Genomic DNA, 140,192 nt, shown 5'->3' with positions numbered 1-140,192 from the left:
AACATAAAGCTGCAAGTGTTAGGCAGCATGAGCACAGAGTGTGCCCGTCTGGCTTCCCTAGGTCTCAGCCTACCCCCTCTCTGCAGCCCTCAGGACTCCTGCCTCTGAAGCTGAAGCCAGCACTGTACGTTCTGCAGTGGTGGGGGCGGGGACTAATCCCATGGCAGGCATTGAAAGCTCAAAGCAAACTCCTCTTCTCAGACCTGCACTGCAGATACCTATGGCCTATCTTGCACATGCTGCCCCCAGTATTGCCAGCCCCATACATTCATAAAGAATCACACCTCAGGCTTCAAAAATCATCTGACTGGCTTAACAATCATGAGGGGTTTTTTAAAACTAAGAAACCTGCTGAGGCTCCTTGTATTCATCTTGGTGTGTCTGAGCCACTGTGTCGCACCCAGGATGTATTTTTAAGCTTTTCTCCACAACAGCGAAGGCTAAAAACTCACTTTTATTAAAAATGAAAGCTGGGCGCCTCACCTAATCATATGACTCCAGGAGCTGGAGCTTAAAAGTAATCAGCTACCACAAGACTCGTGATAAAAATCATGGGAGTCAGCAAATGCTGCCACCTGGCTGTCCAGTGATGAGGATTTTACACAAAGGAAAATGGCCAGGTTGTTAGGCTATCACTAAGGCAACGCTGGGCCACCTGGGGGAGCTGAGTTTGTCCTAACCAACCTGGACAGGCAGCACCAGGACTTCCCCCCACACCCTGCTTCCTCCTGATGAGCCAGGAATGGTGTTGATGGGCACAGCAGCATCTACCCTGGCTTGAGTAGTGCAGGTCCCATCCACCCTGAACTTACAAAGCTAGCAGCTGAGAGTCACTAGAGTTTTCCCCATTGTCTTTAGTGAAGTCTTGTTAAATCCCCTTGTATGTCTGGGCAGTCAGTTCCCTGGGATCCCCAAGCATTCCTGAACATCCCATCCCATGAGATGGGTGACTATGGGCAGGATACCCCCATAGAATCCATGTGGAAACCCAATGCCCTGGTTTCCACATGGATTCTATGGGGGTATCCTGCCCATAATCACCTGTTTCACACTCAGGCCTGGTCTACACCTAAAACTTAGGTTGACGTAGCTATGAGAGTCACAGTTAAGCCAGCCTAAGCCCTGCTATAGACACAGCTACGAGAATGGAAGAATTCTTCTGTTGATCTAGGTACCACCTCTCAAGGGGGTGGATGTCTAAAAGTGATGGGGAAAAAAAATCTTCTGTGGCTGTAGCAAGTATCTACAGCAGGTAGTTGCAGCACTGTAGCGCTTGTAGTGTAGATGTAGCCTCAGCAAATTGGCTAATATGCCTCACCTGCCTCTGAAAAGGAGGCCCTGAGGGTTTGAGGTAAAAGAATAAACAGGAGGAGGGGTGTGAGGCTGGCAGCTGCTCTTCCCAGCCGTGCAGGTACCTGAGAGGCTTCACATATCTGTCACATTGTGACATCAGCAGCAAACTCAGCCCAGGGAGCTCAACGCTTCTCAATCACCTTTTAACTCCTTTTATATTGGGGGCCTGATTCTGCTCTGACTTACACTGGCTGTAAATCAGGAGTGAGTCCATTGAAGTCAGTAGAGTTTACACTGGGGTAAGAATGAAAATGCTGACTCCTGAGACAAGTCCTTAGATTTAGTAAGAAAATTATAAGGAGCTAGATGGGGGTTGAAGTTAATTTGATCTCAGACAGTACATGTGGGAAGAGGTTGTGGCCTCTGAAATTCCCAAATCCTGTATTATGGGCCCAGCTATTGGCCTGTGAGCCAGGGCCGCCCAGAGGATTCCGGGGGCCCGGGGTCTTCGGTGGCGGGGGGCCCTTCCGTTCCTGGACCCTCCGCCGAAGTGCCCCGAAGACCCGCGGCGGGGCCCCCCCCGCCGCCGAATTACCGCCGAAGTGGGACCCGCCACCGAAGCGCAGCCCGGTCTTCGGCGGTAATTCGGAGGAGGGGGGCTCCGCCGCGGGTCTTCGGGGCACTTCGGCGGCGGGTCCCAGAACGGAAGGGCCCCCCGCCACCGAATTACCGCCGAAGACCGAGCTGAACTTCGGCGGCGGGTCCCGCTCCGTCTTTGGCGGTAATTCGCCGGTGGGGGGGTCCTTCCGCCCCGGAGAGGAAGGACCCCCCGCCGGCGAAGACCAGGAGCGGCAGAAGCTCCTGCGCCCGGCCCCGCAAGAGTTTGCCGGGCACCCCGGAGCGAGTGAGGGACCCCGCTCCAGGGGCCCCGAAAAACTCTGGTGGGGGCCCCCGTGGGGCTCGGGGCCTGGGGCAAATTGCCCCTCTTGCCCCCCCCCTCTGGGCGGCCCTGCTGTGAGCTTGGGCTGTGACTTTGGCCAGCATGGATTTTCAGGCTGAGAGTAACAATGTATTGCAAGAAGGCTGAGCTCTGAGTGGCCAGCTGCAACCTTCTTAGCTGGCAACCTCTAAACTTCCAGGGCTTAGAGATTTCAAGGCCAGAAGGGGCGACTGGGGTCATCTAGTCTAACAAAGGCCATAGAACTTCCCACAAAATAATTCCCAGAACAGAGCTTTTAGGAAAGCTTGATTTCTGATCTTGATTTAAAAATTGTCAGTGACAGAGAATCCACCACAACCCTGGTAAATTGTTCCAATGGTTAATTACTCTCACCGTAAAAAATGTACATCTTATTTCCAGCCAGAATTTGTATAGATTCAACTTCCAGCCATTGGATCACATTAGACCTTTTCTGCTAGAATGAAGAGCCCATTATTAAATATTTGTTCCACATGTATGTACTTACAGACTAATCAAATCACCCCTTAGCCTTCTCTTTGTTAAGCTAAATAGATTGAGCTCCTTGAGTCTCTCATTATTGGGCAGGTTTTCTAATATTTTAATAAGTCTTGTGGCTCTTCTCTGAACCTTCACCAATTTATCAACATATTTGTATGGTGGACACTAGAACTGGACCCAGGATTCCAGCAGTGGTCGCACCCGTGCCAAATACAAAGGTAAAACAATCTTTCTATTCCTACCTGAGACTCCCCTCTTGATGCATCTAATGATTTCTCAGGTCCTTTTGGCCATAGCACCACACCAGGAGCTCATATTCAGCTGATTATCCACATGATAGTGTTTGTTTGCAGCCAGCCTACCAAGTGAGCTGCAGGTACCATCCCTCCACAGCTCATGCCTACTTCTGCAGATCCAGCACCCCTTTACCACGAATACTAAAAAAACCCTGTTTAGTTGAATGGGGTGGGGGGAATCCTGCTACTGGGCAGCATCCCCCATTCCATCATGGAGGACAGCGCAGCCCCACCACACTACTTTCTTTTGTCTCCAGTACATATGGGCAGTGAGAAATCCCCTCAGCCCAGCACTACTGTTGTACCAGCCCATGTGCCTGGGTCCCAGATTCCTTTTAGTGGCTGAGTTCTGGCAATGCTCAGCCTCCAGTTTATTTGTGTAAACAGCTGCTGCCATCTAGTGCACAAGAACATGTACAGCAGCGTCTCCTCATAACCAGTTATCACTGCCCGGGCATTGCACACCTATGCTGTTGGGTTTGTTCCTGACAGGATCAGACTGAAGTTGGGGTGGGGCTTGGGGTGCTTCCTGGAGCTTGTGATGAGCAAACTGCCACCCAAATGTGACCCTGAGCAGGGCCAGCTGCAGCTTTTTTGCCACCCCAAGCGGCGAAGCAAAAAAAAAAAAAGATAAAGCCAATCGGCAGCACTTCCGAGGCATTTTGGCGGCAGCTCAATCGCACCACTTCATTCTTCTGCAGCAATTTGGTGGCAGGTCCTTCTCTCCCTTTCTTCCTCTTTAGCAGCAACTCAAAGAGGAAGAGAGGGACTGAGAGACCTGCCACCGAATTGCTGCAGAAGACCCGGACGTGCCACCCCTTTCCATTGGTCACCCCAAGCACCTGCTTCCTTCGCTGGTGCCTGGATCCAGCCCTGACCCTGAGCCAGCTCTTCCCAGCCCAAGGGCTGTTTTTTGTCCTTATCCCATCGTGTGTTGGTGTGTCACAAGATGGTTCATCTTTTCTGTCTTACTGAGAGCTCGTCAGCCATTCAGTTACTCTGACCTTCCTTTTAGCAGGATTTTTAGTGAGGTCATTTACTATTTTTTAGATAATCTGTGAACTGATTTGATTCTTTAGACAATAGTTGAATGCAGTGATTAAAGTGCATCTGGAGAGATCGGCATGTAGTTTGGGGACCAGGTAGTGGCGGAGAATTTATTGCATGAACTGACATTCTATCCAGATGCCTGAACAGAAACCAGAAACAGCCCTCATGCCCCAGTGCATTCCAGAACCCCTGGAGAGCTCCCAAACTTTGCTCCAGTCCAGAAATCCCCAAACACAGCCTGGGACCTCCCTGAGTCCAGAAACACCCCTGCACAGTCCAGGTTATCACTGTGCAGTCCAAGCACACATGCTGGTCACATTCCAGACTCCCCGTGCTGTGCCCACACAAGGACCATGCTGCCCCTTCACTCCTTGTTCATTAGGCAAAGTAATTTCTGCACATCAGTGGGAAACTCTTGGTGTTATCCAAGTGCAAGAAGAACCCTTAAAAATCCAACCTGGGGAGCTTGTTCTCCAGTCCAAATGGCGAACAGGGGTTAGTTTGTTTAAATGAGGCTACTGGGGTTTTTTCATAGATTTTAAGGCCAGAACAGACCACTGTGATCATTTAGTCTGACCACCTGTATAATACAGGCCATAAACTTCCCTGAGTTAATTTCTCTTTAAACTAGTGCAGATCTTTTAGGAAAACCTCCAATCTCGATTTTAAAATTGCCGGTGATAAGAGAATCCACTGTGATCCTTGGTATATTGTTCCAATGGTTAATTACCCTCACTGTTAAAAATTGGTACCTTTAGAATCTGAATTTGTCTAGATTCAACTTCCAACCATTAGATCTTGTTATACCTTTGCATGCTCAGTTGAAGAGGCCTCAATTATCACATTTATTTTCCCTGTTTAGGCATTTATAGACTGATCTAGTAACCCCTTAACCGTCTCTTCGTTAAGCTACATGTATTTAGCACCTTGAGTCTGTCACTATAAGGCAGGTTTTCCAATTGTTTAGTTGTTCTCATAGCTCTCCTCTGAACCCTCTCCAATTTTTCAACATCCTTCTTGACTTGTGGACACCAGAATTGGACCCAGTATTTTTAATCCCAACATACAGAAACTCCTGAAAAAAGAACAGGAGTACTTGTGGCACCTTAGTCTCTAAGGTGCCACAAGTACTCCTGTTCTTTTTGCGGATACAGACTAACATGGCTGCTACTCAGAAACTCCTGAGAAATTCCAAACTGAAGGGAACTTTTGCAAGTGAGCTCCAAGCCATGAAAAGGCTGGAGGGAGGTGTTTGCATAGTGATTGGGAAGAAGTATGGGAGGTTGATGGTGAAGTGTAACAGAAACTTAACTCTGCAGGGGAAAGGGCCTCTCCTCATCTGCAGCTTGGCACAGACAGGCCTCGCCATGGGGCTGGTCTCCTGTCCATGATCTGGCTTCCCAGCTTTACTCTAATTGCTTATGCATTGGCAAGAGGAGCCTGGGACAGCTGCCTGAAGTTGTGCATTGGCTGAGAGCCCTCCCAAAGACCTACTATCAAATCAAAGCAGTTGCTTGGGTGGCAGGGATCACAGGGGCACAGCTTCTCCCAGACACTGGGGTGGAAATCTCCATGTCCGACCACAGCCCACGTAAGACACAGCAGCAGGCAGGCAGGAGTCGGAACAGGAACTCACACACACTGACAGTGATAGATGAACCCCCATAATGGATGTGGAGATGCTTATGATGCTTCCTCAGGTTCAACCCAACAGTCATGCAGGCCACCATAAACTAGGTCTTGGAAAAGGGAACTTTGATTTAAAGGAGACAGTCAGTCTCAGTGCGTCTGACCGCTTTCTAGTGCCAATAGCTACTAGCCCATAGAGATCCCTGACTCTGAACCCTGGGCCCCAGTCTGACAGGAATGATCCTGGGAACGATCCTCCATGCTAATTTATTAGACAGTTCTATGCTGGAGCCCCCACAGCCTGATACCCCAGGGTTCTGTGTTGGAACCAGGTGGGTGGGAGGTGACTACTCTGCAAGCCAAGTGTGGGGCGAATTAGGAGAGAAAATGCACCACTTTCCTGAAAAGCCTCCCCTGGACTACACAGCAGGCCCCAACTCACCTCAAATGGAATGTCCTGCTCAGCTTGGCTGAGCATTTGTTTGAGGTCTCCTCACCTCAGCTACTCTCCCCTGACCCTGTATGCACTGCCGTAGTGTTGGGTAGCAGCAGAGCCCATAAAATATCTGCTGACTTTCTGTTTTTCTGTCAGGACTATAAATGTGCTGCCTGGGGCAGCGGGGATGCAAAACGGTCCATTGGCCAAACCCAAGCTGAATTTCGTTGCTTAGGAATTTCAATTACTTGCTCAAAGGACTCCCAGAACAGCCTATGCATATGTGTGTGCTGACCAGAATCAAACATAACGAGCATTAAACATAGAGTGGGTCAGACACCAGCCAGGACTAAAATTACACCAGATAGCTCAAGTCACCAGACTCTGGTATTATTGGCTACTGTCCCAAAGCCAGAGATCCACATTGCTCTGACTGCAGGGCATATCCCTGCTGCTCCCTCCCCAGCGCATGAGCCATGAGATCCAGCAGGTCCTTCCTGGCCACCCAGAATGCTTTCACAGAAATCCATTTTTTAAATTCCCTTGGAAACCCCAAACATCCCCATTTCCCCAAGAGCCAGCAGGACAGAGTCCACCATCCAAGGAGCAGTGGATAAATGACACAAGGGCTCATGGATACTGTGACCGGAAATAGCGGAGGTGAAATCGTGGGAGAACAGCAACACCTTGCGCCAGCCTCCTGTGCAATGTCTGTAAAGGGTACATGGCAGACTATTGCACAGGCTCTGCTCCAACAAGGGCTCTCAGTCCTCACGCTGGAGGTCTTAGGCTGACAGCTGACTAGCAGGACCATTTTTTACCCCAGATCCCTAAGTGGCCCCCTCAAGGATTGAACTCACAACCCTGGGTTTAGCAGGCCAATGCTCAAGCCACTGAGCTATTGCTCACCCCCACCCTGGCAATGACTGGGTCCCAACTGTCCCTCTGTCAACCCAGTGGGGGTCACATCTCCCAGCCAATCCAATCCCCCCTATGGGGTGGGACACACGTATGCAAGGAAGGAGGAGCCCTAGTGGTTGGAAATGCCCTCAGCAGGCTCCAGAAATGATGGGTCAAACCCCAAGTGCTTTGGGAAAGGTTCTGTTGAAACCAGAGCCCTCTTCCTGGTGAATGTGATCTCACGGGGCATTGGAGCAGCCTGGGTATCCCCAGACACCCTCCTCCTCTTACCACCTGCATGTGGCTGTAATAGGAGGAGGGCATGTAGGGTTCATGCTGTTGGCACTACCCAACGTCCCACCTCAACCCCGCATGCTAGCCCAGCCTGCTCCCCTCCCTGTGCTGCTCAGTGTGTTTATCTTGCCGGATGTGCAGGAGATCATGAAGCCATTCAGCGGTCATTTTTCTCAGCTGCTATTGCCCCAAAGTGACCCAGCAGAGAGGGGAGGGAGCTAACTCTGCCCTAGGAGACTCACTGGCACCAAGTCCACCCTCCAAGTCCTATCTCAGACTCTTGGACAATCGAGGTACCTCACTGCACCTGCAAGGCTGCTCCGGGGCCCTGTGTTGCACAAGGCAGCCTCTGACCAGCCTCCAGGAGACATCTGGGTGCATTTAAAGCCCTCCTGAGTCGTACATCTCTTGCCCTGGACTCAGGGAGTCATAGCTGTCAGGACCATCAGTCTCTCTAGCTCAGGGTTTCTCAAACTGGGGTCGCCGGTTGTGTAGGGAAAGCCCATGGCGGGCCGGGCCGGTGTGTTTACCTGTCCCATCCGCAGGTCCGGCCAATTGCGTCTCCCACTGGCCGCGGTTCGCTGCTCCGGGCCAATGGGAGCTGCTGGAAGCGGCGCGGGCCAAGGGACGTACTGGCCACTTCCAGCAACTCCCATTGGCCCAGAGCAGCGAACCTTGGCCATTGGGAGCCATGATCGGCCGGTCCTGCAGACAGGGCAGGTAAACACACTGGCCCGGCCCGCCAGGGGCTTTCCCTACACAAGCGCTGACCCCTGTTTGAGAAACCCTGCTCTAGCTGCTCTTTGCTCAGTAACACACAGAGCAGCAGCAGTGAGCAAACAGTGGTGGTGGCAGGCCTGCTGAGGCTCTGTGCACAGAGGATCCCAGCCCAGCCAGCCTCAGCCTGTTTGCTTTCATTCATACTGGTACTTTCCTAGGACCCTGGGGGCACCTCATTTCTGTCTGCGCGGCAGCAATGGGCTGCCTGGACTAGGAGCCCTCACTAAGGGCCATGAGCATCCCTACTGCCCTCTGATGGCTGCTGAGCTGAACACACAGCGGGGTAGCCAGACCAGCCTAGTGAGTCCACTCAGTCTCGCTTGGCCACTGTTTACTGCCAACTTCCTTCGCTTACTGGACTGTTCAGTGCCACTAAAACTGGCTGAAGTTCTCTCTCTGTTACATCACATAACCTGCCTTAGCCACCTCAGTTATACCCTCCGATTAGTCCAAGTGAGATTGTAGGAGATTTCCTGCCACAAGCAGCCAGTATATGGGATGAAACAACCACAGACAAGTGAATCAGGACTTGCTTGTAATGGTGAGGCCCTGCTCCTTTAAGGGCTGGAGACCTGGAGCTGCCCAGCCCCATCCAATTAGTTCCCAGCCACACCTTTATTAGAACAAGCTGCCCATGGATGAGCTGGTTCCCCTATAAAGAGCAGCAGGAAGCTGCAGAGCTGGTGATAGTTGGGGAGACAGGCAACCAGAGTGAAGGGGCGGGGAGATGATAGGGACTGCTGGGAGTGAGGTGGCTCCAGCAGGGACCCTGAGTCTTTGGGCAGAGGGTTTCTAGCAGGAAACACTGGGTATATGGGGATTTTGAGAACATTATTTTGTGATTGATTTTGTTATTTTAATAAATCCAGTGCCAAAGAGTGGTGTGTCTGAGCCAGGAAGAGTTTGTTTGGGCAGTTTGATTTTTGGGGTGCTGAGGTAAAGAAGAGGGAAATTGAGGCAGGGAGCCTGCAGAGCCACCTCAAGCCATGAATAGGCACTCAGGAGGTGGCTGGTCCCTTTACATTGCTAAATAACTGTGCCCTAAAGGTACAATTAGTCAGTGAAAGTCTCCTGCGATGTAACGCTTCTGTCTTGTGTTTTGCTGGTGGAGTGTGTTGTCACACTAGCCTGATGTTCTATTTGCAGCACTGAGGCAAGTAGGTCTAGGCCTTCCCAAAACTATTTAGGGGGAAGAACCACTAAGCCCAGGCTGTAATTGATTACTGGGACAACAAATGGAAAAAACAGGAAAGAGAATGAGGTCAAGGCAAGGGTTGAAAATGAGGGATCCAGAGGGGGGACAGCAACAGAGAGTCCTGTAGCACCTTAAAGACTAACAGATGTATTGGAGCATAAGCTTTTGTGGGTGAATAATACCCACTTCATCAGAGGGGGGACACTGATCAGAGAACCTCTGACAGTGCCCACTTCTCAAAGGCATTTGGGAAGTCAATGGACACTGCCCAGAGGAACTCTGCCTGGAGACATGAGGGGATAAGGGACCAGAAATAGGCTCCACACTCACAGAATACTCCCCCTCACCACCACCACCCCAGCTTCCTCCTCCTTGACAAGGTGATCTTGTGACTGTGGGGCCATGGATGCAGTGTGCATAGAGGAGGAGGCGTAGGAAGAATTGGAGTGAGAACCTCAGTAGGAGGAGCTGGAAGAGGGGCTGCAGTCTGCCACACTTACATAGAGGTGGGGCAGGGTCTTCCTCTCACCACAAAAGGAACCACTGTCAGGGGAGTTTGGGAGCTGCTCCAGGTACGTGGCTATGCTCAGGGCCCCATGGAGGAACTGCCAACTAATATCCCCGATGGGCCATAGAACCAGAGTGGAGTAGAGGCTGGCCCCCCGGGGCTCCTCACCCTCATAGGCGGCAACAGGTCTCACCACTTGGTGTTGGGGTGGGACACAAGGGTAAGGAAGTGGATGGCATGAAGCATGAGCCCGTACAGATGTTCTCTGGGTGCGGTTCAGAGGCAGACTGGCTGGGTATTGTGGCATGTTGGGGGCAGCCAGGGAGGCTCATGGGACAGGGGCCCAATAATAAGTTCCAGAGGGACAGGGGTGCATGGTGGGTGGGGAGCACCCTCTTGCAGGACTTGCTTGAGAAATTAAGAGAAGCAGAAGGCAAGGCTGCCCTCATCTCCTGGAGCACCTGGCTGGGGATGCACAGGGTGGACAGCCCCATGCACTGGCCGGGCGCCATGGTGTCAACCCAGTCCTGATCATAATCTAGGAGGTCTCTGAGCCTGGTATTACTAGCCAGGCACCATCCTCCACCTGCACACTCAGGTGTGGATTGTGTAGCAGGGGTTCTGCTAGGAGGTCCTCCCCATCAGCGGCCACTGCAGACCTGGTCATTCATACTAGCCTGTTGTGTGGTTGGAGTTCTGGACTAGAAGGAATGCTCCTTCTTCCCCGCTTGAGCAGTGGAGTGTCTCTCTCTCTCTCTCTCTCTCTCTCAATAAAAGTCTCCATTTTCCTAACTGGGCTTGGATTTAACACACTTGCTCCAAAAACAGTCAGCGATCAGAGCCCTGATTCTGCACTATTAAATTCAACGGCAGCTTTTCCTGCATCAAGCCCCAAATGCACAACATCCAGAAAGGAGGTGTGAACGCTAACCCCGTTGGTGTCCAAGCTGACACCTAGCAAGGACTTTATGGTGGTTCCATGTTGAGAGGGCTGCCTTTCCAAATCTGCTCTTTTCCCACCTCCACCCCAACTTGCTGTGTGTGCTGGTGAGAGTCAATTCTGCTCTTTGTGCTTCCGTGTCCCCATCTGTAAAATGAGGATAATGACACTGACCCATCTTTGCTATGTGTTTTGGGATCCATGGCTGATAAATGGGACTGAGAATTGATTGTGGTAAGTGCCCAGATACCAGGGTGATGACATTGTTACTAAACCCTTCAAAAGAAATGGAATCAAATTTGGTGCTATTAAAATTCAGATGGCCGTAAACATCTAGTACTTAGCTCATTTCGGAGTCTGGACAACAAATGAAAAAAACAGGAAAAAGAATGAGGTCAAGGCAAGGGTTGAAAATGAGGGATCCAGAGTGGGGACAGCAACAGAGACAGACAGCCCTTCATTAGATTTCATGAAGCCAAGTGGTATTTGCAATTTTTAATAGTGAGAACAAAGCCCAAGGTAAATTAAAACTATTAAAGAGCCACCAACACATTCCAGTGGCTTAAAATAAAATACTGGAACCCCTTCAGTTCTCCGTCCCTGCTTCTCTGATTGCCTCTCTGGTAGTGCTGCTTACACAAAGGTTTGAATGTTAAGGAAACTTCCCCTTTTCTAGCCAGCCTGCTCCTCCTGACAGATTCATTGTAACGTGCTTACAGGCCTACGTGAGAGCCGTCCTAATTCCTCATCAGCAACGTGGCTGTGGTGTCATGCCCATGAGCTTGTGACCTCACTAGATGAATCAGACAGGAGGAAGCACGTTGGAAGAAAGGGAAGAATCTGGGGTTTTTTTTACACACACAACATCCTCAGTCATGGTCAACTGCAATAAGGAAGGAAGCCTAGAGGAGACATGGAAGCCCAGTGTTCTTAACACTGCCCAGCCCTGCAGAAGGCTGGGTTCAATTTAAAAACAAAGGGCTTGTCTACACTTGTAGCTTTAGTGTGCAGTGAAGACACTACCTACAACAGTGGGAGAGCTTCTCTCCTTAGCATAGGTGCTCCACCGCCCCGTGACCGGAGAAGCCCTCCCATCAACACAGCACTGTTTACACCTGGAGTTTGGTCAGTATCACCGCATTGCGCTGCGGTGTGGATTTTCTGCACCCATGAGCGACGTAATTATACCAACATAAGTTTTGTAATGTGCACCAGGGCAAAGTCTGAACAAATAAAACTCTTCTCCTCTCCAGAGGAACGAACACCACTTTAAAGAGAAAGCTGTACGCTACACATACACACTGGCTCACGTGAATAAACACACACACACACACACGGAGCCTTGTATAAATTGTATCTGATCCAAAACACTTAAGAAGTTAAAATAAGCCACGTTAGAAAGTGCACAGTCCAGCTGGATGAATATGAAGCGGTGAGATCTATGAAACAACTGCCTCAGAATAGTGTTAGCCAAGGTAAACAACACAGGGTTCGGGCTAACTGGTCCCCACCCCAAATCCTGGCTTCCGTGGCGGGTGGGATTATAAACCCAACCGTTTAGGGAATAAAGTAGCCCTAACTGCATCTTGTTTAATTTGACCGATTAAACAGCAGCCAACCCTTCTCTAATGTGGCTTCCTTGCCACGTGACCTGGTTTGGATGGAGTTATTTATTCCACTTCCAAGATAAATGCCTGAGTCCCATTTTGGGGCTTATTCCAGGTTTTGAGGAGGTGCTTTGAGGTAGCAGCTCCCTGGTGTAGCTCATCTGATTTCAGTAATTACACTGGGAAGGAATTTGCCCTATTGTGTCATCATGGAGAACAGAAAAAGTCTTTGTAGCAGTTCAGCAGGGTGGGGGAAGGAGGAGTTTTGATTCCACCCATAGAAAGGGTGGTTGCAGCAGCTACTATTGTTAAAGAAATATTGAGAGATCTCAGGTTCAGAAAGGCTAAATCTGTTTGACAGGAGGACACGCATATGTCTGTCTGTTGTGCGAGTGTAACAACTATGTTACATGTGTTGTTAAACAATCACAATTCATTCTCTAGCACCTGTCATCCAAGGATTTCAAAGCGCTTTACAAGCATCTGTACCTTAAGCCTCACAATAGGCCTGTGAAGTAGGCATTATCTCCATTTACCAGATTAGGAAACTGAGGCATAGTTCCCCAAAGATCATCACAGAACTACCATAGGAATAGAACCCAGGAATCCTGATGGTTAGCCGTCTTGTGCTAGCCCATATACTACACTCCTCAAAGATCAGAACAGAACCCAGGAGTCTGACTCCTGTCCCTGCCCCCCTCCCATCCCTAATACACACACCCTCACAGAACCAAGAAGAGAACCCAAGAACCCTCCCTACTTTAACTACTAGACCAGCGGTCGGCAACCTTTGGCACGCAGCTCACCAGGGTCAGCACCCTGGTGGGCCAGGCCGGTTCGTTTACCTACCACGTCCACAGGTTCGGCCAATCGCAGCTCCCACTGGCCGCAGTTCGCCACTCCAAGCCAATGGGGGTGGCGGGAAGTGGCAGCCAGCACATCCCTCGTCCCGCGCTGCTTCCCACCGCCCCCATTGGCCTGGGACCGCGAATCGCGGCCAATGAGAGCCGCGATCGGTTGAACCTGCAGACGCGGAAGATAAACAAACCAGCCCAGCCTGCCAAGGTGCTTACCCTGGTGAGCCGCGTGCCAAAAGTTGCCGATCCCTGTACTAGACCCTACTCCCTCCCCTCCCCCAGCAGTGATTAGAGAGAAGAAAGGGAACATCTGAAATCACTGGGACACACAAACTAGTGCAGTATGGGCTTGATTTTCAGAGAAGCCAAACATTGCCAATTCCTGTGGACCTCCCCTGATGTTTTGGGTGCCTAGCTGGTGCCTTGTGACTCTGTGAATCAGAGTGAGTGAGTCTGTGGCATTTGGCAGTTCTGGGAACTTCAGGGCATGGCTGACAGGGAAATTGATAAGAAAACCCCTAGACTCTGACATGTGGGCAGAGTTCAGTCAAATGCAAATATGTGAGTTTGGCCCTGAGGGCCCCTGGGGGGCATTAGGCCAGGAGCAGAGTACACGGCTGTATGATCCTGGGGTACGCGGCCAGCAGAGTGTACCATAGGTCTGGCTCAGCACCGAGCTCCTTTTCAGAGCCTTTCTCCTGTTTCCTGATGTGCATGTTTTACACTTTGGCTCTTGGGGCCTGTTCTGGTCTATCCCTGAGCCCTTCCAAAATGGATCCCTGAGGAGGAGGGCTCCCTCCTGGGCCTGGCTAACAAGAGCCCAGTGTGGACGGGAAAGGAATAAGATGCTTGGCTTGCTCAGGGGAACCAGCTCCAGGAAGAGAGGTGCTAACAGCAGCTCCCATTCCCAGAAATTGCCCTTTCCAGTGCTTCACTCGCTGGGGGTGTCTCTCCATTGAAGTCACTGCAGCGGCACAAGCCCCAGTGAGAGAAAAGGAGAAGTGGTCAGGAAACGTATGATCCTTCAGGCAGTACAAGTCCAGAGAGGGACATAGGCCAGGTGTGGCCAGGGCCAGAGACGCACCAAAGGGGTTAATGGAGTCACTGTGGAGCGAGGGCTTTGGTGACAATAATTGTGAGTCAGAGTCAGTTCTCCCTGCAGAAGGGCAGCGCCGGGAGCCCCCATTCAGCAGCATGCAAACTAGAACCAGCCCCGTGAGAATCCAGGGCAAACCTGGCTTTGGAGCAGGGTTAGAGGAGAGCAGGACAAACAGGGCTGCTGGCACTCCCTGGCCCGAGCACTTGGCCTTCTCCTGCCACGGCAGCATACACCACTGCCCAAAGGTTTCCTTAGCTTCACTCCTGCGTTTCCTCCCCAAACATAGACAGAGACTCGCCACCTAGCTCAGAATCTGTGCCATTATTTTTGAGCCACTCCTGTGTGGTGAGTCGCGTGACTCCAGCTGATGCTGGGCCCAAGAGCCTTCCTCCTTCTCATGCTGGATGCTGGCAGCATCTTTCAGGACACAGCAAATGACCATGCATCCACCAGCAACACCCCAGGCCAGAGGCTGCTGTGAAATCACAGGGAGCAAACAAGCATTGTGAACAGTCTGCATTGAGCATCCCACCTTCCTTCGGGGTGCCAGTACCCAGCACTGGCACAGCAGGAAGCAGTGACGTTCTCCAGCCCTGGGCCAGGATTATGCCTCCTGCCCCAGCCTGGAGCTGTAGGTGTTACAGATATCACATGTGCCATTGTCCCCAGAGAGCTTTAAGAGCCTGCATATTCAGTGAGAGGAAAGTGGAGAGGTTGTGAATTCCAATCATGTCGATAGCCACCATGCAAAATGCTAATGACTTCATATGGCTGTAAATCAGGAATGTCACTGCAAAGTCAGTGGAGTTACACTGGGGCAAAACGGGTCTAAGTCAGAAACAAGATAAAAATCTTAAACCGAATGGGACCATCAGCTTTCTTGTTTAAAGGAGACCTGCTCTGTTGTCTGAGACGCCCGGATGGACAGACCCACCGGTGGGCAAACACGCCGAGGGCCCATTTGCACTTCACCCAGTGCAGCAGTGAGTGGGGAATACAGAATGGCACTGGCAGCCAGAGAATGCTCCGGAGGAGAAACAAAGTGCTGCAGGACGGCAGAGGGTGATGCACTCATGTTTATAAATGCACCGTCTGTGTTAGGGCCAGACCCTGGGGCCTGCAGGGCAGATCCGCAGAACAGGTCAGGTTTCTGAGCGGCAGCTCCCATGAACGAACCTGAGGCCATTTTCAAAGGTGCATGGCACATCAGGCACCGAACGTTTTTGAAAGTCTGGTCCAAAACACTGCTCCTGGCACAGGCCTAAGGAGTGACTCAGGACATTGCGTCATAGAGGCCCCTGCTGTGCTTGGCCAAACTTTCTCCTGTTGCTGCACGGGCTGCCAGTGGCTGCTCCCTCCTGCCCAGGGGTGAGGCATGTCTCTAGTTAAGTCAGCTGGGAGGAGAGGAAAGTGTCCTTGTGTCCTTCCTGCTTCCTGGGGCTAATGCTCCTGCGCACAGAGGCAAGTGCCCTGCCCAGGAGCGCAGCTCCTATCGCCCAAAGGGCAGTACCGTCCAGTCTGGGTGGTATGTGGCAGGGAGAAGGGGTTGGATTTATTAGGTGTCAGGTTATTCTCCAAGGGTAGCACGTGGGTGCCAGTCTGGAGCAGAATCAGAAATGTAATCAGCTAACCGTGGAGAGAAGATACTGACCTGGTTGCAGCTGGACCCCACAGCCTTACACCTTCCTTGTCCCTCACGACCACAGCTCCTACTATCATCATTTTCAATGGACAGTCCCTGGTGCTCTGTACTGCACCCCCCTCCTCCCCTCTCCCCCGAGCTCATCTGTGCTGAATGGTAATTTCCTCTTCCCTTAGCTCCCTGGGCACTGACAAGCTAGTACATAGATGGCCCTGTGCACAGGGGCTGCCAGGAGCTAACTGCCTGAACGGTAGTGAACAGAGTGGGTTCTGTAGACATACACTGAGCTCTGTGGAGGGGAGCTGAAAGCATTCCCCAGTCAGAGGCAGGGAGTGGCCAGAGGCTCCCAGCCATAAAATGAGCCACCCCAGGGGCAGTAGAAAAGGTGCTTGATTAAACCAGCTCCAGTTAACAACTGGATTAACAAAAAGAAGAATCGACACCCAGGAGCAGGAAGGCGTTTGATCTTCCTGCCTCACCTGCTGCAGAAATGGGAACTTGGCCACAGGACGAAGCTCCCAGCCAACATGCTGCTGCAGACAGAGCTGGGGAGGGACTGAAGGGCGAGGAACTCATCCCAACAGGCCGATGCCAGAGCAGCTGATACAGCTTCCAGTGCAGATGGATGCAATGTCACACCATGTCACAGCCCTGAAGCAGCAGTTATGGGCCCTGACTGAGCCACTTGGTTGGGAGGCTGCTGGTCAGAAGCTGTCAAGCCAGGCCAGGCAAGAAATCACTGTCAGACTGACTGAGACAATAGCTGCTGAGCAGAGGTTGTAATGCTGGCAGACCAGGTGCCAGCTCATGCCAAGTACCCCATGTCTCAACCGAACACTGACAAACACATAGCTGGAACCAGTCTGGCTCACCTGTGCAGTAGTATTGTTAAATAGGTCTTAGTGTTATAAAAATGTGCTTAGTGTTTAGACGTTATTGAATGCTTGTAAAATGTCTACGTATGTCTACACTACCCGCCGGATCAGTCCAGCAGGGGTCAATTTATCACGTCTAGTCTAGATGCGATAAATCAACCCTCCCCCCCCCCCGAGTGCTCTCCCATCGACTCCTGTACTCCACTGCCAGGAGACGCACAGGCAGAGTTGACAGGGGAGTGGCAGCAGTCGACTCACCATAGTGAAGACACCGCAGTGAGTAGGTTTAAGTACGTTGACAGCTACGTTATTCACATAGCTGCAGTTGCGTAACTTGGATCGATTTCCCCCCATCTCCCCCAGTGTAGACCAGGCCATAGCATCTGTATGCCATCTCAGAAGGTAACATATGCATGTTTGCATTGTAAGCCTCTGTAACTGTAAATCAGCAGGCAAGAGAGAAGCATTAACTACTGTGAAATACTAATCTCCAACAGAAGGAGTTATCTCCTGCCTGACAAAGAAGGGCCATCAATACCAGACAAACTATTGTGGAACATAAGATGACAAAAGACTTTGTTGATTGCTCCTCCCATCCTACCCTCACCCCGAGTTGGAGACATGCAAGTGAATTCCTCCCGTCAGCTGAGTTGGCAGTTCAAAGAGGAGGAAAGGGAATCAAAATCCCTGTGACAAGGAGAAACAGTATCTCAAAGAAAAACAACAGGGAGTCTGGTGGTACCTTAAAGACTAACAGATTTATTTGGGCATAACCTTTTGTGGGTAAAAACCCCACTTCTTTGGTACCTCTAAGCTGCTCAGACTCTTGAGAGTAAGATTTTCTAAGCATAAGCGAGAGATCGCTGGTGTTTAGCCTAGGTGGCCCTAAGGGACCAGGGGCGGCTCTAGACCCCAGCGCGCCAAGCAGGCGCTTGGGGCGGCATTTGGCGGACCTGCCGCAGGCAAGACGCGCGCAGGTCGCTGTCCCGGGCTCCGTGGACCTGCCGCAGGCACGCCCGGCAGGAGCTCAACCGGAGCCGCGGGAAGAGGGGACCCGCTCCGCGCTGCTTGGGGCAGCCTACTTTCTAGAGCCGCCCCTGTAAGGGACATATAGAACTTGTTCATTATAGATGCTTCCATTACCTCTGAAACGTGAAACTGTAACTTTTGTGTGTGCATGTTTACCTGCTTTAACCTTGTAAATAACTATTTCGTTTTCCCAGTTCATAAATCTTTAGCTAGTTTATTATGGGATTTGTTACAAATGTTGGCTTTGGTGTGAAAGCGAAACGCAATTGCCCTGGGGTAACTGTATGCTCCTTTGGGAATATTGGGGCCTTTTAATCTGTACTTTGACCCATCAACCTTTTACCCTCAATCGGGGATATTGCAGATTATGTATTCCTTATGCCACCCGATCTTAAACCAAACTTTGCACCCTCGATAATCTGTACGTTATTCCCTGATAACCAGAAACTTCTATGCTCAAACTCTGTTCACCTTTTTTTTAACATCATCTTAATAAAAAATTTTAATTTGTTGTGACCTTTGGTGTAAGGGACCATCTATCACAAAGGCAAGCTTGCTGAGGTGACAAGATAGAAGAGTTCCCTCTGACTCCATGGTCAGGCTGTTATAGTGCCTGAGGAATTCACACTTGATAGGTGAAATCTAAGCGTGGAACTCACCACCCACTTGGGGTTTTGCCCAGCCTGTTTAACAGTCTGTCCTGAGGCTGATACTCATGTTCTTGAGCCGCTTCAGGGCAGCTTGACTGATATGGCCATGTTTTTCTGGATCCTTTTGCACCAGCACCTTCCTGTGCAGAGTGGGCTGGTACTAGGGTGGCCAACATTGTATTTCAAAAATAGGGAACCATTTTCTTAGCACCCCCGCCATCCCTCCTCCCAATATTATATTATTATCATTATTAATATTAATAATAATTAATAATAAATAAGCAGTGCTCTCCTACATTCGTCAGGGGTATTTCTTGCTGCTTTTTGCAGCATTCAGGAACTCCCGCTCTTGTTGTAGGGAGCTTAAAAAATAAGGGACGTCCCTTGTAATAAGGGACTGTTGGCAACCCTAGGTGGTACCCGCCTGGAACCGAGGAAGGCTGCATCTCCTGCTGTTAGCTCAGCCAGTGCAGTGCAGCTCCTGCCCAATAGGGGGCGTGCGCGCGCGCACACACACACACACACACACACACACACACACACACAGTGCAGAATGTGAAGGTCAGACCCATACCCAATAAAAGGGGTTGAAAGGAACGGGTGATAAATGCAGCTAATCCCTTATTAAGTGACCACTCCAGGGACTGACAAAAGGGTGCAGCAGAACTGTAGCCAAGGGGCCGAGTGGTGTAAATCAGTGTTATAGTTTCTGACTTTGACACCACTCCCTACAGTGAGTTACACCCACTGAGGATCTCATCCACTCTCCATGGGACTCTCTAGGGTCTAGGGCACTCTGAAGATGACAGGCAGCCTTATAAAGGGGCTGGGGGGAGAGCGGGAGTGCCCCAAGTGTGGGTTTCTGCACACCCTGACTTCTCCCTACAACACAATATTCAGGGTCTAAGAAGTGATTTTTTCCCCTTTATTAACTGTAAAAGTGCTGCACTTGCCCAGTGGGTTCCATTCACTGTTCGCTATAATCTATTGGGTACAACTAACACTGCAGCACTAACCCGTATAGCAGCCATCCACTCGCCCCACACTCAGCCATCACCCTGCACTCCATCACCCCCACCCCCCGACCCCTGGCAGGAATTCCTTGGCCCCCCATTCCAGCTCTGCCAGAAGGAAGCTGGCGCTCGGCAGTGGGTTTGAAGGGCTCTTTGTTATCCTGTGTAATTTTACCTGAGTGATGGAATAGAAATGTGCTGAAAACTCGTCACTGGAGGCTTTCAAAAAGAATAACACAGTTCAAACAAACAGAGAGCCCATTGTTCCCAGCAGCGCCAGGCTGTTGGGGGCTCATGCTCCGCACTCCCCATTTCATATGTTAGCCTGGGATAATCAGCTGGTGATAAAACGGGCCTTTCACTTAGCTAAAGTCAATATTGGGCAGAGAGCACCTTGAAAGTTTCTCCTTCATCCAGCAGCACTTACGCTCCTGGGAGCCAGACTCACTGGGGAATGGCTAGCCCAGTAAGGAGTGAGGTGGAACATAACAGCGGGTTATAAAAAGTGGGAAGATGGAGGTTGAACCAAGTTTGGGAATGAGGAGGAATTTTGGCCCCAAGACTGGTGATCTGGGCTCTTAGCTCAGCCACTGCCCATAAACATCCCATGGGGAATATCCACCATGGTCCTTTATTATGCGCAGTGTTCAGATACAAACAATCCTGCACATGATGAGCTCCCCATCCCATGCCTGATGCCCCTGCCACACCACTGAACAGCCCTGTGCACCCAGATGGGGAGGGAGCAGGGAGATGATTGGTTCATTCCCTGTGAATCTGGGTCTAAACATTCAATCCTAAGAGACTTTTTGACGCTGGCCTCAATTTTCCAGAGAGAACAGCTCCCACCTGGGTACCAAAGCACACGGCCAGGTTTTCAGGAGGTGTCTATGGTGGGCGCTGAGCTCTTTTGGAACTCTGGCCCCATGAAGATTTGAACTCATGTTCATAAGTGTCTAGCCTGTCCATCTCAACCCCATTGATCTGTAGGGGGAGAGATCCAAACAGCATGGAACACACAGCACCAGCCAACCAATGGAGAGGCTACTATAGCATATTTGGCTATATATATAATCAAACCAATAGGCCAGCCTAGGGCTGTGTCGATCCCAAAGAACCCAGCTCAAGGCGAATCATGGTCATATAGTCTCTTCTGCTAGGTTACGTGGAGAGGAACTGGACCCTGCTATGCTTTACAGAGGGAATGACTTCCTCTCTCACTGTGCCATGTGTTTCAGTGACTGTAAACACGGGGCAAACGGCTCCCTGATCAATGGCAGACCTGAGACTCTCTGCAAACTATACGGCCTGTTGGTTCTTAGGTATGAACTGGTGTTTGCCAGCATGAATATCTGGCCATGCAGCCTTTTGCTCACTGCTGGCCTCTCACTGGTTCATTTACTGCTGCTGACCCAGCCCATCCCCCAAGTATAGTGGTTCTTAACACATACTCTAATGGTGGGAGATGGGGGAGAGTAAAGCAATTCCCTGAGCAAACATGGCTGTGTCTCTGCAGGAGGTCTTTGCCTCCAAATGGAGCCAATCACCACTGTGTAAATGCAGCTCTGCTGCATTGTAAAGTAAAATCAGCCCCTCCAGCTAGCATGTCCCCTCTGCAAAGCACTTTGTAAACCCACATCCCTGAGGCAGGGAACCTCCCAGAGATCTAGCCACCTGTGCTCTGTTTTCACACCATGCTCCTCCTGTGGTGTCTGATACAAGGAGCACCAGACTGTGAACACAGTACAACAAGACTTTCAGTGAGGAAATGACTCAGTGCTGGGGGAAGGTTTAAGACAGAGCAGGATTAGACCTCAGTGCCCTGGGAGCCCAGTTCATGCAAAACAATTGCTCCTCCCTGCTGCCAGGCTGGATTTCTGGATTTTCCCAGCTTCTGAGAACTGCTGGTCTTTCCAGAAGCCTCAACATGAGCCAGAATCTCTTTGGTGCAGAGGCATCACATATTGAGCCCTACAAATCCACAGATACCCACGGACCGTTTTTGGAGATTGCGGCTCGGATGCAGATACAAATTTTGTATCCGCGCAGGGCTCTAAGCACAAGGACAAAGCTCGCCTGACACTCTTCTTTCTTTCTTAGCTCTTTGGCCCCTTGGCCAAGGTATAACCACGAAGCAGTCATTGCAAGCTAGTATTTATGAGACTTCCACATTTCTGAGCAGGAACTCATTCCCTCCTCTGCTGTCTAGACCCAAAACCTCAGCGAGGTTTGCAGGGTAAACATTTCAAGCAGCTTTCAAAGAGCCCTGACCAGTGACAGGAGACTCGAGAGAAAGGGAGAGGTGCCAGAAGCAATAGTGAAAGCATGAATGAGGGGCACAGAGCCATAGGGAGGGCATGGGCAAGATGAAAGGGGGAGAGAGGGAGACATGCATGTGCGCGCACACCTTCTCCCACGGCAGGGATTTGGGCAGACTCTTCCAATCTGCCCCGAGGACTGTGGAGATCTAGGAGCAGCCAGTATAGAATTCCACTCACTATCAGGCAGGAACTCCCCTTGGAAACTGGAAACATTGGGCAGAGGTGGGAACTGTGTTCTGGGCAGCCTACAGTCCAAATCTCCCCACAGTGCTGCCATGCCTGCAAAATGTTATTTCCTTTCCATGGACTGACCAACGGTAATGACACCCTATTTCAGAAGGGCAGCCGTGTTCGTCTGTATCAGCAAAAACAACGAGGAGTCCCTGTGACACCTTAGAGACTAACAAATTCTAGCCCACGAAAGCTTATGCCCAGGTAAATGTGTTAGTCTCTAATGTGCCACAAGGACGCCTCGTTGTTTTTCCTATTTCAGAAGAGTAAGTCCACAGGAAGACTGAGCTTTGGGAAGTACCAGGAGCAACCTGCTCATGAGTAGCCACAAGGCATCTCTCTGAAGGTCCCCGTCAGGATTTGGCCTGAGTCACATCAGTTAAGAACTGTGGCGTACTGAGGACTGTGCTGGAATTGCAAGCTATCACTTTAAGAGTGGAGGGTATTCTGGTAGGCTAGGAGCCCCAGTAGGGAAATATGTTAGCAGCAGCCAGCCAGCCTACAATAGAGTTGTGCTTCTCTGTTTTAGGGAGCAGCCTGCTTTGTTTCTCTCTGTTTTGGGGTTCTTACATGTTCTGAATTCTAAGTAGTGTTATATTGCAGCCTCTCAGGCAGTGTATTTATTTTTTCATCCAGTTTTTTTTGTACATATGCCATGAAAATAACTAGAACAAGCTTGTGTCCAGTCAAATCAAGGCTTTGCCTAAAATGCTCAGGGCCTAACCCCAACCATTCGCCACGATCACAGGGCTAGAACCAAGGGTGACGATGTCATGTCAGATGAGGCAGGATCGGAAGAGGAGCAGGGGAGCTGCTGCTGCACACTGTGGCTATGGATTTTGTTAACTTCAGCATCCCCATTGACCAGGACTCTGGCTGGGCCATTGCCAGGCATCTTTGCTGCTGAGCACTGGAACGGGCTGCCTAGAGGGCTCAGAGAAGCTGCTACAGAAAGGACCGGAAGAGACTTGGCTCAGGATTCTTCTGTTCAGGCTCCTCTTCTCCCTGGGGAAGGTGAGTAGCTGCTGCTTGGGGCTGGGTTTGTCAGGACAAGGGTGGCTCAGTCACCACCATTATTTAGGTAGCACCAGGGTGGCACAGGGCACTTAATGAAATGGACCAGACTGGGTTGTGTTAATACAGTGTCCTTACCCCAGAGATCCCTCCATTGACCTGGGGCCCAAAGAGGCAGTCATGATAGAACAGGATTTCTTAAATTGCTTTAAAAATCTGCTCTGGTCCATAAAACACCCTCCCACTCCTGCCCCCAGGCTCACAGCAGACCCAGCCCTGGAGCCTGTCACTGTTTAGTGTAGCCCAGACACACCCCTGCTGCTGTGTTTACCTCCGTGGGTGCAGGTCTGTGCTCCTGCCGCGTCCGATTGATTAAGTTGTGTACAAGGCGGCTCTGCAAGGCGGGCTGGCGGCAGGCCGGCTGGCAGCTGCAGGGAGTGTGGAAGGGCCTGAGAGAGAGGGGAAGGGGAAAAGCAAACGTCTGCCCTTGAGCAGGCAGAGATGGGCCCTGGTGGCTCAGCAGGACGAAGGGGCAGGAGGCTAGAGAGACCAGTCCTATTCGTGTGGGGGGACGGGTCCCTCCTAATTTGGAAAAAGGTGAAAAGGGGGCATCTTGAGAGTCCCGTAGGCTAAAAGGTCCAGTTTAATCCACAGAGCAGGGACAACACAGAGAGTGGCAGACCAGCCTCTGCCAGGTCGCTCAGCCCCACCTGCCAAGGGCAAGGCCCATTCAATCCTTCCCCGAGCAGAACCCCCCAGCAATGGGTCCACTAGGTGCAGGTTGTGGTGGCAGGCTGTTTCTGAGACGTGTCCACCTGGAACTGGACTGAGACCCACCAACTCATCCCACATATGGAGACCAATTGTCACGGGGACAATCTCCTGAGCGAAGGGGCTTTCCGGGTCCCACTGGACATGAGAGACGCTCTCATTGATTTAAACAGAGGTTCTCATGCCCTCTCCAAAGGCAGGTACTCAATCCTTCTGGATCAGACAAAGGCCAGCAGTGGGGTGGAGGGAGGACACCAGGACCCTCCAGAGCCAATGAACAATGGTGCCAGCAGGGCTCAGGAGTCAGATTTGTGACACGTGCGATTCACTGGCCTAGCTGCTGCATCCCTGAGCTGGGGACACCAGGTATCTCAACTGAAAGCTGGGCTGGGTGAAAGTGAGCAAGAAAATGGCCTCCTTGTTTGAATAAGGAGCCCAGGGACTGGCTGGGCTTTCTAGCCTTAGTATAAGACAAATGCTCTGGTTTCCTGGGTTAAACCCTCTGGAGGCTTCCGGAGAGCTGGCTGGCACTAAAAGAGCCACCTCACTACAGACAGGAAATCCACAGACTGGATGCACTACGAGGGCCTGGTAGAGGCGAAAAGGCCCAAACTAGTCCCAGGCACCTGCTTCCAGAATCTGGGCTGCCCTTTATACATGATCGGTGCCATCTTTGTATGCAGTGTAGCTGTAGCCATGTTGGTCCCAGGATATTAGAGAGACAAGGTGGGCGAGGTAACATCTTTTACTGGACCAACTTCTGTTGGTGAGAGAGACAAGCTTTTGAGCCACACAGAGCTCCCCTTAAGGCTGGGAAAGGTGCTCCCAGCATCACAGGGAAAGGCAAGGCGGAACAGCCTTCTTTAACAAACAAACATTTTTCTCCAGTTCACAATAAACTGCCTCCAAGAGCGTGGGATCCTCAGGGCAGGGTCTGGCTTTGTTCATGTCTCCTACTGCACCAAGAACATCCTCAGTGCTTGTCATCAGTAACAAGCCAGAGCATGCACACAGCTCACAAATGGCTCCACGCTTGAGAGCAACCCTATAATAACAAAGCAGGGTGCAGTCCCAGTACTCAGGATTGATCTTCAGTGACAAACCAGTGTGTGCCGCCCAGGGCTCAGCAGTAACCCTTCAATAACAAACCAGAGACTGTATGCACAGTCTAGGGAAATATATTGCAGCACAAAGTCACGTTGCAGTACCACGCTATTATAAAGAATGAACTGTTTTTGGGGAGTTTTTAAAAACTTTTTTATTTGATCATCATTAATATCTATGGACTTTCCACAGGAGTAGGAACAAATCTTTTTCATAACCTGTACTTTTACCTTTTAAAAGACACATTTGTCTGTGGTCACCCACTTCTCATTATTTGCGCACTGATTTTGGTAATCATATATTATAAAACTGACTTGTTCCTGGTGTAAGTATCATCTTTGCCCATGTGAAACACTTCCCATACTCTATTTCTCCATGTCACTAATGTTTAACTGTAACTCTCCCAGTTAATATTTCAGTGCACAAAGCATCAAATCATAGAAATGTAGGGCTGGAACAGACTTCAAGAGGTCAACCAGTCCATCCCCCTGTGCAGAGGCAGAAGCATGCTAACCTTCAAATATTCTGTCATTTGCAGAGCAGCTCAGCAGCAGCAGATCCTCACAGAGGGGCTTTTCAAAGTGATTTCTCGATGCACAAAGTGACTGTTATAACACGTTGATTACTTTTTTTACAACTAATACCCAGTCGCTCAATCAGATACAGTTTAACTTCTTCCAGGCCTGGGCCTAACTGGCATCAGCCAATTGATGCTTCCTTTCATAAGACCTGCGTAATGGTTTTTGCAAACACATGGCACCTCACGGAACTATTGTGCCACATTTGGTTCCATAGCAACGGTTGGAATGCTCCATTTTGAAAGGGACGCTGTGGGAACAAATGATGTGGCTTTAAAATGCAGTTTCCTCCCCCGAGTTACTGCCGCCAGAGGTTACTAAAACCGAGACATTTTTGAAAATCGAATGTGGGCTTCTGTCTATTTCTGCTGTTTGTTCTCTTTTTGCCTTTCACTCAGCTAGAAGGAGGAAAAAGACCAGGCCACGCCCCTTTGTGGTCTTAGATATTAGCACAACATTGGAAGGTTTGGTTGCACTCAGGGCAGGATACATTTGAATTCAAGCAAAATACACCTCAATCAATAGACATCTGCTTAAGTTGAATGATTCCTAAACTCCCTGGCTTTGGCCTCTAAGGTCATCCTGGGAGGGAACAGCCCTTTCCATTTCAATTTATCCATCATCTCATTCACGCATGAGACTGTAAGCCCTTCAGGGCACGGCTCTGTGAAGTGCCCAATGTGTTTTTGGGTGCTGTAAAAGTCATAAGATCATGATTTGGGAGCGTACAGGTTTTTTTATTTCCTACACCCTTGCTGAGCGTCCACAGACAGGAAACGTGTAGTCTCCTCCACTCTCTAGGCATCGGCATCAGGAAGAAGAGAGAATTCCCTGCTTTACTGTTGGCTTCCTCCTTTCAGAGGTTGGTGGAGGCAGGGAATTGTCCTTTTCACAGCAGAATCTCTCCCTGGGAAGTAACCCCACCTTTTTTGACCAATCACAGCCAACAAGGGCTCATTCCCCATAAAACAGCGACTCTGGCTTGCCAGAGAACGAGCCTGGATTCTCGACCCTGCTCCATCTGGTTACTGGGCTGTGGAATTTGGAGGCTAAATCTTGGGAGCTGCTCCACCCCCGGATCAAACGCAGATCAGGATAGGCCCTGCATTCACTCCAGCTCACTGCTAGGGAAAGCATCCATTTAGCAAGTCTAGAACATGAATCTTGAAATATTCTTGAGCATTATCTGAACATGAGGTCATCTCTGAGAGGATCCTATGCCTCCCCACTCCACAGGCATCACACAGGCTCCTTTAATTCCTTTCTGTAGTGGGATGTTCTTTGTACCTCCTTTCCAGAATCCCTTAAAATCCCCCTCCCTCTTCAATCGTCCTGTCCACTGGCCTGTTTTGCTGGCTGAAGTTTAGCCTCCTGGTTCTACTGAGTGTTGTTCATCTTCTCTGGAGTCTTTTCACTGTGAAAATTATCTGGGTTACTAGGGCTGCTAAAAATTTGGATTTTGGTAGCCCCCTGCACTTCCACACCACAAATCTCCTCTCCCCCACCCCTTCCCAGTGCCTCTAGATTAGAGTTTATTACAGCACCCATCACTGCACAGGCAATGCATGGGGGGCGGAGGGCACACAGGGTCACTCCCCCCCACAATTTCTGTCAGGGTGGGAGTCAGGCTGAGTGTTACTAAGAGGGATGTGCCTGGGAAAGACATTGGCACCTAGTGCCCCCACTAAACCCTGCTAGGAGGCACCCGGAGGCAGGGAAGAGACATGGGCTAGCCGCAAAGCTCTGCCGGGGGGGCATAAGGAAGCTCGCTGAGTCCCGACCCTTCCTCGCCCACAGCTGCAGTTACCTGCTCAGCAGTAGGTGTCCGGAGCCTGCTCTGGCCCGTGGCAGGGAGGCGATGTAAGCGGGGAAGAAACTGTGAGGGGGGTGGGAGTAAGGTGGTGCCGGCTTGGAGCAGGTGTGGGAGGCGCAGAGGGAGTGGGAAAGGGGCCAGAGGCAACACGTGGGGCGGTCACATACCCCACCACCCCTGAATCTTTACATTGCGACACCCCCCCACACCAACACCAAGAGTTACGGGTTGTCTCTGCACCACTGTGCTGTTGCATCTAAGAACTGAGGCTCTTTAAAATTCCATTTGCCAGCTGGTCATTGATTAGTGGCACTATGTACCTGCAAAATAGTTAGACTGCCAAGTCTTGGTAACACCACCACTTCCACTGCTCTCTGCTGATGCAAGAGGAAGCCACATTGAATGACATGAGATTATCACCAGCTGCTGGTACTCAGGGCTTTACTGAGAATATACACGATAAGGAATAACTTGCCCTGCGGCATATAATGCCGCTAATCCCAAGAACAGCCCTCGGTCCTGCCCCTGAGTGGCCATGTCTGGGACAGTCTCCAGCACCCATCCTTGTTCAGGCAAGGTGATGTGGCCTACCTGGAGCATAATCTGTGCAGACACAAAGCTTGCCGAGACTGGGGATTTGCTCTGACTCCCACACATGTAAACCCATAGTGTAGCCAGGCAAGCCCCCTCATTTGCACTGGCAGAGCTTACTCTGGTTTCAAAGATGGACACCGATGGCTGCAATGAGGGCAAATCCTTTGCCTAAACAAGGCCCCTGGCTCCCTTATGGAACTGCAGCTTTTGATGAAGAGGTGGTAGCAGAAGCAGTTAGGGGGTGCCCTGGGCTCAGCACACAAACAGCTGGGATCAAGTGCAGCAGTGAGATGGGAAGGAGAGAGGAGAGTCAGAGCGGCTGGGGGGGGTGGTGTCTGTTCAGCAGCTGATTCTATTGCCACCCAGTGAACTGCTCACCGTCTAGAGGAGTAGCCCCTTTGCCAAGGCGGGCTGAGCTGGTGAGCTGCAGGCGTGTGGAAACTACTCCCCTTCCGCCTGCCCTTTTCCATTTTACCCAGGGTGGAAAATCAGCACCATTGACTTGCAAAGCACGCAGAAGTGAGCGCTCCGAATGTAGCAGCAGGCGTAGGCCGCACACCGAGTGCTTATCTCACCCCCATCACGCACGCTCCAGGGTCAATGGGGTGTGCCCGGGTCCACAGCTGGAAAAAGCTCCCTGCTGACTTCCGTTTCACCCTGACATCACGGACATGGAACGAAACCGGTCCCAGAGCAGCTTGGGGCACTTGGTGGCTTGAGGGCCCAGGGACGCAGGGAGTGGGTTAGCCCAGCAGATGGCAGTAGACTACAAAATGAGTGGGGAGTTACTTGTGTACTGGGGATTTTAAATATTATCCTTGGTTCAGGCGTTTAGCTAGGTGCACGCAGCAATTCACAGTCCACATTTTACTGACACTTCACCCATGTTAACGTGCTGCAACTGGAGCCATGGCTTGTCCCTCCCTCAGGAGAATGGCCAGTCCCTCTGCCCTCTTTTCCATTCCGGATTTGCAAACTCACTACATTCCCAGCCTTTCCGAGCTCACTGTGCTTTCCTTCTGACTGGGTCTCGTCACCTTTCCTCCTAGGTCCCCTCTTATAAGGGTACTATAGACAGGCCCAAGCCAGAAAACCAGATCCAAATCCCAGACTTTAGAATCCAGGTCCAAATTTCATGTCTCAGGCCCAGCTCCATCAAGAACAGAGACATCACTGCTTTCAAACAGCTCAGCAGTCCATCTGTCGGACAGGGACCTGTACAGAGATTTAAACTTCCATAATGCACTTATTTGTGCAACACTCACATGGCATGGGGGAAGGGGGTATTCTTACCAACACTCCTCCCCCGCTGCTGATCAACTACTGACCTAGGCAGGAAACTCTAGAGCCATTATGCCAGTGAGTCACTGCAGATGTGATTTAGACATAGTAAGAGCTGCTCCCTTTTTAAATCCTACTAATCTAGGTGTTTAAATATGATATTTTATCATGCAACAGCAAGTTCCGCAGGTTAATTATGGTTCTACTAACAGCACTCTCCCTCTCTCTTGGTGTCTTGGACTCTGTTTTAAATTTGGAGCAGTTAATAGCCCTGAATGCCAATGTGTCTGTAAAGGTCCCAAACCTTCTCTCCTTTTGGTCCCTCTTCTTTGAAGGCTCCGGCTTTTTATTTTCGACAGCGCAATGACTGACACCTCCCCTGTGCCAAGTAGAGCAGAATAACTCCCTGGTGTGGTGTACACATGATGCTCCTCTTAATATGGCTCAATAGAGCATTTGCCCTTCTGGCAACAGCCTCCCGTTGATTCACATTCAATTCACCATCTGCAAGGAGGCGGCAGGTGTCCAGGGCGGTTCAGAGAGGCGCAACTCAAAAGGACGGGTTCCAAATGGGCAGAGGGAAGTTTTTAGGCTGGATTCCAGGGAAAAAAAATTCTGACAAGAGGGGCCACGAGCACCCTGGGAGAACACCAAGAACAAAGGCTTTTAATTGATGGCTGCCTCATGCCCAAAGGCAACCTGCCTGATTTCCTCCCTCAGAGCCCTAGGACTCGCCTAATCCCCATCATTACAGATGCCCAGCGCTCAGGCTAGTCACCAGCTAACAGGGATAATGAAGCCAGCCCTGCTGTGATACTGGGGAGTGGTCTGCATGGCCTAGGGCAGGCTCCCGCTGACCCAAAGCACTGTGGGGTGAATGCTCCAGATATAAACAGACTGGCCTAATCTCCAGCTCCACTTCCTGTTAGCCAAGCTGCCCACACGCAGGTCCCTGCGCCCCTCCAAGTGCCCAGTCCCTTCTGATGATATACCCTGAATGTGTTGACATCGCTCTTCTGGGAGGGCCCAGAAGTACATGCAGGGTTCCTGGCATGGTCCGAGCAGGGCGGCTGCTGCCCATCCCAGAGCTCAGCACATCGGTTATCATTTGTATTATGATAGCATGGAGAGGCCCCGGAAGAGCTCAAGGTCCCATTGTGCTAGGCGTGGTACAAACAGTGAGAGATGGTCCCTGTTCCAAGGAGCTTACCATCAAAATAGGCAAGACAGTTCCAGGGTGGGAGGAGAAATGAGCACAGAGAGAAGCAAGTGACTTGCTCAAGGTTACCCAGCAGGCCAGTGACAGAGCCAAGTATCCTGAGTCCCCAGTTCAGTGCCTTGCCATATTGCCCTCCTCTCCCTACCTCCACAGATGCGTGATCACCCACGGGGCATGGCCAAGGGCTCTTGAGATTCCCTTTGCTTGCTGCTTCCCTTATCCCTTGCCTTCCCAGCCCTGCCTGCCTGCAATTAGAAAGCTAGATGCATGAGCCTCCCCTCCTGCCACCCACCTCAGGGCTGGGCCCCTCTGCTGTTTGTGGGGGAAGTGTTGACAGGAAATACATTGTTTCTCAATTCAGGAAAATACCATTCCCTCCCTCCAGCTGACTGTGGGATTGCAGGACGGATGCAGTGCCCCCACAAGGCCCGACTCTGCTCCTCTCATGCCCCTGTGCCTCTCCCTGCTAAGATGCTGTGGCCAGAGTGTAGCCAAAAGTCCTGAGACTGTGGAGGCCATTCCCCTCACAGCAGGACCGGCTCTAGGCACCAGCAAACCAAGCACGTGCTTGGGGCAGCACAATTTCAGGGGCGGTATTCCGGGCACTCCTGGAGGGTATTTTTTGCTTCGGCAGTTGCACTCTCTGAGTTTTTTTTGTTTGTTTGTGTTTTTGCTTAGGCCAGTAAAAAATCTAGAGTGGGGCCTGCCTCGCACCCTATCCCCAAAGCCAGGCAGCTGTTGGTGCATGTATGGGGTCTCTTTCCTGCTACAGAATTACAGGCCTTGATAAGGAAGAGATCAGTAGCTTGGTGCTTTAGCCAGCCTGGGCGGAGGGTTGTTTCTGAGCTGTGGAGGAGGAAGATGTGTATTGGGTTGGCTGGTGTGACCCTAGTTTGCAAAGCCCCCGGCTGGCACTGAGGCTGAGCACATGGGAACTTTGTTAGCAGTGGTAGCAGTCAGAGATCCCCAGCGGGGGCATTCAGGACAGGCCCTTCAGCTGCATAGCCAGTGCCATGGTGACATCTATACTAAAGCCCTGGAAGGTTAGAGTCCCACTGGCCTTGGGGCTGTTCAGAGGTCACATATTTAGCCTCCAGCACCTCCTCCCTCTTTGCCATCTCTGAGTCCATCTACACTTACTGCGGCATGTACAGACGCTGTATGCCCAGCTAACATGGATATAAACAGCAGTGCAAATGGTGAGGCATGGCTATGGGGAGTTTATATACTCCACAGGGCTCTCCAAATGCCCAAGCAGTGCCTCCCACAGCTAATCTGCTCTCTTTAGAAGTACAGTGGCCCGCTCCCTCCCCGCTGCATGGAGCCTGTCCCTGCTACAGCGAAAGGCTCCAGCAGTGGGAAAGACACGGGCCTCTCTCTGCTGTTGGAGCCTTTCCCCATGGCTGAAGCTTTCCGAGGCAATGTATAGCTACACATCAAAGTGCCAAGCGTGGACACAGGCGACAGTCCCTGCAGTGTTTAGCTATACATGTAGTGCCTATACTCTACGTGCTGCCGAAGTGTAGACATAGCTGCTACCTTCCTTCTCTGGCGGGGAGAGCCCAGCCTGGGTTCTCTTTGGGCCCAGGGACAGGGCTAACTCACTGCTCCTCTCTTGAGCACTGAGATCTGTTAGCAGGGCCCTGGTAAATCTGTCTGGAGCAGAAATCCTCTCTCTGCTGTGATCAGCAGCACATCCCTGGAGTCTCCCTGCCAGGTTTTCTTTTGACCGGTAGGGGCTTTTTGTTTTCACTTGAACTTTGCTACAAAAAGTCTCCTAGCTACTCTTTGGGCCTGGTCAAGCAATCTGTCTCCTCCCTCTGTGGAATGTCCCTGCAGCTCCCTGAGGGAGCGGCTCCCTCCCAGGGCCAGAGTGCACTCCCTTAAGGTAGAAGGGCAGCCAGTTTCATCTGTCTGCCAGGAATGGCTCTGGCTTCCCACCCCAACCTTTTCTGATTTCATCTAGATAACCCTGGCTTTTGAAAAACTGCTCAGCCCAAGAGAAGGGACTGGCAGAGTGCAGTGACTGTACTGCAGCTCATCCACTCATGGAAGCGGCAATTGGGAGCAAAAAGACAGTTCTGCTGAGGGTCTCACATAACTCTGCCAATATCTATCCACCTAGTTTTGTCTACACAGGGTCTTCAGTCCTGTTAGCTACACTGCTCTGGAGTGTGGATTTTTCACACTGATGAAGTTAAACTGACCTAATTTTCTAGCATAGATCAGGCTTCAGTAGGGAAGCTTACACAGAGCTTAGCCAACCCCACATTGTTAAAAATCATGAGTCAGATCCCCCACCCCCCAAAATCATGATGGACATAAAATTAGATTTTAAACAAATTTTTTGGGCTTGAAGTAGCCTGTGGGCACAGCCAATCCTGCTGCATGCAATGCAGGCCTTCCATATACCAACACCATACCACTGAGCCAATGGGAGTTAGGAGCCTATAACTTTAAGAAAGTGGGCCTTACCCTCTGTTTTCCCTTCTTTAGCAGTAGGGCAAGGACAAAAACTTGCTACAATACATGGTAATGGGGGCTCATAAGTACCTATGACAGTCAAAATAGAGTATTGATTTAACTAAAGTTACACTGGCACAACTGGTGTGTAGACAAGCCCTTAGATGCCAAAATAGAAACATTTTTGAAAATGGGACCCCCCCGAGATACACATTCATTTTACTTTGGGGTATATTTAAGGCCATTTGGGGAATCACTCTAACAGATTTTTCTTTTTGATTAAAACATAGGTTACCTTTAGCTCAGAATACAAGAGAGCTCATTAAGAGGATAAAATTTGTTATGTTGATTCTAATTGGTGGGGCAGATGGGCCTGCCTCTGAACTTTGTCCTCCTTCCAGCTTTGTTTTTATGTAAGTCAGAGCTGCCCGAATCCACGTGACTGGGCTGGACTGGAATCTGGGAGGGTTTGGGGGTGAAGTAGGACTTTAGACTTATTTTTAAAAGTGCAGCAGATTTATACCACTCATGTGCCAGCAGGTGAAATGATGAAGTTACATGGGTCAGAGCTGTAGTATAATCAGCCTTTTTTCTACTGTCTGTTATGCACAGAGTCCTTGTGCTGTAAACACTGGAGGGCAGCGAATGCTGGAACTGAACAGTTGAGTTCTGCTACTTTGCTCAACAAGATGTTGCAAACTCAACAGGGGCGGCTCTAGAAATTAGGCTGCCCCAGGCAACGCGGTGTGCTGTGCCGCCCTTCCTCGGTCCCGCGGCGGGTCCCCTCTTCCCGCGGCTCCGGTTGAGCTCCCGTGGCAGGTCCACTGGAGCCCCGGGACGAGCGGACCTGCCGCAGGCATGACTGCGGGAGGTCCAGCCGAGCCGCGGGACGAGCCCCCCTCCGCAGTCATGCCTGCGGCAGGTCCGGTCGTCCGCGGCTCCGGTGGACCTCCCGCAGGCATGACTGCGGCAGGTCCACCGGCCCAGCCTGCCGCCCCCTAGATTTGGCCGCCCTAGGCAACAGCTTGGTTTGCTGGTGCCTAGAGCCACCCCTGAAACTCAACCCTGTGTCTGAGAAAGCCCTTTCCCCAGGGGACTGGGAAAATGGAGCAGGGCCCAGGTTCCTGATGTGGGCAAAAGCCACCAAGCTCCCTTTACAACACAAGCTTTTGCATTATTTGTTTCATCTGTGGGAATAGTGGTGGGAGTTTTGGAAAGTTCAGGCAATTTTCTCAGCTCAAGAAGAGGAAGTCTGGGCAGAAAAAGCTTATTCAGAAAAGTAAATCCACCCACCCCTCATGACTGTAGCAAGAGGCACATGAACATTGAGAATTTAGGAATAAATCAGCCTGTTCCCTCTGCAAACAGCAAGTCCCAGAGGAGTAAACATCACACATGATTCAGAGAAGTTGGCTAATATGTTGGCCTTACAGAAGTAGCAGATTGCTCAAGAGCCTAGTAGACAGGACATAACATTAGCAAACAAACAATGAGGAATGAAACAAACATTTCTGCTACAACCACGTAGAAGTCTGAATGTATGAGCCCCACCTCATTTCCCTAGACATCTGCTAATTCTGCCCACTAAGTGCCTGGGGCAGGCATTCTGCTTCTAACACTAGCTAGAAGGGAATAAGGGCTTGTCTACACTTACATTTTATAGAGCTCTAACTTGCTGGCTCAGGGGGTGAAAAATCACCCCTGAGTGCAGCAAGTCTGAATGCTTTAAAGCGCCAGTGTAGACAGGCTTGGAACAAATCCCCTCCTGAAGGTGGATTACCAGGAGCACTGGGAGAGCTCTCTCCAGCACAGGGTGACCAGATGTCCTGATTTTATAGGGACAGTCCCAATTTTTGGGTCTGTTTCTTATGTAGGCTCCTATTACCCCCGTCCCAATTTTTCACACTTGCTTTCTGGTAACCCTACTCCAGCACGATCACACTTGCAGTTCAAAGCACTGCTGCAAGGGCGTTCCCATGGCAGCACGGTGTAGACATACCCTAAAACTTCCACAGGGGCTCTAATCCAGTTAAATACAGCACCTCGTAGAAGGCTCATTACTTCTCCTAGTGAACAGTCTTGCTGTAGCCCCTGGGCCAAGCAGTGTTGTAGCCTTCCCTTACCATATGGTTATGGAGTGGCTGTGTTTAAGCAGCCTCACATGATCAGAGAGCAGACAGACAATGAGGTTCTGAGAGACTGACTAGGTGCACTGGATCCTGAAGGCAACAGTAGCTCTAAGGTTCTGGTGTACACCTGGAGTTGCACCAGTTTAATTTCTATGTGTAGATAAACCCTTAGTTAATCTGGAATAAGGTAAAGTGTGAATTTAAAGTGAACTCATTTGGATTAAGCTAATTTGGATTTAAGTGCTCATTCTGGAATGAGAGCATCCACACATGGAGTTAATCAGGAGCAGCTATTCTGGAATAACTCCTCATGTAGACAAGCGATAGATGTGTGGTTTTAAACCTATTCAATTAGCTTGTCAGTAGACTTGCAGGCATTAAACCCAAATAATCAGTTTTAAACCAATGTGCATCTCCACACCGTTCGCATGGATTAAACTAGATTACACACAACTTTGAATCAGGTAAGGCCTAAGTACCAGATATCATTTATGTAAAAAAAAAACCAACAAGTTTTAGAAAGTACCAGTTTATTTGATCAAGTACCAGTGGGGGAAGAACCCAAACAAAACAAAAGCAATTACATGAGAGAATCTCTTTCACACATTAAAAAAAGACAATTCATGCTTCACAGGTGGTGCTGTCTGTAGACAAGAGTTGCAAATGGGTCATTTCCATAAACAGAAGAATTAAAAAAAAAAGTAAGTTTCCACATATTAATTCATTCCAGAGCTAGGCCCTGGGACAGGCTTGTCTTTGAATGGAAAGGAACCACAACCCCCCCCCCCCCCCCATCCTTTTTTGAGACAACTCCTGCTAGAGACTGTTGCAGGGGTTCTCAAGCTACAGGATCAAGCCTTAGCATGGAGTCCACAGAGGAGACCCCTTGCCCCATAGCTATAGAGCAAAGACGAGATCCACTTGTCCTCTCCTTTACACCAGTCTAGAATCAGGTGTAACTGCACTGATTTCAGTTAAGTTATACAGGTGCATAACTACAAATGGAAAAAGAATCAGGTCTAAGGTCTACAAAAAAAGATAGATTCTCCAGGGCCTTCAGAACCAGTGTGATTTCAAATAGTCTTGTGCAAGATGACATCAAACCATGCTATGGGTTATGTTGTATGCAGTTGCCTGCCCCCTGGCCCCCCACACCCCCCCCCTACAGTCAGCTATGTTGTAATCTTCATTGTATCTGGAATGGCAGCAACTCAGATCTAGCAAATAAGACTGATGCAACAGGACCAAGATAAGTGGGTGTTTTATATACACCAGTTCTGGAACTAGCAAAACCCTGTAGGGCAGGCATGCATCTTCTACTCACTAAAAATGTTTTGTGGAACTGGACCAACTCTGACAGAGGTAGGATCTGCTTAAAATGATCCACTAAAACACCTTTAAAAAAACAAAAAACAAATGCAAATGGCTTGAGGAAGTCAGTGTTTCCATAGAGCCACCTTAGCAGGAGACCTGATCAAACAATAAGTCTAAATACTGAAAGCCATCCTTCTGAAGGGAAAAGGGAATAAAGGAGATTAGTTCCAAACAAAAAAACCTCTAAAATAGCTTAACCTATAAACTGAACAGCAATTTTGCTAGAGAAAAGGTAAAGGTTACTTCTTTTGCACAGTGAGCTTCCAACTTTTGTTTGCATCCCACACCATAAATTAGAAGTGTCACTTTGAAATGAGGGGCAAGGGATCTCAGCTCCACCAACTGGCTAGACAGGAGCAAGGCTGGCATTTTCAAAACACAGCAACCGTTTCTAATTCATGGAAGTTAATCTGATGGCCACTGCATTCAGGGCACACAGAGCATTAGTGACCTGGCTAGTTCAGCAACCACTAGCCTGACCCCCAGCTGTTATGAACAAAACACAAGGAAAAATATTACTGCATTCGATATAAACAAGACATTGCACAAAGAGCAGCATATAAACTAGACCAATACGCCCTCCCTTACACACAGTAAGGCTGCACAAGCCCAAAAACCTCTAGCCTTTTTATTCTTAACATTTGTACACTTTGCTGGAAAAATATATATATATATATAATATATAGCTCTATAGGACTGATTACAATATATTACAGGCTAAAAAAATTACCCATCTTTCCCTACAACATACTTTAATCATGTATTAAGAATCCAATTTTGCATACAGAGTAATTCTTGCAGAAGTTATTGCCTTCAGTTTATAATTAAAAAAGTTCACAGAATAAAGCTTAAATAGTTTTGACAATCATAAGAGAGATTCATTATATTAGTGTTTTATATATAAAAATGAAAAAATCAAAACATGAGAAGGAACCATAAATAATCCTATAAAAAAATCAAAGCCAAAAAAGTTATGGAAAATCCCCATAAATATCAATTGCATACAGTAGCTGCTATATAGCTAGAGAAACCTGTAACATACTGTAGTCAATGCTGCTTCAGTTCAGAATATGAATTGTATAAAACACAATATATACACATCTAGAGAAATGCCCAGCCAAAGGAAACAAAGGATTAAAAAAATAAACTTAGGAATTTTTTTTTTAAACTAGTTTTAATTTCTGAACCATTTCTACAAACATAAAACATTAGGCTATTTTTTTTCCTACTAAAAAAAATTATAAAATCCTACATTAAAAGGTAATGTTTCTCCACCTGTAAGAGACTTGATACAGGGAAAGTTTAGTCTCAGAGCCAAGAGGCTTTCCTGATTTTTGCGGATTGTGACCCTTCCAAGGGCCAAAAAGGAAGAGGAAGCGTCTCCCTAAGGGCCATTTAGGCCACAACGTTATTTCTCCCATGGGCATCCAGAGCCAAGGGCACAGCTGCTCCCAGATAAGGCAATGGCACAGTGTAGTGTAAGATTCATAGATAATTCTCTATAAAATGCTTTACATGATGTGGCTGTCCTGCAGCAGGCCAAATACTATAGGGGAAATAGAATAAAAACTTTTACAAAACAAGGCAAATTGGAGAGATGCACACCAGATGCAAACGCACACAATTGGCTTCCATACAAGCTACATTATATACACCCTCCACTCAACCAAAAATAAGGAATTTGGCAATCTTTTGCCCTCCTCCTCTTTCCGCTCCCCTCCCCCAATACAGCCATGACAAGGTTCCCCCCGACCCCCGTCCAGATGCTTTGCATTTTGTTGTGCCCTTGTTAGTTTAGCAGGATGGAAGGGTTGCACAGAAATTTTTTTTTTTAAAATCACTTTGAAATTAGATCCAAGAGAGCATTTATTTGGAGCATCTCAGCTGAGGTCCAAATGCTTTAACAGTCAGTTTTTCTCTCCAGAGGGGCACAAGGTGCTGGTAGCTTTAAGCGTAGAATTCATTTGTTGGGGCTTTCTTGTAGATTGGTTTTTTGCCCAGATCATAACTCCCCTCATCCTTTTTCTTCATGCGATAAACCAACAGGAGGATCAGGAAGACAGCGAACAGCAGCCCCACTGCCCCACCTGCAATAAGAGCTGGAAGAGAGTATGGAATGAATATAACATTTAGGAGGAAATGGCTACCCTATGAGAAGCTGCCTCACTAGTCATAAACCCATGAAATCTATCCCAGAGTTCCAGCATTTTGTAGCTTTCTACTGGAAGTTTCCATCTTGCTGAGAGTGACATTCAGTCCAAATGGCATCTAGAGACCAGAAGTCACTTTCCAGCCGGTTTATCCATAAATAAAAAACAGAGTTTAATAAAAAAAAGTTTCTTCTGATTAAAGGAGGACAGAAGCTTCCCTAATACTAAGTGCCTCCCAGCTTACTAGAACAAAGCCAGCTGGGTTGTGTGCTTTTGGTCACCATTCTTGCCCTCTAAAGTAGTGGAACAATCATACAACCCCATTTTTGGCATCCCCATTCCCCCGCCTCCCACATTTACGGTGTGGCTAATGAGTCATTAGACTTCGGGGACACTGAAGTTACCTGCAAGAACTTCTGTTCTCTCAAAGAGGCTGCTGTTTGCTGTGCTGGCCATGGAAATCTTGTTGGACGGGTTTGTTTCCTCAGGGGGCAAGACTTTATGTGGAATTAGTTCATTGTCTTCCTCCGGGTTTTCATCCACATCCTTTGTCCCCTTACCAGTATCTTCAGGGATATAGTTTTCACTCCAGAGCTGAATAAAGCAGAGACAAACCACACCCGGTCATGAACAGCTACAAAACACTTCAAAACAGGAGAGACAGGAGGGGCAGGGCAGACACCATTTAATGGCAGGACAGTTGAGGTCATTTAAGAGTTCAGGGCATTGTGAGCACCTTATTCCAGTGGACTGGCTGTGGAAGCCAGCTGCTGGGGAGGAGGAAGAGGAGGAGTGGGTTAAGGCTGACAAGAGCCTTTCACAGGCAGGCAGGCCAGATACCACACAGAGGGGCTGTTGGGCTCAACCACCACCACCTACCTTAGGACTCTCTTCAGTGATTGAAGTTGTGTCATCTTCAGCATCTAGATAACATGCAAACAATACAGAATTAGTTTCCCTTTGCTTCCAGAGTGTTTCCCCAAAGCCCAGGCACACTATAGCAGCACTCGCTGCTATTGTCTAACTAGGGCTCTGCTTTGATTAAAGTTCCCTCTTATCTGCAAGTACTTTCACCAGTTAAATATAATTGATTACACAAAGCCACATGATGCAAGCTCAAGATTGCCTCATTCAGAGAAGAAATCTTCAGCTCCATTAAGTGGCTCTTGCTGCAGGGTACCAGGATTTGCTCAGAAAGCGAATATGCTCTTGTGTGCTATGCTGGCTTCAGGAGGGCACTCTTTTGAACTCCCATCCCTAAGGTACTAACCACCAGATCTGCCTGAACATGCCAGGTACTAATTTCAGAGCTTGTTCTTTAACTTTTGAGAACACAATGTGCACATAAAAAGGGCAACAAGGAGCTGTTTGAACTAGTTTATGCTAGCAGTTTTGAAAGCCATTCAGAGTTCTCTGAAAACACTGACTTCACGAGCTTTCACTACTACACTGGTTTAGGGGCAAAGTGGGAAGATTCAGAAATCTTGGGGCTGGAGGAAGATGAGATTTAACAAAACTATTTAAAAACCTTACAGCCCCTTGGTATTAAGAGGGGGAAAGGATTTAAGTAATGCATTGTCTACCCATTGACGATAGCATGTAATCTCATTACAGGGGTGAGTTACTTGGAAGCCCCTATAGAGAGGGAAGGCAGAATGAGTCCCACATCATAGCACGGTGCCCTTTTGCTGTGCCTATCCGTGAACTGCATCCAAGCAAGCCACCATATGGAGGTATTGGATTAGGCTGCTCTATTGATCCCTCAATGACTTGCTACGCTTAGCTTTACAGACTGTGTAGCCTGGTACAAGTTCCATTAGAGCAGGGGTTCTCAAACGGGGGTCGGGACCCCTCAGGGGGTTGTGAAATTATTACATGGAGGGTGGGGGTCACAAGCTGTCAACCTCCACCCCAAACCCTGCTTTACCGCCAGCATTTATAATGGTGTTAAATATATAATTTTTTTAAAGTGTTTTAATTATAAGGGGGGTTGCACTCAGAGGCTTGCTATGTGAAAGGGGTCACCAGTAAAAAAAGTTTGAGAGCCACTGCATGAGAGAACCTATGAGGCTCAGAGCTATGAAAATGTAATAGTCAGAGGAAGACTCCAATGTAAAGGCTATTTCTTGCCTACATACCATCATCTCCAGAACCAGAAAACTGGTCACTCTCTTCAGTCAAGTCAGGCCTGAGGTCACTGATATCTTCATCATCTGGCAAGGCTCCAGAAAAGAAATAGTCCTCTTCATACCTCTCTGGGTCCATGGTCTGAGTTTCTCTCACCTGAAAAGGGAAAACCAGCATTAGACATTATGCAGAAACCCAGACAGTTCTCAGGCTGCCAACAGCTATCAACAACCAGATCAGTTGAGCCAGCACAGTAATATTTCACCATCTAACTGGTGAAGTTCAATTCAGCCCAGCTAAAAGCACCATCTTTACTAGCTTGAAAACAGCTGAATTCCCCTAGTTTTCTGAGAGCAGGAACAAAGATCAGCCTGGGTGGGGATTTCCAGAAAGACTGTGTTCAGAAGGTTCCCATGAAGTGACCAGGGTCTGAATTTACTGAAAACAAGCTTTCTGGGCAAGAGCTCATGGCAGAATCCCTTGAGGTAGAAGGGAGGAATAGTGTTCAGTGTGATAGGCAGCAGAGTCGTAGTGGGACTTAGGCTTGGAAAAGATTCTCTAAGTCTGTGTCAAGAGCTAGATTGGGTTCTCATTGTAGCATTAAAACCTCAAACCCAGTATGAAATAATGACGTTATTAAACATTAACAACTCAGATACTTTATTGTACAAAGGTTAAAACAGATTTGTTTGCTCCCCCCCTCCCCATCTGTATATTCTGGGGAACAATACGACAAGATCAAAAGCATTACAAACAGGAACTCATTAAGTGTCCCCTCAACACCACACAATTCAAAAAGCAAATCACTCAGCAGTTCCCATCTGAAAATAAAACCATGATACTGGGATCTGACTAACAGTCAGAGATATGTGCATTAGCGCGGCAGCAGCAGCACATTTAAGCCAGTCTGCAGGGCATACAAAGGAGCCCAGCCAAAAAATTGGATGTTAAACTGCCTGACAATGGTTTAAATCGGAACCCATTTTTGCTTGGGCCTCTGAAGATTAGGGGGTGAAGGTAGAAGATTTAGACCAAGATTATACAAGTTCCCATAACTATTCTGTATAACTCTAGTGACCCTTTAGGGTCAGTCCAGGCAAGGATTCCATAACTCTGAGATCATGGACTGTCCACACTTCCAAACAGGCGGAATCCAGTGTTTGCTGTGGAATTCCAGCAGCAATTCACAATTCCACAGCCATTAAGTCATTTGCTTGTTAAGGAATTTAACCCTTTCCTTACAGTTGGAAGTACAATGCAAACTGAACGGACAGCTGCTGCCGCCACCACCAGCAGTTTCACTAGCCTTATTTTGCTAATGATTCCCATTGCTATCACCAGTTCTGCTCCACTAGTGATAGAAATGCTGGGAGCACTAGTGTATCTGGTGGCACCTGGCCACCTGTTACAAGCATGGAAATGCAGGATTAAATGGAGGGGGAGGGGAGACGTGGGGGGCGGGGAGGGGAACACAAAATGTTGGTTCTCCACCAAAGCAGCTCACCCTCCCTTCCTCCAGATGGAATGCTGCCTTATCTGGTAGCTACTGGAACCATTTCATCATCAGTATTAAGTACTCTCAGTGCCTCAGGCAGGGTGGGGTGGGGGGGTCAGAAAACAGCCTGTCTGCTGCCTTGCCCCAGGCATGGTCCCACTGCAATGAGACCTGTGGCATGGCTGTAGCTAGCCCTGCTCAACTTCTGGGGCACAGGCTGCAGAGCTAAAAACTGTAGTATAGGTATAGCCATAAAAACTTTATTACAGTGCCAGATACAAGTGGTCTCTCCCCCCCCCCCAACAATCCACTTCCACATCTGTAGCTATTGGGGTTGCCCCAGCCACCAGGCTCTGCAGTCAGGGTATGAGAAGCTTCTCCTTATATCCTGAATTTGAGGGGCTAGAACAGTGATGCAATAGCTCTTCAAGCAGCTCTGGTTCATTCCACCTCTTCAGCATCAAAAGGGACCAGAAAACACTCAACTGAGCATCCTGAAAAACCAAGAAGAGCCTGTTGCTGCCAGACTCATCTCCCATTATGCCCCAACTAAGACAGCTAGAAATACAGCCTGGAAAAAAACATTCCCAGCAGCACTGGTCATTTATAGGACAACTTTTATGCCAACCTTAGTTAGAAAGGAGGCATCTGAAGGTAGCCAAGACACCAGGGCTCCCTAAAATGGTACTGCAGCACAGGCCACAGCTGGAGTGATGAAGCTACTGCTCCCATCCTAGACTGTGGATGTTTTATTAAGATACAGAAAGGGTTTGATTCCCATTTGCCACCAAGCCACTGTTCAGCAAGTCAGGGTGTGTCCCCCAGATAGTAGCTTTCATGTAGTACAATGGCACTAGGTGGAGGAGGTTTTCCCTTGCAGAGCAGACAAATATTGGCAGGTGTGAATACTAGGTTACATCTTTGAGTCAGCTCACCCAGACTGTACTCGCGACTGGTGAATCACAGCCATCAGGCAGACAGAAAGCAAACCCTAACAAGGGAGGCTCAAGAGATAAGGAGGATGGATCAGAGTCTGAAGGGACTGAGTAACCTGCCTTATTAGATCAAGCCGACGATGAATAAGAATGGTACACAGTTGCTCTTAGTGGGTACTTTGGAATACACCAGGTTCAAATATCACAGGGGCTTATTCATCAAAATACACACTGTGTGTATGAGTGAGGGAGGTCCAATACTAATGAAGTTAGTGACTCACAGCAGTCAATGAGATTCTATGGCGTGTTTCATGCTGTTGCTCATTTGGCCCTGGGCCCAGGAGAATGAGAGTGGGAAGCTCACGCTCCATCTACAGTAAAACATCCAGACAGCTACACTGTGGGAGGTGAGCAGCAGCGGGACCTACACATTTACCCATAGAAGATTAACTGAGTATTCTTAAGGGTGTGGAGCTGAGATTATTTGAAGTCCTGGGGTGCTGTTGGGCAGCTCACTTCCTTCCTGTGTGGGTAAATGTGGTGAAGTTCATTCCATGTTTCTCCCTACACAAACTCAAAACATACCCACGTAACAAGCAGGCACCTCCCTGGAGCTAGGTGCAAATCCCACCTTGCAGAGCACTCTGAATGGAAAGAGTTAACAGGGAAGTGTCTGTGCTCTTTGCAGGGTGGATCTGGAACAGTGACATTCCTCCCACACACCTGCAAAGGGCACACAGGAGCAGTTTAGAGAGAGAGAGACACACACACACACCCCCCAATGGGGTTTGTGGGCTCAGGGAGAGGCACAGTGCAATGTTAGTTTCTTTAACATTGTCTAATAGGGACATTGCATTTCTAAAGCTGGAGGAAATTCTCCCTGCTTCCCCATACATATATATATTTATTTTTTCTACAAGCTTCCCTAGGAGGCAGTTTCCAGGTATGCAGACTCCCTCCCAAATGGGAATTTGCAGCCCATGGGGTACAGAGTCAATAACCCAGTGGTCCCCCACAGGTTGAGTAGTACTGGATGCAGCACACAACACATTGGTAAATAGGTTGAGAACCACTTCCCCTTTTCAAAAGCATCTGGCACTTGCCGAATGTCCTCCACAGCCACATTCGGCCTAACACTTTTGGCAGTCACCAGCTGGAGGCTGGCATCCGATCGAAATGGCTTGCGGCCAGTTGTTCTGCCACCTGCTATTACTGTGCTGGAACGGAGTTCAGCCACCCTTATGATGGGAGAATGACTAAATGACCGCACAGCCTCACCTACTTCTGGCAACTGAAGTCAAGCCTTCCTGCTAATATGCTTTAGCAAATAGAATCCTTTAACTACAAAAGGGTGTTGCTTCTGCCGAAGTCCAGTTCCAGGATTTCTTCTGAATGTTAAGCAGCTTTTACCCACAGTGACGTGAGTGCCAAGTAAGATTAACAAACATCATTGGGGGAGGGGAATAGAAGGGAGGAGAAAGGGCAGGAGCTTTCCCTGCCTAGCAATAGAAAAAAAAGAGATTTACTTCTTAGCTGCCAGCCAGAGTGTGTGCAGGTATGCACGCACTCTGCCTTTACCTTCACACGCTGCTTCAGTAGGATCCACGCAGCTACTGCAAGGATTAGCACACTAGACGTGCCAAGATGCACAGGAGGCCCCTACCTCTGCATGGATCATTCATGTAGAAGAAGCCTAAGGCTTCAGGCTGAGGAGCTGGCAGGGCTGTGATACCTGATCCCCTCTCCGGATGAGGAGTCCAATTGCAGAGTGGCTTTGGCTTGATTTCAGAAATCCAGATCAGCACTAGCTGCTTCTCACAGTGAAGTCTGCTCACACTGCAGCCCACAAAATTCCCATCTAACATGTAACTTTCCTCCGCCACTGACTAGTTCTGAGAAGGAAAAACAGTAAACTCTAACCAAGCCCGCCTCCTCCAGCCCACACACTGCTACCATAGTTTACGCGCCCTTTCACAGGAGCAGAAAACAAGTAACATTCTCTAGGGCAAGGGTATGAAATGCACATGATCAACTTTTAGTGCCGGCCATTGTCTCTGATCAAACACACCAATGTTTGAATTCACTCCATGCTTCTTTGAAGGCTGGTAGAAAGTGAGTTGGACAAGGGTTGCACATGCTGAGTCCCAGGCATCTGAAGTGCAGGGAGCTCTTTATAGCGTCGGAACAACCCAGATAATGGAGCCCTATAACTTGCTTCAGGGTCTCTGTTTCCCAGCACTGTGTACACAAACCCAGGAGTAAACAGAAGTGAGTTGAAAGTCAAAAGAACATGGACAAAAGAACATGGACCTGGGCCAAATTTGAGAGGGCGGGAAGTGAGAGGCAATCAGCACTTAGTTAACTATTTGCACCCTGCAAAGACAGAGGTATGGGGATGGCTTCTTTGCAGATAATCTCATTTACTGATAGTAAAAGAATTCTATTCTTAATTTTCACACCTAGGAAATCAAGAACTGATTTTCATCAGAGCTTCAACAGAATGTGTCTCACACATACACATCCATTCATATGACCACTGGAAAGTGACTCTAACCTGACACGTCCTGCTGCAAGTCCGTCCCCCCCGCTCAGTGAATTTGAGAACAAGTCATACAGGATAAGACTAGGGATCCATCTGGTCCAATATCCCTATCTGACAGAGGAAGAGGCGAGAGACGTTCCATACTGGAACAATCATGGACCAGCCTGCCCAGATGGGAAGTTTCTTCCTAATCTTGTCAGTAGTTGATCTGTGCTCTGAAGCAGTCACCCTGCTCAGTACAGCCAGTTCACAAGAGGTATCTAATCCTTTTGAATTCTACTTTGATCTTTGTCTCAATATCTTCTAGCAATAAGCTCCACACTAATGGTGCACTGTGTGAAAATATTTCCTAGTTTTGAATTTGCCACCTTTCAGTTTCACTGAACGTCCCTTTGTTCTTGTGTTACGAGACATGGGGGAAGTTAGAGGTTCCTGATCTACCTGCTCGATACACCATTTTATATGGAGAACCATCTTGTCCCCTCACTGAAGTCAGCAGTCCTGATCTTTCCTGTCTCTTAATGCAACACTGTGTTCCTCTAGTCATTTCCATTGCTATCTCTGAACACACTCTGTGTTCTGAGGTTTGAACACTGTACTCCAAGTGAGGGTATAGCATGGATTTATATAATGGTATTGAACCTTTTCAGTATTCTTCTCCAACCAGTTCCTTGCTTCTTGTAGTTCTGCTGCACACTGAGCAGAAATTTTCCATTGGAGCTGTCCACAGTGAGGCCTAGGGCTTTTAAACTGTAACCACTCAAGGAAAACTGCTCACACACAACTTAGTTGCAGGGAGGATTGTTGAATCCCTAGTCGCCCAGACAGGCTGGAATGGTTCCGAGAATATGCTAAAGCTTGTTGGGCCAGTGAATATTTGGGACTTCTGCCAAGATGCAGCTCATAGCCTGGAGACTTTCAGCAATTTGTGTACTTGTGGATTTAGGGACTAGCACAGAGTCATTATAGGCCAACGTATTAGTTGGGAATTCATGATAGAGACAAGAGCCCTTACAACATAGCTGACCTAAAACTCAATCATTTAGTGTTTGTTCTTGGCTTCACTTCAGAGGCTTCAATTGGAGCATTTGGAAAGGAGTGGCATGCGTTGTTTATCTTATGACACCAGAACTACTCCCATCCTCCCCAGACACACAATGGCACATGCAGCAGAAGTCATAACTAAAATGCACATCTAGATTTCAAGTTAAGGATTCTCAAAATGGGGCTTACACAATACTGAAGCCAGCCCTAGAGCCTGTACTCTAAGAATCTGTGTTTAATAGAAGCATGCCTCCACAAAAGCCATCACAATTGACACTAATTAGCCCTCTTGCTGGATGTGTCAGCAGAGAGGCCAAGGACCTAGACCATGGAAAGTGAACTGTCAGCACCAGATGTAACCGCTCAAGAGCAGGGATGTGTGGCACACCGGTAGAGTACATACATGTCGCTTCATTGCGAATGCTTGTGACGTGACTGACTGAAATCTCCATGGCTGTCCTGACATTAGCACTGAATTCACTTAAATACTTCATTTCTGCCCCTTCGCCCTTTGTTCCAGGCCACCAAAGAGTTGCTATTCTTGTATCAGGAAATCCCAGAAACTAAGCCATTGTTGAAGTAATCTTGGCCGAAATGGATCTGTCCTACCATGACACATGGCTGGGATCCAGCTTGTCAAACTAAGTGTAAACCACTGGAAATCTGATGTGGTAATGGAAGTGCTGAGGCCAGCAAGCTGCAGCATGTGTGCTAAAAGAGCCGTGAAGACAAGGCAGGCAAAAAAAGAACAAAAACCATGTTCCTAAAAACAAAGGAGCTAAGCCTGGGACAGGAGGGAATTTCCACCCACAGCCCTTTGTTCTATCTGATTTACTTACATGGGGCTCCTCTCTACTCCTATCTGTTGGAAGAGATTTTAACTGTGTATTATACTTGTCTTGTTATAGTCTATAAGGTGCCACAGGATTCTTTGCTGCTTCTACAGAACCAGACTAACACGGCTACCCCTCTAATACTTCTAAAACAGTAGCTTGTTGGAGTCTGAAAATTACTTTTTCTATGGCAGAAGTTTGCTGTGGTTCTGTAAACCTCTTGTCAGCACTTGAGTAATAGTTTTGTTTCTCTTCTGAGAATCAGTGACTCAAACTTTCCTTGATGTTGCAGTTCTGGAGTGTGAGGAGGGGTTGAATTTTCTGGAGAGGTAGCAATTCTTTAATAAAACAACCCCCGCCTTTTTTTTTTTGTTTGTTTGCGCTGTGAAGACACCCTGTATCTGAGGCTATCCCAGCTGGACAGATGTATTATGAGTGGTTTTTCAGTCTATAACACCAGGTTCTGGCTACTTCTGATGACCAGAGACTGAATTATTGGACCAATGGCCTGATGTAGTGTGGTGGGAGGAAGATGTACCTAGAATGATGGACCATTGTTCAAATTTGATAAGGCTAAACTGCAACTTCTAAATGGGATTTCTTCTCCCTGTCTGACCTTATGGAATTAGGTCAGTACAGCAAGCCCTCCTGGCCCTGTGATTGGAGTCCCCAGTCTCGTTAGAACAGGTTTGGTTTTTTTTCTTAAGATGGTAAGGATTAATTTTTTCTGAGCCCATTTAAAAAGACTGTTTCTACTTGTGGTGGTAGGTGGGGGAGACTTCATTTACTAGAATTCATTAATATGAGGATTTTTTTTCCCAAGAAAAGAAATATTTATTGCAAATCGAAATGCATACTGGATACAGAATATTCTCTCATGCTCTGAAGCCTCTTCTATAGGAGGCTGTTTATACACTCTGTCTTGGCACTTATTCTAACTAAACTAAAGGCCAAGCATCAGAAAAACTGTTGTATAAATATTACTACTGTTAATGTGCCTCGTCATTGCATGCTGGTAACTAAATGCCTTGTTAGTGCTGTGAGGTCCATGGATTCTAGAAGCCAAAGAAGGGGTGAACAACAAAATGTTCTGGTCTTCTAGATTACTGGCATGCATTTAGAACGACCCCCCCCCCCAATGCAGATGATGGGAGGTCAAGGAGGGTGTGTGTGTAAAGCTGAAATATTCCTTTGGAGGAAGGGGGCAGGGGAACCAAGCCCTAGAATGCTGGGGTGCTGTAAACATGTTTAACTTTAGTAGGTGACTTGCATGATTCTGGGAAAGTGAGAGTACCTGGAAATAGTTAAGATGTGGGCATTAGCTTTCTGGGCCTGGACAAGACCTTAGTGGCGCCTTTCTTAGCTATGCTTAAAGGCTTTTCTGGTTTAACTACACTCTTAATTTAAAAAAAAATAAAAAAAAAAATCACATCTATGCCAGCAAAACCTTCCTAAACTAACATAGTTAAGTGTAAATCAAACCTAAATCTCTAGTCTCTTGATGTGATTAAACTTGCATAGATTGTGGGGAATTGAAACCTTTTCAAGGTGCAGTATCAAGATCTCAACTGTACAAACAAGCCTAGATTAGTTGTATGTCCGGCCATTTTAGCTCTGTATTGGGCCAGCTAGGAAAGGCACCAAACTTCTGCTGTGGGAGTTATTCTCTTTGAAGTCTGATCTTGCTAACACTGTTACAAAGGAATATAAAGGTGCAAGACACATGAGCTAGTAATGTAATACACACGTAAAAGTTAAAAAAAAAAAAAAAAAGCAGCCCTGCAAAATAACTTGTGGGATTGAGTTATGCTCTAGGAAGGTTCTCCATATGTTTCCCTCAGGTGAGGGAAGGGGAAGACTAAACTTTGGAAAACAAGTAAATTACATTGCCTTCTTTGACTCTGGTCTTTTGTATACCAAACTTTGATGTTTGAATGAAAATCTCCTGATAAGAGGATTGTCTCCTGTTGAGTATCCATTGTGCCTTCACCTCCCTGGGAGAACAGTCATAATGGACTCTTCCCACCCGCACCCTGAATTTGGACACTGTGGCTGTCAGTGGCTGGCTTTATTTATCCTGCCTTGAGCTGCTTAACTGAATCTCTCTTTAAAACATGATCCCTGTGGTGAAGATGCTGAAATTAGACTTTGTAACCAATAGATACTTAAGATTCCAAACACCTATAGCTGGTTCATCAGAAAAGGTTATGATGCTAGTTAATGAGTCCCCTTGCTTTTTAAATAGATCCCTGCATGTGCCCATCTGTCATGGGAATTGTACAACCTCTTTCATGGCTCTGTTTGCTAATTATCAGACTATTTTTAAACAAGAAATCCCTCTCAGTGAATTCTTTCTCCTCCTCTTTGCATCTTCTGGAGGGTTTTTTTAAAGTGACATGCACACCTAGTCTTAAATAAGTGTGGGCTCTGTTAGGCAAATGTACATGGGTCAAAAGCTAACAGAGCCCAGAGAGCATGAAACTCAGGATACAATGTTACCAAGAGCTTGCTCTGGATTACATATTGGAACTCGCTCTCCTTGGGTTCTGGCTACAGTAAAGCCCTCTTGCTGAAGGCAAATTGACTTCTCTGCTTAGTACATTATAATCTATTGCTGTGGGATTATCCTTTCACTGCAGGGTTGGTTGATGGTGGGGGTAAGTCCCTCATTGCCATGGTATTTAAAACATCACAACAGGAATGTATAGGAGGAATAACAAGTGATTCTATTCTCGTACCACTATCCACCTGCTAAGGTTCTTGGTAGGGAGCCTGAGGTGGAAATGCAGAAGGACTGCACTGTAATTGAAAGTGAGTCTCCCAGTCTCAGATAACTAGAAGATGCCTGCCGACAAACTTGTTCTTCTTGCTCCAGTCTCATTGCCACCCAGACACCTGGACGGTAACTGTCTGCAGAAGTCCTGGCCTGCCATTCCGTCTCTTGCCACTTCCTACTCAGCACAGGCTTCAGGATCTAACCTAAAGTTTTGGGTTTATTTTGGCAGTTTGTTGACCTGAGGACACCCTAGCCAAGAAGTTATGTGATAGTTTGGGTGTAAAGGTAGTTTTGCCTAGTGAGAGCTGCTGCTGCTTTAAGTATATTGGAGGAAATGCACGCTGGCACTTTGTCTCCGAAAGCTCCTAGCACAATTGGCTCAGCAGGCTCCAGCCTATTTAAGTGCATGCACGTGCAGGGAAACCTTGATTAAACTCTTCCTTGGCACTAAAGCCAGAAGGGGCCATCTATCCTGTGAATAATGTGGAGCAAGCTGACTAGCAAACAGTCACCAAAGATGATCAGAGGGCACAGTGAGCCAGCTAATGTGGATTTGTTACAGTACTTGCAATGCAGATGAACGCTGATACAAGATGTGACCTGGATTGAAATAAGGTTATTTGCTCTGCTGGCAGGCATAGACAAGATTTCTTCAGTGTCTCTGCTAAGGAGTTTATGTATCTAAAGAGGAGGAGTTTTGGAGTGAGGAAAAGAAGCAACCTACTTTCTGCTGGTGAGATTTGGGGCTTGTCTACTCTCTGGGCACTACAGGGGCACAGCAACAATGCTGAAGTGTAGATGTTTTCTACAGTGATAGAAGTGGTTTTTCCATCATAGTAGGTAACCCACTCCCCTGAGCAACAGTAGCAAGGTCAACAGAAGCATTCTTCCATCAATCTAGCCAGAGCTACAGCACTCAGAGGTGTGAATTTTGCACACCCCCGAGCGACAAAACTATGTCAATCTAAATTTGAAGTGTAGACTAGGCCTTTGTGCTCACCACTGTCGAAGAAAAACTCAGTTTTTTTTTTGTTTTTTTTTTTTTCCCCCCCTCAACCAGTTGGAGCTGAAGCATTTTTACTTAGCACTTAGCATAGTCCACACTAATTCATGACCTTGAAGACAAAACAACTTCTCCCTTATCTCAGGGCTAAGCCGAATTTCAAATTAACCCGTTCCTAGACAAATTGCTCACACTGTAACAGAGGTTTTTCTTTGTGAATAAAGCTCCACTGAGATATATGATCTTATCTAGATTGAAGGTACCTTCTAATGGGCATTGTTTAAATGAATTTTCACGCGTATACAGATTCCAATCATTTAAATACCTGCAGGTTTTAGGACCATAATGTACGTACATGTAATATGCTGGGGTACCCTTAGGGGGTAAGGTGGAATATTTAGACAGTCCCTTACCCATTTTCCACTCACACAGGAGAGACTCACAAGGAAAGGGGAGGGAAGATGGGTTCACACACTCCTAGACCCAGGCAGCTTCCTCGCCGGACTATGCCAGGCTGAGTCAGCCCACCGTGGGTCGGATCTCCTAAAGATCCATTAGTTACTGGGCTAGCCCGGTAACAGCCACTCACACTGGTGTACACACACACACACCAAGGCCTCTTTTTCTTCCTTTTTCTTTTTCTGTCTTTTTTTAACCCTTTTTCAACCTTTTTTATCTTTTTTTTTTTTTTTTTTTTTTTTAAACCATGATGCATCTTTACCTGGTCCGGACCAATACCATGAGGCGGTATGACAACCCCTCTTGAGGCGGTAAAAACCCCTCAGCACCGGTGCATTCTAATGCATTTACCTATGCATTACCTTATGCATTTCCTTGGCCAACTCAGCAGTTCCCAGTACTGCTATAAACTAACCTTATTGGGGCCTCTCCCCAATACCACTTTGCATCTGATCCTGCTGCACAGTCAATAAGTTCAGATGGCGTGAGCCCAACAGAGAGACAGACGTCCTCACGGAAAGTCCTCCTCCGATACCCCAATAGAGATTTCAAAAGGTCTCATACCTCTCATGTGGCGCCATGGGGTTCAAAGGGGAATGATCCGTAGTAGTTGTCTGTGGGTCCGTGGGCGTTGCCATCCCGGACGAGCCCCCAAATTGTCGAAGAAAAACTCAGTTCTCACTTTTTGTTTGGATGCAGCAAAATCAAATACTTTATTATTTCTCCAGTAATTACCATGGAGGGAGAGAGTGCCATAGGACACAGGGTCCTGGACAGGTCTCTCAACTCTCAAACAATCACAGCAAGCCTTTATACCTTTTACAGACAATTTCTAGCAATAATACAGACAGTAAAAAAAAACAAATACATATTGTTTATACATAAGCTTTCCTCCTATCTCACTAGAAAAACAAGACTGCAAGACTGCACATTGCAAGGTCGTAATAACTTTCACACAATTCACTCTGTCTTACATTATCTTGCTTCCTCACGTCACCAGGGTCACAGTTAACCTAACTCATGCTAACTAACATTCATTAAGATCTCTTCAAAACCTTGTTAATTATTTACTGGCTTCCACACTACATACAGAAATACTCGTTAACATGGGGATAACTCTACTATCGCAGCGTGCAGGATCCCTCAAAGTTAGAGTTCAGTCATGTGACTTTTTCCACAGTAGTAAGCAGTCACAAGACAGAAGTCTCTAGAAACTCTTGCTTCTGAAGTATCTAACAGAGCTCTTAATGGGAGAGGAGGATCTTGTCTGTCTGTGCTTTAAAGGGGCAGATGGCTGGCAGCATACCCCATGGTGCTACGGTGCAGCCGTGTTAGAGAAGCTGGAAGGGAACAACAAGTAGCTCTTGTTTTGGAGGTGTTTTGAGCCTGATGTTACTCCAAAGCATCTCTTTAGGCGAGAGCAGTCTGGTGTATATTGTAAAATATGCTAAAATGGTCTGTGGTTTGGTATCTGAAGATCACTGAATTCTCTGGAAGGCTCTTCTTGAGGGCTTGCTAAAGTAACTGTCTACTACTCTTCCTCCCAGCAAGAGAGAGATTAGGCAAGCCTGGGTACAGCGGGAGGGGGGCAGAGGCGAGTGCCGGTTTGTAAGCATGTGAGTTAAGCTCTGTCTGCACTGCTTTGTCTTCCCACCCCTTACAACTTCCCCTCATTGCCCCCAGATCATTAGTGTAGACAACTTGCATTTTAAATTTTAACTATAGTGTCATCTACAGCCGCTCAAACTGACCAGCTCTAGCCAACTTGGTGGTTAAAAAGCTGGCAACTGTCAGTTTATGGTCTACACTAGCACTCCCACCATTGTTAGCCTTGTCTACACTCTTACCATAGGTATCAGGAAGAGATTAAGGAAAAGAGAGAAGGAAACTGGAGGAAAATCATGCAAATGATGATGATGCAAATCAGACAGCACATACAGTAGCAGAGTCAAAACGAGAGTGAAGGGAATAATGGGGAAAGGGGAGGGAAAGCAAGGCATTCTAGCATTAAAATACATTAAAAATACAAAACATCTGTTAGTCTATAAGGTGCCACAGGATTCTTTGCTGTTTTAGAAGTGTGACTTCCACAAGTCCAAATCAGAACATAATCTCTACATTATTATTAGTAAGAAGTTCTTGGAGAAGTTCTGAACAGAGGCAGCTGTGGCTTTAATGCTTCAGCAACTCATCTGTATGATGAAGGCATTAGATTCTAAATATGTAACTTAAGCTATGTATTTAACACTAAGTGAAAATTCTCACCCACTCTGTCCTAACTGGAAATGGGAGTCTGAAGTATTTAATCCAATAAAAAGCCAAGGCGGCTGCATTCACGTAAGATCTTTTATGGCCCAGCAATGCAGTAACTTACCACATCTAAAGTGTGAAATATTTAACACACTGCCCCCATCCCATTCACTATTAATTAACTCAGCCCTGCCTTACCACAACAGCTCCATTCTAGTGCAAATCATTTCATGCCTTAATCTAAAGGGCCTGCATTCTACCAGGTTTCAGCAAGCAGCCACTCACTCACTGATAGAAACAGTTTAGAGGTCAGATATACTCACAGCTGGTCTACACAATTTTTGACTGCTTTCACTATATTGTAGTTAGGAAAGTGTACAACCCTCTATTGTTTGACACAGTTATAGCAGTAGACGAGTGATGACAGAAAAAAAAGAGGTGTACCATCATGTCTATAAGGTGCCACAGGATTCTTTGCTGCTTCTACAGAACCAGACTAACACGGCTACCCCTCTGATACTTGACATCATGTAGCTTATTTCTGTCAGCACCTGTATACAGGTATAACTGTCAACATAGGGGATTCTACTTCCCTAACTACAATCCATGGCTAAACCAACATGGTTAAAATGGTACCCAAAAGGAATAAAAACCTTTTTCAGATCAGCCAGGAGAGCAAGTCTCCTGTAGGGACAGGATAAAGCTAACCAAGTCACGCACCTCTACACTGCTGTGAAGATATTTTCCAGTTTGGGGGAGTCCATTATATGCAAGGTTACACACTACAGAATTGCCCAGCTGTCAATCACTACACAAAAATTTAATTCTAATCATCTCAGTGCAAAACAGGGGCTACTTTGACAACAGAGGTCACTTATTTTACGGATACTAGCACCAACTATACCACATTATTCCCAGAGATGAAGTTCCAGCCCAAATCACACCAGGCATTAAGTGAGCACCATGTATAGAGCAAAACAAAGATTCTCCCATTTGAGTACTTTATTTTAAAAAGCAAGAGAGAATCAAACCAACTGAGGATTCAGAGTTAGCCAAGTGGATTCTAGCAGCAAGTGAGATTTCAACAGCGTATTCAGCAGCAATAAGAGTTTGAAGTGTGGTAAAAACAGGCTGTGGGAATTCTGCTGAAGTTTGCACTGTGAAGGCAGACACTCACTCTCCTCCCCATTGTTAACTTAACTTCAAGCCTAACAGATCTCAGCCTTACAGTTGGGAAATAGGACAGAAATAGGGCAACACTAGACACTATGCAGGAACAGCAGGATAAGACAGCAGAGTCATATCCTGAAATGGATTCAAGTCATGCACATTGGAAGGGCCATTGTCCCCTCTCCCCACCCAAAAAACAGAAAGAAGGGTCCATGGTATCCTAGCCATAAACAGTTTTCACAGCTGCTGGACTGGAGGTGGATTTCAGCAGACAAACAGTCCACGTATCTTTGCCAAGCCATTACCAGCCACCTCAAGAGCCTGGTGCACCACATTACTGCTAGGAGGAGAAGAACAAGGTAGAGTATTAGGATAATAATAGACTTTAAGGTCAGAAGGGACCATTATGATCATCTAGTCTGACCTCCTGCACAACGCAGGCCACGGAATCTCACCCACCCACTCTTATAATAAACCCCTAACCCAGTGCTTCAAGCTATCTGATGTGGGAGACCAGCAATTTCCCCCCCCCCCCCGAATATGCCAGGGACCAGTCCCATATTATTATCCTATTCAATGCTCTTGTGAGCAAACTCGCTGCAGATGGCTCGCGGACTGGCACCAGTCCGTGGACCACCACTTTGAGAAGCACTGCCCTAACCTATGTCTGAGCTGTTGAAGTCCTCAAATTATGGTTTAAAGACTTCAAGGCACAGAGAATCCTTCAGCAACTGACCAGTGCCCCATGCTGCAGAGGAAAGAAAAAACCCACAGGGCCTCTGCCAATCTGCCCTGGAGGAAAATTCCTTTCCAACCCCAAATATGGCAATCAGCTAAACCCTGAGCATGTGGGCAACACTCACCAGCCAGACACCCAGGAAGGAATTCTCTGTATTAACTCAGACCCCACCCCATCTAACATCCTGCTAATTACCCCATCTATTACTGCTAATAGTCAAAGATCAATTAATTGCCAAAATTAGGTTATCCCATCATACCATCCCCTCCATAAACTTATCAAGCTTAATCTTGAAGCCAGATATGTTTTTTGCCCCCACTGCTCTAGAAGGCTGTTCTAGAACTTCACTCCTCTGATGTCAAGTATCAGAGGGGTAGCCGTGTTAGTCTGGTTCTGTAGAAGCAGCAAAAAATCCTGTGGCACCTTATAGACTAACAGAAGTTTTGCAGCATGAGCTTTCGTGGGTGAATACCCACTTCTTCGGATGCAAGCAGTGGAAATTTCCACTGCTTGCATCCGAAGAAGTGGGTATTCACCCACGAAAGCTCATGCTGCAAAACTTCTGTTAGTCTATAAGGTGCCACAGGATTCTTTGCTACTCCTCTGATGGTTAGACTTTGAAATTAGACGAAGGTTTCTAAACTTGCTGATGGCCAGTTTATATCCATTTGTGCTTGTGTCCACATTGGTACTGAACTTAAATAATTCCTCCCCATCCCTGGAATTTATCCCTTTGATATATTTAGAGGGCAATCATATCTCCCCTCAGCCTTCTTTTGGTTAGGCTAAACAAGCCGAGCTCTTTGAGTCTCCTTTCATAAGACAAAAAGAACAGGAGTACTTGTGGCACCTTAAAGACTAAAATTTATTTTAGCATGAGCTTTCGTGATCAATCATGCAAAGCCCTGACTCCTCTAGTGGAACTCAGCTCCTTTTCATGTTAGCAGCCCTTGCTTCAGAAGTGCTGTCAGTAATAGACACTTGATACCATAAAAAAGTGATAGATAACTTGTCTCCTGAATAATGGAAGGGAAAAAGTTGAACCAAAGTGTCAGAGTTGAAAAGAGAATGTTACCATTACTGAACCATCCTCCCGCCTGCATTGCTTATGCTTCCTCCAGTGTTTGAGGAAGAAAACAAAAACTCACAGAGCAGCCCTGATCATGGTTCTGTACTATAAGAACATAAAGAAATATGCATCCAAAGAAGTGATCTGTAGCTCACGAAAGCTCATGCTAAAATAAATTTGTTAGTCTCTAAGGTGCCACAAGTACTCCTGTTCTTTTTGCGGATACAGACTAACACGGCTGCTACTCTGAAACCTTTCATAAGACAGGTTTTCCATTCCTCAGATCATCCTAGTAGCCCTTCTCTGTACCTGTTCCATGTTTAACAAGGATGAATTCAAACTGGGAGACCAGAACTACATAATGGGTTTGGAAGTCTGTAATATTAGAATTCTCTAAAAACAGTGAAGAGTTCAGCCCTGGACTGCCTCCATCTGTTCAGAATGGAAGAGCCCTCTTGACCTTTTCTCAAACAGGGGACTCAGCAAAGTGACTTATGCAAGGAATTTGTTCCCCAGCTTCCATCTTGGAGACTACTTCATGAGAGAAGTTCCTCTCAGGGACCCATCTTGCCAGTTTCCAAAGAATTTCATTCTCTGGGCCACAAGGAAGGGCTTTGGGGACTCCTGCTTAAAAGCTACTGATCAAGATCTTGTTCTTCATATTCAGAGTACTGAACTGAGAGACTATACAGATATCACTCCCACGCTATAGGTTATAACCTATTTGCATATTAGAAACATTTCTGTGAAGTGCTAAAAACTAAAAGCAACTAACTGCCTGTTCCAGTAGTTTTAAACTTTTCATTTGCAGACCCCTAACAAATTTCAAATGGTGGTGCAGACCTCTTTGGAAATTCAACCTGTAGTCCAAGGACCTCTACCACAGAAGTCTTAGACTAAACAATAACTGAACAGAATTCAACTATAAATGCAGCATGTGCTCAGCATGGCATTTGATGCACCGTGAAAAGGGCACTAAACTGTGGGCATCTATGGTAATGACAACACTTTTGATGGACCACAGGTTGAAAACCACTGGTCTATTCCCTCCAGTACAGCTGCTAGTTTGAGAAGATGCATTAAAAAGCATTTGATTTAGTGACAAGAGCCCATCATCTCCTCTTTTTCCTTCAAAACTCTGTTCCAGGTGCATTAGTCTTTGTAATACAGTCTGCTGCTCTATGTCGGACAGGTACTGTTCTGGCCAAGTTAAATCACACCCATTCCATGAGCCCGCCCAAGTCAGAAGGTGAAGCAGATGGAAAATAAAGTTATATATGCAGATAGCTATATCTTGATTTGATTGGGAGGGACAGATGAGAAACTGGGCAAAGAGCAGAAAGAACAGGCCTCGGGGACTGACGGTAGAAGGACAAGCCAAACCGGTTTAAACATTAATAATGCTGCATTACTTTCCAAATACCACCATCAACAAAACATCAGCTCAGCCAGTCAGTTGCCCAGTGAGTTCTGGGAAGTGTTAACACTTTTTTGAAGCGTTAGTAATCAAGCAGGCATGTGAAAAGCAGAGCCTACCTACCTGCTTCAGTAGAACTGCTCTATGTCGGACAGGTACTGTAGAAAAGCAGAGCCTACCTACCTGCTTCACTCACACTCTCTCCCCCCTCACATCTCCCATTTAATAAGAGCTTGATTAAAGAGATCATCTGGATGTTATAAGTGCAGAACTAGTACATGAAATGGTGCTATGATCTGGCATGCCAACACCTAAAAGGCAGAAGCACAGCACCTCAAAGACTGATCCTATGTACCTAAAAGCAATGGAGCTCATAGGAATGTTCTCACATTTAACTATTACATCATGTTAACATGATCCAGTCTGTTACTTAACATAAACAGAGCATAGGAATTATGCCATGGAGTTTTCAGACCTTTTACATGTGGTAAGGCTGCCTCAGTCAGAGAAAACCTGGCTGCAGTGAGAGCCACATGGGGCATCACATGCCACTTGAAAGAAGGTAGAGCTTGCTCCAAAGCATTTCTGGCTCTTGTACTGTACAGGCTCTGAGGGACCATCACCATACAGGATCACATAGCCCTCAAGGCCCTGCCCTTACACAAAACACAAAATAGACTCCATGACATGTGGAGTCTCAACAATATGTCTGTACCCCAGAAGTTACAGGCCACATGCTGTGTAATCCAGCATGTTGTACCAACTCCTCCCACACTAACCTAGATGCTGTATCACCAGAGACCGCTCCTCAGTGGGGGTTGGCCCATTCTACTAAAGCAAACTTGGTGGTGTAAATAAGTTCAATTTTGCAACACTAGAATACAGCCAAACTAATTAAGCATAGGGCAAAAAGCTGTATTGAGTGTTCTGTAAACTCTGCATAAGAAGTTATAGATACAGCTACCCAGAAATGTTTTCTTTGGAGGCATCAGAACTCTTTAGGACACAGCCTACCAAATCCACAGCCCATTATATTCCCCGGGCACACTAGGTTGCAATGTTAATTTCATACCAAACGTGGTCAAGGAGCATCCACAAGCTGTACTATCCAAGAAGTTTTTGCCCTGTGCTAGGCTTTGGCTTTAGTTGCGGGGAAGCCCGATGGCAGCCATGACAAGGATTTTGTATCTGATGAATTCACTCAGGCTTGCTGGTCATAAAGAGGGCTGCCAAATATTAAAGGAGTAGACACTTCATGTATTCTGGCCTGAGAGCTTTCTTGCTAAACCACCAGCATCTTGGATTAGAGCTTCAGGGCAGAAACTGAACAAAAAGTAATAAGTGGTGACCTGCCTACAGAGCCTCAGGCTGCAAGTGAAACAATGTGGACAATTAAATCTAGTTTGGGGATATTCTAATCTCTTGCAATTGCCCCAGTCCCAATGCAGTCCCTACTAACCAGCATCAAAACAGGAGTCAGAGCAGGATGCCTTCTGATTTGAGCATAGACACTTGTTAAAATTAAAAGTTAAAAGCCAGAAACCCCTCTGAGTTACATACAGGCCTGGTGTTTGTACAGGGTCCTGCCTCATTTTGCAAATTAGAGAGGGTCTAATGCCCACAAAAATGAGGGGTCCCAGTAGAACTCTGAGTGCTGTAAAATCAGAAGTTTTACAGCACTCACTGTATCTGAACACCTTACAAGTTCAAAATATGATAATGTTGAGGGATTTTTTTAAAAATTCCTTTCCACCCTCCCTCAGACTTTTGATCTCCATACATCTTTGCTCTCCAATCCTAATCTATATCCTTGATATGCAAGTTCTCCTCCCCCCAACCACCTTTTGCCCCAAACTCTACCATTGCACCTCAAGCCTAACCTGCAGCATCCCTGTTGCTCACTCCTGAGCCTCTGAGAACTACTGGGGTACAGACAGCAAGAAGAGCAGGGTCCATCCAAGGGCATGGTAGTCACAGAGGCAAAGGAGCACAGAAGAAAGAGCATGTATTGCGGTTGTGAGTGAGCAGAAGGAGAAAGGTTGTAAGGCATGGGACTAATGCTGATAAAACTGAGCCTGCAGGGCAGGAGGGTGGGTAAGCTGGTTGGTAAGAAAGTAGGGTCAGCATCAGAAGAGATATCACCTGATGGGAGGAGAAAAGAGGAAGATTTGTGAATAATCAGAAGGAGCTGGAGGACCCCATGTTGGCACAGAGAAGGGAGAGGAAAGGAGTCTCTGACCCAGCAGAGGAAAAGAACGTGGTAAGGACTGAGAAGAAAACAAGGAACTTGGTGTAGAGAGGCAAGTGGGGAGCAGGATAGGAGTTGAGCCTGCGGGGGTAAAAGTCAGGTAGACAGGAAAATGGTATTTGGAAGCATAGCAGCGCAAAGGCAAGCGGCAGATCCATTTGAATGGCAAGCCAAGTAAGTGTTACCGACAGAAATCGGTCATCAATACATAAACAGCGAGTAGTTCAGTATCCATCAAGCCACGCAGCCCTATCATCAGGGTATTTTCAGATGGAAACCAGCAACTCTTCTCCCTCATCCCACTCCATTCAGTGCACAATGCTAGCAAAACTAGGGACAGTTTAAAACCACAAGACAGGGACAGCCTTAGATAGATCTGCCCCTTTCACCTACCCAAAGGGTATGGAAATGGGGGAAATCATGGCCGTATTTATTTCAAAGCCTCCCGCCAAGTAGCATGTTCCCTCCCTTGATAATGGCTACAAATTGGTTCAGGAGCAGGCACAAAATCATGTGGAAAGAAAGGCCTTTCTGTTCTCCCTCGGAAAAACCTAATTTCTCCTGATGGGAAAAGCCAGGTTTCTGCCACCAGCACATACCATAAAGTTAGGTAAGGACAAAGTCTCAGAGGATATTTGGGGGAGCTAAGCCTGGAGTCCTGGCTCCACAGCTTAAACATTCAGAAAGATTTGGGGGGGGGGGAAGAATGGGGTGTTTGAGCTCTGGGAAAGCCTGCATAACACGTCTTTTCTCCTCCATTAACAAGGCGGGCTATAATCCATTACTCCCCCGAAGAGGAATTGGATCTAGTTCGAGATCATGAGGCGAGGGTGGAATTGGAGCAATGCTGCTCTTACCCCAGCTAGAGTATGGGTGCGGGAGCCCTTTGGTGAAGGAAACTCAGCCACTTATCTGGGCTTCCCCTCAGCAGTCGGGTAGTCTCAGCAGGGGAAATCGGGGATTGACACACGGTGAAGGAAAACCCCAGCTGCGGGGCGCGCCGTGGGAGGGGGATTTCAGCCGGTCCCGGTGACGGGAGGCGATTGCCGCAGAGCCGGGGTTTGGGGCAGCCTTACTCATACCCCAGCTAGGAGGGCTGGGCACTATTTGCGCCATGGGCTGGCTCTGGCGCCCGGGGGCGGCCGCAGGAGGGGGGCATGAGGCAACGTCCAGCCAAGGGCTGTCGCTGTCCACCCCCGGACGGGGAGGCCTCCTACCCCACCCACGCACCCCGCCAGCAAGGGATGGAGACGGGAAGAGACTCCTAGCAGAGCTGTCCCGCTTGGGGCCGTGGTGCGGCCGCTCCGCAGCCCTTCCCTGGCGCCGGGCCGTGGGGGACCATCTGAGACACGGCGAGTCACAGGAGGCCGACCCGACCCCGGCAGCCTGCCAAGAGGGAGCCCGGCTCCGAGCCCGCCCCCAGGCGCTGCCCCCTCACTCAGCGCCCCGCAGCCCGGACACCCCCCGGCGCGGGCGGGCGGGCACTCACCGACTCGGCGGAGACGGCGCTGGCGGCTCCCAGGAGGAGCAGAGCGGCGCAGAGCGCCCCGGGGTGCCTCGCTGACAGCAGCTGCATGGTGCTCGGGTCGCGCTAGTGGAGCAGGCGGCAGTGGCAACACGATCAAATGGCTTGAATGAGCCCCACGGCCAAGCCTCTTATAGGCGGCCCGGCCCCGCCCCTGGGGGAGGTGCAGCCGCTGGCTCAAATCGGGAGGGGAATGCCCGGAGCCGCTGGGAGTCCGGGACGTGCTGCCCTCCTAGTCGCGTAAGCAAGGAAGGGGCACTCCTGGGCTGTGGGTAACCACCCCCCTCCCAAGCTCCCTTTCTGCTCCCATGCAACCTCCTGGGATCCGACACCACCCTGTTCCCCTCCCCACAGCCCCCTCCCCGAGCTCCTGGAGCCCTACACCACTCTGTCCCCCCCTTCACCTAACGGCCCCCTCCCCAATCTCCTGGGGCACAACACCATCCTGCCCCCCCTCCAACAGCACCCTCCCCAGCCTCCTGGGACCCGACCCCTGTTCCCCTCCCCACAACCCCCTACCCAATCTCCTGGAGCCTGATACCACTCTGACCCCTCTTCACCTAACAGCCCCCTCCCCAAGCTCCTGGGGCCCAACACCTTCCCCCAACTGCCCCCTCCCCAACCTCCCGGGGCCCAACACCACCCTGTTCTCCTCCCCACAACCCTCCCCAATCTCCTGGGGCCTGACACCATCCTGCCTGCCCCCAATAACACCCTCCCCAACCTCCTGGGATGACACCACCCTGTTCCCCTCCCCACAACCCCTCCCTGAGCTCTTGGAGCCCTACACCACTCTGCCCCCCCTTCACCTAACATTCCCCTCCCCAACCTTCTGGGGCCCAATACCACCCTGTTTCCCCCTCCATCTCACAGTCCCCTTCCCAGGTCCACTGTATTCCACCCCCTCACCATGCCCTACATTTCACCACCACTTTAGATCCCCTTTCTAAATGCCACCATGTGCAATTCTAATACTTCACCTTCACCCTTGAAGGCTCTGCCCATCCCCTTACACCCTGCTTCCTGAACTCCCCTCACATTCCCTTCCACCCCCAACCCAGCCCTGTACCACCTTCCCAAACACCCCCACCCTCTTACACCAATAAGAACTTTATGAATACATAGGAAGCGAGGGAAATGGTAAGTCAGATTTTGGGCCATGCTACCTCGGCTGTCTCTCTTAAAAATCAAGGTATGAGAGAGAAACCAGCATATGAAAATACTATTCTAAATATGATTTTTATATATATTTATAACTATAGGATTTTTTTAAAAAATCCTCCTGTTGTCCTCCCCTCCAGATTTGCCTTTTCTGCCCATCTTCTCTGGGTCTCTCCTGTGGATTCTAAATCCTTCTAGGTAAGGCCTGGCTGTATTTCTGGGTGTTATACGATGCTTATCATACTGTTGGCTGTTAATAAATAATAGATTATTGCAAAAGAGGCTAATGGGAGTTAATGTTAACAAGAGTGCACCATGAAATTAACAAAGACTGGTCACTTTTTTTTTTCTGGAAAAAAAAAAGAAATTTTAAATTAAAATAAAGATGGTTGTATTTTAAGGGTACCAAAAATGTTCTGTTGGTTATTTGACTGAAACAAGCAGGGCACATGTTTTATGACAGTAATGAGGCCCTGATCCTGTAATTTGATTAATGCACTTGGACCCCTATGCCTATGAGGAGCCCTGTTGATTTCAATAAGACACCACTCCAACATAAGGGTCTGCCACAAGGATTTAATTACAGGATTCAGGCCAGTATCTGAATCCAGAACAACATTAAAATCAATACAAACCATGATGACAATGTTTTCTCCAGCATTTAAAACTAAGCTGTGAAGGCAGGTGATGTTTCCAGGGCAAGTTTTCATCATCAGGCAATCCTTATGCAAAATAACTTCCAGGAAAATCTATTTTGCCTCTGAATACTGACTGCAACTACAACAGACTTTTTAACACTGCACTTAGATACTATGGTGCCTAGATACAATATCTTTGATAAACATGGAAATAATCTGTTACTCATGTATGATAGGAGCAAACATATTTTAATTTTTTTTCTGGAAGCTTCACAGTAAGGCACTTAAAATCTACATATGTTTTTGATTAATGCAATAGAATTTTAAGGAATATTTCCAGACTTTGTCAGATATTTAAAAGCAACAAAAGTGTTTAAAAAAGAACAGGCGTACTTGTGGCACCTTAGAGACTAACACATTTATTTGAGCATAAGCTTTCGTGGGCTACAGCCCACTTCATCGGACACATAGAATGGAACATATAGTGAGGAGAGAGAGATATACATATACATACAGAGAACATGAAAAGGTGGGAGTTGCCCAACCAACTCTAAGAGGCTAATTAATTAAGGTGAACTTTTGTCAGAAGGAGCAAAAAAACTTTTGTAGTGATAATCAAGATAAAAGCAGCAAAGAGTCCTGTGGCACCTTATAGACTAACAGACGTATTGGAACATGAGCTTTCGTGGGTGATACCCACGAAAGCTCATGCTCCAATACGTCTGTTAGTCTATAAGGTGCCACAGGACTCTTAGTCTGGATCTGTAAAAGCAGCAAACATGGCTACCCCTCTGATACTTGATAATCAAGATAGTCCATTTAAGACAGTTTGACAAGAAGCTGTGAGGATACTTAACATGGGGGGGAAATAGATTCAATGTGTGTAATGGCTCAGCCATTCCCAGTCTCTATCAATTTAGGCTTAAATAGAATTAATTTGCAAACTAGATACTATTTCAGTAGTTTCTCATTGAAGTCTGTTTTTGAAGCTTTTCTGTTGCAAAATTGCCACCTTTAAATCTGTTATTGAATAGCCAGAGAGGTGGAAGTATTATCCTACTGGTTTTTGACTGTTATGATTCCTGATGTCAGATTTGTATCCATTTATTCTTTTGCATAGAGACTGTCCGGTTTGGCCAATGTACATGACAGAGGGGCATTGCTGGCACATGATGGCATATATCACATTGGTAGATGTGCAGGTGAATGAGCCCCTGATGGTGTGCCTGATGTGATTAGGTCCTATGACGGTGTCACTTGAATAGATATGTGGACAGAGTTGGCATCGGGCTTTGTTGCAAGGATAGGTTCCTGGGTTAGTGTTTTTGTTTTGTGGTGTTAATATCTGGGACAGGCAGCAATTTGATCCTGATCCTGCTATGACTCTCATGCAAGTGTAGGGCTCTGCTTGCATAGAGCTCATTGCAGGATTGGGGTTTTAGGTAGCTTTTGCTTTTAATATTTTAAGCTGCAACAACTATTGCCATAAAAAAGTGGAATCCATAAAAACATGAGTAAGTAATGTAGGTCCAAAATGTAGGTTTTGTAACTTTTACACAACCTGACAGGAATACAAATGTTTGTTACATTTGATGAAAAAACGAAAATAGTTTTCTGTTTATATTTAAAATTGTCACTGCTGTTTTTGGAAACTGGGAGATTACATCACTGTGTTCCTGAATGAGAACCTGAAAGCAAAACTGCATGGTTCGTTTTCTGTGTCTAATCAGAGGCAAATAGCCATTACACCTGGTAAAAAGAAAGACTTTTAAACATTTCAGTTTTAATCAACTCAAGGTATTAGCAACACAAGTAAGGGAATTTGTTTATGCTTTTTAAACTGAGAAAGTCCCTTTAAATAAGAACCTCATCTCTTTGTAACCAAACTGATAAAATCTTGGCTCAGGCTCAGTCAGAAATATAGTGGGAAATGAGACTTGCCTCTAATGTGGTTTCCAACCTTTAGAGTAAATTTGCATAAATCCAGTAATGACAGACTTCCTGAGCACATTTTGTAGATTATCTCCCCTCTTTTGGAGATGTAAGTTTTCTCTCTACTGCCACAAAAAGAAATTGCATGGTAGGAAATACAGCCCTAAAAATCTTAACATTATGCTGTGAATTCATGACACAGAATTGCTTGGTTCATTTTGCCCTTCTAATGTCCCCTTTCAAAATGTTTATATTTTACTCTCACTAGAACAGTGCAGGAGAAATCTTATGTACATGACACTCACTGAGAGCGACAGGATAAAATGGGCAGAGAGAATGAGTAACTGACATTTTTACTGCTCAAATCCACTACCATCAAGTGGCATAAAAAGTCACATCTCAATGTTGTGACTTGATCAAACTTGTGAATTATGACATTTTTAGGTATACGTCAGCCCTTGTACAATGTAAGATTACAGCTTTCAAAGAAACTGCACAAAAGTCAACGTGGCTCAGCCTCTGCTGTTCCAGTCCCATTGCTTAATAATAATTCACTGTTCATTAAATCTTAAAATCAAACCATAACTGAGTAAAAAAAAAAAAAAAAATCTCAGTTAATTCACTTATAACTGTGAATCTGTGACAAAAACATCCAGGAGGAGGAACTATGATTCCAGATCAATTTTAGTTCTAAAACCACATTTTTCTTTCGTCATATATAAAGCACAGACTCTGTTATCTTCAGGAGGCCATGCATAAAGCCAACAAAGACTAAATTCTAGTCAAATCCATCATAGTTCCTACTGGACTGGCCAGGGAAAGACAACTATCCAGCCAAGTCTTGCTAAGCACAGTTTCTATGGTCAGATTTTTAAAAGAGCACAGGCCTGGATTTTGAAGTAGTCAGAACCTATTACTGAGTATTTTCAAAAAAACTCACATCTAACATGCATTCAGCATGCTGAGCTCTTTTGAAAATCTGACCACTTGCTTTGGTGCCTAAATGGGTGCTGAGCATTTCATAAAATCTGGCCTCAGTTGTGGATACTGAGCTTTTTGAAAATCTACCCTTTACTTTCTCCCTGCCAAGATCACCTTAGTGGTCTATTACTAGCTGCTTGTCCAGGGGTGGTGAATCCCAGCAGTGACCAGTTCAGCTAGTGAGGCTTCCATCACCTGGTAAAACATGTCTAGTGTATGTGTAGGCTAATAGGTCAGAGTATTAGATAGTGAGCCATTACTAGGGAAACAATATTATCTCATATAGCCATTTCTTATCAAAAGAATCACTAGCTAACTAGGAAATTCTTAGTCCACACCAGTGACAGAGAAATGACTCTGAGAAGTGCAGGTGACCCTGGGTAATCTCCACTGAAACCTATTCTCAGGGCATCTTATATGTCCTGGGCACATTGCCACTTCTTCTCACATTTGCTGCTCTTTATGACCCAGGGGTATAACCATAAAACTGGCTGCTGTTTAGGAAAATCAAGGATTTTGATTCAGGAGAAAATAGTTTTTCTATTAAAAGGGTGAAAATAATTGTCTCCCATCAGAAAGTGATAGTGTTTCTATGTAGCCTCATTTCCCCCAACCCACATTCCCTGAAAGCTGCCTCCTCTTTTAGCTGGGGCTAAGAGAAAGAAAGAGTATTTAAAATGTATTAATTACCCCCCAATTTCTGCTTTTGAAGCTCACATTAGTCCTCTCTGTGGGCTTGTCCTCCTCATCCTTCCTTAAAATCCTGGGGGCAGACTAAGTGCACATTTCCCCATCTGTGCCCTGACATTTTCTCCAAATATGTGAGGAGGAGAACTCACTGTTACGTTCTCTCAACACAGAATGGGAGTGAGCAACTGTCTGAAGTCTGTGCTCTTCTGCTTCTGAGGTGACTGCTGCTTGGTTGGCTCCTTCAACCGTTGTCCAGTAGCCGTGCAAGTGGAAATCTTGTGATTTATCAGGGATTCAAATTCTGTAATTCTCAGAAATGTCAGAATCACATGGTTTCTATGATCACAAGTTGAGTCAGAGTGCTGGTTGCTAAGAGTTCTATCTGGGTTTCTATAGAGGATTGATGGGAGATTATTATACAAGCATTTCTAAAGTCACCACTACCATAGTATTTGAGTGCTTCATTTTATACTTAAAAACTGCATAATCAAAGGGAAAGTCGGTCTGTAAAAACTGAAAACGAAACTAGGAAGTGAAAGTTAAAGTCTAGCCGTTGGCTTTCAGCTCCCACTGCACAGCAGAGCTAAAAAATGGAAACTAATGTGTACAAAGTACTAAAAGAGGAAGTGCTACGGCTTGCAATTCTCTGTGATATGCAGGCAGCAGAGAAACTATGTGGGCCTCCGTGCCAGGATCTGGGACTTTCCCACACTCATTTTGTAAGGTCTAGAAATTACATCAGAATCAAGGCTATATGGAGTGCACTTAGCCAGGGTTTTGAAAATGGTGCAGCTCTAAAGAGCTTCCTCTTCCTTGCACAAGCCCTTTTGAGGGAGGACGGAAGCAGCTGGCTTCAGAGGGCAACAACTTGTCAAGAGCTGAGCTTGCATCATTGCAGTGACGTCACCCAGAATGGGGAAGGAAAGGCAAGCATCAGAACTACACAAGGAACTTCCCAGCTGGGTCACTGGGAAAAACCAAGCGTCACGGGAGAATCTGCCAGAGAATGAAACTTAACTTCTTATTGCCAGGAACATTCCCCCCGTTCTCCAGTACCTTCTCATACCACAAAGACCTGGCTATTCTTCATCCTCCTCCATCTCACAGGGACCTATAATTCCTTTGTTACCTCCTACATCCCACAAAGACCTGGGATTCTTCCCCTTCCCTGTTCCACAGAGAACCTGAAGTGTCTCCACCATCTCAGTGTTGGGCATTAGCTAATGAACTAACTACTCATGGTCCACAGGAAATGAACAAATAATGACAGGGAGGATAATTGAACTATTGAATTATTTTTATGTACAGCATCCAGGTTTCCTTTTGGTCTGACAACTCAATATATTATATAAATAAATATCACACTATTCAGGAAGAGGACAAATAAAAAACCATGGAAAAAACTAGGTCACTCACCTGACCAGAGAAAAACAAATTCTAACTTAACTGGAGAATTTCCCATCTAGAGTAAATCAGCATGTGCAGTGACCTTCCCTAGGAAAATCCAGTATTCCATACTGCTTGGTACACTCTCTCTCATGAGGCTCCTTGTATTTAAGTCCTTGTTGAAGACCCATTTCTGCTGCGATGCCCATGGGGAATCTAATGGACATATACTATCTAGTCCAAGGTGCAGTTAAGGAGTAACTAGACCTACGCACATGTTGCACCCCTGTCTATTCTTTTGTCATACTTTAGAGTGAAAGGTACTTGAGCAGGAATTGTGACTTATTTCTGTTTAGAAAGTTCCTATTGGTAGTGCCTATTGGTACTGCCCACTTCTTGGGCACTACCAGCAATAAATAATAATAATGAAAAGCCAGGAAGCTTCAAGTAACTGCTATATATCTCCATTTAACATTTCACCGTAAATCCAATATAAATTCTTAAAGGCCATATTTACCTAAACATTGAGGATAGCGAGGGTATGGGAGGAAGCTGCCAGGTCCCCTCAATCATCATATCGAGGGCAGCGACTATTAACGTCTGATCACAGTGTCCAAATGAATTTTTGGAAAGTGGAAGATGATCAAAAAAAGCTTCAAACATCAAACCCCAGAATGGAGAGGCTTAGACTAGGATCTTAACGATAATGGGAACAATATTCTAAACCAAAATATAGCATTTACCTTCCCACATAGATTGGCTCAACACGATTAACTGGTGGAGGGGATGCCATCAGTTGAGAGCATGATGGAATACTATGTCATCCAAGACAGCTCTGAGTATTGTAGATCACAAATCCAGCACAAAATCAAGATTTGACATTAAAATGTGTGCAGAACCCCTCCTCAGTTTGGTTATGGAATTCTACATCTATAGTCCCTCAAGATATCTAAATCATTAGATGATATAGATATATATGTACACATGCACAGTATTTTCCAGTCACCTTTAAGGAAAACCTGCTTTACTAAAACCAAACCGGCAAATACATAACAAAAGATAACTACCACCTAGTGACTACATGGCAGTAGTGCACCAAGACAAATGGCTCCATAGCTCTCTGGTCAGAAATTCAGCCCCAAGTTATAAGCAAACATTTCTGAAAAACAGAATTGTTTAAAATGTCTAAAGTGAAGAAAATTCCTGCATTTCCTTGGGAAACTGTTTCACAGTCTGATACATCTCATTGACAGAAGATTTCCCTGAAATTCAGCCTCAATTTTCCCTTTCTTAATTCCATGTTATTAATCTCAGTTATGATCCAGTGTAACACATGGAACAATTTCTTTCCCTCATTGTTTTTCCCCTCAGATCTTGCAGACAGTTATTTTGTCACCATGTCCCATCTGCCTCCTGTTAGCCCTCCAACTCTCTGATCATTTTGGTTATGGTTCTTGAAATGACCTCCAGTTTGTCTATATCTCTGGTAACAAGGTGACCAGAACAGAATTAATAGTCCAGGTCTAGTATTCCATCAGTGAGGAGAGGGGCTGTCTTGTCCACTTTGCCTTGTCACAGAATGCCTCTGTGAATGCATACAAAAATTGCATACAAAAATTGGACTGGCCTTTTTAACTTGTATTTATATCTAACTTGCTGTCCATTATCATCCTGACTTGGTACCGTACCACCTTTTGATTAAAAAACTATAATGATACAAAATTAATAAGGCACACATTAAATGGATTCAAAACTGGGTAAATGATAGGTTTCAAAATGTAATTGTAAATGGGGAATCATCAAGTAGCTGTGTTTCTAGTATGGTTCCACAGGGATCAGTTCGTGGCTATATGCTATTTAACATTTTTATCACTGACCTAGAAGAAAACATAAAATCATCTCTGAAAAAGTTGACAGATGACACAAAAATTCAGGGAGTGGTAAATAATGAAGAGGACAGGTTGTTGATACAGAGCAATCTGGATCACTTGCCACAAACAGAAAAATGTGTGTCTTAATATGGATAAATATAAATGTTTGTAGTTGGCTTTCCAACTACAAAACCAGTTTCTCCTCTCTTGGTTTTCACACCTCAGCTGCTAGAAGAGGGCCTCATCCTCCCTGATTGAACTAACCTCGTTATCTCTAGCCTGCTTCTTGCTTGCTTATATATACCTGCCCCTGGAAATTTCCACTACATGCATCCGACGAAGTGGGTATTCACCCACGAAAGCTCATGCTCCCAAACGTCTGTTAGTCTATAAGGTGCCACAAGACTCTTTGCTGCTTTTACAGATCCAGACTAACACGGCTACCCCTCTGATACTTGTATACATCTAGGAACAAAGAATGTAGGCCATACTTAGAGGATGGAAGACTCTATCTTGGGAAGCAGTGATTCTGAAAAAAGATTTGGGAATTATGGTGGATAATCAACTGAACATGAGCTCCCTGTAGTCAAAAGGATTAACACGATCCTTGATTGCATAAAAAGGGGAATCTTAAGTAGGCATAGAGAGGTTATTTTACCTCTGCATTTGGCACTGGTGCGACCACTGCTGGAATACTGGGTCCAGTTCTGGTGCCCACAGTTCAAGAAGGATGTTGATAAACTGGATAGGGTTCAGAAAAAAGCCTCAAGAATGATTAAAGGATTAGAAAATGTGCCCAATAGTGATAGATTCAAGGAGCTCAATCTAGTTAGTTTAACAGCGATGGTCAAGGGGTGATTTGATCACAGTCTGTAAGTACCTACATGGGGAACAAATATTTAATAATGGGTTCTTCAGTCTGGCAGGAAAAGGTATAACAAGTTGTAATGGCTCGAAGTTGAAGCTAGACAAAATAAGACTGAACATAAAGCATAACTTTTTATCAGTGAGAGTAATTAACCAGTGGGACAATTTACCAAGCATTGTGGTGGATTCTCCATCACTGACAATCACTCCATCACAGTGGGCCCATCTATGAACCCGTTGGTCTACCAAGGCTGCTAACTTGTAGATCATCATTGATTTGACCCTAATCATGTTAGCAGTGAGGTCTTTCCCCATTGATTCTACCCCTCGGTACCACATTCTGATCCTCTGGCACCTTCACAGGGTCAAAGGTCAGGGCATCACTATGACACCCCTTGTCTCTCATGTTAGCAGCACCTGGGCTAGGCAGGTGAGCTCAGAAGACCATCGTTCTCCTGCAGTGTCAAAAGTGAGCCCAGGCCTGACAGGCAGCTGGGGTCAGAGGTCACGCCACCGTGGCCAGCGGAGCCGCACTGGAGCCAAAATTCACAAGGTCACGCCTCATTTTGTGCACAGCCCTGACGAGATCAGAGGTCACCGGTCTCCTGACCCCTTGAGAGGGCGCCGAGCGCTGTACGTTGCTGCCCATGCGCAGGGGGTGCCTGATCGGAGCGGCCTCTCTAGGCCCGAGTGTCGTCTCCGTGGTATTTCCGGAAATCCGGTCCCGGTGATGCTGCTCTAGGCATCTGGCGCCTTTTCTATGGTAACTGGCCGAGATGTTGGCGCCGCTCTAGGCGAGCGTTGCAGTCTCTGTGGTCCGCGCTGTTAAGCCAAGCCGAGCCGGGCCTGGCTGTGAGGTGGCCTTTGCTGCCTCGTCCCGGGTGAGCCAGAGCGCCGCGCGGGCTGAGCCGGGGGACTTTGTTCGGGTGGGGTGGGGTCGGGAATCGGAAGCCGGCGGCTGCGGCTCGTGAGTGCGGTGGGAGATGGGGGTGGTGGGGTCGGGAGCTGAGGGAGATGCTGGGGGGAGGGGAAGAGACGCTCTGGGGAGGGGTTCGGGAGATGCAGGAGGGAGGGGAGGAGATGCTGGGGGTTGGAGGAGGAGGGGGGGTTCGGGAGCTGAGGGAGATGCAGGAGGGAGGGGAGGAGATGCTCCGGGCGGGTGGAGAAGGAGGGGTTCATGAGCTGAGGGAGGTGCAGGAGGGAGGGGAGGAGATGCTGTGGGGGGGGAGGAGGAGGAGGGGTTCGGGAGCTGAGGGAGGTGCAGGAGGGAGGGGAGGAGATGCTGGGGGGGAGGAGGAGGGGTTCGGGAGCTGAGGGAGATGCTGGGGGGGGAGAGGAAGAGATGCTGGGGGGGAGGAGGAGGGGTTCATGAGCTGAGGGAGATGCTGTAGGGGGAGGGGAGGAGATTCTCCGGGCGGGTGGTGTGGGTGGAGGAGGAGGATTTAGTGAGCTGAGGGAGGTGCAGGAGGGAGGGGAGGAGATGCTCCGGGCGGGTTGTGGAGGTTGGAGGAGGAGGGGTTTGTGAACAGCTTGGGGGAGAGGGGCTGCCTCCATGTAATAGTGGAGACCCCTTGGGGCTGGGCTCAGATGGGTGACCATTTGACAGGGCCCAGGGGTGAGCTGGACGCTGTTGTTGGCATTACCCCTGCCCTTCTTTTCCAGGTGCTGAGGAAATCGCCCAGTGTCTTCTTTCAGGGCAGACACATCGACTTTCCCCTGGTTGTGTGCGAGCTGCCTTGGGAATGGCAGGACAGTTCCGTAGCTATGTCTGGGACCCTGTACTCATTCTGACACAGATTGTCCTCATGCAGGCAGTCTATTACAGCTCCCTGGGGCTCTGGCTAGCTCTGGTTGACAGCCTGGTGCAGAATAGCCCTTCTCTTGACCAGATTTTCAATTATGAGGTAAGATGCTTTTCCTTAGCTAGAGCATAGAGAAGGTCTCTCAAATTCAGAGAATAAAACACTGCAGTCTAACATGGTCACTGGCACACTCAGAAATGCGGAGACCTCAGACCACATTGGATCTTGAGTCTCCAGCACCACTGAGCACAGAATTAGGGTGATTCCACAGAGGAGATCTGGGTTCAGTCTAACACAAAATTCATACATGAAAATATTTAGTTATTGATTGTGGCTTCAGACCTAATCTTCTGGCAGTACCATTGCTAGAAAGAGGACAACAGCAATCCATAATGCGTTTCTGTTTGCAGTGCGCACACTGACAGTTCTGCCACAACTCAAACCTCCCGTGCTCTGAGTGCTCCAGAAGAGTCAGTATCTCAGAGTGCAACTGAGATTCTACGTTTAGTTACCACATGCAACAATCATGGGAATTCTCATAAGAGAGATCCCTGCTCTGAAACCTGAAGAGAGCTGTGTTGCAGAAGCTGGGATCTAATCTTATCATTTTTGTTCTCCAGACTCTCTGTAGACCTACAGGGCCAAACTCAGCCCTGGAGTAAGTTTACTGAAGTCAGTGCAGTTCCATCCAGGGTGAATTTCTCCCTTGTGTGTTCTGACACACAAGCCCTAAAATTCCCAGATGCCCAAGTAGAGTTGACCTTGTAAATACAAACCCACAATTTAGGAAAAGCAAACATTTTTGTTGTTGCTATTTTTGGCTTTTTTGTTGTTGTTTTCTAAAATCTAGAAATATTAGTTTGTCAGCTTTGTAGGGAGCAAATAGAATGGAACTGGGCCACTGGGAAGAGCCTGAGTTGAGTAGAGTTCTAGCTGAAGCAATTTCCAATTTATTTCAGTGTCTTTTTTCTTTATAACCCTATATAGATCTTGGGATTCTCTACCCCACCTGGAAGACTTTCCATGATTGCTTTCATCCTCAATGCACTCACCTGGTAAGTCAGCTTCTGTTTATCCATACTGGGATTGGACATCTTCTCTCTGGGATTAGCCATCATTGCCTTTAAATTAGAATTTAAAACTGTGATGTTAGCATGTGCTAGCTAACACCTTGTAAAAGGCTACTGACTGTATACAAGACATACTGCCTTTAACACAGCGGGGAACCTAGGCTGTAACTCAACCAATTTAGCACATGTTAAAGTCTACCCTGCTGCACTGTCTATGTTAGACTTTTCAAATATATTAGTACACATTAGCTAACATGCTAACAATACAGCTTGTTACGCTACTCTTGATGAGGCTCGTGCTGTGCTGATGATAGGAATGTGGACTGGGTTCAGAAATAGCCGAAGCCTTTTACTGTGCCCAAAATGTTATGTCTGAGTCTGGTGAACCTTGCAAACTCTGTGGGAAATTGTATTTATTGCAGTGTGAAGGGAAATGATGTAAGTGCCTCTGTTGCATGTCCACAGTGTGAGCCTGGGGCTTTGTAAGTTAAATTTGTCCCAGTGAGAGAGCCTATTTTTATTATTTATTTGTTCATACCACTTGCAGTGTGCTAGGTATCCCACACTTACAAAGAATACAGAGCCACAAGTTCCCAGCTTGAAGAGCTTTCAGGCTAATGGTAGACATGATGCAACAAGTGAAAGCTACAAACAATAGGTTGTGAAATAGAAGGATGGGCTATAGACGAAAACTGTAAAAAAACAGATCACACATTTATGCACATATTGTATCCCCAATTCCCTACATCCCAATTTACTAAAATGCTCTTCTAGGGCAAAGTGCCCCCTTAGGACAGTCATCTTCTCCATAGCCTTCCTTGCCATCCATCCACTCTCTGTTCTTTCTTCATGTGTCAGTCCCAGGCACGTCATTCTGTGAAGAGTTTTCCATCTCCCTGGAACAATTGCCCTCTTTCTTCAGCACAACTTTCCTATCCCTCTGCATTGGTCCTGCTCTCGAAAGCTATTCCTGTTCCCTGCCCCTTTGCCAAGCTGTCCAAGCAGACAGCTGGTCTGTGTCTGATTATGTCTTGTGTGCTAGAACTAGCCCATAGTAGCAGGGATCTTGCCCCAGGAGGTGCCAGCCAGAAGGTCATTTGGGTCTGGTGATTCGAGTGTCGCCTTGATCCTTCTTTTGTTTTAGGTGCGGATGTGTGCATTAAGGTCACTTGAACTATGTTGTTGCAGAACAAACGTATCTTGTTCTTGTTGGCTGAGATCTGAGAATTCCCTCCATTTATCAGTAATGACTCCAGAATGGGACAGTTGGCAATTAGGAGATCTAAGCACAGGACTGGGAATGAGGAACTCCTGAGTTCTAGTCCTGACTCTGATGCTGATTCTTCTGAACCCTTAAGAAATCATTTAACCTCACTGCCTCAGTTTCCCCATCTTTTAGCTGGGGATAAAATCTGCACCTGAGGGATTTTTGTGGAATTTAATTAATATTTGTAAATAATTGTTTATCTGTAAAATGCTAAAAAGGTGCAAAGTATTTAGTCTCAGCCAGTGGCCAAAGATTGCAGAGACAAGGCAGAAAGCCAGCCAGGAATTTTTAAACTAAAAGCTTATTCCTCTGCTATCACATAATTAAAATGCTACAAGCTGCTTAAGTTTTACTGCAGTAACATTGAGCAAGGTCATAATAGTCCTGACTTCAGAAGAGTTGAGGTTTATTTTTAATGGATAAATAACCAGTACAGATAATTCCTGATGGCTGATGGCTGCTGTTAGATCCCTCCCTCTCAGGCCACTGCAGTTTACATATAGTTACAGTTACATCTGTCTCTCCTTTCTTCCTGCAGTGCTTTGGGCTTGTTGTACTTTATCCGGCGAGGAAAGCAGTGTTTGGATTTCACAGTCACAGTTCATTTTTTCCATCTGCTGGGTTGCTGGATTTATAATGCACACTTTCCCACAGCTCTAACGTGGTGGCTAGTGCATGTTGTGTGCACGGCACTCATGGCTGTGATTGGGGAGTATCTCTGTATGAGAACAGAACTCAAAGAAATCCCATTGAATTCAGTCCCCAAGTCCAGCGTATAAATTTGTTCTGAGGATGCGCTGCATCAGGCCAACGTTTCCAGCACCTCGGTGACACAAGACAATGCCAGAAAACTTCACTAAAGAAGCACAGCAGGTCTGTTTGGACTTTTTTAGAACTTGGCGGCTGCATGAGTGTGAAGATCTCTGCTGTTGCCATTAAGACAGTGAACAAAGCAGAAGTTTTATTCTAATAACACAAGGTATTTAATATGAGTATTCTATGTGAGTGCTTTCACTATTAATTCAAGTGATATGGACCAGGGAAAAATCAGGCAACAAAACCTAGAGCATGAGAAGCAACTGGAATTTAACCCATGTGCGAGGTCTTTGGAGCGCATGTTGGAGCTGGGATGATCAAACCTTCGGGGAGAAACGCACAATGATTGACTAGGAGCTGCTTCTTACATCTTTTTCCTTTGGTTGGTTTTTGTTTTAAAATCAAGGAGCTAAACTGATGTAGGATTAAAAAGAATTGTGTTTGTCTCCGTCACCAGTTGTGAGCCTATAAGGCCTGTGTGCTCATATGGGCTTCGTTATTGTTCCTGTGTTTAGTTCCTAGAATAGATGTAAGGCAACAGATGTTGCTGGATTGAAGACACTTTTTTTAACAAAATAGGAAAAATGGTATTAAGTTGCCTTCAATGTGTTACAATTCTTCTGGTGAGCTGAGCACTTTGAGCTACGTAATGAATATCCATATCACAGCAATGGAGTAAAGTCTGGCCAGAAAGGAACACCAGTGGTCACTTTCTAGGGTTTGTAAAACTTCCCACTATGAATGTTAAACACCACAAGCCAGAAATCCAGGAGCCAGTGAAAATCAACCAGCTTATTCTCAGCTTGCATGGAGGGTTGGCCATAACGTTCACCAAACGTTAAACTGTAGGTTGAGTTGGTTGAGGGGAGTTTTCTGCTGTGTGTTATAAGTACCATTTCTTCATTCCCACTCTAGTAACCTGCGTCTTCCTACCAATCATCAAATTCCAATACTTACTCCTGCCTGAAGGCTGCCACCAAAGACTGTTTTCCAAAATTGGTAGGTGTTTCTTGCTGCAGGACGCCATACTTGGGACTGTTGTTTGTCTCTTATGCTGTTAACGAGATGGTGCCTTTGACTGATAGGCAATTTAAATAGAACGTCCTTTCTCATAAGCCACTGACCCCAGTATTCCCAATGAAAGGAGTAGGCCAAATAGTTTCCTAGGGTCCTGCATCCCAAACGGTCAGACTTACCTCTAGTCGTGTAGTTTCCTCTACGGGATGTTAAGTCTGTGCTGTCTGTATGCCATTCTAAATTGGGGGCAAACTAGGATTTTAACATTGAAATTCCTTTTTTCTTGTGTGGCTTGCTGCTGCCAATCTCTTTCCTTTGTACATTAATATTGGTGAACGTTATTAGTTTGAATAAATTATATTTGCTAAATTAATGTGCAGTTTGTAAAGAATTGGAATTGGTGGATGATTTGACACAGAATTTGATAAACTCCCTCTAAAATGGGTCTAATTATTTTGTTGTGTTAATTTCAAAGCTAAATTGCAACTGTTCATCTCATATGCTCATATATAGCGTTTTAATCCGGGGTAAAATATTTGAAACTCAGCTGAGGTATTACGGCAGAGAGAGAATATCTTTGTACTGTCAGTGAACAGAATGCTGCTGTTTTCATGAGCAGAGCACAATGGCATTCTGAGGGCTGCTGTCTCTTGATTTTCATCTGTCCCTTGTGAGTGGGGACATTGTGAGACTTGAGCCTATCCTATTGGACCTTTGATTGAGTGCTGTCTGGAGAACACACACTGTTTCAGTTTAAGCACAATTCTGCTAATCTGTATTTTTCTCCTCACTACTTTGGGGGCATAGGGAGGGGAAGCATTTGTACAATGACTGAGTTCTAGTTCCCTCAGAGTTCAGTTGCTCCCTCCTGCTCCAGTAAAGTCAGAATCTTCTTCTGTTGGCATCACAAGCCTTTCCAAATAACTCCATTCTGATTAGGAAACCAAGAATCTGTTTCCATTAAATGACCCTAGGAAAGAAAGGAGGAAGGGAATATGCAAAACAATTGGGGCACAGCAGTCTTTCCCTAGGGAATAGTTTAGGCAATTTTTTCCTAAATAGAGCAAAGGCCTTTAGAAGGCCTTTTCCTGCTGTTTACAGTGCAACACTGCAGTAGCCAACCAGCCTTAATCCCCCTTGTCCTGTTTTGCCTAGGCCAAAATTCTACTCCTTCCAGGTCTGTTTAGGGATGTGTCTGTTCCTTTAAACATGTTCAATCTAGCCAAGGCTAGCCAAAAAGTCAAAAGGTAATAAAATGTTTAAGTACATCAGAAGCAGGAAGCCTGCTGAACAGCCAGTGGGGCCCCTGGACGATTGAGATACAAAAGGAGCGCTTAAAGATGATAAAGTCATTGCGGAGAGACTAAATGGATTCTTTGCTTCAGGCTTCACAGCTGAGGATGTTGGGGAGATTTCCAAACCTGAGTCTGCTTTTGTAGGTGACAAATCTGAGGAATTGTCACAGATTGAGGTGTCACTAGAGGAGATTTTGGAATTAATTGATAAACTTAACAGTAACAAGCCAGATGGCATTCACCCAAGAGTTCTGAAAGAACTCAGATGTGAAGTTGCGGAACTATAAACTATGGTTTGTAACCTGTCCTTTAAATCGGCTTCTGTACTCAATGACTGGAAGATGGTTAATGTAACGCCAATATTTTAAAAGGGCTCTAGAGGTGATCCCGGCAATTACAGACCAGTAAGTCTAATATCAGTACCGGGCAAATTAGTTGAAACAAATGTCAAGAATAAAATTCAGACACATAGAAGAACATAAATTGTTGGGCAAAAGTCAACATGGTTTCTTTAAAGGGAAATAGTGTCTTATTAATCTATTAGAGTTCTTTGAAGGGGTCAACAAACATGTGGAAAAGGGGGATCCAGTGGACATAGTGTACTTAGATTTCCAGAAAGCCTTTGACTGTGTCCTTCACCAAAGGCTCTTACGTAAATTAAGTTGTCATGGGATAAGAGGGAAGGTCCTTTCAGGATTGAGAACTGGTTAAAAGTCAGGGAACAAAGGGTAGGAATAAATGGTAAATTCTCAGAATGGAGAGGAGTAACAAGTGGTGTCCCCCAAGGGTCAGTCCTAGAACCAATCCTATTCAACTTATTCATAAATGATCTGGAGAAAGGGGTAAACAGTGAGGTGGCAAAGTTTGCAGATGATACTAAACTGCTCAAGATAGTTAAGACCAAAGCACTGTGAAGAACTTCAAAAAGATCTCACAAAACTAAGTGATTGGGCAACAAAATGGCAAATGAAATTTAATGTGGATAAATGTAAAGTAATGCACATTGGAAGAAATAATCCCAACTATACACACAATATGATGGGGGCTAATTTAGCTATAGTGAATCAGGGAAAAGATCTTTAGAGTCCTCATGGATATTTCTCTGAAGATGTCCACACAGTGTGCAGCAGTGGTCAAAAAAGCAAACAGGATGTTAGGAATCATTAAAAAGGGGATAGAAAATAAGACGAAGAGTATCTTATTGCCCTTGTATAAATCCATGGTATGCCCACATCTTGAATACTGCATACAGATGTGGTCTCCTCATCTCAAAAAAGATATACTGGCATTAGAAAAGGTTCAGAGAAGGGCAACTAAAATGATTAGGGAGTTGGAACGGGTCCCATATGAGGAGAGATTAAAGAGACTAGGACTTTTCAGCTTGGAAAAGAGGAGACTAAGGGGGGATATGATAGAGGTATATAAAATCATGAGTGATGAAGAGAAAGTAAATAAGGAAAAGTTATTTACTTGTTCCCATAATACAAGAACTAGGGGCCACCACATGAAATTAATGGGCATGAGGTTTAAAACAAACAAAAGGAAGTTCTTCTTCACACAGCTCACAGTCAACTTGTGGACCTCTGGGCCTGAGAAGGTTGTGAAGGCTAGGACTATAACAGCGTTTAAAAGAGAACTGGTTACATTCATGGAGGTTAAGTCCGTTAATGGATATTAGCCAGGAGGGGGTAAGGAAGGGTGTCCCTAGCCTCTGTTTGTCAGAGGGTGGAGATAGATGACAGGAGAGAGGTCACTTGATCATTGCCTGTTGTGTTCACTCCCTCTGGGGCACCTGACATTGGCCACTGTTGGTAGACAGGATACTGGGCTAGATGGACCTTTGGTCTGACCCAATATGGCCATTCTTATGTAATCCTGGGTGTGAATTACCATTTCTTCCAGGAGGTGGCACTGTTTCCTCTCCTAAAAAGGAAGGTAAGTGCCCAGCCACCTGCCTTCTCATTCACAGTAGGATGAATTTCCCTGCTATACCTTCCAGATGTGATGACATCATAATACTGTGCTTTCTTACAGGGAAAACTAATATCAGGACAATATGTAATAGCAAAAATATATCTCCTATTGCAGTTTAGCAGCTGAAAATAAGAAATGCTAGCACTGTGACCACTTGGTCTGAAGACCACCAGCAACTGCTGAACGGACCACACTTTGGGAACCTTTGCTGTAGCCTTATTAAACACCATCACTGTGGGCTCAACTGACCTGGCATATCTTCAGAACAATTCTAATCCCATTTGCAGGGGTTTCAGGGCTGAAGCATGTAACCAGAAAGATCTGTTACAATTTCTTCCAGTGTACATTATCCCATACAGTTTGTGAAGAGCCTGCTGCATATATGTGATCCCAACTTCAGCAGTAATCTCATGAAACCATAGCTATTAGTTTATTCATCCTAGATCTGAACTATCTTTCCACTTTTGCAATATTGGTAATTTGGGATATTCCACATCCAAGTGAGCCTCTAGATGAAAGGCTGTTTGTGATATTCAACCTTAATGTCTCCTTTCTGTCAGTACTAGTGTGAGGGAAGGCTGAGTCCCATATGCAGAAAGAACTGCAGGGTCTTGTAGGTTTGATCAGTGGGTCAATAACACGCTGCCAGGAGTGACTTCACAGTAGGTCTCAATCACATTTTTAAGGGTGGATCTTCTTGAGGAAAATATCAGAGCCTCCTTGATTAGAATTGGATACAAGGGAGAAGCAATGGAGGGCTTTAGTAGTCCCACTCATTAAAGAGGAAAGAGCTTCTGGCTACAGATACATATGTGTGAGACCACCTGATTTAAGTGTTACTGTTATGTTTCCCATTCTTGTTCTTATTTGGAAACAGAACCACTTATCTCTCAATGGACTAGACCAGCGATTCTCAAATTGTGGGTTGGGACTCCAAAGTGGGTCAGGACCCCATTTTAATGGGTTACCAGGGCCAGCGTTAGACTTGCTGGGGCACAGAACTAAAGCTGAAGCCTGGGCCCCAGAAGCCAAAACTCGAGGGCTTCAGCCCGGGGCAGTGGGGCTTGGGCTCTGCCTTCCTCTCCCCGGGTGGGGGTGTGGGGGTGTGTGTGCATCATGTAGTAAGTTTTGTTGTCAGAACGGGGTTGCAGTGCAATTATGTTTGAGAACCGCTGGACTCTAGACCTGCTGCATTGGCATGAAATGCTGTAATGTGGGATTTGAAATATGTTTGTTGACAGGTCTGGATTCTTTGTCTCTGAGGACTTGAATTTATACCATATGTCAGTGCCTTTTGTAGGAAAATTCAGTGCCTACCTGTCCCTGGTTGAAGGGGGGCAGAGTCTTTTTAAACCAAAAATTGAGTTGGAAATGCTGAGACCCTCCACTCCCACGTCATAAAGCCTAATTTTCACTTGCACATAGTTGGTGAATTCTCAGCAGTTCTTTGGCTTTGGAACTTTTACAGTTCTACACCAGAGCAATGGCAGATGGTCTATTTCTTAATGAACCTTTTCTTTAGTACATTGGAGCTGAGGGGTTTTGCTTCCAGGGAGATTTTCTCCAACATCTGTGCCCTTTCTGGGAATTGCAGTAGTGTCAGCAAACTGGATATTTTCATCCAGGGTCTGTAAGGTTTGGCAGGAAGTAGGCTTTGCAGAGAGTACTAATCATTAAGACATCATTCTGTCTTCTAGAACTGTTTGAAAGCTTGAAAGTTTAACAAAGGGGAAGATACCGATCTGTTAAAGCAGCTAAGAAGAGGAAGCCTGTTAAGGCATTAGATAATTGTCTACTCTAAACCATACTATTGCTTCCTTTAAAGCAGAATTAAATAAGTGTGGCCACAAAGCAGTCTCTGCCTTGGCCGTTGGCGGTGTCCAGCTACTCCAGCTTTCCTCCACAGGAGAATGTGTAGGGAACGGGCAGGGACACTGATAGTGGGGAGAAGAGAGAATGGAATGAAGCCACAGCATATACTGCATTTTGTATCAGAGCAGAAAGTAGAACCAAGCTGAATATGGAGTTGAGACTACAATGCTCTTTGTTAACCACTTCAGCTACCAACTACCATTGTGCCCAATGCCAGAGATGTTTGTCTCCCTGAAATCCATATGCCACCCTTAAGAGAGTGCTATTAATATCTTCCTCATCAGCAAAATCTCTGAATACACCATCTGGAAGTGGAGTTTAAATACCTGCTGCTCCTCCCCTGAGCTGTTTCAGATTTCTTGGGAGCTGCCACTTCATTAATGTTGTAGAAGACTCCCTCCTTGCTGACAATGAGAGCAGGGTTGCTTAGCAGTGCTGTGGAGAGCAGGGGGGTAAATAGGAACTAGGGCAGCAGGCAGAGTGCAAGAAGTTACACAGGAAGGAACTTGACTTGTCAAGGGTGGCACTAATGGACCTCGTGTTTGCAGTGTCAGCGGAAAGACCAAAAGATGTTCCTTGCTGAAGGAAAAGCTTGCGCATGTGCCTGTAATATACTTGGCTAAATCCCAAGGGCTAGCAGTGCCTCACTTACTGGCCCACTCAAGTCATTGTTCACACTCTAAAGCATGTTCCCAGATTTGCAAGTGTTGTTTCTGTTTCTGATTCATACATGCTGGTTTGAACCAATCTGTGGATGTGAGAGAGATGAACAGTGAGCACAGGCTCCTCGTTTAGGATAACTAACAATTTCTTCCCTATTGTGGTAATGGGAATCCTCAGAGCTGTGCAACTCATCCATACTGTATGATGCTAGATGCTGCTTCCCTCTATTCAAAATGGAGTGAGTGCCCTGCTCAATGGCCATGAGTGTCATAATAAAAGTATATACAATTTATGCTAGAGAGAAAGTAGAGCAGGAACTTCCATTCTCCTTGTCTCATAACACAAAAACAAGGGGACCTTTAATACCATTAAGTGATGGAAAATTAAAAACTGATGAAAGGAAAGATGTTTTCACCCAGCGTATAATTAAACTGTGGAACTCGTTGCCACAGGAAGTTGATGAGACCAAGTAAATCACAAGATTCAGAAAAAGATTGGAGTAATATCAATGACAAGAGCATCCCGAGTTGCTATACTTAAAGCTAACAAACACTTTGGAAAGGATATAAAATTATATACTTAGGCCTTAAACCAATCTCCAACTATTAGGGATCAGGGTGAGACCTTCAATGGGCACAGATTATCCCACATCTGCCTACTGCAGATTTCTTGTACCTTCCCCTGGAGCCTGTCAAGGGATAGGTTACCGCACTAGATGGACCTTGGGTCTGATCCATTCTGGAAATTCCTGTTCTCTTTGAAGTGCTGTAATAGGTGTGAAAGAGCATACCTGCATTGATGCAGATTATTGTTTTAGACCCCCTTGCATGCCCAGGTAAGGCCTCTAGGGCCCAGTAGATAGCTGTTAGTGCCCTGGAATTGAAAGGGCACAGTTAAGTCACTGCTTTCAACTGCCAAATAATACAATTGAGTTTTGCAACATATCCTGAAATCACTTGCAAGAGTCTCTTGGTATTGCAAATATATTTAATGGCAGTGTTGAAGCCGTGACATGAACAACTGTCTGGGCTGCACAGGAAGAGACAGGGAGTGACTGTGCTATAGACCAAGAAAGCAGGACAAATTATTTCCAATTTGACAGGTGTAGGTTATACAACGGACATTTGATATTTTTGAATTACACAATCAGTCACAGTGCTGCTCACAGGTGTCCCCTGGGATACTTTTGCTTTGAAAGAGCTATTATAAATCTTTATTTTGCCACTAGCCCAACTCTTCCCCTTTCCCCATTATGTTTTTCTCTCTTGTTTCCTTATGAAAGGGATTTACACACAACACAAGAGTCACTCAGGTAGCCAGGTGCATCTCACAAGAAACAGACATGTCCGAGATTATTCTGCAAGGGGAGGCTTCACCATCCCCAAAGGGGAGGATTCTACTAGCAACATGACAAGGAATCCTTCCTGCCTTTGGCAGGTTCAGTATATTCTCCCTGCACTTCAAAAACACCACCAGTAATTGCTTCCTCCCGCCCATCACCACTGAAAAAAAGTGGAGCATTTGTCTGGCAGAAACAGGCAGCTGAATAAACAGATTCGCTTCCAGTGACTATAGATAGAAAAGAGTGCAAAAGAACCTAGTGTTTAGCACTAATCCTGAATTTCTCCTCAGTCCTTTGACCCTCAGGCTACAGCCTCCAGCACTCTGCGCCATCAGTCGGAGCTGTGGGTGCGCTTGCAGCTGGACAATGTCACGTTAAAGCAAGTGCTGAGTTTATGATTAATCATGTAAGTTACTTAGAGACAGTGCAACCAAGGAGATGCTGCCGAGCTCTTCTGAGCCTCACAGACCTGGAATAATAAAATCAAGTGTTCATCCAGCACCATACACAGTATTTCTCAAAGGTTTGGAAATACTACATTTCTGATCATAACTACACTTATGACACTGATAATACCTCTTCATTCCAATACTTTCAGAGCTGCTCCATTTACAAATTAAGCCAAGTGACCATCAGAGAGATGCTTAAAACAACAACATTTGAAACATTTGTCAAGCTGAAGCTCTGGGAGCTGTTGGGACTGCAGAGATCAAACAAGCTGCCTTGGAATTTGATTTTTCTAGATTCCTTTTTCAAAGTCTCCCAGATACTTGCTGCCTCCTTCTGGCATTCCCAAAGAGCAGTCATGGCGCACATGTGAAATTCATCCCAATATCTGTAGCCGAGGGAAGAATGGAGTCTGTTAGTTCATGTAAAATGCTATACAGCAGAAAGATCCAAGAAAAAACCTTTCTCCCCACTGGAAACTCTCAATTCAATTGGCCCCAACATTTACATTTGGTGCACTTATTTGGCACATGATGGCTATGTAGTCAGCATTGCATAATGCCTCAAGATAGAGAGTCTTAGGCCTGGTCTACACTGGGGGGGGTGGGGTGTCAAACTAAGGTACGCAACTTCAGCTACGCGAATAGCGTAGCTGAAGTTGAACTACCTTAGTTCGAGTTACGTACCCGTCCTCACGGCACGGGATCGACGTCCGCGGCTCCCCCGTTGACTCCGCCACCGCCATTCGCGGTGGTGGAGTTCCAGAGTCAACGGGAGCATGTTCGGAGTTCAATATATCGCGTCTAGATGAGACGCGATATATCGAACTCCGAGAATTCGATTGCTACTCACCGATCCGACGGGTAGTGAAGACGTACCCTTAGTCCTGAATTGCTTACAGTTTAAGGCCCCAATCCTGCAATGAGCTCCTCCCATGAGAACTCCTATACCTCCTTGAGGTTAGTTGGGTTCTGCACAGGCTTATGGCTCTACCTGCACTGAGAGGATGGCAAGATCAGAGCCTTAAAGAGAGGCAGAAGCCAGATGCCCTGGGAAATCTAAGGGAGACTGACCCAGTTGTAGTTTTTGTTAGTGGAATCATAGGGTTAGAAGGGACCGCAAGGGTCATCTAGTCCAACCCCCTGCCAAAATGCAGGATTTGTTGGGTTTGAACCACCCAAGACAGATGGTTACCTAGTCTCCTTTTGAAAACCTCCAATGAAGGAGCTTCCACAACCTCCTTAGGCAGTCTGTTCCATTGTCCTACTGTACTTATCGGAAGTTATTTTTCTACCTCCCTGCTCTGGCATCATTAATCCCCTTTGTGGGTCTCTCAGAGTTCATTTGCTAAAAACTAAACCCCTAAACTTGTTGAAGTGTTTCTACAATTTTTTTGAAAGCCAATTAAATCCATTGTTTTTCATAAACTGATGTCCTCCTTCAGTGCTTGGAATTCCAACTCTGAGTCCCTGAAAGTGAAACAGATTAAGAGCAAATGTTTGACTGACTTCATTGCTCTTCTTTGTCCAAGCTGAATGATGGGCTTGGGCACAACGTAATCACAGACTGGGGGTAACGACACTGGCTCTTGAAAACGATGTCAGTTTTGTAATCCAGTGTCTATACAGAACGAAGGAAGAGTCTGTGGCTGTGGCTACACTTGCATTTCAAAGCGCTGCCGCGGCAGCGCTTTGAAGCGCTAAGTGTAGTCAAAGCGCCAGCGCTGGGAGAAAACTCTCCCAGCGCTGTCCGTACTCCACCTCCCTGTGGGGAATAACGGACAGCGCTGGGAGCGCGGCTCCCAGCGCTGGGGCTTTGACTACACTGGCGCTTTGTAGCGCCGCAATTTGCAGCGCTGCAGAGGGTGTGTTTTCACACCCTGCTGCAGCGCTGCAAATTTGTAAGTGTAGCCAAGCCCTAAATTATTTTTTTATGTGCCTCGGTTTATTTGCTTGCTATCATGCCTGAGTGGAAGGAGTTAAATCAAAGGAGGCTGTTAATGAGGTGCGAGGTGAGGGGAAGAAACAGGAAATGAAACAATGACAAAAATAAGATATGCCTGAGAGAATACCAAGGGTCCTGGATAAAACTATGGAGAATTTGGAGAATGCCTCTGCCAGGCTCCAACTAGATGAACAATGTTTATTTTTCCTATGCCTGAACCTAGAATCAAAGGGGATTCTAAAGCCTTAAAACCCTGGCCTAGGGAGGAAGGAGGGGTGAGCAGGCATTAGTGGCTGGGGAGGAATCTCTGACAGGGAGAGACCGAGGATGTTCAGGGGCTGTCTGTGGCTTCCAGCGCTGGAGCAGGGAGGTCTGGGCTGAGTGAAACTTACCCAACACTGGCAAGGAAAGAAGGAAGGTTAGTTAAGACCCATATGGGCCTTTTGTTGTTTTACCCCTTCTCTCTGCATACTGTGTGCCTTTGGTGAATGCATAATGCTGGTTTTGAGTTACTTTAATTGGCTGCTGTTCTGGGCCTCTGGAGGAAAAGGGTTTACAGGGCCCTGATACAGCTGGCATGTCAACACAGTTGGGAAACAGGCTCCCACCGAGAGATCCAGCCCAAGAGTGGTTGGACTGTGGGGTTCCACCCTTGGAGAGAGGTGCAGGAAGCCAAGTCTGTCATCTGAAGGATGCCCTCAAGAGGAACTGAAAGGGGTCCGAAGTGCATCTTGCCCTGTAACTGTGACAGTGTCATTTGTAGATAGGGTTGCCAGCTGTCTAATCGCACAAACCCAAACACCTTTCCCCCACCCCCTGCCCTGCCCGAAGGCCCCACCCCTGTCACACCCTTCTGTGAGGCCCCACCCCCTCTCACTCCAGCTCCCCTCCCTCTGTCATTCACTCTCCCCCACCCTCACTCACTTTCACCAGGCTGGGGCAGGGGGTTGGGGTGCAGGCTCTGGCCTGGGGAGTGGGGCCGAGAGGTTTGGGTGCAGGAGGGGGCTCCGGGCTGAGCCTGGGGCAGGGGGTTGGGGTGTGGGAGGGGGTGAGGGATGCGGGCTGTGGGAGGGATTTTCAATGTAGGAGGAGGCTCAGGGCTGGGCCAGGACATTGAGGTTCTGGAGGGGGTGAGGGAGGTGCGCTGTGGGAGGGAGTTTGGGTGCATGAGGGGGCTCAGGGCTGGGACAGGGGCTTGGGGTGTGGGAGAAGGTGCAGGATGTGTGCTGTAGGAGGGAGTTTGGGTGCAGGAGGGGGCTGGAGCAGAAGGTTGGGGTTCGGGGTGCAGGCTCCGGCCAGCTGGCACTTACCTTGGGTGGATCCTGGAAGTGGCAGTATGTCTGGCAGCAGCTCCTAGATTCAGGGGCAGCTCTGCACAGCATGCGCTGCCCCTGCCTGCAGTCACCGTCCCTGCAGTTCCCATTACCCGCAGTTCCCCATTCATGGCCAGTGGGAGCAGCGGAGCTGGTGCTTGGGGCAGGGGCAGCATGCAGAGATCCCCTGGCCGCGCCTCCGCCTAAGAGTCGCTGCAAGACATGCTGGTCGCTTCTGGGAGTGGCGCGGAGCCAGGGCAGGTAGGGAGCCTGCCTTAGCCCCACTGTGCCGCTGGACTTTTAGCAGTCTAAAATCTCCCGGATTGGCTTCAGTAGCCTCTGGGAGATCAAGCCTGATTCTGGGAGACTCCCGGCCAAACCTGGAGGGTTGGCAACCCTATTTGTAGAAGAGGTGAAGAGAATTTTTCATAACACATGGGGCCCAATTCTCAGTTATTCTTTATGCCTCTTGGACAACATAAAGGAGTAGGGGAATGCCCCCCTGAGAAAACCCTCTGTGCAGAGAGCCTCCCTGGCCAGCACAGTGGATCTATACTGCCCTGCACCAAGTCACTGAAGGTAAATAGGTACATCTACAGTCTCTTGAGCTATTAGACTGATGGTGAATTCTCTTCTGTCATCTTACTAGGTTTGCTGGCCATATTCTTCATGGAGGGACACATCTAGATGTCCCATCTCAATCTGGGAGATTGAGCAGATCATCTGGCTAGGGTCAGCACTCCAAGCATGGGAAGACATCTTTTTACTTTTGTCCAAATCTTCCTTTCCTGGAGATGACACTATTTCTTCTTGAAGTATGGACATTAGTGCTTTTATTTTTTTAATAGGATTTATGTCAGAACACCAGCTGCATAGAGTTCATTAAATAGAGCTAGTGTGGCAGAATAAATGTCCTGAGATCATAATGAGAAACATTGGTGCCAACCGAGGTAAGGTCTTGTGTTCATTAGGGAGCTACACTCAGGACCCTGCAGCAGCTGAACTGGAAAACACAGCTTGGTCAGGTCAGGGTTAAAAATGATCTATCTCTTCAGGCAAAAGATTAAGTGGGGCAGAGGAGAGAGAATGTCAACTTTTAGTGGTGGTTCTACTTTCAGCTGGATGATCACAATTCCCACAATGCTTCACTCTTCACAGCCTCCATCTGTTCAGCCAGACAGGCTATGATCAAATGACTTGTCAGTGTTGGACTCTGGGGAAATACTGCACAAGCAGAACTGAACAACAAATGCTGCTGATTTCATACTAGACTGCCTTTCAAGGCATCAATTATTCTGATCTCCATATCTGTCACTGACCTGTGTATCTCACTCCTGGAGAGAACATGGCACAGGAGGGACTTGAGAAAACCACCCTACGTTAGCTGAATTGTAGGTGGCATAGGGAGAGTTAAGGGTTAAAGGCCAATAACTGCCCAAGATATTTCTTGGCAGGAAAGGGGATTGTTACTTTTCTCCTTCAATCACAATAGCCCCGGTTGTCTTGCAGGGTTGGCCATTCACCAGGACCTACACAAGGACTCCTGCTAGCATGGTCAGGATTCCGGGGCTGCGTAGCACCATCTGCAGTTCCAGTGTTTTACTAATTTTCTGTATTTGTTTTCAGCTACTCTAGTGCCCTGTAGCTTCCTGGAAAATCAGGCTTTATTGCAATTGGAGCAGAAATCAATTGTTTCTTTAGAAATGAAACAAACAAACTTTGTTTTTTAAAAACACTGAAAAGCAGTTTAGTAAAGCTGACAAATACATTGTTCCCATCCACAAAAAGGGCAGTGGTATGATATGCTGTTGTGTGCTCCCAGGAAGAGGTACATGCTACGATTCACAGTATGATACACGGACTCCTCTGAAAGCCCCTTTAAAGGAACCTGGCCATTTTCTACCGCTAGCGAAGATGCCATTTGTCTTCCATTCCCAATTCAAACCAGAATCTCTGCCCAGCATTATCAGTCCAGGAGGCTTTTCATTCTAACCCCCTTCTAATCTTGCTGAAAGTTCTAATTTGTACATGGGATTTGCCATTAATTTTTTTTTTAAATGGAAAATGTACAACATTTTCTATTATCAGAATTAAATAGTTTGTTTAATGCCAGGCGGCCCCAACACAAAACATTTTGGTTTGTTGATATAAATTGAAACATTTCATTGTGGGTCAGTTTGAGTTGCCGTGGTACCTCATGGGAGTTGCAGTTCAGGTGCTTCACATCCCTTTTCTTCTCTATGGGCTGGGCTCCCTGGCTCGACAAGATCTCCTATGATTAAAGCTGCGTGTCTGTCACAGAGGTCATGGAAGTCATGGATTCAGTGACTTTCTGTGACTTCTGCAGCAGCTGATGCTGGCTCACAGACTGCCTGGCTGGTTAGCCCCTGGGCCAGCAGCAGCAGTTTGGGTGTGTGGGAGGGGGGTCCGAGCTGGGGCAGGGTATTGAGGTGTGGGGCATTGCTTACCTGGCTCCCACCAGCATGTCACTAATTCCTAGGCCAAGGGGCCAGGGGCTCCGCACGCTGCCCATGCCCACAGGCGCCGCCCCCGAAGCGCTCATTGGCTGCAATTCCCAGCCAATGGGAGCTGCACAGCCGGCATTGTGGTGGAAACAGCACATGAAGCCCCCCTAGGAGCTGCAAGGACATGCGCAGCCAGGTAGGGAGCCTGCGAGCCCCGCCAATCCTCGCCTACCTCCCCGCACCAGCCAGGGTCCTGGACACCCCCCTGACCCAGCATGCGCAGCACCCCTGGGATGCCCCCCCAGAGCACCATGGCCTCCCAGCCCAAGATTTAGTTTGGGGTATATAGTAAAAGTCATAGACAGGTCACGGGCTGTGAATTTTTGTTTACTGCCCATGACCTGTCCATGACTTTTACTAAAAATACCTGTGACTAAAATGTAGCCTCACCTATGATGCACCAGTTCAGGACAAAAGCAAGTGTGAAATATTGGAATTTTCCATGGCATGGCAATTCTGATTTGTGACCAGCTTTACTAGCTTGAGCCTGATGTTTCTCCTCTTTACAGCTGGTCTACATTAGAAAAGATGCACTGGTTCAACTAGATTAACTAGACTGATTGTAAATCAAAGTGGTACAAACCTCCAATGGTGAGTGTGTGTCTACATTAAAGCTCTGCACTAGTTTAAGTACACTAATTTAAAATTGATCTAGCTAAACCAGTGCAGCACTACTAATGTGGGAAATGTGTGAATTTCAGATTTGGTTCACACTACAGACCTGGGAAAGTTAATGTGTGCAATGGTGATGGGGAAGATCCACCAGAAAACAGGAGCACCTAGGTCAGGTTTACATTACAGCATACACCTGGGAGTGGGGGCAGGGTTACGTCACACCTGGTGGCTGGGTCAGATATTATTGTGTACAGCTGGGGATGGAGGCAGGGTTACTCCAAAGATCCCCTAGGAAAACAGAAAGGCAACTTTTCCTCCAGGGCACCTACTCTCTGGAACTCCAGTCTGTCCTCTGAACCAACCTAGTAAGGTAACAGAGTTTAACGAAGGTCTTTCCTCCTTTCTAATCCATTGGGAGGCCCAATGTTAGATTTCAGGACATTCCTATGAAGTGGTTAAAGCCAATAGAAACAGGCGTGCCCAGCTCTCACTGACCAGCTGAAGAGGATGGGTTTTGTGGGGGAGCACTACTCACTCAATCCAGGGAGAACTCCCCTCTACCTTTAGCCTAGGGGAAGCTCTGTTCACCCCCCTGCACAGCCTCCCCACTTACTTCCACCTCCTGTACCCTGTTTCTATGTCCTTTGTTACCTTGGTTATAAGGCAGCAGCCCTATCCCAGAAAAAGACCTTGCTGACACAGTTGAATTCACTAAACAGAGACCCCACCCCCTATGAAGCTGGAGATGTACATAAATAACCAGCTCCTGGATTGCATTACGTCCTTTAGAGCTAGCTTAAATGATCCATAACCCCATGCTGAGTTGCCTGGTGGCCTTGGCAATATCACCTCCCTCCTCTATGCTTCAGGTACACCTTCTGTAAACTGGGGATAGTGACTCTTCTCTGCATGGGGGACTGGAGTGGGGTGTAAAGCTAAAGGGACAGGGTTTGGGAAGCACTCAGATCCCTGGGTGGAAGGTGACAGGAAGAAGAAAGAAGCAATCTGTACCCCTTTCTAAGCAATGCTCCCCTTTGCTCCACACAACAATACAAGAGTGAGGTTGACTTCTGTCCACCTGGGAGGAATGGATCCTGCACTCACTGTCAGGGATCCTGCAGAGTGCTGGCAGGAATTTCCACTGGTGCTGGAATTCTGTTGTGTTCTCCTTCCAACCACTTGGGCTGGTGGGCTCAGCTCGGTCCCGGTATCTTTCTTCCCTGGCAAATGGTTGCCTGTTGCATCTCATTCCTGTTCCCATGCAGGGCTAGGAATTCATTTCTGTTTTCAGCAGCCCCATCAATCCCACCGCTTGTCTCTTTCACTAACCCCTAACCCTGAGGTGTAAGAGAAATGCCTTCATTTGGATCCTGCCTGTCATTTCCATCCCTCCCCCTTCCCTTTGATTCCTCATTAGTTCAGATGCTCTTACTCCTCTAATCTTCTCAGCTCTCCTCCTTGGGCTCGAAGGTTTACACCTCCCCAGTGCATCTGTCTTTCCCTTGATTGCTTTCTGCATCTCCTTATTCCCCCCCTTGGCCTTTTCACTCCTGTGGATTCATTGCTGGGGATGCTCAGAACCCTCAGCCATCTTCATTTATCTCTGCCAGCTTTTCATTTCCTCCCCGTGTCTCCCTTCCCTCACTTGCTTTAGCTCATGCCCTTTTAATCAGACCTTTCCCTGAACACGCTCTGTGTTGAACTCCAGCAGCTTTACTGTTTTACCCCCTTCCTTGCTTTCCCCTTGGTCCTGATTAGGTTATCACCCCTGGTAGCTGAATGGATCCTCCACCTTTTGAACTCGGCTGTGAAGCTCACCTGCTCACTGAGGGGCCTGAAATTAACGGACTTTCACCAGGAATGAACTGGGCCCTGACCCTGCAGCAAGGACTGAGTCCCGCTTGCTTTTAGGCTGCTGACACCTGATTAAATGCAGTTTGCAGTCTGGCTCCAACTGCTATTGTGTGCTTAGTCCTTGACAGGATTTTCTTGACACCTTTCTTGCTATGGGTAAGAGAATGTGTCTTCTGCAGCCCTAAAGGCTAGAGCCATGGTTAGCGGGGGGAGGGGGGGATCATCTCCATCTCCACCTACACTAGCTGGGTGCAAGGGTCGTCTTCTCCACCCATCTCCTGAGGACAGGAAAGAGTCATTATCAGGGATTGGCAAACAGTAGCCTCTGTCCCAGCTCCTGCCTGAGGTGGGAAGCAGGAAGGTGAGGAGAGCCTGGCTTATATTTGAAAGAAATCTATTTTTGTCAGAGAAAGCAGCCAGAGGCAGGTGGGAGGCTGAGTGGAAGAGGAGGTTAGAGCATGGTATCCCAGAGGGGTGGATTACCTAAATCCTCAGGAACCCTACGCTGTCACTAAAAATGCACAATAATAATAATACCCCAAACTACTCCGCATAGGTTGCATCCTCAGCTTTGATTGTGAGTCCTTGGAGAGTTTGCTGACTCCCTGCTCTGCAAGCTCTGTGGTGCACTACTGTCTTGGCCTGCATGAGACTGTGTGTGAGAGGGTGTGTCTGCCTGGGGGTGTGTGTTCTGCATCTCAGGAGGTTGGGGTGAGCATGGCAGTGTGCGCATTTGCCATGTGTTCGTAGGGAAGAAGGGCCAGAGCTACTGGGGGGTTGCTACTCACCCGCAAACAGTGTGCAGCCCCTGCACCTCATCCCTGTCGTCCTCCTCGTAGCTGGCCATGTTTTCCCCCAGTTTTAAGACGCAGTCAGAGAAGCCTTGGTAAATGTTTTCACATTTAGTTTCTGAAGCCAGTGACCTGACCAAATACCCTATAAACCAAAAAGGGGGTTTATGTAACAGTGTAGCAACCCAGCTCTGAGTCAGCCCAGTACGGTCACCTCCCATAGGTTTCCCCACAACTTCTAGCATGGGCTGTGGGAAAAGATCCCATGTTCTCTGAAGGGCTACATACATGTAAACGCCTGCATAAACCGGAGGGCAAACTGGGTGAGCTCACGGCAGCTATTTCATGGGTGCTACCAGCTTGTGCTTCACAGTCTCAGCTTAAAACGAGCCTCTCGAGCCCTCATCACTGGAAAGAAACTTGTGTCAACACGTGAACCAAGTGTAATCAATACAGTGACATGTGCCCGGGTTTGCAAGCAGCCTGCAATAATAGTTCTGAAAAGGGGAACTGCTCATATTAATTGTGATGGGACTTTAGCAGTGAAGCCTAACGATGATGATTTAAATAGCAATGTTGTTAACTCTTTCTCTCTCTTTTTTTCTTCAGCAGTGAATCATATTAGGAAGCTTGGCATAAGCTACACAGCAACCTGTCATTTTAGTGCTTTAGGTGGGCAGGGCTTGGTTTGTGGGAAGAGCTAGGGAGATTACCCTCCCCTACACAGCCACCGTTCCATCCGTGGAATAAATATGAAAAAAAAGGAATCATTAATATTCTCTGTTCTACTGGGAAGGGGAGAAATGCACTTTAGCCCTTAGTAAACAGGGTTTCTTCTTAAAAATCAGTGGACTCAGTGATGACACAAAGTGGGGACCTGTTCCTATTCCAGCCCTCAATGAATCCCATTCTGCCCGAAGGGGAAATAGCAAGAAGAATGGCTAAGAATTCAAATCTGCACTGCCCCTTTTTTTGATCCCTTTGGGATGGTTCCCAAGCCCTCTGTGCCCAGGATTTCAGGAGGAAGATTTCTCGTGGATGACTACTGAGATAAAGTTTGCAGATGACACACAAACTGGGGCTGTGGTAAATAATAAAGAGGACAGGTCACTAATACAAAACAATCTAGATCGCTTGGTAAAATGGGCACAAGCAACCACTATGCATGTGAATATCGCTAAATGTAAATGTGTTCATCTAGGAGCAAAGAATGTAGGTCATACTTACAGGATAAAGGACTCTATCCTGGGAAGTCGGGACTGAAAAATATTTGGGGGGCTGTGGTGAATAACCAGCTGTACATGAGCTCCCAGGGTGATGCTGTGGTGAAAAGGACTAATGCAATCCTTGGATGCATGAGAGTACAGAGTTATTTTACCATTGTTTCTGGCACTGGTGTGACTGCTGCTGGAACACGAAGTCTAGGTCTGGGGTCTGCAATTCAAGATGGATGTTGATAAATTGGAGAGGGTTCAGAGAAGAGCCAGGAGAATGATTAAGGGATCAGAAAACCTGCCTTATAGTGGCAGACTCTCAAGGAGCTCAATCTGTTAGTTTAAAAAGAGAAGATTAAAGGGTGACTTGCTCAGTCTGGAAGTACTGATATGAGGACCAAATATTTAATAATGGGCTCTTCAGTCTAGCAGAGAAAGGTCTAACAGGATCCAATGGCTGGAAGTTGTAGCTAGACCAATTCAGACAGGAAATAAGGCACACTTTTAACAGTGAGAGTAACTAACCATTGGAACCATTTACCAAGGTATGCATGTGCTGCATTCTTCATCCCTGACCATTTTTTTCATTGACTGGATGTTTTCCTAAAAGCTCTGCTCTGGGAACTACTTAGGGGAAGTTCTCTGGTCTGTGCTATACAGGAGGTCAGATGATGGAATCAATTCTGAAGCACTTGGAGGAGAGGAAAATGATCAGGAACAGGCAGCATGGATTCACCAAGGGCAAGTCATGCCTGACTAACCTAATTGCCTTCTATGAAGAGATAACTGGCTCTGTGGATGAGGGGAAAGCAGTGGATGTGTTATTCTTTGACTGTAGCAAAGCTTTTGATACCGTCTCCCACGGTATTCTTGCTGGCAAGTTAAAGAAGTATGGGCTGGATGAACGGACTATAAGGTGGATAGAAAGCTGGCTAGATCATCGGGCTCAACGGGTAGTGATCAATGGCTCCATGTCTAGATGGCAGCCGGTATCAAGAAAGTGCCCTGAGGGTCGGTCCTGGGGCCGGTTTTGTTCAATATAGTCATTAATGATCTGGAGGATGGCTGGACTGCACCCTCAGCAAGTTTGCAGATGACAGTAAACTGTCAGCCACTGCCACCCACTAACTCCCCCAGCAGGAAGGGCCCAGGGGAGGTTCCCACCCACTCTGCCCCCCTGACCAGGATGGGCTGGGGGTTGAGCTGGGACGGGCCATCGGCTGCCCCCGAGGTTGTGCGCGTCACACCAAGGGATGAGCTCGGGAAAGCTGCAGCCAGGGGGCTGCCTGGGTCTGGGTGGCGGATGTAACTCGCGGTGCCCGCTGCGGGCCACACGCCCCCCCCCCCCATCCCCTCCCAGGCGCAAGCCGAGAGCAAACCCGCCCCCGAGGGCAGCCTGGGCGGGGGCGCCTGCAGGCTCCGGGCTCGTAGCGCCGCGGCAGCCCCGCAGCTCAGCGCCAGGGGGCGCCACCGCCGGCTGCGCTGGGGTGACCCCGCCGGGGCGGTGCTGCCCCCCAGCGGGACTCTGCCCTGTTGCTGAGGGGCCGGTCCCTGCCTGGCTCCCCCGTGTCTCCTGCGGGACCGGAGCGCCCGCGCTGCCCGCTGCTTACCCAGCGTGAGGAGCAGCAGCGCCGTGCCCAGCCTCTGGCCCATCGCCTCCTCCTCGGGCGGCTCCGCTCCTCAGGGGCTCCGGCGCGGCTCCGTGCCCGGGATCAGCAGCAGCTCCCCGCTGCAAGGGGAGTTCATGGTCCTGGCAACTCCGCGATCGCTCTTCCCGCTTCCCCGCGCAGCGCCCGGCTCCAGCTGCCTCAAGCCCTTTGCATTCCCCGGGGGTTCTCCCCCTGGCCGCTCGGTCCCTGCTGTGTGATGCCCCCGGCCCCCAGGGCAGCTTCCAGGGGGTTGGGGAGCCCCGCGGGGAGTCCCCTTAATACCTAGTCATGGGGAGCCCCCTTCCCTGGTCCTCAGAGCTGGGCGGCTCAGGCAGCTGGAGAGTTCAGCTCCTTCCCCATCCCCTTCTCCTCCCCCAGCTCCCTGCCCCTCCCATAGCCCCGCCATCCCCACACCTGTCTCCGGCTGGAGAGGAATAGCCAGAGCCCGTGTGAGCGCTGAGCTCAAGGGATGGGGGCGGGGGGGAGGAAATACTGGGGGGTATTAATAGGCTCATGCACATACACCCCCCAAAATCGATCCCGAGTGGAACTGGCTTGTTGCAGTTTCTGTAGGAGAGGGACTTCGCATCAGAAGACCCTGGGAAGTGCATTAGCAGGTGGATTAGTTCCCAGCCTGGGGCGTTCTGAACAACCCTCCCCAGATTGATGTGGCCCCTCCTGGCGCCTCCAGCGGGTGGCACGTTGGGCTCTGGCTTCCGGAGGAAGGGCAGCAAGAAACTTCTCTAAAGAGCAGCACTGGGAGCCAGCTAAGAATGGTCCAGAGGAGACACTCAGGAGAAAGGTATTGAATATAGGGGTCTTCTGTGGTCAGGCTGCTTGGCACTCAGGTACACACCCTTACAAACCTGGTGTAAGGTGTAGCCTGGTGTACAAACGCCTGGTGGCACACAGAAACACCCCCCATGTACACACACACTCACACTCCCTTACAAATGTATAGATCCCATCTCACTTACACACACATCCCATGTACACACACACTCACACTCCCTTACAAATGTATAGATCCCATCTCACTTACACACACATCCCATGTACACACACGCTCACACTCCCTTACAAACATACAGATTCCATCACACGCACACCCCCTCCCAAACACACGCCCACGCACACAAACACTCAGTCACCCACACCCATCCTGCTTCTCCCTCCCATGCACCCTCCCCCTCGTGTTCACAGGTGGGCACATGAGGCTTCATGCAGACTGTGGAAGGAATTTTTCTAGTCACCAACTGTTCTATGAAAGGAGAAGAGGGGCTCCCTGTAAACGTGCAAAACCACTTCTGTCCTCCTTCAAATCCTTCCTTAAAACTCTCATTTGCCCTGATGCCTACAACATATTTGACAACAGTTAGGTTGCTGGTGTGCTGAGACCACTGCCTGCCATGCTGACCAATATTGTAGGTCTCATTGTTTGTACTGCCCTGTCTGTCTGTATCCATCTGATGGCTCTCATTTCAGGCTTGTGTTGTAAGCTCCTTGGGGCAGGGACTTTTTGTACTGTGCTTGTACAGCTCCAAGCACAATGGGATTCTGGCTCACGTTTGCGGCGCCTAGGTTGTACTGCAATACAAATAAATAGTAACAGTAATAATTGTGAACTGAAGAAATCGGAACACTCAGCAGCAGCAGAGAACTGCCATGTGACATTCTCAGTTAAGTATACAGGGCAGCAAAGCCAGAGGTAGGGAAGGGAGCTAAAGGGAGCAGCAGCGACTGAAGCATGGAGATGGCAAGGGGTATAGGAGACTAAGGACACGATCCAAAGGGAGTTGACTGACTTCAACACACTTCAGGTCAGGCCCTAATAGAAAAACCATCCTGGCTGATAACCTGATCTGGAATTACAAATGAACACAAGGGATCAAACTCCAAACACACTGTGTGACCCAGCCTGTGCAGGCGATGCCCACTCCAACCTCACACACCTGAGGTGTCTTGTCTTTTTACCTTAGGCTTGGCCACTCTTGCGTGACTTACCACACCAACTGAATTGAATTGCAATGTAAAATCCTAGTGCCACCTGCTGGCCTCTTCTCATACGTTTAATGGGGAAAGGGATTAGAAAGTTGAGGAAATTCAAGTGCCCTTTTTCTATGGAGATTGTCGGTGTTTTAAAAGCCTCTGCAAATGTTTATGTAAAACAAAACAAATGGCAGTGGGTCTGCACTCATAAGCAACCTGCAGTAACAAACCTCTGCCTTGATGCCCGTAGCATGGGCTAGGCAGCTGTGACCACTGTTTATCATGCTGACTAGTATTGTTGCATTGTTTCCCTGGGCTCACTCTGTTTATCACATCCACCTGTTGTCTCTTGTTTAGGTTCTAAACTCTTTGGGCAGGGACCACCTCTTTGTTCTTTGTTTGTACTGTGCCTACCACAGTGAGGCCCTGATCCATGGCTGGGTCCCCCGGAGTTACCTCAATACAAACAAACACATCAATAATAATTAATAATAAACCAGTGTGTGAGGTCAGCCCTTATAAGCAGCCCTACAATAACAAATTGTTTATGTATTTATTTGTTAAGGATGATTCTTTAGCACCACACGTTTTATACACACATAATCATTCATAATGAATTCATAACTCTCAATGATCTTTCAGGGTCCAGGTGATTTTTTTCCTGGAGGTCCCAATCCTGCAAACACTTATGCACATGCTTAACGTTATGCACTGTAAGTAGTTCCATTAACTTAATTGAAGTAAATAAGGTTAAGCACATGTGTAAGTCTTTGCAGGATCAAGGCTGTAGATGTTATCACAGAAATAAATCTGCCCATAGTTGTTTCCATCACTCTAACCTGTGTGTGTTGGGGGATTATACACCATTTTGCATAGCTAGGGCCTGATTCTGCATCTGCTCTTGCTTACATTAGGCTCCATTGATGTGAGGGTCACTTTTCATTTACACTGGTGGTAATGAGGGCAAAATCTAACCTTTGCCTAGACAAGCTCTTTCTTGCCCACTTTGACATCACTTCATGGTCTGGGAGTGTCACAGTTCAGCCTGTGTGACGTCACATTGCTGTCTGTGACCAGTGTCAAGGCCTTCTGGAAGTGGGAGATGAGCACAGGATTGTAGTGTTTTCTATTCCCTCCTGGATCTGTGGATTAGGGAAAATGAAAGCTCTTCGACCAAGGATGTCCCAGGAAATGCCCTTCTACCTGACCCAGAGATATGAACCCTCCATGGAAGGAGATCAATAAAATGACCTTCTGCTAGGACTGTTGGTTTAGGAGAAGGAACTCATTTGCTGGTAAACTATTGAGCTCCTCTTTGGGTTTCATTTAAAGGTAGCATACTGACCTAAATCCATCCCTGAAATAATGCCATTGACTTTAGTGGAGTTACAAAGTTACAACGGGGATTAAAGTTACCTGTTGTAGCGAGTAGACGTTCAAGTGACTGCTTTGACTCCCCCCCCCACTTGGTAGGCAACTCCCATCTTTTCATATGCTGTGTATTTATACCTCCCTACTGTATTTTCCAATCCATGCATCTGATGAAGTGGGTTTTAGCCCACAAAAGCTTATGCCCAAATAGATTTGTTAGTCTCTAAGGTGCCACAAGGACTCCTCGTTGTTTTTGTTGATACAGACTAACGCGGCTACCGCTCTGAAACCTGTCAACAACCAGAGTGTCCATTCCAGCCCACTCTTCAGAGATCTGCATTGCTGCAAATGCAAGGGAGGTGGAAACTACACCTTTGGCCACCTTTGCCAAACTCAATACACTCGGCTCCCACTTTGACAAATGCTAGAGACACATTTTGTGTCTGAAGGATGCAGATTATTCCCTTTATTTGTAGAATTATGGATCAGTGCATCACTCAGCTGATCTTTCTCTTGAAACCTCATCTCAGTCTCTGCCCAGCTCAGAACATCTGCAAGCCCTGAAAGGAAAACAAACATCGGTGCTGTTTCTCTAGAGAGAAGTATCATCGAGTGCAGTGATTGGGCTTTTCTAGGCCTAAACACCAACCCACAGTGAGAGGGTAGCTGCTTATCCGCCTTGGAATCTGCATGCGTCATGCTGGGACTAATGTGCTAATGTGGATGAGAATTATATCTGGCATAATCCTATTAGTGTCGATGGGAATGATGGGATTTCATTAAAAGGGGGGAAGGTCCTGTTAATGTGGGATGACCTCCTCCATGGGGAGGCAATGTGTTCTGTTAAGGTCGATGTGTTACTCACAATCGAGGAGAGCAGGCTTCAAATGTGAGCTCTACATGGCAGGGATTGTCTTTACTAGACTGGCAAAGTGCCCTGCGTACGTATGGTTCTGTATAATGAATACTCAGTGAAGAATAGGCCCAACTGGTGACCTGGATCAGGCACTGCCATTATTGGGAATAACCTCAGCAAAGAATTCAAGGAGACACCTACAAGCTCTGCACTGGATTAACCCAATTTGCCCTGCCCCGTCTGTGCTGAGTGGCAGAGACAAGAGTGTCTAGCTATGGAAGGAAAACAGGAAAGTATTAAAAGTGGCCTCGGGGCACAGCTCTTGCTTGTATTGCTAGCGTGGCTGGGTTCAAATCCCTCTCACACCATGGCTGGGGGGGTGAAAATTCTAGGTGCTTCGATACAGTGGAGAGGAGTGGGGTATAAGAACCTATAGAAGAGGGGACCCCCATGCTAGTCCAGCTGCCCCTTGTCATGCTGCTACATAGATGATTCCAGGTTAGGTCCCTCATTCAATCTCCAGCTTCCCAGAGCCAGCAAGGACTAGGAATCGTGGCAGTGCACAGGCAGCAAGATGAGGGGAAGCACCTCAGCTGTCTCTGCAGTGACTCCCTCTGGCCATTGACAGGATTAAGAAGGATCCAGCCTGGCTACGGGAGAGAAAGTCGCAGTGACTCAGTGCCTAGGAGAGAAAGTTACAGGGGGATGCCAGAGATGTTCTCTTCAGTCAAAAGCCAGTGTCCGGAAGCTTACAGGGAGCAGACACTGTCACTCCTGGTACTGGATGGTGAGAGTGTGCTCCAGAGTCTCGCCACATGACCGAGTGCAGCAGGGTTTGATCCATCGCTGGGTCGCTGGTCTACAGAGCACTTTGGGAGCTGGTACGTGGAGCCGCTTGGGCAGGCCTTCGAACAAGCACTTCTGATGCAGATCAGGAGGCTGGGTTTCCAAGGGCAGCTCAAGGTTACTCTGCACAACTGCAGCATCTGTATCCATGTCCTCAGCATCAGTGACAGGACTAGCACCAGCATCTGCTTGAGGCTTGTCTGGGTCCTTGGAGGAGACACTTGTCCTAAAACAAAATCCAAAATGAAACATGCTTGTTTTCCATTCCAGCCATCTGCAGATTCCAAACAGCTTGTAAAACAGTCCTCCTAACCCAGCTCTCCTGGAACTGGCCACAGAGACGACCCTTTTGACTTAGCATGCAGCCCACAGAGAATGGTAACCATCATTCTGGCAATTAGGCACAGGAGTGAGAGAAGCCAAAAAGAAACATGCAGGGGCCATTCACACAAGAGACATCATCCTCCCCAATACAAAAAGGAAGAGGAGGAACTGTCTGAGTAGCTCAGAGACAGAGGGCAGGGTGCAAGCATTGAAAAGGAGCTACTGCGAAGAAAGAAGAATGTGGTCCTGCTAGATGACTTGTAGTGAGGGACCTGGCTACTTTGGTATGTTGCCTCTCAAGTGCCTGGACAAAGGGTTGAGGTGGGAACAATGACATGAGTGAAAGGAAAACAATGTTTTAGAGATGATCACAGTGATCTGGGCTGTGACTGTCCTCACATACCTCCATTATTTCAAACGCGTGGCATTTTCATCATGCTTTCTGTGTTCAGAGCACTGGACAGAAATTAACTAATTAATCTGGCTCACAGCACCCCATGAGGCCGGGAGGGAACTCATATTATCCTCCTTTCTCAGACAGGGATACTGAGACAGAGAGGTGAAATGACTAGAAAATTGAATGGTAGGACTGGAAGGGACCTTGAGAGATCATCTAGTCCAGTTCCCTGCACTCATGGCAGGACTAAGTATTATCTAGACCTGGGGTTCTCAACCTTTTTCTTTCTGAGGCCCGCCCAGCATGCTGTAAAACCTCCATGGCCCACCTACTGACGGGCAGCTACTGATTTTCTGCATATAAAAGCCAGGGCCAGCGTTAGGAAGCAGCAAACAGCAATTGCTTGGGGCCCCATACCACAGGGAGCCCCATGAAGCTAAGCTGCTCAGGCTTCGGCTTCAGTTGGTGGGTCTCAGGGCCTCGGGCTTTAGCCGCATGCAGCGGGGCTTCTGCTTTCTGCCCTGGGCCCCAGTGAGTCTGATGCTGGCCCTGCTTGAAACCTGCTCGCAGCCCCACAGGGGACCCCAGATCACTGGTTGAGAACCACTGATTTAGACCATCCCTGAAAGGTGTGTTTGTCTAACCTGCTCTTATAAATCTCCAATGATAAAGATTCCACAGCCTCCCTAGGCAAGTTATTCCAGTGTTTAACCACCCTGACAGTTAGGAAGTTTTTCCTAATGTCCAACCTAAACCTCCCTTGCTGCAATTTAAGCCTGTTGCTTCTTGTCCTATCCTCAGAGGTTAAGGAGAACAATTTTTCTCCCTCCTCCTTGTAACAACCCTTTATGTACTTGAAAACTGTTATCATTGTCCCCCCTCAGTCTTCTCTTCTCCAGACTAAACAAACCCAATTTTTTCAATCTTCCCTCACAGGTCATGTTTTCTAGACCTTTACTCATTTTTGTTGCTCTTCTCTGGACTTTCTTCAATTTGTCCACATCTTTCCTGACATGTGGCGCCCAGAACTGGACACAATACTCCAGCTGAGGCCTAATCAGCATGAAGTAGAGCAGAATTACTTTTGGGGGTCTTGCTTACAACACTCCTGCTAATACATCCCAGAATGAAATTTGCTTTTTTTGAAACACTGTTACACTGTTGACTCATATTTAGCTTGTGATCCACTATGACCCCCAGATCCCTTTACACAGTACTCCTTCCTAGGCAGTCACTTCCCATTTTGTATACGGATTGTTTCTTCCTACGTGGAGTACTTTGCATTTGTCCCTATTGAATTTCATCCTATTTACTTCAGACCATTTCTCCAGTTTGTCCAGCTCATTCTGTTTCTAAATGTCTGATTTAGAAGAGGAAATAGCCCAAGGCCACCCGCTGAATCAGTGGCAGAGCCAGGATTAGAACTCAGGACAGTCTGACTCCCAGCCTCTTCCCGACTGTCATTTCATTCTGCTTCAACAGTTGTACCTCCCTTCTCCACCGCCCAGCTCTCCGGACTCCAGCCAGCCTGTGCAGAATGGGCTGCTGCTGCTGCCCTTGCCAAGCATTCAAAGTACAAGTGCATCTCTGTCATCTCCAGACAGCTCTCTTCCCCGGGGTCATTACAGGATACAGCTCAAAATTGCCTTCTTTGATTAGAAATCCCTGTATTCCACTTACTGTAGGTCACGTCTCCTCTAGTACCTTCCCTGATCGCTCCAGCCCTCTGGCACTAGCCTCTTGGAGAAATCTGGGCATGACACCATTTCCCCCTTTTTAAACCAGGCATTCGGAAGCAGAAATCAGACTGTCTGCGGCCCCTTGGAATCATGGCTGAGAGGTGGCCTAAAATATTCTGAATGAGCTAATTTCACTTTTCACTTCCCCTTTCACTTCCCACCTTTCACTTCCCCTGCTTTCCCCCGTGCCCCCAGTCACACTTCCTGGCCCAGCCTGCAAAGACTCCCCATCCCACAATGTACTCACACAAAGATCACCATCATGTAACCATCCTCAGGTTCATGCATCATGCCCATTAGACAGAGTCACAGGGAAGCAAAAAGCCAGGGATTCCGTTATACAGGGACTCACCCAGAGGGGACAGCAGTGAGGTTGGGAGGCTTCTGGAATGCCAGTGACTTCCAGTAGCTGACAGCTAATGCACGTAGCCGGAGGATCCTGTGATCAGCGTTCTTCAGCAGCTTCAGCAGTGACAGCTTCTTGAGTATCTGCCAGATCGGGTACAGTGGGAATGAAAGGCTGAAATACTTTATTGCCTTCCCTGGTCTCATGAGGTTATCACAGCCAGAGAAGGAAGCAGAAGCTACAGGCCAGTCACATCCTTTCCAGCCCCTTGAGCCAGCATGTTAGACAGATCCCCAGTTGTGCATCCCATCTGGGCCCTTGGCCCACAGAAGAAAGAGACACTGAGACGTTGACATGCACGTCATTGCCCTCCCTTTAAATTCCAGCCAAGAACTAGGGAGAGTTCGAGACAGACAGACACACAACTACTGGAAGAGTCCATGCGCTGCAGCTCAGCCTGCAGAGGGGTAGGGAACAAGGCTCCTGACATGCACAGACCCCACACTACCATCCAGTTTTACAGTGTCTATTGCCTCGTAAGTAGGGTAACACCTATCTATCAGGGGCTGGTACATGTAAAAAAACAGGGTGGCTTCTTACTGTCTTTAGATGGTTCTTGTCTTGTTCCATGTCACTCAGCTGACATGCTCCAGTCTCCACATCTTCAGTCTGTGAAAGGGAAAGACCAGGCACACTTGAGGCAATAGATTTGAAACTAGAGTGGACAAAGCACTAGCAAATGCACTGTAGGGGACAATTCTGCCCTGTCCTCTGTGGGGGCCAGTGTCTAGATGGGACCTGATCAGTCTTTTTCTCATCTCTAATGTCTTTGAGCCTATGAGTCATTGCAACATTTAAAAGGCCACTGCTGGATAACCCTAGCATGTGTGCAGCATCGCTTTAGACTTCTTTAAATCCATGGCCTTGCTGGAACTTTCCCTACTGCGTGTGTTTGTTATTGCTTTCATGGTTGAGCCCCACCAAGGTGCTCAGCATTATACAGAACATGTAGGAAAACCAGGTCCCAGCCCCAAAGGCCTGACAGTCTACATCATTCCAGTCTAAGGGCAAATTCTCTCTTCCCCCACCCCACCTATTCAATCCCTTTGCCAGTTTCGAAGAGGTTGAGGGAGGAGGATCACTACAGCTCATCACAGGGTCTGAAGAAGGACTGACTGTACCTGGTGAACAAGGGCTTTCTTCTTCCCTGGGGCCTTCATTGTCATTCAGGGATAGTTCTGTAAGGGCTTTGATGGGAGGTTCTGTGGCAGACAGGCAAGATATCTGAGAGGTACCTGGGAGCTCCCTCTCTCTGAAATGCCACTGGTCCTCCCTAGAGTCTGAGGTCTTGGGGTGATGTCAATTCAGACAGAGGCTGTGACCTCATTTATCTGTGACACCAGAAACCACATGTCAATATTGAGGGTGACAGGGTGTGCTGGGGAGTTGCAGATGGGGTGGGGGAGAGGAATAAAGAGAAGGGTGTAACATCAGTAGTGAGGGGTTCTATCTCCCCCAGATAGGACAGTTTCCAATTTAACATAGGAAACCTAGAAGTGGAACAGCACAGCAAACGTTCAGGGCAGGGGACTGGCAGCCAGGACTCCTGGAGTCCACTCCCAATCTGCCATCAACTCAGTGGGTGACCTTGAGAAAGTCAGTCTGTGCCTTAGTTTCCTCATCCATAAAATGAGAACAGTCCTGAGGCTGTGGGGCTTTGTTAATTAATGTTTATAAAGCGGCTGAGACCCTGAGATGAAAGGGACTGTAGCAGTGCAAATTTAATTATTATTAAGAATAAATAAATAACTACCAGGAGCTCTCATGATTCCTGGCACAATACCTGGGGCTCTGGGTATTGCTGTAGGGGCGGAGGGCTGGCCTCATGATGAGAAAAGGTGGGGAAATATGAAAGGAACCGGCTTTGGATTTATTACATACAGAATGTTTCTGGTGGCCTCTGTCCTGAGCCGGCATTTCTGATACTAATAATTCATAATAAAAATGAATAGGTTTGAGGGAAAGGAAGTAAAAGTGGGTATAACAGGGCAATTTGCCCCTTTAATAGTCCAGGGGGGAGGGGGACAAAGAGTACCGACCCTGTCCCAGAGAGAAGCCTAGCAGGCAGGTGCTGGGACTCAGCTGACCAGTATTTCATGATTGGCCCACACTCTCAGCCGGACAATATAAAGGAGAACTCAAGCCATAGAGAAGGGGGCAGTCAGGACTGAGATATTTTCTTTAGTAACCAGAGCTGGCTGGTTGGCCCCAAGGAGCCCCCAGGGGTTGGAAAGGATCACCCCTTGTAGCTACTGAAGCTCAGAGGCCCCCAGTCAATGCTGACCAGGCTGATGTTTGTGTTAATTTTTTGCACACCTTCTTTCTTTCTTTCTTTCTTTCTGAAGGTGATATAAACAGGGCTCTGAAGAAAGGAGAAGAAACTAACCTGGGTGTGTCTGATTGTCTTTTCTCAGCTGGTGACCAGGGCCACCAGCGTAGAGTGGGTCTAAAGTGAGAGGCAAGTTCACAGACCTGAGTATTGTGACAAGTAGGCCTACTCCCACCAGAGTGGGGCATTCTGAGCTTACAAAGCTCCTGGCCTGATTTCTTTGTGTCAATAGAGCAGTGATACTCACATCTCAGTCGTTCAGGAGCTAAATTACACAAAAGAGCCACAATAGTGTGAATTCATTGCTTCATTTACTATAGTACTATTCATATTTAAACAGTATGATGGGAAATAGTGTGTGTGTGTGTGTGTGTGTGTGTGTGTGTATATATGTATATATATATTACACACACACAAATAAGTTAATAACTTAGTGCAAGTTGATAACTTAATTGGTTAATAACATAGTAGAAGCATTCTGACTGGTTAATAACAGAGTGTTTTAATATCGTGTGTTGCAAAGAGCCTCAGGAGACACATTAAAGAGCTACTTGCTCTCATGAGCTGCAGTCTGAGTATTACTGATATAGAGTGTAGATGACTCTAGCTGTAATGTTGTGACTTGACCTTAACCAGCACCAGATACCTGGAGTGAGTATGTATCTGACACAGGGAGCTCCAAGTCCAGTAGAGACTGGTGAGGAACTGCCTACAGACCTCTTCCCACAGCTGTGGTGTGAGCACACGTGGAATATCATGTCCAGTTCTGGGCTGCTCAGTACTTGATAGAAGGGCATTCAGGGGCTGGAGGGGCTGATTTCTGGGAGAGGTAAGAAGAGCTAAACAAACAGCGGGAGTGGGATGATTTGGTGTCATACACAGGGGGTGCACCTGAGATGAGTGGGATAAAATTCAGAAAAGGAGAGTGTAGTGTGAATATCAGAGGCAAATTTCCTGACAAGGGGAATGATTAGAGCAGTGGTTCTCAGTCCCTGTGAAGCTACATTCATAGAATATCAGGGTTGGAAGGGACCTCAGGAGGTCATCTAGTCCAACTCTTTGCTCAGAGCAGGACCAATCCCCAACTAAATCATCCCAGCCAGGGCTTTGTCAAGCCTGACCTTAAAAACCTCTAAGGAAGGAGATTCCACCACCTCCCTAGGTAATGCAGTCCAGTGCTTCACCACCCTCCTAGTGAAAAAGTTTTTTCCTAATATCCAACCTAAACCTCCTCCACTGCAACTTGAGACCATTACTCCTTGTTCTGTCATCTGGTACCACTGAGAACGGTCTAGATCCATCCTCTTTGGAACCCCCTTTCAGGTAGTTGAAAGCAGCTATCAAATCCCCCCTCATTCTTCTCTTCTGCAGACTAAATAATCCCAGTCCCCTCAGCCTCTCCTCATAAGTCATGTGCTCCAGCCCTCTAATAATTTTTGTTGCCCTCCACTGGACTCTCCAATTTTTCCACATTCTTCTTGTAGTGTGGGGCCCAAAACTGGACACACTACTCCAGATGAGGCCTCACCAATGCCGAATAGTGGGGAATGATCATGTCCCTCGATCTGCTGGCAATGCCCCAACTTATACAGCCCAAAATGTCATCAGCCTTCTTGGCAACAAGAGCACACTGTTGACTCATATGCAGCTTCTCGTCCACTGTAACCCCTGGGTCCTTTTCTGCAGAACTACTGCCTAGCCACTCGGTCCCTAGTCTGCAGGGGCGGCTCCAGGCACCAGCACGCCAAGCATGTGCCTGGGGCGGCAAGCCATGGGGGGCACTCTGCCAGTCGCCGTGAGGGCGGCAGGCAGGTTGCCTTTGGCAGCATGCCTGTGGAGGGTCCGCTGGTCCCATGGCTTCGGCGGGCCTCCCGCAGGCTGCTGCCGAATCCGCAGGACCGGGGACCTCCCGCAGGCAAACCACCGAAGGCAGCCTGCCTGCCGTGCTTGGGGCGGCAAAATACCTAGAGCCGCCCCTGCTAGTCTGTACAGGTCTGTCACATCTTACGCACATTTAACATGCGCGATTTCAGCTTTATGAGGTTGGCAAAAACAAAAAAAGAGAAAAATAACAATTTTAATACTGTACCTGTAGTGCGGGTGATTCCGCCCGCCATTCAACTCAATGTAATTTTGACTATACGCGGTTTTCGCTTTACGCGCTAACCGCGGAATGGAACCCCTGCGTAAGATGAGACTCGCCTGTACGTTGCTCAGGCTTTGGCTGCAGACCCAGGTGGCTGGGCTCAGGGCCCTGGACTTCAGCCCCATGTGGTGGGACTTCACCTTTCTGCTGTGGGCCCCAGCGAGTCTAATGCTGGCCCTGCTTGGTGACCCCCCCTGAAACCTGCTCGGGGGCCCCGGACCCCGGGTTGAGAACCACTGCATTACAGCAGCTACCAGAGCAAAGGCTGTGAGTCTCATCATTTGGGGCATTTAACAATGGACTATCAAATCTACTGGCAGAGAACAATCTTGCAGCTTCCCCCGCCCCAGGAAAGACTAGAGAAAATAGGCCGCCTCCATCTCCAGTTTCTACAAATATCCAATCAGTGCCCAGAAAGCAGACAGGTGAAATCAAGCCTGGGATGCAAAGAACATGAGGGGAAGGAGGGAAACTTGCCAAAGAAAGAGAGAACACAGAGCTGGAAAGCTGAAACTGCACATGCCTTTCAGTAGATTGATCTCTGAGAGAGTGGAGCTGCCCCAGTGGGGCTGGAAACACAGTCAGTGATCAAATATACAGTACAAGGAGAGTGCTAGTGTCTCCTTTTAATATCAGGACGGCTAAGTGAACAAAGATTGGTACTGTTGCTATTGTCCCTGTTACTTTTGGGGATGGTGGACCTGTGTATGTGTGCCTGCAATGCTGCACTGTTTGTGTACATGGGTGTGAGCATGTATTGGCCTATATGTGTATATGCATGTGTTTTAAACTGGGTATATATATCCAGCAATGCATCTGCATCCATGTCAGCATATTAGTAGCATGTCTCTGTGTGTAAAACACTGCTGTATTCAGAAGTGCTTTACCAGTGTGTGTGTGTATGTTTGTGTGTGTGTGCATGCCACGGACGGCAGCGTGCCGGTCGCTGTGAGGGTGGCAGGCAGGCGGCTTTTGGCGGCACACCTGCCGGAGGTCCGCCAGTCCCGCGGCTTTGATGCGGTGGCACTGGTGGACCTCTTGCAGGCATGCCGCCAAATCCGCGTGACCAGCGGACCGCCTGCAGGTACACCGCCAAAAGCCGCCTGCTTGCCATGCTTGGGGCGGCAAAAAACATAGAGCCGCACCTGCCTACAAGCAGTAAAATACAAGTATTTATACTTTCCCATTACATACATCAAAGGCTAATGGTTATCCTTTGTTTATACAAACTCCCTCCAGACCAGGGGTCAGCCGAGTCTTCTTTTATTAACTCTAATTTAAGGTTTCTCATGCCAGTAATACATTTTAACATTTTCAGAAGATCTCTTTCTATACGTCTATAATATATAACTAAACTATTGTTATATGTAAAGTAAATAAGGTTTAAAAATGTTTAAGAAGCTTTATTTAAAATTAAATTAAAATGCAGAGCCCCTTGGACCAGTGGCCAGGACCCGGGCAGTGTGAGTGCCACTGAAAATCAGCTCATGTGCCGCCTTCGGCACACGTGCCATAGGTTGCCTACCCCTGCTCCAGACATTACGTTATATCAAGGTTTTTGCTTAAGACAGCATTCCATTCTTATCAACTAAAAGCAAAGATGAGAAGAGCATCTCCTGCAACTCTCGGATGGTTAGGGTTAGGGTTTCTTTTCGCTTAATCCTTAAAGAGTCTAAAGACATCTACCCCCAGATCTTAATTTTCTGCTTCCACAACCCCACTTTAACATTTTCAGAATGAAGCAGTTTGATTTTTCTTTTTGAAATAAGCTTTTCTTTTTATTTTTTAATTTGTTTTATATTCTCTATTAGAATTAGAATGATTGCCATACTATTAAAATAAAGTCAAAATCAAAACAAAACATTTTGATTGATCTGAAATTAAACTGTTTTGGGATTTTCTTTTGCAGAGGATTTCAGAGTTTGTTCAGAACAACAACAAAAATTAGAAATCTCAAAATCCTCCATGAAATGGAATTTCTGTTCTCTGCAGAGCTCTACTGGCAAGTCGAAGTGTCTTTTGCTCTGGTGGCCATATTCCTCATTGTTGGGACCCCAAATAAAGCAGTTGGTCAGACTAATAGAAAACAAAGTTCTCACAAGGGTAAAAACATTTCCCTTTCTCCACTTCAAACCCATGGGGGGCAGATGTTAACTGTGGAGTGTGAGGTGGTTCCTTGGAGGATATGCATGGGACAGCATTTCAGGGGCAGTTGAGATGCCTAGTTCAATGACTTTCTGTTAGCTGAGTCCCCAGGTCTCAAAACATCTATGCTCTAGGCACATTGTGCTGCCAGCAGAAGTGAGGGGGGAGACAGTAAAGATGCTACTTCCTGCTATGAACCTCTTCATCAGTTCTGGCAAACACGAACTAGGCCAGTGATATATTTGTGCAGTGATCATCACCTGCCCCAAGACAGGAGCTACCTGCTCTGAAACTTCAGCAGGTGACTTGCATTGGGGTTTGAATAGGGCAGGTGCATCCATCTAATGAAGCAGCATAAATGGGAGACAGCCTAATTTACCCCTTTGTATAATGTCTCATCACATCACTGACATTGCCTCAGAAGCAGCATTAATGGACCTGGAATCATCCACCATCTCCAGCCCTGCCATTATCTCTGTGCTTCTCCTCCAAGCTTCCCAGCTCCAAGTGAGACACGTTCACTTCACAGCAGCCACATTGCTTCAATCCTGGACCAAAATCTCCCTTTTAAGGGAACAGCAAAATTTCAGGGATCAGAGATAGCATTTCAGCCTGGATGGACTGCACACTCTGGCTCAGCTGTAATTTGTTAGGAAAGAAACCCTGCCCTGTCCATGGCAAAAAGCCAATTTCCTCCTTTACTCCTGCAACTTACTGAACAAATCAAGCCACATCTCATGTATAGCCTCTTACACATGGTGCTTGCAAAGAATAAGATCTATTTTCACTGCTTTATGATTCAGTGCCTGGCTGGGACTTGTTCACCTTTCACTTGGCAGCTGACTTATTTTGTAATCCTCCTACCCCGTTCCAGTGGCCAGGGACCTGAGTAATCTCCTGTTTTCTGCAAACCTATAATAGAAGAAAGAAACCTGAGCAGGAAATGCAGGAGGAACAAGTCACATTGCATTTTATTCTGACAGAATGCTCAGATTACCAGCTTGCCTCAGGAGCTCTGGCAGAAACTGAACTCTGTGCCATGGTGATGAAAGAGCCATTCCCTGTCCGAGGTTTGCAATGGGGTCTTGCAGCTGACCTGTGACTATGATGTCATCTCAGTAATTCTGGCCAGTAGTTACTACGATGACCTGGAGAGAGACAGTTCAATTCAAGGAGACTTGATTGGCCCCACAAGTGATGTCAGTGTAAAGAAAAGAGCCAGGCCCTTCAGGTACCTGCCAGAGAGAAATAAGTTTCAACCTGGACAGGACTACATGCTGTTGACCCCTTGTGTCCATTTGCCAGCAGTGTCCATTCCTGACGGATTGCTGTGTAGCGCGATTCCATCTCTGCCTCTCTCCTTTCTCCCCAGGCCAGGCATTCATGGCCAAGAGCAGGGAGGACCAGGTTGGAACTTGCAGGGCTGTTTTACATTAAGTTAATTTGAGTAAAACTGATACTCAACAGGCAGTGGGGCCCTATTATAAAATGCCAGGATGCTTCAATGTATTCTACATGCAGAGGGCGATGTTGCTTAATTCTAAGAATTAAGATACTCTTTGCCATGGAAACAGTAAAGAGGGAAACAGCAGAGGGGTGCATGTTTGCTGTGTTATTTATTATTTGCCAGATTATGCCTCTCTTATTCCCACTGAGTAGTATTTTAGTCTTCAATTAGCTCTATTTAAAATCAAAGGGACTACTCAGACTAAGGGAGTACTGTGAATAACGGTGGCAGAATCTGGCCTTAAATCTCACGTTACAGACTGGTGCCAATTTAGAAAAAGAGACATACTATAGCAGAGATATGGGCTGATGGCCTGGCCCTGGCCTCTAGCTCCCATAGCTGAGAGTGTATATCAGGGAGGTCAGAAAGGAAGGTGTGGGACAGGAATTTGAGGAAGTAATACTACTGGGTAAAGCCACTCATAATACTGATAGGTGCAGTGCAAGAGGTTTCTGTACATTACCAATGTACCTCAATCCAGATCTGCAGTGGCCCTGTTGTTCTAATCTTGAGCCCCTCACAAACACTCTGCTGGGACCTCATAATATTGACCTGCAGTCCCTCTGCTCTTCCAATCCTGGGCTCCTACCAATGCTCTTTAATTCTGACCCCAGGCTATGGACAGAAACAGTCATGTGGAACTCTGGGGTGGGTTTTGGATGTGGATAAATAATCACATGGGCTAAACTGAAACCTCAGAATTAATTTAACTTCCATCAGATGGAACCAGGGACATCAGATCTGCACAAATAAACCTCCGTGCATGAGCTGTGAATCATCTCCCTCCCTCAAACCAGCCTCCTAGCATAGCAGGTTAACTAGCAGTGGTGGCAAGGGACTTCAGTTACAACCACCTAGTCCAGGGGCCAAAGTCAGCAGGGCAGCAAAGCAACAGTGTCCAAGTCAGGAACAACCGACGCAAACAAGTCCAACCTCTTCACTTGTCTGGTAATGTGGTGATGCAAACCCTCTGAGGCAGTGGGCTGGGTGGGACTGACAATGGTTGCGGGAAACTCCCTTTCTGGCTGTTTCATGCAGAGGATGGGGAGTAAATCATATTCTGAGGAGTTGTGAATTCTGGCTGTGATCAGATCCTGTCTGCCCAGAGCAGGGACTGGCACTAGGGAGGGACTGAGTCATTCTGTGGAGACAGAGGAAGAAAATAGCTGGTCTGCTCCTGAGAGCTCTGTCATTGACTCCACTAGGAGCAGAATCAAGCCCAGCATGTTTCAGTGATAGCCAAAGAGCTAATGATGAAAACATGCTGGATATGAGGCTGACAGAGGCCTCTAAGGGAATCTGTGTACTGGAGAAACAGGGAATCAGTTATGATAAGAATGGAGTCTGCAGCCCATTGCCTGCTCAATGATCATATGTGCAGTGCATATAGAGAAGCATCAGACATTAATTATTAACATTAGGCAGGGGGAGGCGGTTTTCCAGATGCACCAGTTCCTGCATTCTGTATATGTGAGCTCTCTCCACAGCAATTGCAGCCTGTTGCACTGTGATAGAGGGAAGCTGATATCCCACCCTCACCCGCTTTTGCCGTAAGTGCAGCACGGTACAGCAGGGATGCTGGCTTTTCTCAGCTGGTGTCACTTCTTTGGCTCCCTTTGCTGGCAGGCCTCAGGCTGCAGTGCTGAGCTGCAGCCCCAGCTCCATGCTGCAGCCCAAGGCGGGAGAAAAGGAGGGAGAAAAGGGACCTGACTTGCTTCCCCTGGGTCTCCCAGGCAGGTCACCTCTCCTCCCCAGCTCCCGGTGCCCCCTTACTGCAGGGTTCCCCAGTGCCCACCAGAGCCACTCAGCTCAGGGTGACACTGTGCTCCTGGCCAGACCCCGTCCTGTGCAAACAGGGCCAGCGCTGCAGTGCCTGGAAGGGAGCTGAGCCTGGGGTTGCAGGGTCAGTGCTGAGAAGCTCGCCCTAGACACACCCGTTCCAGCCGGGTGCAGGCTGCTCTCTTGGGTCCCGCCTGCACCTGCTTCCCAGCCGCCCTAACGGGGACCTCAGCCTCTCCTGCTCCCTTTCCCGCCCCGCTGCCCCTGCTCCCTCGCTGGCAGCCCCCCACCTCCTAGGCTCCAGCGCTTAGCCTTGGGTACAGCCAGCGGGAGCCGGGAGCCCGTGCGAGCTGCAATCCCCCCCCCCCCTCCGGATCACGCAGTTGGTACAGTCTGCCGAGCCCCAGCCAGCCCGGCCCGGGAGGCAGCCCTAGTTGCACGCTCGGCCGGGCCAGCCCCGCTGGAGCGCTGCCTGCCCCGCCTGGCGGGAGAAGCGTGCCCCGGGCTGCAGCGCCCCCTGCACCCGCCCAGCCCTGAGCGCGCCCTGGGCTGCCTGCAGCAGACAGCGCCCGCCTGCCCGTCCGCCCGCGGCTGGCCATGTCCGGACCCGGAGCTCACAGCCAGAGCAGGAGGCTGCCCTGTAAGTCCCGTCTCGGGAAGGCTGGTGCGGGGCTGGGTATTTGTCCGGTGGCTTCCCAGCGAGGGTCCCCCCGGCTCGGTGGGTGGGATCACCCCGCCGCTGACTCCGGGAGTAGGCATGGAGGGACCTGTGCAGGGCCGAGCAGGAAACCCCCCCCCCCCGGTGAAATCTCTGCTCCAATGCGCCCCACAGCAGGGACCCTCCCTGGCCCGGACAGCGCCCCAGGGTTGAGACCCACGTGTGGCTGAGGGCGCGCTCCTGATGCCCGCTGCACTGAGCGGGGCTTGGAGCAACCCCCTGTAACCCCGGCACAGTCACTACCGCCAGCCGGAGGCCAGTGCCCGCTCTCACCCAGGCACACAGACAGCAGCTGCCGCCTGCCTGGGCAGCCTCCCGCAGGAGGGGGGCACACTGCTGACATGCAGCTCTTTCGCGGGCCCAGCTCAGGGGGACTTAGAGTGGGCAGGGTCGCCAGGTGTCCCAGTCCTGGCAAAAAAGAATTAAAGCTGAGGCGGCTCACTAAGGGTGAAAGCGCTGCCCTACCATTTATTGCGGCTGGGATTGTCATTACGCCCACCACCACCACCACCCTTATTTTCCCAAGCCACTTGGGATTCACAATTATCTTGCAGTGGTCAACAGCCCAGAACAATCCTGACTATTGTACAGAAACCGGCTGATTCACCCCCGTCCCCAAAGTGTCATATATCATGGGCACAGGCACCGGCCGTCACCCATGACTCACACACACTTCCCGTCTGTTTCACACAACTTTCACCTACACACCCACTCGCTCCTTCTCTCACACACTTACATTGCACACCCACTCGGCCACACCTGAATCAGCCTTGCGCTGTGTGCATCTCTCTCAGCCAAATGTTTGCTCTGTAAATTTACAGTCAAACATGAGCAATTACTGCTCAGCCACAGTTTAGTCTAGACGCCTCCCTGTGTTCTGTCTGTGTCAGTCCCCTCTGTGTGTGTGTGTGTGTGTGACTGTGTGTACATGTACACAAAGGTACTGACTGACGGAGGGAGTTGCGGTTTTGTCCGCTTGGAAGTGCTAACCCAGTGGCGCTCTGGCCCCCCATGCCTTGCCCCCGGCACATGGCTCCCTGAACCCTTTCCTTTTTTAGTGAATTGTTTAGCTCTGGCTCATCCTCGGAAGCTGCTGCCAGGCCCCGGCTGGAGCAGCATAGACTCCACAGGCAGCAGCCGCAAACTATGCTGTGAACAGGCACCAGGCAGAGCACCCCCCACCAATGGTCTCATGGACACGGCAGCCCTCTCCTCCCACAGGCATAGCCCTTCTCTGTCCTTCCCCAGACAGTTCAGCCATACAACACATACACCAGTGCCCTCCCACATCCCTCCATACACCCCATAGCTCCCTTCCGCCAGCGCCTTCCCACATCCCTCCCTACACCCCACACAACCCGCCCACCAGCTCCTCTCCCCCCCCACCCCCCCACGCAGTGCACCTCTCCACCCCACGAGGCAGCAGCTCCCTCACCAAAGCCCTCAGTTCTACAATCCCTATTTCCTGGCCGCTCACCTCTGCACAGCCACCAACCCCCCTGCCTCCATCTCGCAGTCACCATGAAGTCTCTCTTCTCCTACGCCCCATGGTGATTGGCGCCTCCATCCTTTCACATCCTATTGTAATATCATTAGTAGTTCTACATGCTGAGATCCAGGCAGTCACATCTCAAGCTGCTGGGTAGTAGGACTGGCTTGTCCTATCCTGGCATGGATAGTCCTGTGTCCTCCACTGGGGGCATTCCTTTTTGGTGGGGGTGCAGGCTGCTTTCCTGTGAAGCATCTGGCACTGGCCTTTGCCAGAAGCCGGGCCCAGGGCTGGCTGGGACGTTGTCTGATCCGGAACGGCAAAGCTCTCCATCACCTGTGGAACCTAAGGACAGGAGCAAACCCCTGAAGCAGCAAGTGTTCTGGATGGAGAAGCTCCATGGAGCCGAGCAGATAGTGAGTCAGTGAAGGATTCTGCACAGCCAGGCCAGCTCCAGGCAAAGCTGGGGAGGAGAGACGAGGTGGTATCCCAGCTCCTTTAATGAGCCTCTCAGCAGGACTTGGAAAAGCTCCAGTGAGTGGGGCAGAACATGGTGTGGAGGCTGCTGGTCCATGCAGCCTGCAGCAGCGAGCCTCCCAGCCTGGGTCGACAGACGCAGGCTAGCAGGACTCACCCAAGCGCTCTAAAAATAGCAGTGTGGGCAGTGCTTTGAAGTGTGGCTTGTGCTGGAGCTCGGACTGTGAAGACCACCCCCATCCCTAGGCTTCAGAGCCCAAGCTCCAGTCCGTGCTGCAACGTCACAGCACTGTCTACACTGCTATTATGAGAGCACTAGTGCAAGCTCCTGTAGCCCGAGTCTGTCGACCTGGGCTGGGAGATTTGCTGCCAGGGGCTATGTAAATATCCCCTGTGTAGCTTATGAGCCTCCCCACCTCCTCTCATCCTCCCGAATGCTCTCCTGGCTTATCCTGCTCAGGGTTCTATGTCAAGTGAATCAGGCCCTGTAAATAGCAGGGTCTTGTGACGCGGCCTCTGCTGGGGAGAGAGCTCTGGGCTGTGGGGATATTTTTAGTGTGGAGTCACAGAGGAGTTGAGGATTGGCTGGAAAAATACCGAATACCGTTCATGAAGAATCCATGTCAGAAACCAGGATCACAAGGTGCCACCTCCTCACCCCACTGACACACTCGCTCTCCGCCCTCCTGTTTTTTCCTGCTCTGTCTCTGCTAAAACCACTTCCCTCCCTCTCCCCCTCCTGTGCACTCCCTCTCACCCGGCAGGCTTGGGTTTAAGTTTTTCCTTTTGCTGCGATACAAGGCCAGATGCGGAATCTGAGAGGGAGGCTGCGCAGAGAGTTTGTACAGGAGCATTCGGCAGGTTCCAGGCATCCAGTTTATGGTCAGCTCATTGCCCCAGGCCTCTTCTAGGTTATTCCAAGGGTTCTGTTCCAGCTGCCTCTCCCGGAGACTGAAGGAAGTTGCAAATTCTTAGGGTGGCTTTACCCTTTATCCTGCAATGTTCTTGCTGAGAGGGCTGAGACTGGAATAGCTGCGAGCTCCCCGCACAGTCACTGCCCCGACCTGTTCCCTGTAATGCCTCCTTCTGGCAGGGGTTGGGCGTTCACCTCTATAGACAGGGCTCAAATCAAAGGGAGCCCAGGGTACTCTGATTTCCTCCACCACTAGTGTGAACGGGGTCAGTGCGTCCCTGTTCCGGTTCACAGGGCCTGGGGGGATGCTTTTGAGGGACTGCCCAGTCATGGCATGGCCAGATCAGGTGTGAAACTGTGTTCCTTGGAGTTGCTCCCTAGAGAACTGATCCACACCCTGTAGAATGTACCCTCTTCCCTCATTTATACTCTGTTAACCTCCCCTCTCCCCCTGACCTTGCCCCATTCATGGCTTACTCTGTTTCTTTAATCTCTTGGGGAGTTTTCAAGGGATTTAAAGAGACATCAATTAAAGAAAACCCTCTCCCCATCTCCTCTTGTATTGTGCCTCCTTTAACAAGCCCCGGCACAGTCCGCATCCATTCAAACTGCCTGGTGCACAGAGTGGGATTTGTACTAGGATCTGGCAGGACAAGGGGAAATGACAAACGTGTCCACTCCCAGCGGAAACATGGCCAGACAAGCTGCCATGTGCTCAGCCCAAGAGATCAGTGAAAAGATCTCACTGTGTCCCAAAGAATCCATTCAGCCATATCACCCCTAGGGCTCGTGTCACCCTCAGTTGCTGGGAGCTACCCAAAGCCAATGCTTGGCACCATTCCCTGCTGGTGTGGAATAGCTAGCAGCGCCTTGTGGCTGGTACTCCTGCACCACTCTCTATTATGCTTCCTGCAGGAAGATGGGGAATAGAGGAGCTATGAGCACCTTCCATGTCTGGCCTTTCTGCAGTCACCCTGCAGGGTCTCATGCTGAAAGACAGAGAATCCGAGCTGTGCAACCCAGCCAGCATATCTGCCCTGTTTCTTTCATTACCTCTTGCTAAGGCAGGGTGGCACTGGAGTCTCCAGAGCCAGAACACCTCCCAGGCTCTACATTGCTTCCTGCTGCTGGGAGAGGCTGGGACCGAAGAAGCTGAGCAATGGCAGTAGAAGGAAATCCCCATATCTGTTTCCTTCTCACAGGCCTGTGGTAGGCTGGCTCCTCTCCCTTCAGTCCCCACACTTGCATTCAGGTCCAGTTCTTCTATAGGCTTTGGTGCCTAATGAGCAGCAAGAGCCGGAAGGATTTGAAGGCAGCAGGGAGCCTGGTGCCATTTCACGCTCTTGGGAAGTGACAGGCTGACGTGTTGGGGGGTCAGCGATCCAAGGAAGGCAGTGCTGTGTCCCAGCGGCGAATGTGCATAAGCTTCAGCCCATTGGTTGAGTGCCTTGTAAAAAAGACCACCAGCAGGTATTTAAACCTCAGAATGAATTCCCTGCAGCGCACAGGGGCTGCATTGTGTGAGTGTGTGTCACTTGCTGGGAACATGCCATCCTGATGAGACAATCACAGGGACTGACAGCGAGGAGAATGTGACCATCAGTCACATGGCGAAGGGCAGAGACAGGGAATGTTACTCTTTTATTTCCTCCATGGCGGGTATTTAGCTGCAAATACATGAGCAGAGCTCTTGGCCTCCTAGAGTGCCTGAGACACAGGAACAGAGCGAGGGGGAGGGGAGAGAGGGAGCTGAGATGAGGAAGTGGGAAAAAGGCTCCATCTCAGTTTCTCACTGCAGTCACCAGTCAGTCACCCCGCTGCACATCTTGCTTGATGCCTGCCTTAGTTACATAATGGTATTTCAGTGCCGGCTACTCAGCTGGCTAATAAAAGCTCACCAAGGAATGTACAGACAAGTTTGCTAATAAATCCAGGCACATCTTCCCCACTGAGGCGCTAGCACAACTCTTGATACACCAGCAGCAACTGTTAGTGAACCAACCCATGCCACCTCCCTGCATCTCCTCCTGGGTGCCTGGAACAGCCCATGGCTGTAATTGTCATATCTTGGGAGAGAGATGTACAATGTGTGCATTAACAGTGTAGAAAATTGCAAACTCTTAGGATGGCCTTACCCTTTATCCTGCAATGTTCTTGCAGGGAGGGTCTGAGACTGGAATAGCCGTGCGTTCCCCCTTTCCCTCCGGCGTACAGACACTGCCTCCTCCTGGCAGAGGTTGGGAGCTCACCTCCACAGACAGGGCTCAAATCAAAGGGAACCCAGGGCACTGTGCTTTCCTCCAACACTAGAGTGACTGGGGTCAGTGTGTCCCTGTTTCCACTGTGTCCCCTGTTCCAATGGAATAGGTGCATCGAGTAGATCACATGGTGCTTGTTGCTCTACTGGAAAGTGAAGTTGTAACATATCGGCTATTGGGCCCCCAAACAGCAGTATTATTAATCTGTTAGGTTCATATTGATATTGCAATAGTATCTAGGGACCCTGACTGAGGACAGGCCCTGCTGTGCTAGGTGCTGTACAAACACATAGTAAGAGTCACGCTGTGGTTGTAGAAGCCAGCCCGTGGTTGTGGACGCTGTTGATGCCAAGGATATGAGGAACGCGGGACCTTGGGAAGGAGTGTGAGGTGCAAGAACTTCAGGATCACCTTCTCCAAAGTGTCCCCAGCTCTCAGGGGTTTCACTAGAGCAGCTTCACGCCCCCAGTACCCGAAGCTTGGCTTCTCTGCACTACTTTGTTGGTACTTGAATTTGCTGGCCACTTTCCCTGGGAAAATTGTGACAAGCCACTGGATGGTCCAGCCTGTTAGCCATGGATTCCAACAATGCTACAGCTGCAGCTTTCCTGGAGCAGTGGGAAGCTGGTGACAGTGCCCTGGTGGGAAAGCACAATAGGGCAGGCTCCATGCAGCTGGGCTGTGTCATTAGTATCATTTTATCATGTCATTTTATCATGGTTATTTTTAGTAAAAGTCATGGACAGGTCCCGGGCAATAAACAAAAATTCACAGAGCCAGTGACCTGTCCGTGACATTACTAAAAATAACCCAGGCGCAGAGCTACATAGCGGGGAAGAGTGGAGTCCCACGGCAGAGGGGACGGTCAGGCCGAGCCCTCCGCCAGCGGGCCACAGCTCTGGGACAGGGGTGTGTGGCCGTGGCTGCAGCTCCCACCAAGCCTCAGCCGCAGCTGGGGGTGGCACACGGCCATGGAAGCTGCAAGGGGGATGCACTGCCCCCAGTGCAGCTGCCAGGCAGGAGCACACAGCCCCGGCTGCAGCACCTGCCAAGCCTGGAACGCCCCAGGGTTTGGGCGCACGGCCCTGGATGCAGCCTCTGCCAAGCCCAGGACACCGCGGGGCTTGGGTGCGCGGCTCCATCTGCAGCCCCCGCCAAGCCTGGGACACCGTGGGGCTAGAGAGTGCACCCCGGCTGAAGCTCCTGGCGGAAGCTGTGGGGCTGGGGCTGCAGGGTCCTGGTTCCAGCCAGCCCCAGTTTCAGGGCAGGGGCGCACAATCCCGCCTCCGCCTCCTGAAGCCCTACACGTCACGGAGGTGCGGGAAAGTCACGGAATCCATGACTGCTGTGGCCTCCATGACTAAATCATTAGCTACCCTGCAGGGGCTGCCAAAGGGGCCCAGAGTTACCTCAGTGCTAATTGAGGGAGACACAATCCTTCAGGGTTAACCTGTTCTTTGTGCAGCCCATAGCTTTGTAATTAGACCACCCCAGTCTCCTCCCTGCCTCTGTGCCATAGCTGTTCCCTCAGCCCTTCTCTGCCTCCCAGACTTTCTCTGACACAGCTCTGGTGTTGCTGATGGATTAGCGAGTATGTGTGGGAGTGAAGGGGTCGGGGGGCTTGGATTCTGTGTGGCCCTGCACCAGGATAAGGAGGAGAATGAGCTCCTGGCCAGTGCAGCAGCCGATGGTGAGACCAGCAAGGAAAGTAAAATGGGCTTAATCTCGACATGTTGTTAAGGTGCTTTCAACACGGGGTTTAGTCTCTTGGCAAAGCATGTGAGATCCTGGCTGCATGGGCACCTCGCCAGCCCAGCCCTTGGCAATGGACAAGGAGACAGACAGCAGCAGGGGCTGGCACTGAGCTCTCTGGCTGCAGTAAGTGGGGAGGCCTAGACCTGGGCTGGGCATCTTGGAACCAGAACTTATGCCAGGCGAGTTGGAGCCTGGAAATGGACCCAGCAGTAATGGGACAAGCAGAACCAGAAATGAATACAGAATCCCAGGGAAATGTGCAGGTCACCAGGAGCTATAAGTCACGCAGCGTTGGCAGCTGGTTCCTGTTCAGTATATTTCAGATGCAGGAGTTTAGCCTGGAGGGGTTTCCCTGGGGCAGGTGTCTGGGCAGGGAGTTTAGTCCTGAGGGGTTTCCCTGGGGCAGATGTCTGGAGTGGGGTGTTTAGTTTTGAAGGGTTTCCCTGCAGCAGGTGGGGGAGGGGAAGGGGCGGAGATTAGTCCTGAGGGGTTTCCCTGGGCCAGATGTCTGATGGGGAAGAAGTTTAGCCTTAAGAGATTTCCCTATGGCAGGTATTGGGGGTGGGGGGGATTTAGCCCTGCTGGGTGTCCCTGGGGCAGGTGTCTGGGCAGGGAATTTAGCCCTGAGGGGTTTCCCTGGGGCAGGTGTTGGCAGGGGATGAAAGAAGAAGTTGGTTTCCTCTGGGGTCTTATGTTATAACATTCTGGTCCTGATACAGACACAGCCCCTGCCAGCCAGGGTGGGGATCCCAGGCAATTGCTGCCCTTTGCTGGGATCCCCCCCTACCCCCACTTCCAGCAGCAGGAGGTGGGTATGGTCAGTGCTGGGATGGGGACAGGCTAGGATGTTTGTTTGGTTTCCTTGGTTTCTGCCCTGCCCGGCTGGGTTGTCACATTTTCCTTGCCTGGCCAAGAGTAGCAGAGACGGATCCTAGAATGAGACTCCAGTCTGGAAGCATCCAGGCAGCTGCTGGAATAAACCAGCAAGGCCCAATTCCTCAAAGGTATTTAGGCTCCTAAATTCCATTGAACTCAAACCCCTGAGCGGATCTGGGCCCAGGAAACCAATGGGCCAAGCTAGAAGGGCTGCAGGTTCTTTGCTCCTCTGGTTTCCTAAAGCAGGAGGGACAGAGATGGGCCCTGCTGTGCTTAGGAGGAACTGGCCCTCCACAACCTTGTTCCCTGCGGAGGGCTCAGCCCTCTTTGCTCAGTGGCTCCTCGTTGCTCTTGGGAGCAGAGTTAAACCATGGGTGGGATGAAAGGAATGCAAATGCAAAGATCCAGGCTGGTTGTGTGTGAAGGGGGGTGGGGCGAATGGAGGAGCCTGTTTGTGTGTGGCGGGGAGACTGGGATTATAGACTGGTGTATGGAGGGGAGTGTTTGTAGGCAGGAGTGGAGGTGTTAATGCCATTTTATTACTGTCACATTTCTCAGTCCTGGGAGAGTTTCTGCTGTGTTAATATTCAAAGGCAACTCTCCGGTTAAGGCAGCAGGAAAACCAGAGTGTGACAGGTTGGAGCTGAGACTACCCCATATCACGTACACCCGAGCACTCTGGTTACACAGTCCTGAATGGTCAACATCTGGGCTGCCATGTTTCCTCTCTGCCAAGCATGGCAGGAGTGTCATCTAGTGCAGGGGTTTTCAAACTTCATTGTACCTTTCTGACAACAAAATTACTACATGACCCCGGGGGTGGAGGGCCGGAGCCTGAGCCCTGCTGCCCCGGGTGGGGGAAGAGAGGGGGTTGGAGCTTGAGCCCCAGTGCTCTGGGGGGGACAGACAGGGGGCCGGAGCCCAAGCCCTGGGTCTCAGCAAGTCTAATGCTGGCCCTGGCAACCCCATTAAAATGGGGTTTCGACCCACTTTGGGTCCCGACCCACAGTTTGAGAACCACTGATTAGTGGTTAGAGCAGAGGCCTGTGAGTCAGGAGGACCTGGTTCTATTCCTGGCTCTGATACTGGGTGACCCTGGGCAAGTCACTTCTGCTTTCTGTACCTCAGTTTCCCTCTCTGGAAAATGGGGATAACAGAACACTAATCCCCTCTCACGGAGGGGGTGAGAGTTAAAGTTTGTAGAGCGCTTTGAGAACCCTGGAAGAAAGGTGGGGAAGCCCAAAGTATGAGATGGTCATTGCAGCTGTGGACACCAGACTGGGCTATATCACAGGAGGAGAGTCAGTAGCAGTGGCCCCCAGCTCAGAGTGCACTGCTGGAGCAAGCTCCATGGCCTGTAATACCTCTTCCATTGCTACCAAATCACAATGCACCCCCATGGGTAAAGTAGAGCAGGAGAGCAATACCTATCCTGCAGGACACTGATAGACGGAATAGGGTGGACTTATGCAGCCCTTCTTGGCCTTGGCTGATCTCCCATGCCCCATCTGACTGCATCTAGCCTGTGCCTGATCTTCCACCTTGTTCCTCTACAGCTGACATGGAACATGGGCAGCGGGGACTGGAGCCAGAGCAGATGCAGCAGCAGCTCAAATTACGTGACAGGCAGAAGTTCTTTGAGGAGGTTTTCCAGCATGATGTGGATTTCTTCTTCCCCATGTCCCACCTGCAGATAGAGCACAGGAGACGTAAGTTCCGTGGGGTAGGGGGAGGCATCTGTCACACACAGAATGGGATGGAAGGCCGTGCAGAGGGGGTGACCTGTTATTTATAGAGCCCTGAACAGGCCATAAAGATAAGAGCCCTGAAGAGCTCACACAATAAACAAGCCAGCAGGCTAGTCCCACAAGCTGGCCTCCCATGGCATCGTCTTCTCATAGACTCATAGACTCTCAGTGCTGCTGGTCCAGGGCTAAGAGGTTCTCATCTGACTGGCACTAGTGATGGGCCCTCCCTAGTTTTGTGGCCCGTGTCTCTGCAGCTCCGCTGGGCAGCATTTCCTCCATGGAGGTGAATGTGGATATGCTGGAGCAGATGGAGCTGATGGACCTTTCTGACCAGGACACCATGGACGTGTTTCTCAGCTGTGGGACAGAGGATAACAATGTCGCCGGTCTCCTGCCAGGTATGTACACAACCCTCCCTGTTAGCTCCCCGCTGCCCCCCCCAACCTTCATGCCAGCTGGTCAGTTCTTCGATCCAGTCCAAGCCTTGCTGTGACTCTCTTCAATCCTGAAGAGCAACAAACTTGGGGCTTTGGCCTGTGGGGTTGGAAAAGTTCACACCAGCACGGCTCCGCTAGTACAGCTCCATCGGTGATATGAGCAATGGAGGCTGCTGTGCAAAAAGGGCACAGGCATTTTCAGCATCACAACATCTAATCATAGGGAAGGATACTGTTGTACAGACACCTGTCCCCTGCCTACACTACAGCCACCATTGCTGGGAGCAGAGAATTATGGATCCAAGTTTTCCAGGGCTGATGTGCACTCTGAGCTCTTTAAGGTTTGTAGGACTGAATTCTTGTCCCCCGAAACTGCTCTAGAGCAGCCACTGTCCCGTCACACCCTGCCGCACTCCTCACCACACTCACTCTCCCCTGGGTCCTGATTGCCCATGCTGAGCTCTCCGCACATAGTGTGGGGGTGCCAAGACCCTGACTGTCTTGCACTGAGCTCCCTGTTGGGGGTGGTGTCAGCACCACAGTGGCCTCAGGCTGGGCTCCTCGCATGGGGAGTGGAGAGCCAGGCAGGTTACCCTGTGTTGAGCTCATTGCCTGGGGAGGGGGACCCTAGTGGGAGAGGAGGAGGCATCAGGAGGCTGATCACCCCATACCGCACTCCTTGCAGCGATTCTGAGAATGAGTCACTCTGAGAATGAGTCAAGCCATTTAGCGGCAGATTCTCCTCTGTTCCAGTTAAACGGCCTCACACATGAAGGCCCCAAGCTGGAATTTTACAAGCGAGACGGAAAAGGCTCCACTGCCAAAAATGGGGAAGGAATGTGAGGCACATGCCCTGCTGCCAAAGTCTGGGACTGGGGAAGGAGACCCGGCTCCAGCAGCAGCCCGGCTCGTGCTGAGGATCAAAGTCGGTCTAAGGGATCAGTAGCTCAGCAGCTCAGTCCTGCTTACAGCCAGCTCATGTCTCTCTGCTCATGGACAATAAGAATTTTGAGCCCAGTGACTCCCACCCAAATCCCTCCTACCCCCCATCTCTCCTGACAGGGATAGTTCCAGCCCACTGCCTCATCTCCTTTCCTCCTAAAGGGCCTAGAAACATTGTGTACCAGAGTTGCTGCCCCTGCTGAAATGGAACTCTGCACACATGTAGCCCCTGCAGTGGGCTGGGAAAGGGATGAAGGCACAGCCTGCCTGCGGAGGGGTATGGTGGAGGTGAAGGGGGCTGGGCACAAGGCCTGCAAAGGTGCTAGCATGTTGGTTTCTTCTGCTAATCTTGCCTCTCTCCTTGGGCAGAGCCCAGCCACTACCAGGAGGAAATCACCCTGCAAGTGCCCAATGCAGCCGAGATCAAATCCCGGATCTCGTCCACATCCTCCGTCTCCACAGACCTGAACAGCCTGGACACCAGCGAGGAGGGGGCCGAGACCCCCGTGGTGCAGTCGGATGAGGACGAGCCCCAGGAGGACAGCCCTGAAGTGCAGGCGGCCAGAAGCTAGCAGCAGGCTCCCTGCTCTCTCCTCATCCACCCTCCGCATGGACCTGCCAGCATGAGAGGAAGGAAGGCTGCTGGTTGTTTGACTCCTGCTCAGTACAACCTGAGCCGTCTCCCCATCCCAAGGAGCAGAGAGACGGCTTCCCCCAGCACGTTCTTAAGTCAGTCAGGAGAGTGGTGCAGAAAGAGAGAGGTAGTGTAGTGCTTCAGAAATTAACTCTTCAGGCTTTGCTACTAACTCTCCCGCTTCACTCATCCGAACTGCTACCCGAGCCATGGCCTCAGCTGTGCTGTGCCCATTCCTGGCAAGGCCTCCCCGCAGGATCACAGCCCCCCCCCCCCCCCATCCCAGTGGGACACCCCCCCTTCTAGGCAAATGTGTAACAAGAGCCTACAGAGAAATTACACTCCTGTCAAATAAGCCTAGGGATGGTGTGTGTTATTGGAGAACCATGAATGCCTGGTGGTTGGTGGGGATGAGGGGCTGACCTAGGAAATGGCTGCAGAAGGAGGAAGAGGAGAGCCTCAGGGAGGGGAGATAGGCTTAAGGCAAGGGATAAAGCATTTACAGCCATACTACCAAGGACAAGACCTCAGTAGCAGATGAGCCAAAGTTTCCCAGTTGCCGGAGAACAAGCGGCGCCAGCCCAATCCAGTGGCCATTCCTCTGCCCAACATAAATACAAGTGGCATAGTCCTCATTACCCACCGCTGAGGAGAACTACAGGGGTTAATGGGGCAAATCACCAACCCATCCCAATAATACTGAGCACTTCTATGATGCTTTGCATTTTCAAAGGGCTTTGATTGCACTTGTGCTTACAGAGGAGACAGCCTGAGACCGCAGTGAGACTGTACTGATTCCCACACTAAACCCGCAGGGCTGGTGGGCGTGGGAGCACTGTGATCTGTAACATGACCCCATGAGTGTGTTCATGCAATTCCCCATGAATTGTGTGACCCTTCTAGCACCAATCATCAGCAGAGTAGCCCCCTCAGCACAGCAGAATACCCAGCATGGCTGTTGGAGCTTTGGCTAGCTGCGATACAAGGACAGATTGTCACTTTGACTCCTCCTTGCTGGCTATTTGTCTTGCCCTCTTCCTACTCTCGGGAATGAGGATAGCCACACACAGATCCGGCTGCATCACCATTTTAGGGAGGCGTGCTACTGTCACCAGCTGCTCTAATACAGGAAAGCTTTGGCCACAAGGAGACTAACAGGAAAAACAAAGTCACTGCCATGACGAAAATGGAGCATCCTCAAGGAGAGGAGTCTGGTATATAAATAACAGAGGCTGGGTATTGCTCTAGATCCAGGCCATTTCCCAGGGAGCATTCAGAGCTGCATAGTAGCTAGACACATACTAGTAGACACTGTTGTACCCTGGCTGCAGCATTTAGCATCCCAAGTGCCATCAAACGAAAAGCCAGGTGCAGATGAGTCACATTCTGTCCACTATACTGCCTCATAAAGCACTTTCCAGAGAAGGAGGTTAAAAGGAAAAGAAAGGTCTGAAAAGAGGAAATGACTTAGCAGATTGGCAACTCCCGAGAGACGGGGGCAGCACAAATATAGTCCTAGCAATCAGCTAAACCCATGGAAAAATCCAAGAAGTGAATGACCACTGCTGAGCAAGGACTGCCCTCAGGACCCTTATTTCAGAGCCGGTTTGCAGCAGTCTGTGGACAGAGTGGTGCAGGGAGTTTCCTAAGCCCAGAGAACGTGTGTCCAGTGCCTCTGGCCATCCTGGCTCATGCATAGCTGAAGCATTCCAGTACTGCACATCTCCACCCCCGTGCTGAGAAGCTTGGCATGTTCATTACAGGAGTGCTCTTCCAGGTCTCAATGGTTTGGGGATAGGGCTAGACATACATTGTGAGTTTGGGGGTATTGCTTGGGGCTGCATTGAGTGCTTGTTTGTGCCGTTGCAAGTCAGAATGGTGGCAGGTGTTCTCCAGATGTTGGGTGTGGTTCAAAACATTCTGGAGCCAGACCTTCTGTTGTGCAGCATCTGCAGCTCCCATCCAATCTCCTAGGCCTGGAGTCCCTCACATTCTCTTATAAAGTCCTGGCATGGAGCTCATGTGTCTAGATTCCATATGGGCTGCTGAGCAAGCACATGCTCCTACAAGGTGTGGAGCACTCTGGCCCTGATGTAGAGAAGCATAAACATTTAAGCAGGTGGCTAGCCAATTAAAGTTAATGGGCTTACTCACAAGCATGTGTTTAACCTTAAGCATAAGTGTTTCACTACATAAGAGCTAGTGTGTTCTGCAGGTTGCAGGATCAAGCCCTAAATGAGCTTGCTGAACTTCTCCTGCACACCCATCAATACTTAGGGAGGGAGCACTTCCAACATTGGAGACTTGTCTCTGAACATTTTGTGTGGATCATAGTAATTATTAAGGCTACGTTTTAGTCATGAGTATTTTTAGTAAAAGTCACAGACAGGTCATGGGCAGTAAACAAAAATTCACGGCCTGTGACCTGTCCATGACTTTTACTGTATACCCCTAACTAAAACTTGGGTGGGGCACGATGGGTGCTGGGGGAGGTGGCCCGGAACCCCCACTCGTGCTGGGGCGCGGGGGGCAGCAATGCACAGCCCGGGATCTCTGCTGGTACTGGGGTCAGGGGTTAGTGGGGATGGCAGGCTCCCTACCCGACTCTGCATGTCTCTGCAGCTCCTAGGCGGCGGAGGGGCCAGGGAGCTCCGCAGGCTTCTCCTGCCACAAGCGCCGGCTGCGCAGCTCTCATTGGCTGCGGTTCCCAGCCAATGGGAGCTGCAAGGGCAGGGCCTGCGGGCAGCGCATGGAGCCCCCTGGCTCTTCCATCACTTAGAAGCTGCAGGGCCATGCCAGAGGGAGCCGGGGAGCACCCCCACCCCAAGGTAAGTGCCCCCTGCTCCTCTCAATGCCTGCCCCTAGCCCTGAGCCCCCTCCCACACACCCAAACTGCTGCTGCTGGCCCACGAGCTGCCCGGCTCGGGAAGCCCTTGAGCCAGCACCAGCCAATGCAGAAGTCACGGAGGTCACAGAAAGTCATGGAATCCGTGACCACCGTGACAGACTTGCAGCCTTATTCATTATCTTTGTTCATTTGGGAACTCTGGAATTCAGCATATGCCCCAGACATTGGAGATGGCAGAAATGATACAAGTTTGGACTGTGGTATTTTAGGAATGATTTTTTACATACACATCTAACCACAGCACTTTGTCTTGGCTGCTTGTCTGGCTGAGAGACTGAGATACAAACTGATGTGAGTAGCTTTTATATATAGTTAAGGATAACCAGGGCAGGACCGGGGGGTCTCTTGCACGGCTATCTCTTTGCACTGTGTCTACCCTATAATGTAAGATCCTGCTCTTTGGCATATGTTAAAGCTTTGCTGAAAGGCTGCACCGTGCTCCGGTAGGCAGGTCAGACTATTCTTAGTGAGATGCTAAACCTGCCCTGTGTTGTATAATCCATTAACTCTGAGGAGATTGCAATGTAGTCATGGGGTTAATGGTTCAATAAAATTTCAGGTTCAAATGTGTGTCGTGTCTGCCCTCTAGTGGGGAATGTAATTAGACATTAAAAATGAGTGCAGGAATTAAACATGATTGCCTTACACAGCCCCTGTGAAAAATAACGTGTTCTTGCAGAGTAGGCCTGGTGAGATGTTGTTTCACGCTGCCACAGAGAGCAAAAACAAGTGCCGGGACTTGTACAATGCAACAAACTCAACATCCCAGGTCCTCAAGAAATTAAATAACTGTCAACAAGCTTGTTAACCAAGCCCTTCAAACAAGGGAAAGTTTGCCAGGGTCAGAATCTGCTTTATTGCTCCATCTGTTCCGTGCTGAGGGAAGTGGTCAGGCCTGCTGTCATCCATACTGACAGCTCCAGAATCCAGATTTTCAACAGCCCTCAAAACCCAGGAACATGGTGCTCGGAGGATATTCATTAGACAAGTAATCCCAGTGCTAAACCACAGATATATTGGCCACAGCAGCAAGCAGTAGAATGTTAGACAGCAAGTGACGCCCTAAAAACCCAAACACACTTCTAGAATTGGAATTTCCATGCAATTAGGTTCATGTAGCAACATTTTATAAAAAAAGCAAGGCAAAGTGTAGAGATCAGTACATCCTGCTCCTACTAATGGACTCTGGCATCTGCACTCAGTTACCGACACAGCTTTTAGAGGTGCTTGGGTGGAGGTATAGCGAGATATATATTAAGGTAAACATGTCTATAGAATATAAACCTTCCTGCTTCACAGCATACGCCATTATTAGCTTTCAGTATTAGGAAGCAACTTCCTCTTTGGGCAAAGTATTACATAACTGTCTATTGTGTGTTTTTAGCATCTGCTCAAGTATCTACTACAGGCCACCATCAGAGACAAGCCACTGGTTTAGATGGACCCCAGTTGGAGCTGACATAATTCCTCTGTTCAAAGAAAATACTCATTTTCCCAGGATAATCCATGTTCTATCACCTTGAAAAACAGATCTTGACTTCTATTTCCCCCCCCCCCCCAAAAAAAAATCCATAGCTAAGAAAGGTGACAACTCTGCAGAACTGGGACAGGCCAGAGAATTTGTCTTTGCAGTCAGGCAATGGGGTTCAGAGGCCTTCACCTCTAGGGTACAAGTTCCAGCGTGACTCTAGATTAGGGGTCCTAGCTAGCTCAGGGCAGGGAATAGGATAAGGAGCATGTTGCACCTAAGGCACTGCATCAGATCCAGTCCACTCCCAGAGCAGGCTGGAAGGTGACCCAAAAGGCCTGCGTGAGGCCAGTGGGTGGGTCCCGCTCCTGTCAGTTCTCGGTGGGCCCGCGTCCCACTGCAAGCAGCACTAACCGGGCTCCCCGGCCCCAAGGGCTGATCAGCCCAGAGCGGGGACTCCCCGCTGCGGAGAGCGGCGTGCAGATCCGGAGCTGCCCGCAGCGACGGGACCAGCGCTCCCAGCGACACCCTCCTCCCCGCCCCGCGTAGGGGGGGCTGTGAAAGGGACGAGCCACGTGGGTCCAACTCCCGGCGCGAGAGGCCAAGCCCAGGGGGTGCGGCTGCGCGCGCCCCGGGACAGGCACGTGTGTCGCGCTTGTGCCCCCCGCGGCCGCGCCAGACGCCGCCACGCGCGGCGGGGAACTCGGGGTCACCACGGCAACGGGGACGCTGCTGGTGCGGGGCGAACTAAGGCCCCGCCCCGTTTCTGCGTGAAGTCCCTGAGCAACCCTCTCCCCCCGCCCCGCCCCGCCCTTCCCGGCGGACTCTCCGTGGTCGGTGCCGGAAGTGCCTCCCCGTTGGGTGAGCGGGCCGGAAGCGGAAGTGCGGAGGATGGCGGGGGATGTAGCTGCAGCTGCGGTGCTGGGGCTCTTGCTGCTGCTGGGGTCTGCGGGCGGCTCGACGGGCCCGCCCCGGGACAGCCTGCGGGAGGAGCTGCTGCTCAGCCCGCTGCCTTCCGGGGACCTCGCCGCCACCTTCCAGTTCCGCGCCCGCTGGGACTCGGAGCTGCACCGGGAGGGAGGTGAGGGGCGGCTCTGGATGGGGTGAGCGGGCCCCGGGGCGGGGTTCTGGGCTGGGGGGAGCCGGTCCGTTACCGTCCTGCCTCGGGGCCGGGGCTGTGCTGCACCAGGCAGCCGTGAGGCGGGATGAACGGTGGGCGGAGGCTCGGTTCAGGGCCGCCGGGGCGCTGGGTGGCACGGGATGGCTGGGCACACGTGCTCGTGCGCCGCTCACTCTGCTCCCGGCAGTCTCTCACTACAGGCTCTTCCCCAAGGCTCTGGGTCAGCTCATCTCCAAGTTCTGGGTTCGAGAGCTGCACCTGTCCCTCACGCAGGGCTTCTGGCGAACACGGACCTGGGGACAACCCTACTTGCAAGCTCCAGCCGGGGCCGAGCTCTGGGTCTGGTTCCAGGACTCTGTCACTGAGTAAGTGTCTCGGGTGGCACCACAGTAACCATTCTAAAAGAAAGTTACAGCTGGGGGCAATGCCCAAGCTTCACCCACCCAATGGTGTGGCATTGGCCTCTTCCCATCAGCCCAAGGGCCACACCTGACTGATTCCCAATGGACTATATTGAAGTTACTCACATTTTTAATACTGATTGGTAGCCTCTAAATATTGTGGGGTGATTAATCTGCTGGCATAAATGGGCATGCTTGGCTATTATGGCAATGAGGGCATAGAAACACCTATAAATAAACTGCATTGCATCTATTTATCTCATTGTTGAATTTGGCCCAAAGGTCCCAACATATAGTTCTCCATCATCTGCTGTCACCTATAGTCTGGCTGTTAGCTGCACTGTAGATTGGGCGGCAGTGTGGTCTCCCTTGGATTAGAGAACTGCACTCCCAAGGGAGAATTTGTAACATTCTAGATGTCTGGAAGAAAGTGCGGAATAAGTTGCTATTCATTCTAAGGGTGCCAGGATCTGGCCCTGTGTTTGCAATGTACTGTGCACATCTGTGATGTTCTGTAAAGAATATTTGTATTCACTGTTGGAGCAAGTGTAATTATTTTGTGGGCTGTACGTTGACAAGATTCCATTTCTCCTCTTCCCACCCCAACCATGATACCTTTGTAGTTTTTGTGTGCTGTGAAATATCATCTCTAGCTTACTTTCATGGACCTCTTTCCAGTGTCACTGCTCAATAACCTCATTTCTTTCTGGCTGTCTCCAAAGCCTTTGTTTTATTGTTGTCTGGTTAAGGCTCCAGTAGTGATATTTACACATTTATTAACAGTGCTCTCTTTGCAATGATCTATTCATTTATCAAATACACTATACAAACTTTCAATTTCAAATAGACCCATATAGATTTGGGGGAGAGAGACAGTTGTATAACTTGTTGCCTCTTATATTTCTCATTCAGTGTTGATAAAGCCTGGAAAGAACTTAGTAACATCCTATCAGGGATATTCTGTGCCTCTCTGAACTTCATTGATTCCACCAACACCGTCACTCCAACTGCATCATTCAAACCTCTGGGTTTGGCCAATGGTGAGACAGGATCTGTGTGAAAGGGCTGGCTTTGCTCTGTGGGGGAATGCTTATTGATTGTTGATGGTTCACTTCAATGTTGCTGCGGTATTGAGGGCAGGGTTTGGATGCAGGTCCTTGGAGAACTCTTGGTTATGCTAACATCCTAAGTACAGGTCTTCTAAGTAAATTTGGAAGTGGAGAGGTATCAGACAGCTCTAGAAACTGAAACCATGTCCACAGGACATACACAACATGGGCAGCAGCCATGCTAGATTCACCCCCACCAGGGTCTCATTCCTCACCTGAACGGACCAATTTTAGGGGAAAGGGTACTCTGGCTCATTCGGTCCTCTTCCCCTTTTCTGAGACTGCTGACAAGGGGGGGGTCAGTTAGTGCCAGTTATGGTGATTATTGCAATGCAGATACCTGCAGACTAGGAACTGAACTGAAATGTCAAACTAACTTCATACAGGCAGCTGGAAGCAGCTTCTAGTCCCCACCAAACTCGGCTCGATTTGAACCAGTGACCTAAAGACCCTCTGATAAGAACCTGAATAGAATAACTTCCATACCTCAAGTTATTCAGGCCCCTCTGTGCAAAGAACTGTAGAAAGTAATGAGGACTGGAAGCTTGCAGGCTATTCATCCAGAAACTAGACCAGAGGGTTTTTTCCTATATGTTGGAGATACACACAGCTGTCCCCTCAGATCCATTGTTTGATGAAGTGGCCCCGCAGTGGTGTCCTCCCTTTTCCACAGAGCTCATGGGATTCTAGACCCCTTCAGAGACTGATCAGCTTTGAGGAGTGTTGCTTTGGTTCATGTGGCCAGACTAACACCAGGTTACTAACCCTCCACTCCTCCATCCCAGTTACAGATCACCATCTCCTGAGATATGCAGTCTTGCCCCGGGAGGTCGTCTGTACTGAGAACCTCACGCCTTGGAAAAAGCTGCTGCCATGTGGTTCAAAGGTGAGGACAAATCCCAGGCTTTCCACTGCCTGATCAGGTCATAGCCATAGTCTTTGGAGCTGGGTTCCCAAAGAGCAGATGTTACCGCATCGCTATAACTCCCATTGGAGTCCTGCTCCCATCTCAGCAGGAGCAGGTGGCGTTGGGATACTTGGTGAGAAGTGAAGCCTCTGCTGGGCTCTTTGAAAGTTTGAGGCGCTTGATAGTTTGGTGGTGGTTACATATGCAGCTGGTGATTCAGTAATGTTTTCTCCTTCACTGTCTGCAGGCTGGTCTTGCTGTGTTGCTGAAGGCTGAACGTTTGTTCCACACCAGTTACCACTCCCAGGCAGTGCATATCCGCCCCATCTGCAGGGTGAGCACCATCAGTATTGTCCAAAAGCTGGGAGTAGCATGGCATTTCTGGACAAGACCCTTGATGCTTTAGGAATGAACATGTAGACGGAACACTAGGAAGCATTTCCTAATCATTTGGGTTGGTAAACTATACCAGACAAAGCCCTGGAGACTGTAGGGAACAGCTCTGCCCTGGCCCTTGTGAATAGGCTGGTTAGGACCTAATCCACCCACATTTATCTGATATGTTGTCCTTCTCCGCTCTTATGAGTCCCATCTAGGCCCTGCAGTGTGTCTAATGACCCTGTTATAGCCCCATCTCCCTCTTGTGATGAGTCTTGCCCTTCTGGAAGGTGGGTTTGTGTTGAACACAGTCTCTGGTTTGTCTTGTCCTCCAGGATGCTTCGTGTCTGAGTGTCTCCTGGGAGCTTAGACAGACCCTCACCGTGGTCTTTGACACCTTCTCCATTGGTCAAGGAAAGAGAGGTAACTGGAATAACCTGCAGTATGTTGTGTTCTGTGGGTGCACTGAGCCTCATTTGCTCACATCCTGGCTGACCTCTCTTTGTGTCTGTCTTCTCCAGACTGGTCCCTTTTCAAGATGTTCTCACGCACTGTCACTGAAGCTTGTCCTCTTGCGTCTGAGAGCAAAATCTATGTTGATATTTCCAGTAAGACCCAGGTAACGCTTCCTATTCATTGTCCTGCCTAGTACCGTGACATAGCATCCTGTTAGAAGGAATTTGGATTCCCGCAGCATTGTCTGCTGTCTCCAATTGCACCACAGTACGGAGATGGAGCTGCCTTGGTGTGCCGTCACCCAGAGCTCCCTGTGGGGATGGGATTCTTGATGAAAGGATTCCTGTTGTGAGTTGGGCGGATGTGTCTATTTGTTGAAAGAGTAAAATTATTATAGTACTGTCCAGAAATGGAGATGCTACAGTAGTGTTATGGAAGGTCCTGAGCTGGCCCTGTGCCAGGGGGAGCATTCCTAGACAGAGTACAGGCCAGTCATTTCCATGCCGAGGAATGCTAAGGATCGCCTTTCTGTCTACTGGTTAATGCAGGAGTTGTCTTTCCTCCTGTGTGCTCTGCTTACGTTCTCAGGAGAACGAACTGCTGGAGGTGACCCCACTTCCACTGTCTATGCATGAAGCATCTGTCCAAGGAGACAGGAGAACCTATGCAGTCTACGACTTACTGAGCCCCTCGCTCTTTAATGTGTCTCGCAGCCTCAACGTGCAGCTGAAATGGAAACGGCCCCAGGACAGCTGTGAGTGACTAATGGCTTCACTTTACCTGCACAGTGCATGACTCCAGCTCCCCTCACCCAACCAGTTCTTAATATGCCAACCTGGGATGGGATACTCAGACTCCTGCTGCTGTTAGTCACGTTGTGGGCCCTGAGAAAGAGGAGAGGACTGCATGCTTCTTGCTGGGGAGAGACATGTAGCAGCAACGTTCAGGAGGCCCTTCCTCCATCCCACTCTGGGAAACTCTGGGAAACTACCTCCTGCCCCCTCTTCTGCTTCATGTGAGATGGGAGGCAGTAGGAGCCATGTGAAAGGGAAGTGCTCCCGGCCTCTCAGCTCCTTGCTGGGTGGATAACAGTATTCTTGTGTTCAGAGTTACAGCTGGGCTTTGGTGTTACTAGCTCCTATTTGATTTCCTTGTTGCAGTGGATCTGTCAACACCTGTGCTTCATGCTCAGCGCTATGTGAGTGGATATGGCCTGCAGACAGGAGAAATCAGCACCCTGATTTATAACACCCACCCATACCGGGCTTTCCCTGTGATACTACTGGAGACCGTGCCCTGGTACCTGAGACTCTATGTTCACACTTTGGTCATCACCACCAAGGGAAAGGAAAACAAACCAAGTAAGGAATACACGCTGTGCAGACTCCCCTGGCCCCAGGGTCTCATTCCAGCGACTGATCAGTCCCTGCCCAGTCACCAGGGGTTCAGTGTGAGCTCCTTGTACACTGTGCTATTTTGGAAAGCTAACTTCAGAAAGACCCTCAAGTTTAGCACTAACAGCAGCATCTGCTCAGGAGAGTTCCGGGGCTGGAAGAACAGCAAGCCAGCATTGGGGTGTCTGAGCAGAGCGGTGTGTTCAGGAAACCTGTACCTATCAGTTCAGTTACAGCCATGCTCTCATGAGCATTACACTTTAAGAGTAAGGGGGTTGGGTTGATAATGGACACACACAGAACAGTCTGTCTGTGGGCGTTCCATTATCCTCCATGGGGATGTGTAGCAGGGGTGGGTGAGAACTTCTTCCCTTACAATGGTGTCTGATAGATGGGGCGAGGCATCCTGGGTATTCGTCACAGAGCCTCTGTGACATGAGAATTGTGTTTATCTTTGTGTGTTGTTTTGGGTTAGTGAGAATTGGTCAACTTCAGCATCTTTTGCTTTTTAATGTTCCTGTGAATTACATGCCAAGCCCTGACTGTTCAGAACAGAGCAAAGCACAGTCCCTGCCCTGAGTAGCTCATGCTCTAAATGGGGAGAGCAGAAGCCATAGAGAAAGGTTGTATGAGGTGGGTGTAATCCTGTGCCCTCTCTTGTAGGGGAGAGTGGAGGCAACAGTATCGCTCAGTGCAGTCTGTGTTAGTGGGGAAAGTTCCCAGCAGGGTGACATGTGACTGTCTTTGGTGGTAGGTTATATCCACTACCAGCCGGCTCAGGACCGAAGGCGGCCCCATCTGCTGGAAATGCTGATCCAGCTCCCAGCAAACTCTGTCACCAAGATCACCATCCAGTTCGAGAGAGCCTTACTGAAGTGGACAGAGTATACCCCTGACCCCAATCACGGCTTTTATGTGAGGTAAAGCCATGTGCCCCTGCTTTGGGGTAACTTACATACTGTGGGCCAGGCTTCTGTGGGGCTTTCCCTTTCTAGACCTGTCATGGGTTCTGGGCCCAATGCCACACATAACGCTTGGCTCCTGGTGTGTGTGGTGTTTGCCATTTATTTTCTAGCATGACTGAAGACTGCATCTTTCAGACTCTCTGTTGCTGCTTTTGTCTCCTTAGTCCATCTGTCCTGAGTGCCCTGGTGCCAAGTGTCATAACAATGAAGGCAGAGGATGCAGAGCAGAGTCCTCTCTTCACCTCGCTGTGAGTGCACCTTGTCTCTGGCCATGGGGGAAAGGGAGGGGTTGCTTGTGTTGGGCTGGAATTCCTAGGCACTTGCTGCACATGGATCTCACACCTGGTAGGTGCTAATGTACATGTGTCAGCACTCAGTTCCCTGTAGAGTTACTCAGTAGTCTTCTCAGTGACATGTTCAGAATCTGAGACACAAACTCCACCCCTTAGGAGCCCGTGTGAGGGGAATGGTCAGTTCCTGGAGTGGGAGGAATGAGAAGGCCACATACAACCATCGGTGTGTGTTTGGTCTCATGCAGGGCAGCCACAGGTTCAATGTGAGCCTGCAGAGTTTGCAGAGTGGCTTCCCCTGTAGGCCCTGCACTTGGTCTGGGATAGTGCCCAAATGAACTATTCCTCCTGTGTGTGCTTTTCCCTCTGGTACTGTCGGCCTCTCCCAAGGGGGCTCAGGTTCATGATGGGTCTTCGGAGATGACCAGGCAGGTGTCTCTAATGCTGGCTGGAGAGAAGGGCTCAGGTTCTGAGCGGGGTGTAACAAGTACACCTTTGGGGTGACTGTCAGAGCAGGTGGGCAACATTGCTCACCATCGCACTAGGAAGGATCCTACTGGAATGTTTTGCATGGGGTGATGTTCCCCCTCCTGCTTCCATCTCCAGATTTCCTTCTTCCGATGGCTCCAGCTACTTTGTGCGTCTCTACACGGAGCCGCTGCTGGTGAACTTGCCAACGCCTGACTTCAGTATGCCATATAACGTCATCTGCCTGACCTGCACTGTGGTGGCCGTGTGCTATGGCTCCTTCTACAACCTATTGACCAGAACCTTCCATGTGGAAGAGCCAAGCAGGGGAGGCCTGGCCAAGCGACTGGCCAACATCATCCGCAAAGTCAGAGGGGTTCCACCCCTCTGAGGGAATCCAATGCAGTGGGCATGTAATGTGGGCTTCAATGGGAGGGCTACAGCCAGGACTTGCAGGGAGATTGTGAGAGGACAGGAAAACATTGCTGCCTTATCTCCTGCCGCCTCGTGTACCTCTGTCTCTTGGAGCCCTTGAAGCCAAGATGGCAGGGATAACTTCCACCAGTTAAGAGGCTGCTGGGAATTGTAGTCCCAAAGCTCCATGATCACAGGGAAGTGCAGAGCCAAGTGATCAGGAAAGAGGTGTGAAAGTCTTGTTCTGGGGAGGGGTAATTTATGTTCTGTAATGTAAAAAGGTACCAGAAATAAATCAGAGCTGTTTTGTAGGCCTGTACTGTTCTTTTTTTGTAGCTGAAAGGTGGGGGGTTCCAACTTCTTCTGTCCTCTGGTTTATCCTCCCATGTCAGCCCTGCCCTGTAGGGACAGTTGTTCTCACTCCTGGCTCCTTTCCTGGGCCAGCTTGGAGCTGGGCATCTTGGGTAAGTACCGTCATACCCCCTTGCCTGGAAATGTTCCACTTCAGTGGCAGATCTGCTTTTGTTGCCCTGGCAACCACCATAAATGAACAGTTGTCCACCCTTCTTGGTAGTGACACTGCAGGAGTAGGTCAGCATAAGAGTTGCACG

At 48.5% G+C, this 140,192-nt stretch overlaps 6 protein-coding genes across 12 annotated transcripts; 3 read left to right on the top strand and 3 right to left on the bottom strand.

Annotated features, from left to right (window-relative positions):
• Positions 1-35,580: 35,580 nt before the first annotated feature.
• Positions 35,581-62,331, bottom strand: SDC4 (syndecan 4). Its single transcript, XM_039499500.1, has 5 exons — positions 62,191-62,331; positions 40,733-40,877; positions 39,474-39,517; positions 38,999-39,188; positions 35,581-38,543 (listed from the first exon to the last, which is right to left on the bottom strand). The coding sequence occupies exons 1-5, from the start codon at positions 62,275-62,277 to the stop codon at positions 38,392-38,394; spliced, it is 618 nt and encodes a 205-aa protein (XP_039355434.1). The 5' UTR covers positions 62,278-62,331; the 3' UTR covers positions 35,581-38,391.
• Positions 62,332-72,276: 9,945 nt separating this feature from the next.
• On the top strand, positions 72,277-78,097 carry SYS1 (SYS1 golgi trafficking protein). Of its 2 annotated transcripts, none has more exons than XM_039497264.1 (4): positions 72,277-72,515; positions 73,415-73,656; positions 74,542-74,609; positions 76,430-78,097. In XM_039497264.1, the coding sequence occupies exons 2-4, from the start codon at positions 73,495-73,497 to the stop codon at positions 76,668-76,670; spliced, it is 471 nt and encodes a 156-aa protein (XP_039353198.1). In that variant the 5' UTR covers positions 72,277-72,515; positions 73,415-73,494; the 3' UTR covers positions 76,671-78,097. The 2 variants fall into 2 exon arrangements, with proteins under 2 accessions (XP_039353198.1, XP_039353197.1); XM_039497263.1 differs by having other exon boundaries at positions 72,279-72,633.
• A 6,428-nt stretch (positions 78,098-84,525) lies between these two features.
• Positions 84,526-97,317, bottom strand: LOC120380496 (neuritin-like). 4 transcript variants are annotated; one of them, XR_005587783.1, is made up of 4 exons: positions 91,043-91,237; positions 90,769-90,846; positions 87,870-87,997; positions 85,569-85,705 (listed from the first exon to the last, which is right to left on the bottom strand). XR_005587783.1 is itself a non-coding variant. In XM_039498223.1 (3 exons), the coding sequence occupies exons 1-3, from the start codon at positions 97,224-97,226 to the stop codon at positions 85,480-85,482; spliced, it is 417 nt and encodes a 138-aa protein (XP_039354157.1). In that variant the 5' UTR covers positions 97,227-97,317; the 3' UTR covers positions 84,526-85,479. The 4 variants fall into 4 exon arrangements, 1 of the variants encoding a protein (XP_039354157.1); XM_039498223.1 differs by lacking the exons at positions 87,870-87,997; positions 90,769-90,846; positions 91,043-91,237 and adding exons at positions 94,357-94,504; positions 97,184-97,317 and having other exon boundaries at positions 84,526-85,705; XR_005587785.1 differs by lacking the exon at positions 87,870-87,997 and having other exon boundaries at positions 85,582-85,705.
• A 3,700-nt stretch (positions 97,318-101,017) lies between these two features.
• Positions 101,018-106,453, bottom strand: TP53TG5 (TP53 target 5). The gene is made up of 5 exons (XM_039498222.1): positions 106,272-106,453; positions 105,691-105,759; positions 105,097-105,233; positions 102,192-102,510; positions 101,018-101,142 (listed from the first exon to the last, which is right to left on the bottom strand). Exons 1-4 carry the CDS (start codon positions 106,314-106,316, stop codon positions 102,207-102,209), a joined length of 555 nt encoding a protein of 184 aa, XP_039354156.1. The 5' UTR covers positions 106,317-106,453; the 3' UTR covers positions 101,018-101,142; positions 102,192-102,206.
• Positions 106,454-115,471: 9,018 nt separating this feature from the next.
• DBNDD2 (dysbindin domain containing 2) lies at positions 115,472-131,824 on the top strand. 2 transcript variants are annotated; one of them, XM_039498220.1, is made up of 5 exons: positions 115,472-115,696; positions 125,099-125,251; positions 125,545-125,688; positions 125,951-126,068; positions 127,039-131,824. In XM_039498220.1, exons 1-5 carry the CDS (start codon positions 115,654-115,656, stop codon positions 127,190-127,192), a joined length of 612 nt encoding a protein of 203 aa, XP_039354154.1. In that variant the 5' UTR covers positions 115,472-115,653; the 3' UTR covers positions 127,193-131,824. The 2 variants fall into 2 exon arrangements, with proteins under 2 accessions (XP_039354154.1, XP_039354155.1); XM_039498221.1 differs by lacking the exon at positions 125,951-126,068 and having other exon boundaries at positions 115,480-115,696; positions 127,039-131,819.
• Positions 131,825-132,403: 579 nt separating this feature from the next.
• On the top strand, positions 132,404-139,892 carry PIGT (phosphatidylinositol glycan anchor biosynthesis class T). 2 transcript variants are annotated; one of them, XM_039498218.1, is made up of 12 exons: positions 132,404-132,540; positions 132,987-133,164; positions 134,113-134,240; positions 135,095-135,195; positions 135,464-135,550; positions 135,930-136,017; positions 136,116-136,213; positions 136,639-136,804; positions 137,211-137,411; positions 138,199-138,364; positions 138,574-138,657; positions 139,306-139,892. In XM_039498218.1, the coding sequence occupies exons 7-12, from the start codon at positions 136,133-136,135 to the stop codon at positions 139,556-139,558; spliced, it is 951 nt and encodes a 316-aa protein (XP_039354152.1). In that variant the 5' UTR covers positions 132,404-132,540; positions 132,987-133,164; positions 134,113-134,240; positions 135,095-135,195; positions 135,464-135,550; positions 135,930-136,017; positions 136,116-136,132; the 3' UTR covers positions 139,559-139,892. The 2 variants fall into 2 exon arrangements, with proteins under 2 accessions (XP_039354152.1, XP_039354151.1); XM_039498217.1 differs by lacking the exon at positions 132,404-132,540 and adding an exon at positions 132,547-132,760.
• Positions 139,893-140,192: the final 300 nt, after the last annotated feature.

This window comes from Mauremys reevesii, linkage group 13 (genome assembly GCF_016161935.1).
Source record: "Mauremys reevesii isolate NIE-2019 linkage group 13, ASM1616193v1, whole genome shotgun sequence".
Taxonomy (NCBI): Eukaryota; Metazoa; Chordata; order Testudines; family Geoemydidae; genus Mauremys; species Mauremys reevesii.
This window is presented reverse-complemented; position numbering and strand designations above follow the sequence as displayed.

Bases quoted from the DNA above. Each gene is read 5' to 3' on its own strand.
- SYS1 (XM_039497264.1), top strand. From the start codon at position 73,495: ATGGCAGGACAGTTCCGTAGCTATGTCTGGGACCCTGTACTCATTCTG. The intron at 73,657-74,541 runs GTAAGATGCTTT...AACCCTATATAG, and splicing joins ACCAGATTTTCAATTATGAG to ATCTTGGGATTCTCTACCCC. The intron at 74,610-76,429 runs GTAAGTCAGCTT...TTCTTCCTGCAG, and splicing joins ATCCTCAATGCACTCACCTG to TGCTTTGGGCTTGTTGTACT.
- PIGT (XM_039498217.1), top strand. From the start codon at position 132,571: ATGGCGGGGGATGTAGCTGCAGCTGCGGTGCTGGGGCTCTTGCTGCTG. The intron at 136,214-136,638 runs GTAACGCTTCCT...TTACGTTCTCAG, and splicing joins ATATTTCCAGTAAGACCCAG to GAGAACGAACTGCTGGAGGT. The intron at 138,365-138,573 runs GTAAAGCCATGT...TTGTCTCCTTAG, and splicing joins AATCACGGCTTTTATGTGAG to TCCATCTGTCCTGAGTGCCC.
- SDC4 (XM_039499500.1), bottom strand. From the start codon at position 62,277: ATGCAGCTGCTGTCAGCGAGGCACCCCGGGGCGCTCTGCGCCGCTCTG. The intron at 39,518-40,732 runs GTATGTAGGCAA...CATGTTATCTAG, and splicing joins TTCTGGTTCTGGAGATGATG to ATGCTGAAGATGACACAACT. The intron at 39,189-39,473 runs GTAGGTGGTGGT...TGCTTTATTCAG, and splicing joins TCACTGAAGAGAGTCCTAAG to CTCTGGAGTGAAAACTATAT.
- DBNDD2 (XM_039498220.1), top strand. From the start codon at position 115,654: ATGTCCGGACCCGGAGCTCACAGCCAGAGCAGGAGGCTGCCCT. The intron at 125,252-125,544 runs GTAAGTTCCGTG...GTGTCTCTGCAG, and splicing joins GCAGATAGAGCACAGGAGAC to CTCCGCTGGGCAGCATTTCC. The intron at 125,689-125,950 runs GTATGTACACAA...ATCTAATCATAG, and splicing joins TGTCGCCGGTCTCCTGCCAG to GGAAGGATACTGTTGTACAG.
- LOC120380496 (XM_039498223.1), bottom strand. From the start codon at position 97,226: ATGGGCCAGAGGCTGGGCACGGCGCTGCTGCTCCTCACGCTGG. The intron at 94,505-97,183 runs GTAAGCAGCGGG...TTTGGTTTATAG, and splicing joins GCTGCTGCTCCTCACGCTGG to GGTATTTGGTCAGGTCACTG. The intron at 85,706-94,356 runs GTGAGTAGCAAC...CCTCGGCTACAG, and splicing joins GGGCTGCACACTGTTTGCGG to ATATTGGGATGAATTTCACA.
- TP53TG5 (XM_039498222.1), bottom strand. From the start codon at position 106,316: ATGACAATGAAGGCCCCAGGGAAGAAGAAAGCCCTTGTTCACCAG. The intron at 105,234-105,690 runs GTAAGAAGCCAC...CCGATCTGGCAG, and splicing joins ACAAGAACCATCTAAAGACA to ATACTCAAGAAGCTGTCACT. The intron at 102,511-105,096 runs GTGAGTCCCTGT...ATTTTGTTTTAG, and splicing joins CTCACTGCTGTCCCCTCTGG to GACAAGTGTCTCCTCCAAGG.